This window comes from Mytilus trossulus, chromosome 11, assembly GCF_036588685.1.
Source record: "Mytilus trossulus isolate FHL-02 chromosome 11, PNRI_Mtr1.1.1.hap1, whole genome shotgun sequence".
Classification (NCBI taxonomy): Eukaryota; Metazoa; Mollusca; class Bivalvia; order Mytilida; family Mytilidae; genus Mytilus; species Mytilus trossulus.
In genome coordinates this window covers 25,541,097-25,685,275 of record NC_086383.1, presented here as the reverse complement: position 1 = coordinate 25,685,275, position 144,179 = coordinate 25,541,097, and the positions used below count along the sequence as shown (strand labels likewise).

General features: G+C 33.2%; 3 protein-coding genes across 5 annotated transcripts; 2 read left to right on the top strand and 1 right to left on the bottom strand.

Moving 5' to 3' along the window:
• Positions 1-47,448: 47,448 nt before the first annotated feature.
• Positions 47,449-48,700, top strand: LOC134689623 (uncharacterized). The gene has a single exon (XM_063549593.1). The coding sequence runs from the start codon at positions 47,491-47,493 to the stop codon at positions 48,628-48,630; it is 1,140 nt and encodes a 379-aa protein (XP_063405663.1). The 5' UTR covers positions 47,449-47,490; the 3' UTR covers positions 48,631-48,700.
• Positions 48,701-53,288: 4,588 nt separating this feature from the next.
• LOC134690928 (uncharacterized) lies at positions 53,289-69,757 on the bottom strand. Of its 3 annotated transcripts, XM_063551102.1 has the most exons (8): positions 69,473-69,757; positions 67,334-67,427; positions 66,618-66,764; positions 65,622-65,687; positions 63,621-63,679; positions 59,405-59,782; positions 57,383-57,880; positions 53,289-56,627 (listed from the first exon to the last, which is right to left on the bottom strand). In XM_063551102.1, exons 1-8 carry the CDS (start codon positions 69,479-69,481, stop codon positions 56,451-56,453), a joined length of 1,428 nt encoding a protein of 475 aa, XP_063407172.1. In that variant the 5' UTR covers positions 69,482-69,757; the 3' UTR covers positions 53,289-56,450. The 3 variants fall into 3 exon arrangements, with proteins under 3 accessions (XP_063407172.1, XP_063407173.1, XP_063407171.1); XM_063551103.1 differs by lacking the exon at positions 69,473-69,757 and having other exon boundaries at positions 59,591-59,782; positions 67,334-68,743; XM_063551101.1 differs by lacking the exon at positions 69,473-69,757 and having other exon boundaries at positions 67,334-68,726.
• A 20,079-nt stretch (positions 69,758-89,836) lies between these two features.
• Positions 89,837-97,391, top strand: LOC134689891 (uncharacterized). Its single transcript, XM_063549859.1, has 10 exons — positions 89,837-90,491; positions 91,237-91,383; positions 91,656-91,825; positions 92,599-92,687; positions 93,185-93,293; positions 93,554-93,671; positions 93,869-93,992; positions 94,226-94,488; positions 94,817-94,950; positions 97,302-97,391. The coding sequence occupies exons 1-10, from the start codon at positions 89,837-89,839 to the stop codon at positions 97,389-97,391; spliced, it is 1,899 nt and encodes a 632-aa protein (XP_063405929.1).
• Positions 97,392-144,179: the final 46,788 nt, after the last annotated feature.

Sequence of the window (144,179 nt, the reverse complement as noted above, 5' to 3'; positions counted from 1 at the left end):
CTTAAAACAAGAAGAATGTGTCTATAGAAGACACACTATCGTGAATACTTGAAAAACTGACCTGAAAACGAAAAGAAATTGTCCATAGTAGACACACTATCGTGAATACTTGAAAAGCTGACCTGAAAACAAAAAGAATGTGTCCCTAATACACACACTATCGTGAATACTTGAACAGCTGACCTGAAAAAAAAAAGAATGTGTCCCTAGTACGCACACTATCGTGAATACTTAAAAAGCTGACCTGAAAACAAAAAGAATGTGTTCATAGTAGACACACTATCGTGAATACTTGAAAAGCTGACCTGAAAACAAAAAGAATGTGTCCCTAGTACACACACTATCGTGAATACTTAAACAGCTGACCTGAAAACGAAAAGAAATTGTCCATAGTAGACACACTATCATGAATACTTGAAAAGCTGACCTGAAAACAAAAAAAAATGTGTCCCTAGTACACACACTATCGTGAATACTTGAACAGCTGACCTGAAAACAAAAAGAATGTGTCCCTAGTACACACACTATCGTGAATACTTAAAAAGCTGACATGAAAACAAAAAGAATGTGTTCGCAGTAGACACACTATCGTGAATACTTGAAAAGCTGACCTGAAACCAAAAAGAATGTGTTCATAGTAGACACACTATCGTGAATACTTGAAAAGCTGACCTGAAAACAAAAAGAATGTGTTCGTAGTAGACACACTATCGTGAATACTTGAAAAGCTGACCTGAAAACAAAAAGAATGTGTTCATAGTAGACACACTATCGTGAATACTTGAAAAGCTGACCTGAAAACAAAAAGAATGTGTTTGCAGTAGACACACTATCGTGAATACTTGAAAAGCTGACCTGAAACCAAAAAGAATGTGTTCATAGTAGACACACTATCGTGAATACTTGAAAAGCTGACCTGAAAACAAAAAGAATGTGATCGTAGTAGACACACTATCGTGAATACTTGAAAAGCTGACCTGAAAACAAAAAGAATGTGTTTGCAGCAGACACACTATCGTGAATACTTGAAAATCTGACCTGAAAACAAAAAGAATGTGTTCATAGTAGACACACTATCATGAAAATAAAAAGAATGTGTCCCTAGTACACACACTTTCGTGAATACTTGAATAGCTGACCTGAAAACAAAAAGAATGTGTTCATAGTAGACACACTTCCATGTAAATAAAAAGAATGTGTCCGTAGTACACACACTATTGTGAATACTTGAAAAGCTGACCTTAAAACAAGAAGAATGTGTCCATAGAAGACACACTATCGTGAATACTTGAAAAGCTGACCTGAAAACGAAAAGAAATTGTCCATAGTAGACACACTATCATGAATACTTGAAAAGCTGACCTGAAAACAAAAAGAATGTGTCCGTAGTACACACACTATCATGAATACTTGAACAGCTGACCTGAAAACAAAAAGAATGTGTCCCTAGTACACACACTATCGTGAATACTTAAAAAGCTGACCTGAAAACAAAAAGAGTGTGTTCATAGTAGACACACTATCGTGAATACTTGAAAAGCTAACCTGAAAACAAAAAGAATGTGTTCGTAGTAAACACACTATCGTGAATACTTGAAAAGCTGACCTGAAAACAAGTAGAATGTGTCCATAGTAGACACACTATCGTGAATACTTGAAAAGCTGACCTGAAAACAAAACGAAAGTGTCCATAGTAGACACACTATCATGAATACTTGAAAAGCTGACCTGAAAACAAAAAGAATGTGTCTGTAGTACGCACACTATCGTGAATACTTGAAAAGCTGACCTGAAAACAAAAAGAATGTGTCCCTAGTACACACACTATCGTGAATACTTGAACAGCTGACCTGAAAACAAAAAGAATGTGTTCGTAGTAGACACACTATCGTGAATACTTGAAAAGCTGGCCTGAAAACAAAACGAATGTGTTCATAGTAGATACACTATCATGAAAATAAAAAGAATGTGTCCGTAGTACACACACTATTGTGAATACTTGAAAAGCTGACCTGAAAACAAGAAGAATGTGTTCATAGTAGACACACTATCGTGAATACTTGAAAAGCTGACCTGAAACCAAAAAGAATGTGTTCATAGTAGACACACTATCGTGAATACTTGAAAAGCTGACCTGAAAACAAAAAGAATGTGTTCGTAGTAGACACACTATCGTGAATACTTGAAAAGCTGGCCTGAAAACAAAAAGAATGTGTTCATAGAAGATACACTATCATGAAAATAAAAAGAATGTGTCCGTAGTACACACACTATTGTGAATACTTGAAAAGCTGACCTGAAAACAAGAAGAACGTGTTCATAGTAGACACACTATCGTGAATACTTGAAAAGCTGACCTGAAACCAAAAAAGAATGTGTTCATAGTAGACACACTATCGTGAATACTTGAAAAGCTGACCTGAAAACAAAAAGAATGTGTTCGCAGTAGACACACTATCGTGAATACTTGAAAAGCTGGCCAGAAAACAAAAAGAATGTGTTCATAGTAGATACACTATCATGAAAATAAAAAGAATGTGTCCGTAGTACACACACTATTGTGAATACTTGAAAAGCTGACCTGAAAACAAGAAGAACGTGTTCATAGTAGACACACTATCGTGAATACTTGAAAAGCTGACCGGAAACCAAAAAAGAATGTGTTCATAGTAGACACACTATCGTGAATACTTGAAAAGCTGACCTGAAAACAAAAAGAATGTGTTCGTAGTAGACACACTATCGTGAATACTTGAATAGCTGACCTGAAAACAAAAAGAATGTGTTCATAGTAGACACACTATCATGTAAATATAAATAATGTGTCCGTAGTACACACACTATTGTGAATACTTGAAAAGCTGACCTTAAAACAAGAAGAATGTGTCTATAGAAGACACACTATCGTGAATACTTGAAAAACTGACCTGAAAACGAAAAGAAATTGTCCATAGTAGACACACTATCGTGAATACTTGAAAAGCTGACCTGAAAACAAAAAGAATGTGTTCGCAGTAGACACACTATCGTGAATACTTGAAAAGCTGACCTGAAACCAAAAAGAATGTGTTCATAGTAGACACACTATCATGAAAATAAAAAGAATGTGTCGGTAGTACACACACTATTGTGAATACTTGAAAAGCTGACCTGAAAACAAGAAGAATGTGTCCATAGTAGACACACTATCGTGAATACTTGAAAAGCTGACCTGAAAACAAAAAGAAAGTGTCTATAGTAGACACACTATCGTGAATACTTGAACAGCTGACCTGAAAAAAAAAGAATGTGTCCCTAGTACACACACTATCGTGAATACTTAAAAAGCTGACCTGAAAACAAAAAGAATGTGTCCATAGTAGACACACTATCGTGAATACTTGAAAAGCTGACTTGAAAACAAAAAGAAAGTGTCCGTAGTAGACACACTATCGTGAATACTTGAACAGCTGACCTGAAAACAAAAAGAAAGTGTCCATAGTAGACACACTATCGTGAATACTGGAAAAGCTGACCTGAAAACAAAAATAATGTCTCCATAGTAGACACACTATCGTGAATACTTGAAAAGCTAGCCTGAAAACAAAGAGAAAGTGTCCATAGTAGGTTTCACTTGCACTATCATTTTCTATGTTCAGTGACCCCTAAGCCTGTTATTGGGGTGAAAACTCCAATTTGACATTAAAATTAGAAAAGTCATATCATATGGAACATGTGTACTAAGTTTAAGTTTCATGTTGATTTAAAATCTACCTTGACCAAAACCTTTAACCAAAAGTGGAACAGTCGGATGAATGGAATGATGAACAGACACACAGTCCAGAAAACATAATGCCCCTAAGTGTGACACCAAAAATGTATGCATAAATAGAAAATGTGTACAGATAACCACAAAAATGCTTGTGCTTACACATAATGGTTTAAAAGGGGGCATAACTCAATTACAGAAAAGGTGATGCAAACAAACTTCAAACTTGATCTGTTTTTCAAAGGAATAAGCATACATTTGTTTCAGAAAATTTGATTAAGGCAAACTTAAGTTAGAAAACATAACATTACATGTTAGTAAATTTATAAAGCCCAAGATCTGCATTGCATGTTATTAATTTTGTAAAGCCCAAGGTCTGCATTACCTGTTAATATTTTTTTAAAGCCCAAATGCTGCATTACCTGTTAATATTTTTGTAAAGCTCAAGGTCTGCATTACCTGTTAATAATTTTTTAAAGCCCAAATGCTGCATTACATGTTAGTGATTTTGTAAAGCCCAAGATCTGCATTGCATGTTATTAATTTTGTAAAGCCCAAGGTCTGCATTACCTGTTAATAAGTTTGTAAAGCCCAAATGCTGCATTACCTGTTAATAATTATGTAAAGCCCAAATGCTGCATTACCTGTTAATAATTTTGTAAAGCCCAAGGTCTGCATTACCTGTTAATAATTGTGTAAAGCCCAAGGTCTGCATTACCTGTTAGTAATTTTGTAAAGCTCAAGGTCTGCATTACCTGTTAGTTATTTTGTAAAATGTCGATTTGTTTAACTCATAAACTTAACTAAAATTGCCTTTTCTATCGTTAGGAACTTGAATATAATTTCAAATAATTATGTAAACGGAAGATTTTTTACGAACAATATTTAATTATGCGGGATAACATAGAATTTATAATCCCGACATAATTTGCGACATAATTAATTTACGCAACTTATTACTTAAAGCTTTGATGTTTACAACTTTGTTCTGCATCATTGAAAGGGCCTTTGGTTGTTATCTATTAGTTATAGTAGCAATGCAGATAAATCGTAAAAATAAAATAGTAGCGAAGGACTATAAAATTCGTAAATTAATTTCCTGTCCCGTATTAGTTTTGAGCTCTAGGTTTTCATCAAGGGGGACTACTCACGTTTAACTATTTTTAGGGAAAACGGTACTATTTATTCTGCCATAGGCGACAATACTAACATTTTTTTTAAATTTACCAGTTTTTATAATAAAAACCTGGATAAAACAATTATGTGTGGTGTTAGTACTTTATTACTCTATTTTAAAAATTAAAGCCAAATAGTATCATGACCAATTTCCAACGGAGCTTGTTTATGTTATCCATGCCCACCGTCATTTTACACCAAATTTATGAAATTTTGGAAGTCTTTTCAAATAATCCTCTAGAAAATATTTCTATAGGTTTTAAAATTTATATTGTAAGTTTACACACTGCAGTTATTCATAGATAAATAAAAAAAAATACATTGTACCCTTACATCCAATCACAGCGCTCCTAAGTTGTCTTCCTTCGCCTGTCTTTGGTACATAAAAGGCCAACCTAATGCTACCGTTTTGAATTTCCCTTTAGACAACAAACGAAAATGTAAATACGGAAGACAATATATTTTGTACATACTTTGAAGATGAAAAGGAATTTACAAGTAAGGCAAATTAATGGAGGGTAAAACAATATTTAGTCTGTTTCCCGGCCGTTATTGAAATTCTTGACATATTTGTATATTCCGAAGGCATACTGAATGTTTTACGGAGGGGACCAACCTAAACGATATATTCTTATGCAATTTGGATGTAACAATTTTTTTCATAGGCTAACAGTTGCCGTCAAATCCACAGTTGACCAGGCGTAACTAAGGAGAGACCCGCCATTTTGAATTGATGAATCAACAAATGTTCGATCACTACAATATAATCAAAAATAAAACAACACCTACCTCGAATTTGCCGTTTTAATGTAATTTTATCCAAATTTGAAGCGTACAGGTAACGAAATAACATCCAGTTTGTAAGTTTTCGATTGTATGACGTCACGTTTAGCCATGACGTCTTTGTGCCAAAATTATTCATGAAGTTTCGCGGTTTTTTTTTATTTGACAAATTTAGACATTTTTTCAAGTTTTATCGTATTTTTTCTTTTTGTAATGCATTAGAATCGGAATAACAGTACTGTAGTTGAAGAGTTGCCACCGTCAATTTTGATTTGACGGTCGCAAATCTCCGTTTTACTGTCTCCGCTCCGCGTCGCCAGTAAAACTGCATTTGCGACCGTCAAATCTACAATTGACGGTGGCAACTCTTCAACTACAGTACTGTTATTCCTTAAATAATATGACAAGTCAAAGTAGTGTTTTCTCTAAAGCAAGTACTGTACCGCTGGATTTGATTGATGAAAAAGATGAGGATTTCGTCAACGAAATTGAAGAAGTCGATATAATTTTTTTTAGCAATGTAGAAATACATTAAATCAATGAACATGACTTTAACACAAACAATGATGATGACACAGATAATGACGAGTCTGATAAAGAAAATACAGAGACATGTCAGATACAGTGCTTTCGGTGATTTAGACATTAATGCATCTGTCAAAGAAAAACAATTTCTCGAAAACACTTGCAAATGTGAAAACTATACAATAAAGTACCATTGGGCACTATTGTTGACCATGAAGTATTGTCTGAATATAGATATACATGTAGTTGTTTAGAAATGGACAAAAATGAGCTTGACGTGTTAATAAAAGTTCAACTGTTTGCGAACAGAAATAATGACTCAAATGTTGATGCCAAAAAACATAAAAGCAAAGAAAGAGAAAGAATAAATCAGCAGTTTTATTTTAATCGCCACCAGATATACAGGAAGACTTTTTTATTTGCACATGCAATTGGAAAATCAAAGCTAGATTCTATATCTAAATCATTGGAAAAAGAAGGTTTCAAACCCAAGACTCGTGGAAACACCGGTAAAACACCTAAGCATGCTTTGTCCATAACTGATATTCAGAGAGTGAAGCATTTTATTCAGGAATATGGTGTAAAATTTGGAGTCCCCTTGCCTGGTCGTTTGCCAAATCACAAAGACTTAAAGGTGACTTTACTGCCTTCAGATACAACTAAAGCTGACATACATCAAATATATAAAGACGTTGATTTTAATTCGCGAAGCATAACATAGTTCTTTCTCTCTTCATTCTTTCATTTTTCGTGCAACATACTCAATTATACGACGAACCATTAAAGTCACTTTCAATATCAGCGCAATGGTTTCCGTATGTCCATTAGTGCATGCTTTTCCGTTAGAACCGGAGCGGAACACAATAATCCGTGCAAACCATGGACTTCGAAACATGCCGGCATGCAGAAAATTCAGCACAAGTTTAGGAGAAAAATATCGTCAATATAAATAATGTTAATCTGTTGAAAAAAATCAACAACAAAAAAACAATCAACTGTTACATGTGTAATAAAATATTCTAAATTAATTTTTAAAAGAACCTTCATTTCGTAAGCGAAATAAAATGTAACTGATAAGACATAATTATAAAATATAAATTAAAAAGCATTTAAAGTCATTATAAACGAGTGACCGGTGCAAAATAATGTTTTTCCAATTCTTGAACCAATGCATACAAACATCATAAACTTAGTCTTCTGTAGACGATTTTATCATTTTTTTTCGCATAAATTTCGTATAATCGTCAATTTGTTTTCCAATCGGTCAGTGTTGTTGTGTAAAATATGGCAGGTAATTAAAGTTCGTGTTTTGAAGCCGAAGTTTAACGATTGTCACCTGTTTGTCAACAATAAACAAAAAGCATGGATATTGAGCACGTGTTTAACATGTTCAATCAGAAAATAGTTTAATTTTAGGACATTCATGCATATTGCGATCACCGGATTTTTACGAGAAGGGTCACACTGAGGTCACTTTGCATACGGAAAATATGTCGGGGAAATTGTTTCCTGGAAGGTTGCAATAAAAATAAAGTAAACTTCTTCCAAATATGAACAAATTAAAGAATTTTTTTTCAGAAAAAAGAATATGTACATAAGTTTTATAATGAAAACTATCCATTGAGTTACAAAAAAACATATGCATTAATTGTTTTAATTTGAAGTTTCATAAGACTTTTAATAACACGATTTCGTTCTTTATACCATCTTGGAGTTTGAGAAAAAAATGACAAACATTTGATTTGATTAAGTTATTTGTTCAAACAGCAAAGAGTGCAATAAAAAAATTATGAATGTAGAAAAAAAATAGAATTTGGTATGTGCTTTCTGGCCGGGCCCGAATTAGTGGTGTTACACCTTATCAATGGTGTCGAATTTAATTTTATTTTTCCTCTTTTGTTCAACAAAATGTCGTTTCTTTATAGGCAAAGGATAGCCAGGTCATCATGACAGAAAGCTGTGTCACAGTTTTGTGATGTCCGTCTCAATGTCGAGAAATTGTTTTCAGAACACACTATAATTTATTTTGAGGAAAAGATAATAACTGAAGAGGTTCATGACTCTGAAAACTGTTGCGGATTAGAATATATTTTAGAACTCAGCCCTCCATGGTTATTTTGTTCTGAACCAGATGAAAAAAAATAAAGAAATAAAAATCCTAATTTATCAATTAGTCTCGAAGAGAAGTTCATTTCCTATGTGTTTTTTAATTTTTACAAAATCTCGTTTCAAAGGATGGACAGGTAATCGTAACAGAAGGCTGTGTCACAGTTTTGGGAAGACCGTCTCAATGTAGCTATATCTTAATTTACCATTTAAAAATCACATATACGAATAATGTTGTTCTGTTGCAAAGCTCAATAAACAAAACAATTAACTGTACTCAAATAATCTTAATTAATTTAATAAAAACGTCCTTTTAGTAAGCGAAATTAAACGTGACTGGAGAGACATTAATAATTGGGAAAGATAAATTAAAGATCTTAAAAATTACACGATTTCTCTCTGTATACCAACTTGAAGTCTGAGCAAAAATGACAAACATTTGATTTTCTTGAGGGGTGACGGAAGCTTTACTAAATGAATATCCGTGCATAGTTAGAGCTGAAAAAAAATATTGCCAAAGACAGGATAAAAAACCCGGCAAAACATATTCCAGAATGACGTCTTAGACCGCTGACAGAAAATAATTTTTAAGTCCTTTTTAGCGATAGTTTTCAACATTGGTCTTGTTTGAAAGTCTTCCTTAAAAGAATATCAGAATTCATCCATGTTAAGTCGTACATCCCACTTGTTCAAGAAGGTTATGTCGAGATTTTTTTTTCAGAACATACTTTAGTTATCAAAGGTACCAGGATTATACTTAAGTACGCCAGACGCGCGTTTCGTTTTCATAACACTCACCAGTGACGCTCATAACAAAATATTTATAAAGCCAAGCAAGTACAAAGTTGAAGAGCATTGAGGATCCAAAATTCCAAAAAAGTTGTGCCAAATACGGCTAAGGTGATCTTTGCCTGGGATAAGAAAATCCTTAGTATCAATATATATAATTTATGTTGAGGAAAAGATAATAACTGAAGAGGTTTCTGACTCTGAAAGCTGTTGAGGATTAGAATACATTTTAGAAATCAGCCCTCCAGGATTAATCTGTTCTGAACCAGATGAAACGAAATAAAGAAGTAAAAATCCTAATCTATCAATATTCGTCTCGAAGATAAGTGTTGCGATGTTTATCTCAATCTAGCTATATCTTAATTTACCCTTAAAAATTGAAGGAAGTTGAGGCATATGGAAGAAAAAGATGCCACTTTACAAATGAAACTGGATATGTAAACGATAAACAAAGAGTTTTTTTAAAAGAACTTCTTTTATTTCAGGGTTCCCAACCCATGTAGGGCTTTATCTGAACTAGCCATGAACCCTGAACCTACACCTTACCAAAAACCGTACCAAACTCTTACCATAACCCTTACCCGTACCTAATACTTACTCTTACCCATAACCGTATCCGTACCTTAACCATACACTAGTTCTATCCCTAAATATAAGCCTCGACATAGAAAAAGTCATAGCCTAACCATAAATCAAACATAGACAAACACACTAATCTAGCCCTTAATCTCATATTGAAAAAGCCCTAACCCTACAGGTATCTCTTTATAAAAAAAACCACAAAGATCCCCTGCATGTTTAAAAGAGAGATTATTGTGTTATGGTTTTTAATAGAAAACATACAAATGAATGATTTATGTGATTGCACACTATAACTTAACGAACGAAATTGTGACGCAATAGAGAATATATCTCATGTTTTTTTTCATTTGTGAAGTAAACAAAATTCTGTAACATATATTTTAACAACGATTTTAGTTAGACTGTAAGAGTCCACAGAACTAATGGTTCACCACTGGTGAGTTCAATATAATCCTGGACTGTTAGAGTTCACAGAACTAATCATGATAGAAGTCGAGAATGAAGTCAAAGGAGAAGAATACCAGGGAGCTGTTACGAAAGATGAATGAAAAAACCTTAAAGGAGAAGAATACTAGGGAGTTAAATCCCAGAGACATTAGTACTCTCATGCCATAAAGAGAATGAACTCAAATGAGATGAATACTAGGGAGATAAAAACTTGGGAGCTGTTATAAAAGATGTAGAGGATAACCTCAAAGGCGATAAAAACCAGGGAGTTCAAATGAAAGATGAAGGGAAGAACCTTAAACGAGATGAACACTAGGGAGATGAATACCAGGGAACTCTCATCAAAGATGTTGAGAATGCCATCAAAGGAGATGATTACCAGGAGGTTATCATGAAAGATGAAGGTACTAACCTCAAAGGAGATGAAAACCAGGAAGCTTTCATGAAAAATGTAGAAAATAACCTCAGAAAAAAATATACATTTACTGTGGATTCATTTATTTTCGTGGGTACCAATTTTCGTGGATTGAGAAAAATTAACATGTTCGTGGATATTTAATTTCGTGGTTTTACCAAAACCTGCATACAAGCCTATACAAAATTCGGTGTTTGTTGAACATTTAATTTCGTGGTTCACATGTTGCCACGAAATCGACGAAAATTGGTATCAAACGAATAAAAATGAATTCACAGTAGTTCAAATGGAAGATGTAAAGAATAACCTCAAATGAGATGAAAACCAGGGAGCTGTCATACAAGATGTAGAGAATGAGATCAAAGAAGATGCAGAGGTTGACTTGGAGGGGGATGCATACCAGGAAACTTTTTGGAAAGATAAAGTAACATATACATCGATTCGAAAATACCATTGAAAAATCACACTTCGTATGAAACAGACCATAATGTACTGTACTATTTTGCTTTGTTCATGATGTCGATAGTTAAAAAATAGATTGTCTGAAAGTCAACGTGAATCACAGATGTTTGTCACCAAGATAAAGAAACCCGTCATCGATAAAAAAAAAAAAAAAAAAAAAAAAAAACGGATAATAAAATATCGTTCAAAATTGCTTACGTAATGTTGCCTTCTGGTGTCTTCGATCATGGGCCATACAAGCAATCTCGTGTTTACACCGCTTCTTTTTGAAGAAACACATTACATACTAAATTAAAAATCATATTTCTTCTTATGATTCCACGTACATTTATAACGTGTATCATCGAAAGCTCATAGTTTGTTAAGCATTGAATTGTTTGTAACTTATCACCACGTCAGACCTAATTTGATTTATCGAAACTGTAACCTACATTGTGTCTATCGAGCATTATGAAACAAGATAAGCAAAGAAGCAAATATACAGTCCTAGATGATCAAATAATCATGACCTATGTTGTCTGGAAATCAAATAACCACCATTTGACCATAATTAAAACAGTCAAGTAATTGTTTTCATGATTATACTTCGATATAGGTAGAACAAACACTTTTTCCGGTTAAATATTCGCGATAGTTTTATTTTCGCGTACAAACTGCTACCGCAAAAATAATACTACGGCGAAAATTTCTCTGTTCACAGTAAATAAAATGATTAACTTATATACAAATACAAAGGTAATCCAATAGGTTTTACACATGTTACAGCAACTGTGATACTATAAAACTTGTTTAACTATAAATAATCGAAACAATGAGTACATAAACACAATCAAGTCCGCACTCAATGATATTTGTAATTAGGTGTTGTCACCAGATTTTCAATGATATTTAGAATTAGGTGTTGTTTCCAGATACAGTTTAGTATTTTATGGCTGATCTTGATATATTTGAGACATCGGTGTCAGTGATAAATTGTCTCTTTTGTATGCTGTGTTGGCCCTGATCCTCGTTATAACTCGTTTTTAGTGGGGATCGTGTTACTCAGTATTTAGTTTCCTATTTTGTTGTTTGTGAATTTTATTGTCTTTTTCTAGTTTTGGTTTTGTAACATAGTGGTATAAATTGCTCTCGACTTCTGAGTGTGACTGCCCCTCAGCTTGGTACATATATTAGCCTTATTATACCTGTGAGAATAGTAGAATCCAAATTCTTCAACTAAACTAAACATTATTAATTCTACCAACACACGGGTAAATGTAGGTAGGTCACCGCTAAAAGCACATCCACGCAATGTCATCGTGTAAATTCCTAGCAATGTCATTGGAAATGCAACAACAAATCCATTAAATAGAACAAGTTTCACAGCCTTCCTTAATTTCTTTCTATCAACCTGTAAAACATTTTCGAATATTTATAAATCTGTATAATACGACAGGACTAGCTATAATTTGACAGGATTTAAAACTATAAAGTCAAAGCCAAAAAAAAACCACGAAAATATGTGTAAAATACTAGAATGAAACTAAGGTATGGCAACTAAAAGATAGCTGTATTGTATGTTAAGCTCCGGCATCAATTGTTGATTTGATGGTCGCAAATAAAGTTAAATAGCGAAGCGTTAGCGGAGTCAGTTAACTGGTATTTGCGACCAGTAAATCACCAATGGACGCCATTGGGGCTTTAACTACAACGTTTTAATCTCCATTATAATGGAACTGACAGAAAAAAACGTCAAATCATACATAAGGGAGGATTTTAAATTTTGAGACTGTCTCATTTTCTCAAGAGTAGATTTTTTAAAGAATATTGCAAAAAACTAAAATTTTACCTCAAAATGTTATAACTTTATCAATATTTAAAAACTTACCAAATTTGTCTTTATTCTTCTATCATTTGTCTCTATTTCTTCTTTCTGAACATTGATGAAAAAGAACAAAAGCTCAGGCAAAAATATCTCTGCACTTGTTTAACTATATATCAAGGACAAGAGATAATCCCAAATGAGCAATCATTTTTATTCTGCTGTACAATCTTCATCAGTCCTGAAGCAATAAAAGTATAATAACATAAAAGTTTAGCTTAAATCAATAAGTAATATAAAGGAGAGCTAAAATTTTAGCTGGTTCTTTTTCAGACCAAAAGCTAAAATTTAAGCATCCAGAAAGATAAAGTTTTAGCTTTGCAGAAAATTGATAAAATTTTAGCAAACATGTACACAAAGATAAAATTTTAGCATTTGACAAAACATTATATTGCAAATAAAAAATAGACTTTAGCGTTAAACGTTGAGTTACAGGTATTTAAACACTGATGATGGCATTACCCCTGTTAACCTCAAGTTTAATTGATTGTTGGTTGCTTAATAATCAGTGGCAAATAGTTATTGCTATCAACAAACAAGTGCCTATAGATATGGGACTCTGTGAATAAGGTCAAACACTGACGGACAAACATTAACAGTAATAAATGCAGAACAATTCCTCATCTTTATTGGTAAAATCAAACAAGTGGCTATATGGCACTCTGGGCATAAGGTCATACACTGACTCACAAACATTAACAGTAATAAATGCTGAACATTTCCACATTGTTATTGGTAAAAACAAACAAGTGGCTATATGGCACTCTGGGCATAAGTTCATACACTGACTCAAAAACATTAACAGTAATAAATGTTAGACAATTCCTCATGGTTATTGGTATAAACAAACAAGTGGCTATATGGGACTCTGTGAATAAAGTCAAACACTGACTCACAAACATTTACAGTAATAAATGTTAGACAATTCCTCATTGGTATTGGTAAAAACAAACAAGTGGCTATATGGGACTCTGGGCATAAGTTCATACACTGACTCACAAACATTAACAGAAATAAATGTTAGACAATTCCTCATGGTTATTGGTAAAAACAAACAAGTGGCTATATGGGACTCTGGGCATAAGGTCATACACTGACTCACAAACATTAACAGTAATAAATGTTCAGACAATTCCTCATGGTTATTGGTAAAAACAAACAAGTGGCTATATGGGACTCTGGGCATAAGTTCATACACTGACTCACAAACATTAACAGTAATAAATGTTAGACAATTCCTCATGGTTATTGGTAGAAACAAACAAGTGGCTATATGGGACTCTGGGCATAAGGTCAAACACTGACTCACAAACATTAACAGTAATAAATGTTAGACAATTCCTCATGGTTATTGGTAAAATCAAACAAGTGGCTTTATGGGACTCTGGGCATTAGGTCATAAACTGACTCACAAATATGAACAGTAATAAATGTTAGACAATTCCTCATGGTTATTGGTAAAATCAAACAAGTGGCTATATGGGATTCTGGGCATAAGGTCATACACTGACTCACAACAATTAACAGTAATAAATGCTAAACAATTCCTCATCTTTATTGGTAAAAACAAACAAGTGGCTATATGGGATTCCGGGCATAAGGTCATACACTGACTCACAAACATAACCAGATGCTCCGCAGGGCGTAGCTTTATACGACCGCAGAGGTTGAACCCTGAACGGTTGGGGCAAGTATGGACACAACATTCAAGCTGGATTCAGCTCTAAATTTGGATTGTGATTAAATAGTTGACACAGCATAGGTTTCTGACACAGTATGAATGTGTTCTAATGAACTTAAAATTTTTGTTTTCTCTTAGAGAAATTCACTATGCTGTTGAATATTAATCCTCTCAAAAAAATGTTTGAAGAAATTTTCATTTTATTTATGAAATTTCATTTTAAATGAGAAAATTGAACCTAATTTTTTTAATCACATCCCCCTTTCCCTTATTCCAAATTAATCTCAATTAAATTTCTAATGGAGTTTGCAACAATAATTACTCATTTAAATACATCATAAGATATTAAGATGTAAAAAAACTGCTTGTTATCACTGAATGGTAAAGATTATTTTAATTTATCAGTTGGTAGTAAAAAGTGAATACACATTGTGTATAACGAAGATTTGAGTTGATTCTGGACAAAGAAAGATAACTCCAATTAAAAAAAAATATTGCTATTTCACAATATTGTGCAATTAGATATTTCTTGCTCACTATTCTGGACAAAGAAAGATAACTCTAATTAAAAAAATATATTGCTATTTCACAATATTGTGCAATTAGATATTTCTTGCCATTGTGCAATACTGTGCAATTGAAAAGACTTGCTATTGCACAATACTTAATATAATATTTTAGATCCTGATTTGGACCAACTTGAAAACTGGGCCCATATTCAAAAATCTAAGTACATGTTTGGATTCAGCATATCAAAGAACCCCAAGATTTCAATTTTTGTTAAAATCAAACTAAGTTTAATTTTGGACCCTTTGGACTTTAATGTAGACCAATTTGAAAACAGGACCAAAAATTAAGAATCTACATACACAGTTAGATTTGGCATATATCAAAGAACCCTATTTATTCAATTTTTAATGAAATCAAACAAAGCTTAATTTTGGACCCCGATTTGGACCAACTTGAAAACTGGGCCAATAATCAAGAATCTAAGTACATTTTAAGATTCAGCATATCAAAGAACCCAACCGATTAATTTTTTGACAAAATCAAACTAAGTTTAATTTTGGACCCTTTGGACCTTAATGTAGACCAATTTGAAAATGGGACCAAAAATTAAGAATCTACATACACAGTTAGATTCCGCATATCAAAGAACCCCAATTATTCAATTCTTGATGAAATCAAACAAAGTTTAATTTTGGACCCTTTGGGCCCCTTTTTCCTAAACTGTTAGGACCAAAACTCCCAAAATCAATACCAACCTTCCTTTTATGGTCATAAACCTTGTGTTTAAATTTTATAGATTTCTATTTACTTATACTAAATTTATGGTGCGAAAACCAAGAAAAATGCTTATTTGGGTCCCTTTTTGGCCCCTAATTCCTAAACTGTTGGGACCTAAACTCCCAAAATCGATACCAACCTTCCTTTTGTGGTCATGAACATTGTGTTTAAATTTCATTGATTTCTATTAACTGAAACTAAAGTTATTGTGCGAAAACCAAGAATAATGCTTATTTGGGCCCTTTTTTGGCCCCCAATTCCTAAACTGTTGAAACCAAAACTCCCAAAATCAATCCCAACCTTTCTTTTGTGGTCATAAACCTTGTGTCAAAATTTCATAGATTTCTATTAACTTAAACTAAAGTTATAGCGCGAAAACCAAGAAAATGCTTATTTGGGCCCTTTTTGGCCCCTTATTCCTAAAACGTTGGAACCAAAACTCCCAAAATCAACACCAACCTTCCTTTTGTGGTCATAAACCTTGTGTTAAAATTTCATAGATTTCTATTCACTTTTACTAAAGTTAGAGTGCGAAAACTAAAAGTATTCGGACGACGACGACAACGACGCAGACGACGACGCCAACGTGATAGCAATATACGACGAAATTTTTTTCAAAATTTGCGGTCGTATAAAAAGTGATAAATGCTGAACATTTCCTCATTGTTATTACAAGTGGCTATATGGGACTCTGGGCATAAGGTCATCAACTGACTCACAAACATGAACAGTAATAAATGCTAAACAATTCCTCATCTTTATTCGTAAAAACAAACAAGTGGCTATATGGGACTCTGGGCATAAGGTCAAACACTGACTCACAAACATTAACAGTAATAAAATAAAGACAATTTATCATGGTTATTGGTAAAAACAAACAAGTGGCTATATGGGACTCTGGGCATAAGGTCAAACACTGACTCAGACTCTGGGTATAAGGTCATACACTGACTGAAAAACATCAACAGTAATAAATGCTGAACAATTCCTCATTGTTATTGGTAAAAACTAACAAGTGGCTATATGGGATTCTGGGTATAAGGTCATACACTGACTCACAAACATTAATAACAGTAATAAATGCTAAACAATTCCTCATGGTTTTTGGTATAAACAAACAAGTGGCTATATGGGACTCTGGGCATAAGGTCAAACACTGACCCGCAAACATTAACAGTAATAAATGTTAGACAATTCCTCATGGTTATTGGTAAAATCAAACAAGTGCTTATATGGGACTCTGGGCATAAGGTCAAACACTGACTCACAAACATTAACAGTAATAAAATAAAGACAATTCCTCATCTTTATTGATTAAAACAAACAAGTGGCTAAATGGGACTCTGGGCAAAGGGTCATAAACTGACTCACAAACATGAACAGTAAGAAATGATAAACATTTCCTCATAGTTATTGGTAAAAACTAACAAGTGGCTATATGGGACTCTGGGTATAAGGTCATACACTGACTGAAAAACATCAACAGTAAGAAATGCTTAACAATTCCTCATTGTTATTGGTAAAAACAAACAAGTGGCTAAATGGGACTCTGGGCATAAGGTCATAAACTGACTCACAAACATGAACAGTAAGAAATGCTAAACATTTCCTCATAGTTATTGGTAAAAACTAACAAGTGGCCATATGGGACTCTGGGTATAAGGTCATACACTGACTGAAAAACATCAACAGTATTAAATGCTAACAATTCCTCATGGTTATTGGTAAAAACAAACAAGTGGCTATATGGGACTCTGGGCATAAGGTCATAAACTGACTCACAAACATGAACAATAATAAATGCTAAACAATTCCTCATCTTTATTGGTAAAAACAAACAAGTGGCTATATGGGACTCTGGGCATAAGTTCATACACTGACTCAAAAACATTAACAGTAATAAATGTTAGACAATTCCTCATGGTTATTGGTAAAATCAAACAAGTGGCTATATGGCACTCTGGGCATTAGTTCATACACTGACTCAAAAACATTAACAGTAATAAATGTTAGACAATTCCTCATGGTTATTGCTATAAGCAAACAAGTGCCTATATGGGACTCTGTGAATAAGGTCAAACACTGACTGACAAACATTAACAGTAATAAATGCTGAACAATTCCTCATTGTTATTGGTAAAAACAAACAAGTGGCTATATGGGACTCTGGGCATAAGGTCATAAACTGACTCACAAACATTAATAGTGATAAATGTTAGACAATTCCTCATCGTTATTGGTAAAATCAAACAAGTGGCTATATGGGATTCTGGGCATAAGGTCATACACTGACTCACAACCATTAATAGTAATAAATGCTGAACATTTCCTCATCGTTATTACAAGTGGCTATATGGGACTCTGGGCATAAGGTCATAAACTGACTCACAAACATGAACAGTAATAAATGCTTAACAATTCCTCATCTTTATTGGTAAAAACAAACAAGTGGCTATATGGGACTCTGGGCATAAGGTCAAACACTGACTCACAAACATTAACAGTAATAAATGCTATGCAATTCCTCATTTTTATTGGTAAAAACAAACAAGTGGCTATATGGGACTCTGGGCATAAGGTCAAACACTGACTCACAAACATTAACAGTAATAAAATAAAGACAATTCCTCATCTTTATTGGTGAAATCAAACAAGTTGCTTTATGGGACTCTGGGCATAAGGTCATACACTGACTCACAAACATTAACAGTAATAAAATAAAGACAATTCCTCATGGTTATTGATAAAAACAAACAAGTGGCTATATGGGACTCTGGGCATCAGGTCAAACACTGACTCACAAACATTAACAGTAATAAATGCTATGCAATTCCTCATTTTTATTGGTAAAAACAAACAAGTGGCTATATGGGACTCTGGGCATCAGGTCATAAATTGACTCACAAACATGAACAGTAAGAAATGCTAAACATTTCCTCATAGTTATTGGTAGAAACAAACAAGTGGCTATATAGGACTCTGGGTAGAAGGTCATACACTGACTGAAAAACATCAACAGTAATAAATGCTGAACAATTCCTCATTGTTATTGGTAAAAACAACCAAGTGGCTATATGGGATTATGGGTATAAGGTCATACACTGACTGAAAAACATCAACAGTAATAAATGCTGAACATTTCCTCATTGTTATTGGTATAAACAAACAAGTGGCTATATGGGATTATGGGTATAAGGTCATACACTGACTGAAACACATCAACAGTAATAAATGTTAGACAATTCCTCATGGTTATTGGTAAAAACAAACAAGTGGCTACATTGTATATGGGACTCTGAGCAAAAGGTCATACACTGACTCACACATATTAACAGTAATAAATGCTAAACAATTCCTCATGGTTATTGGTATAAACAAACAAGTGGCTATAATGGACTCTGGGCATTAGGTCATACACTGACTCACAAACATTAACAGTAATACATGTTAGACAATTCCTCATGGTTATTGGTAAAATCAAACAAGTGGTTAAATGGGATTCTGGGCATAAGGTCATACACTGACTCACACACATTAACAGTAATAAATGCTAAACAATTCCTCATGGTTATTGGTATAAACAAACAAGTGGCTATATGGGACTCTGGGCATAAGGTCATAAACTGACTCACAAACATGAAGAGTAAGAAATGCTAAATATTTCCTCATAGTTATTGGTAAAAACAAACAAGTGGCTATATGGGACTCTGGGTATAAGGTCATACACTGACTGAAAAACATCAACAGTAAAAAATGCTGAACAATTCCTCATTGTTATTGGTAAAAACAAACAAGTGGCTATATGGGATTCTGGGTATAAGGTCATACACTGACTGAAATACTCCAACATTAATAAATGCTAAACAATTCCACCTTGTTATTGGTATAAACAAACAAGTGGTTACATGGGATTCTGGGCAAAAGGTCATACACTGACTCACAAACATTAACAGTAATAAATGCTAAACAATTCCTCATGGTTTTTGGTATAAACAAACAAGTGGCTATATGGGACTCTTGGCATAAGGTCAAACACTGACTCACAAACATTAACAGTAATAAAATAAAGACAATTCCTCATCTTTATTGGTAAAATCAAACAAGTTGCTATATGGGACTCTGGGCAAAAGGTCATACACTGACTCACAAACATTAACAGTAATAAAATAAAGACAATTCCTCATGGTTATTGGTAAAAACAAACAAGTGGCTATATGGGACTCTGGGAATAAGGTCAAACACTGTCTCACAAACATTAACAGTTATAAATGTTAGACAATTCCGCATGATTATTGGTAAAAACAAACAAGTGGCTATATGTGACTCTGGGCATAAGGTCATACACTTGATTCACAAACATTAACAGTAATAATAAATGCTAAACAATTCCTCATGGTTTTTGGTAAAAACAAACAAGTGGCTATATGGGATTCTGGGCATAAGGTCATACACTGACTCACAAACATTAACAGTAATAAATGCTAAACAATTCCTCATTTTTATTGGTAAAAACAAACAAGTGGCTATACGGGACTCTGGGCATAAGGTCATAAACTGACTCACAAACATGAACAGTAAGAAATGCTAAACATTTCCTCATATTTATTGATATAAACAAACAAGCGGCTATATGGGATTCTGGGCATAAGGTCAATTAGGTCATACACTGACTTACAAACATTAACAGTAATAAACGCTATTAAAACAATTCCTCATGGTTTATATTGGTAAAAACAAACAAGTGGTTCTTTGGGACTCTGGGCATAAGGTCATACACTGACTCACAAACATTAACAGTAATAAATGCTAAACAATTCCTCATCTTTATTGGTAAAATCAAACAAGTGGCTATATGGAATTCTGGGCATAAGGTCATAAACTGACTCACAAACATGAACAGTAAGAAATGCTAAACATTTCCTCATATTTATTGATATAAACAAACAAGCGGCTATATGGGATTCTGGGCATAAGGTCAATTAGGTCATACACTGACTTACAAACATTAACAGTAATAAACGCTATTAAAACAATTCCTCATGGTTTATATTGGTAAAAACAAACAAGTGGTTCTTTGGGACTCTGGGCATAAGGTCATACACTGACTCACAAACATTAACAGTAATAAATGTTAGACAATTCCTCATTGTTATTAGTAAAATCAAAGAAGTGGCTATATGGGACTCTGGGCATAAGGTCATACACTGACTCACAAACATTAACAGTAATAAATGCTAAACAATTCCTCATCTTTATTAGTAAAATCAAACAAGTGGCTATATGGGACTCTGGGCCTTAGGTCATACACTGACTCACAAACATTAACAGTAATAAATGTTAGACAATTCCTCATTGTTATTAGTAAAATCAAACAAGTGGCTATATGGGACTCTGGGCATAAGGTCATACACTGACTCACAACCGTTAACAGTTATAAATGTTAGACAATTCCTCATGGTTATTAGTAAAAACAAACAAGTGGCTATATGGGAATCTGGGCATAAGGTCATACACTGACTCACAACCGTTAACAGTTATAAATGTTAGACAATTCCTCATGGTTATTAGTAAAATCAAACAAGTGGCTATATGGGACTCTGGGCATAAGGTCATACACTGACTCACAAACATTAACAGTAATAAATGTTAGACAATTCCTCATGGATATTAGTAAAATCAAACAAGTGGCTATATGGGACTCTGGGCATAAGGTCATACACTGACTCACAAACATTATCAGTAATAAGGGTTAGACAATTCCTCGTGGTTATTGGTAAAAACAAACAAGTGGCTATATGGGACTCTGGGCATAAGGTCATACACTGACTCACAAACATTAACAGTAATAAATGTTAGACAATTCCTCATGGTTATTAGTAAAAACAAACAAGTGGCTATATGGGACTCTGGGCATAAGGTCATACACTGACTCACAACCGTTAACAGTAATGAATGTTAGACAATTCCTCATGGTTATTGGTAAAAACAAACAAGTGGCTATAGGGGATTCAGGACATAAGGTCATATATATACACATGAACAATAATTAAATAAATGCTAAAAAATTCCTCATCGTTATTGGTAAAAACAAACAAGTGGCTATATGGAACTATGGGCATCAGGTCATACACTGACAACCCCTTTAAGGAAGGAGCATATCACACAGTATTTTAAAGTATAAACAGAAGCCCAGAAATTACATTGTACATAACTGTATATATACCCTATAAACATACATTTGACTGACAAAGATTTGTAATAAATTAAATAAATGTATATGCAATTCATGGAAGGAATATATGTGTTTTAATTAAAACAAACATGACAAATGCACATTGTTATCCTTTTATTCTTTTATAATTTTTTTGTCTAAGTACTTCAAATGACACCAGATGCTAGTCTTCAAAATATGAATGTTTTGTACCAGGCTAGCATCTACTGTTACAAAACTACTATAAACCTGTAAATCTGCAACAATTGTCTGTCCTGCTGCATATATTTCCATTTTGAATTTATCATACATGTACTTTTAAACCTAGCCCTTAAAAACATTGCACTGGGATAATATCAGTATAAACACCATGTCTATTTGTGCCAACCTCCCAATTTTTTGATATTTTGCTATCCTGATTTGGTACAGATCCTTTATCCTCAAAACTCAGGGGCAGTAGGCGTGTTTATATTATGGTAGTTTGTCACACCTTACATGTACCTCTAGGTGTTGGTTTGAGCCCTAGTTGGACAGTTGCAAATTAAGGTTCTATTTTCATGTCATATGTGATAAGGTTAGTCCGTTTCCTCCCACAGGTTGGCGCTTTCCTTCAAGTACTACGGTTTAGTCTGTCAAAAAAACTGACTGCCATGAAATTACCCATATGGTGTAGAAAGTGATGTTTATAAAACCAAAGCAAACAATCAAAGTTTTAAATCATTGTCTATTTGTACAAGGAACCATAGTGGTTGAGCCATTTAAAATATGATTATTTTAATACCAAACTGTGACCACATCTTCAAGATGTGACATCAGGTCTCTGTTCAATGAAAACGGGTCCATTTGCTCTAGGTACATGTTCGCCCTAGGTCCGTTTGTGGTGGGTTCCTTCGCCCTAGGTTTGTTTGCAATTTAGAATAATGTTAAGGTATATTTATTATGTCTTTGAAATCACTTTATTGCTGTATTAATTGCTAATGATGCATTATTAATGAAAAATAAAATAAAGAGGTCAGCTTGGTAGGAGTTTAAACAATGAATATAAGATTGTATTAAAGACATTAAAAGGAACTGTATTTTCACAGCTTGGCTTCTTTTATCTCAAGTTTGTTTTGACAAATTTGATATATATATGGAAGAGGAAAGTGTCTTTTTCTCTCTGAATTAATTTATAAATGTAAGCAAATACAGAACACAATAAGTCACAGCACACCTTAATTTCTCAATACTTTTTCAATTAATTTAAAGTCTCAATACAGTAAGACAAGTTTATGAAGGGGATTAAAACTCGCAAAGCACACAAACGTGTAAGGTAATTATATACATTAAAAACAATTTATATGATATTAAATGAAATCAGAGTGATTACATTACTTACAGATAAATTAAATGATAGTAAATATACAGCAAAACAAGATAAATAGTCGGCGAAATTTCCAACAAGCAATAACTTAGTCAGTCTTAGTTACAAATGTATCCTATAATAAAATATATGCTATGAAAAATCAGCGTGAACTGTCCTAGGGCAAACAAGAAGTAGAGCGAACAGGTCCTAGGGCGAACGAGAATCAGAGCGAACACGGAACGGATCCGCTTCCTCTTCAATGGGCAGTCCCACAATTACTGTTCAATTTTCACGTGCATCATATATTTTATATGGTTAATTTGTCAGTTTCCTGTCTCTGAGTTCTGTGTTTTTTCTGGGTACTTTGCATTTGGTTAACTCTGCAAATCAATAAAACTGACTGTCTTACATAAAATGATCCATATGTGATAGTGTGGGTCGCAATGCCAAACAAATAAGTCTTTCAGTCCGTACATTTCCGCCTATATCAAGCGACCCACTTTTCAGTGTAGAATATAATCCAATCATCGACTTCAATATTACACACGTTAATACACATTACCACCACCTCCATATTATCTGAATTTTTAAAAATAAATAAAGGGGTCAAACCAGGGGACAGTTTGAGCCCCACATTGTTAAATTGTTTTATTAATGATCTCCATTCAATTTTTGATGGGACATGTGATCCTGTGTATTTAGATAAAACACCAATAAGTAGTCTTAGTTTTGCAGATAATCTTTTAATATTATCAGAATCACAAAACGGTTTACAATCTGCTTTGAATAAACTGGAAAAATATTGCTACAAATGGCAGCTGACTGTAAATGCAAATAAAAACAAAATTATGATTTTTCATTTTAGAAATACTTTTGAGTCAAAAAAATTTTATAAATAAAATCAGTTAACTGAAGTTAAAGAGTATAACTTTCTTGGGAACATTATTGATAATAAAGGAAAATTTAAGAGATCTACACATGAGCTATCCAAGAAAGCACTTAAAGCATTATTTTCATAAAAAAATATCTGTCTAATTTTCATCATGTCTCTGTTGATTTATCATGTAAATTATTTGATTCCTTAATTAAACCCATAATTTTATATAATAGTGAGATCTGGTTTATGGAAGATTATTACTCAACTTTAAAGCCATAAATAGAGCCACTTTGCATGGAAGTAACTGTGATACTTAATTATCATTGACAGATAGAACCAACTTTGAAAAAGTGCATCATAAATTTTGTAAAACTGTTCTTGGAATTAAAAAAACCTCATGTAATATACATGAAGCTGCAAAGTCTGAGTTGCGACGATTTCCGCTTGACTCCTTTATTAAAACTCAAGTTTTATTATATTTTTGTAGAATTAACTGCCATGAAATAAACCCTCTTGTTAAAGAAGCTTTTGCAGTAAATAAATCTACATGTATGACTAAAGATGGAATATATACTTGGTACACTTTTGCCAAGCATATTTTTAAAGAATTTAATATTGATGAAGAAGAATATATGTTGATTTTGATAAACCTTTTAAACTAATAAAAAATACTCAAAAAAACTTTTAAAACAGATTGTGAAGGAAAAGTATAATAACATCACTCTTGAAAAACTTTCAAATATTGATAACAGTTCAAAACTCTATCTTTATAGTAAACTTAAAAATGAAATTAAATTTGAGGACTTCTTGCACAAATTCAATCTAAACAATTTTAATAGTCGTCAACTTTTAACAAAATTATGTGTAAGTGATCATAATTTGGAAATTGAATTAGGACGTTATAAAAATTTTTTAAGAGAACACAGACTGTGCAAAGTTTGTTAAATTTTAGATGATGAGCAAAACTTTTTCCTCCATTGCCAAAATTAACAGTAATGTAAGACATTCCCTTATAAATGCAATTAAAACCCATTATCCAATTTTAACCAGCTTGACTCAAACTCTAAACTTAAAACTATTCTAGATCTCAATAAGGATATTTTGTCTAGTGTTGTAGACTATATAAAGCAATCTATGGAATTGCGAAAATAAGGTCCACATTCGTCAATTATTATATATATATATATATATATATTGATATATATGTTATTAATATCAGCTTCACTTTTTTAAAACATTTATCATATACTATTAGGTTTTTTGTAACTTGTGTATATATTATACAAATACAGCCTTTGTATGAGGTCGATACAAGGATATATTGACCTGAAAGAAGTATATTGACTGAGGACAAAGTCCGAGGTCGATATACTTTTTTGGGTCGATATATCCTGTATTGACCTCATACAAAGGCTATATTTGTTATATTATTAATTTACGAACATGTTTGTATCAAAATCGTCATTTAGGTTTATTGGACCTTTATAGATATTACATTATCTCCTTGACAATAACAACATATAAGTTGTTATTTCATTTACTTTTTTTTGGGACATTTTAATTATGTATATTAGAAGATTTTTTTTCGTCAAATAATCAATCACAGATATATCATTTGTTTCAAAACGTTAAACAATATCCTTAAAAATCATTACATGACGTCACAAAGTATATCGGTTTTTAGATATTCTAAAAATAACCGTGCGATATGCATTTTGCCGGTCAATATGCTTTTTGCTATACGCCGTTTTCTCTCTACCTTCGAAAATATAGTTTAACATGTGACTATGCCTAAACGAATCAAATGTGTTAAATAATACGAATTAATAATATATATATATATATATATACATACAATGTACTATGTTTGCATTTTAACCCGTCAGGGTTTGATGTTTTTTTTGCAATAAAGATATATTATGTACATCCTTTTCTGAATAGGGAACAGGGTCAAAAATCATTTGACAAGTTCATGTTCGATTCTAACTCCAATACACTGTCACTAATATAAGTTCACTATCCACTGTTAATATTCAAGTAAATTATGTTTGATTCCTACAACAGTACACTATCACTAATGCCTCGTTCACATGGACATTTGATTTTAAGCTTTGTAAAAAGTTATATCTTGTTGACTCAAGTTTACAGCACCTTAAAATAAAATGTATACGGTTCTCTTTTTCCAAGCCGCACAGCGGACATATATATTGTTCACTTGAAATTTACTAAATTAAGCTTTATCACATTGAAGTGTATACGCATTACAAGCAAGTTTACATTTAATACAAGCACGAAGAGTCGAATAAGGATCCGATCCACATGTATTCTAGATGGAATGAATATGTCCAAATACATTTCACATGTACATGTAGCATCATCACAGTTCAAAAGATTAAGAGATGATTTTCCTGATGCCTCAGATTTTAGTTTAGCAGACCAGTAATAATTTACAGAGCAATCAATACAAACAATTTTTTCTAACTAGCTTTAGATGGTGGATGATTTAGTAAGTTGTATGGTGACAGGAGATCATAGAGATCTGTGATAGTAATGAGTTCACGAAACCAGCTGTTTGACGACTCTGTTTCATTGCCAGTTGACGGAAGGCTAATTCTCGTTCAACATAATTTTTATTATCAATAATGTTTCTAAATATACCTAGTGTTCTTTTATGAAGCTCTGCTTCAATAGGAATTTGTCCTAAAAGTAGATAAGCTGCAGCATTAGCTGTACGGTCTGGAAGATGTTGAATACGCTTAAGAAATTTTATAAAGTATGTAGAGAGATTACTAATGTCAGTTTTAGAGAGTAAAATAACCTCTAGCCCATATAACAGTCTTGGAATTACGTAGCAACGGATTAAAGGAAGGGACACTTTTGGATTAACACCGTTGAGTCCATATAACCCAGCGCCCATGAGAGAATAAACAGTCTGTCGAGCTAATTGTATGCGACATGGGACTACATCCTTAGTTCCAGAACAGGAGAGCTTATCTCGCTGAATTCCTAAATGAACAGTATTAACTGGAGTATCCAAAAGTTCTCCATTGATGGACCAGTCGTGAGAGTCCCGACATCTGTAATTCTGTACACAAGATTTTTGACTGCTTATCAAATAACTGAATTTATTTGCATGAGAAGTTTGTAAAACTAGCATAAACTGTATTTCATATGGACAATTAGAAACTAATGTGACGTCGTCAGCTACAGTAGGCACGCCTACATAATGGGCCAATATTCGAACCAATACGATATGTTCAAGGTTAAGTTTGAGGGTGGCCTAGTCCAAATAATTATGAAGTAAGGCTTCATAGAAAAAAATCCTAACAGCCTTTCAAGACGTCATAATTATTTCGAAGTAAGGCGTCAAAGAAAAAAATTATAATAGCCTTTCAAGACGTCATAATTATTTGGACTATTAAAGGGTGGCCTCGTCTCGTGAATTGTCAGTATTGTTTTTATATCTGTAAAAAAAACAATTCTATTGATTTACCTTATATCAATTTGATTTTAACATAACATACCTTTGAATGTGAACAGCTCTATTTATGTGACATATATGTATGTTTTCATATCGATATTGGCTATTGTACTGTTAAAGTGTTTTCTGGTTTTTGCGCCAAGCAACATAACGGAAGTTTAAGGATTTCCAAATCGTACCGGTATTTAACGACTTAAACGAGTCGCCACAAACGAAGTCGTCCTTTTACGAGGGTTGTAATGGGATTACCTCTTCTTCTTCTTCTTTCGTTAATTAATGAAGGATTTGTATATCCATCACATTAATGATGTGTCATTACATTAATGATGTATCTCAATTACAGAATCATGGCTGGACAATACAGTAACAAATGCTGAAATTCACATTGAAGGATACAACATTGTGAGACTAGACAACTCTAGAAATGGTGGAGGGGTGTGTGTATTCATCAGGGAGGACATTGCGTTTTCGCCAAGACAAGATCTTCACGACGACAGACTTGAGGCCCTCTGGATAGACATCTTAATACCAAATACCAAGACGATTACTATTGGGACCGTTTACAGACCACCAAAAGAGGCGTCCTTTCTTATTAACTTTGAAGAAATATTAAATAAATTAAATCAATTAAATGAATTGTACATTGTTGGTGATATAAATAAATGTTTATTACATAAAAAGTCATCTTTATGTAAAAACTATATGAATATTTTACAAATGTCAAATTTGAAGCAATTGTTATGTGAACCTGGGAACAGTATATCTATATATGTTCCTGTGTGAACCAACAAGAATAACTGAAAACAGTAAAACTTTATTAGATCATGTAATTGTTAACTCTGAAGACAGAGTCAGTCAATCGGGTGTTATTCCAATTGGACTTAGTGATCATTTTATTACATATTTTACTAGAAAATTTGAGAGAAAAACAATTTCAGATAGTGGAGAAAATTTAATCAAAATAAGATCCACCAAAAATTATAATAAAGAGGACTTCTGTAAAAAATTAAATGATGCTAATTGGTCTGAATTATATTTATGTAGAGAAGTGAATGGAACTTGGGCAAAAAAGATATTTTTACTTCTTTTTTAAATGAAGCAGCTCCTAAAAGAGATATTAAAATAAAAAAACATACAGAGCCATGGATGACTTCTGAAATTATTGAACTTAATCAAAAAAGAGATCTGCTTTTGAATATATATAAAAAAAAAAAAAAATAGTAAACATTTTTATTACGATTATTGTAAATGCAGAAATAAAACCCAGAGAGAGGTAAACAAAGCTAAGTCTTCATATTTTGAAAATAAAATAGAAGAAAATAAAAATAATCCAAAAAATATCTGGAAACAGTTTAAAAGTATGGGTTACAGTACAAAACAGAAGGAGAAAAGTAAAGTTGTACTTAATATAGATAATGAGAACTGTCATGACTCAAATACAGTGGCTAACTATTTTAATAACTTTTTTACAACTATAGCTGATAACTTAGTATCAAAATTACCACCAGTTCCAAAAGTGTTTGATATTAAAACAGATATTCCTCATTAATCTTTGTATCATCTTTTGGCGTGGCTAGATTTTTATAATACTTGGCCAGGAATTCTCTTTGTTCATCTGGGCAAGTAATGTCTTTTTCTTCATGACGGATGACTAGGGTTACAGAAGTTTTGTTATTGCCTAGATTCCTTTTTATGAGTTGGAAAAAGGTTTTTGATGAGGGTTTCTGTTCTAATTGACTAAAAAAGTTTTCCCTTTCCATAGCTCTTTCCTTCCGGAGCATTTTCCTGGCATTATATTTCGCTTCCTTAAGTTGTTTAAAGGAGTCATCTAAGCCTCTTTTTCGACCACCAATATCCCATATCCTGTGTTTTTGTTTACTGATGTTTAGCAAAATTTTGGTTTCGGCTGAGACCTTCAGTTTGGGGCCATTTAGTTTAATGATCCTTGACGGAATAGCAAATTTTTCTGCTTTTTTTAAACAGTATATTAAATTTCCAACCAGTTCAATAGAGGTTAAATTTGGAGATTGGTTTTCTTGAAGTGTTTCTTTTAATTTTCCTTGGTACTTATTTAAATCCGCCCTATCCCATTCAATTTTAAACTTTTTCCCTGAATTAGAACTTTTTTTTTAATGCTGTTAGATTGTATTTTAGCTGCCAGGACGCAGAAGACTGGAACATGAGTTGATAGATTGTTTCCACAAGTGTTTTCTATTATTTTATCTACTATATCCAAATCCTGAGTCAGTATATAGTCAATTTGAGATGAAGATAACCCATTGTGATGGAAAAAAAGTATCGTTATCCAAAATGATTGCCTTTATTTATCCATTTGCCTTGAGTTTTGAATGCTCTTAAAAGCTTATCATGGGGGGTTTTCCTTGATGTTTTGAGAGTTCCGTTCAAGTCGCCACAGAGGATATGAGTAAGATCAGAATATTTTTCGGTTATATGTGACACTATGTCTAGATGTTCTCTATAGCCTATTTGTGAATTTTGTGCCAGGGTTGGCATGTATTCATTTATGAGACATACTGTATGGTTTTCTAACTCTATCTTTATAGCTATTACTCTTGAATTACCATCTGGAAGTTTATGAATAAATTTATTAAGAGAAGAAGGCCACATGATTGCTGTACCTGCTTGTCCTCTGCGTGCTTTAAAATTAGGAATTGGATCATTGTCGTCATGGGAGCGTGAAAAAATGGTGTGTAGAGGAAAATGCTTTTCGAAGAAATTTGTTTCATATCCCCAAAGCCAGTGTTCTTGAAAACATATAATAAGATTATGGTCTTTAGCAATGTCTTGGAGATAGTTAAAATTTGATTTTATCCCTTCAATGTTGAGAGTCATTATTCTAAGTCCCGGGTGCCTGTCCACTGGAACTGGTTTATATTTGGTGGTTTCTTCGATGGAGGAAGATATAAAAAAAAATGATGTGAAGGATCGGTATGAGCGACATCTTTCTCAGGAGACATATTTTGTATTGAATCATTAAGCAGATCTAAATCATTGACTGATTTTTGAATTACATTTGTTGTTATAGGATGACTGGTTGATGATTTGATTTGGTGGTCATTTTGAATATTGGATATTGTGCTCTCAGTTGATGATTGAGTATGATGGTTAATTTGGGCCTCAGTCAGTTTAGCTTACCGTTATTCGTCTTTAACCTGCACCGTACGTGGAACACTACTCCAATATTTTTAGGAAAAACGACACATTAGAAACGTACAAATAAAACCACAGTGATCATAAAAATAACTATCAAACTTAAGAATAGTATGAACCAGGATTGAAAGCTATCGAACTAGCCATAGCAAAAAAAAATCAAAATCTTATAGTTGGTTACTTATCAATTAAACATCGTCATCATACCACCATGAACCTGTACCAAGTGAACCTCATATAATATATATATAACCCCTCAATGCTTAATGCATTTTTATGCTGCTCGTGATAAAAATAAGAAGATGTAGTATGAGTGACATGCAATTAGACAACTCTCAATCCAAGATAGTCTTAAGCAACTATAGTTTACGGTACTACCTTCAACACGGAGCTTTCAAGTGTGAACACATTCATTTCTGTAATTTATGAACTTCAAGGTTAAATAGTTAGAAATAATATTACGTTTGAAAAAAAAAATCATTTGTATTTAATCGTTCATTCTGACAGGGACGTATATGTATTATAGGTCCCTGATTCTGATAATGATAATTTCTCACTCAGTTCAAGTTTCACCATGATCGAGTGCTTATTTTATAGAATCTGTCAGTTAATTTGTTATTTACTGAATTATCTCTTTAATCAAACGAGTGTATTACTTATCTAATGCATTTGATTAACTAGGGGGGCGAGGATGAAAATTAAAAAAAAAAAGGCAGGACAGGAGTTTCAAGTGAAAAAAAAGGCAGGATGAGCAAGTGGGCAGAAAAAAAAACCGGATAAAGTTGTAAGAAAAAGGCAGGACCAAACATAGTGAAAAATAAAAAGGCAGGACCGAGATCACAACTAAAAAATATGCAGGACAAAATGTTTCATCCTAGCACTGAAGCGACATATATGTCGCCTTGGCATTAAAGACCAAACAGCCTATTCATTTCTACCAGTGATTTTTCCTTAAAATTTTGTGTGAAGGTATTTTATGATTTGAGGAACAAAATATGATGAAAAAAATTGGGGGTCACCGACTTAGTTTTGTCACTATAGCAACCTCAGTTTCCTGTTTTCCCGAATATTAACATAATATTTGCTTGTTATCTAAACTCTCAAAAGCTGCTAAACTGATCTATGAATACGAGAAGTATTTTTTTTATCATAGGCTGTGTCGTGGACGTGGTTTGTTGATAGTTATTTCGTTCTTATTGACGATACTCTACTACATGTCTGGTTAAATATAACTTTTGTCTTGACAATACATCATTAGCGGATTTAGGGGGGGTAGGGGATTCAGAACCCCCCCGGTAGGAAATCTTAAAAATATTTTGACCAAAAATTTGTGAACTAACCGTATACCATCTTGGTCAAATATCAATTTCATTCAAATTTGATATCATGCAATAAATCTAATTATCAAAGTGGCATGTTTTCACTAGACTCTGTTATATACACAAATATCATAATCACATTAAAAGAGGGACAGTCAAACTCGTGAATCTAAAACAAACTGACAACGCCATGGCTAAAAATGAAAAAGACAAACAGAAAACCCCGCTGTATACCTGTTTATCATTTAGGCTATCAGCCTGGCTACAAAGGACTAAATGAATATGTCATTATTCCGTTTTAGGTAATGAGGTTTTTTTTAATACAAAGAAAAATAGGTAAAATTTTTTGTTAAAGTAAGTCAACATGATGAACAAATTGTGAAAATGTCTTTAAAGGGCAATAACTCCTTAAGGGGTCGATTGACAATTTTGGTCATTTGACTTATTTGTAGATCTTACTTTGCTTAACATTTTGCTGTTATAGTTTATCTGTATCTATAATAATATTCAAGATAATAACCAAAAACTGCCAAATTTCTTTAAAATCATCAATTCAGGGGCAATAACTGAAAAACCAGTTACCCAATTTGGCTGAAAATTTCAGGAAAGGTAGACCTTGACCTAATTAATTTTAACTTCTTGTCTTATTTGCTCTAAATGCTGGAGTTTTTGAGATATAAGCCAAAAACTGCATTTTTCCCAGTGTTATATTTTTAGCCATGACGGCCATGTTTTTTGACGAAATAAAAAACAAAATAAACAGTTTATTTTATACACCCTACTGATCATTCAGTTGAAGTTTGGTTGAATTTGGTTGAGTAGTTTCAGAGGAGAAATTTTTTGTAAGTTAGCAAATATGATGAACAAATTGTGCAAAATTGTCATTAAAGGACAATAACTCCTTAAGGGGTCAATTGACAATTTTGGTCATTTAACTTTTTTAAAGATCTTACTTTGCTGATCATTTTTGCTGTTTACAGTTTATCTTTATCTATAATAATATTCAAGACAATGACCAAAAACTGCAAAATTTCCTTAAAATTACCAATTAAGTGGCAGCAACCCAACAATGGGTTGTTTGATTCATCTGCAATTTCAGGGCTAATAGACCTTGACCTAATGAACATGTTTACCTCATGTCAGATTTGCTCTAAATGCTTTAGTTTTTGAGATATAAGCCAAAAACTGCATTTTACCCCTATGTTCTATTTTTAGCCATGGCGGCCATGTTTTTTGACAAAATGGAAAATAAAACACAAACTTTATTCTAGATACCCTATAGATCATTCAGCTAAAGTTTGGTTGTAATTGGTTCAGTAGTTTCAGAGGAGAAGATCTTTGAAATAATTTACGACGACGACGGACGCCAAGTGATGGCAAAAGCTCACATTTCCTTTTAGGAAAGGTGAGCTAAAAAGAGTAAACCAAAAGAAAGTTAAACATCAAATGCATGTTCATGTAACATAGGCAGGTGTTACCTGAAGAGCTCCCGAGGTTTTTTTTTAAAAGAAACCTTTCATTCAACAATTGTCAATATTGTTAACAAAGGTTGGGAACAAATCCAGGGACAAACTACGTATCTTGGTGCGATTGAACCTTTGTGCCATAGTGCGAATTGCCAGAAGTGGTTTCTACAGTTAGTGAGTACATCCGGAATTGAAAAAAAAAATCGTGTAAGTGCAGTAGCTACTTGACACTTTTTCCATAATATCCGGCTCCCTTTGGGAGCTTATGAACCTAGTATTGTCCTTACCACAATCCTCAGCTGGGCATAATAATTTACTTCTAATATAAGTTATAATTTTTATTTGTAAACACAAAACATGAAAAATATATAATACAGTATAAGGCACAATTCCCAAGAATTAAATAACACTTTTAAAGATGTATATATAACATAACAAGAGTGGATACACTGAAATGTCTTGCCTGTTCTAGTGTTCATAATATAATTTATGTTGAAAATTTAAAAAGAAGAATTATTTATGTTGAAAGTATATAAAAAAAGTTTATACCACAAACATTACATTAAATTAAATATAACATTAAATGACCAATGTACATGAGGTCAAGGTGAGATAATCCCTTTCAGACAGACAGTTAACCTATTGCTAAAAGTATCTCCAAAATCAACCTCATAAAAAATTAACTTGACCAATGAACCATTAAGATTAGGTCAAGATCAACTAACAATTGTTAAACAGACATACACAGATTATTATTACCAGAGAGACATTTTCACCTTACAAACATTCCATATACTAAATATAATTGACTGGATACTTATAGTATCTGAGAAATAGACCAAAACACAAAAAATTAACTTTGACCAATGAACTATGAATATGAGGTCAAGATCAGTTGATTATTGCCAGACAGACATGTACACCTTAAAAACATTTCATACACCAAATATAATTGACTGGATGCTTATAGTTTCTGAGAAATAAAGCAAAACACAAAAACTACTTTGACCACTGAACTAGGGATATGAGGTCAAGGTCAAATGACACCTGTTGGGCAAGTACACCTTACAATCATTCCATACATCAAATATGGAAGACTTATTGCTTATAATTTCAGAGATATGGACCTAACCCTGTAAACTTAACCTTGTTCACTGATCCATGAAATGAGGTTGAGGTCAAGTGAAAACTGACGGACTGACATGAGGGCCTTGCAACATACGCACATACCAAATATAGCTATCTTATTACTTATAATAAGTGAGAAATTAACATTGCCAAAAAATTGAACTTTTTTGAAAATGAAGTCAAGGAAAATGGTCATATGACAGACGGAAAGTTCATAACAAAATGCATCTATATACAAAGAGGAGGTATCTGGGTCTTCTACCTTCTAAAATTTTAAGCTTTTAAGTCAAGAGCTAACACCGCCATCAACGCCTTCACCGCCTGATCACTATCTCTAAGTCTCGCTTTCTGCAACAGAAGTCGCAGGCGAGACAAATACTTACAGAACGCAAGAAAACATATTTAATTTGACTCTAGTAAATATAAACTAGAGGCTCATGAGAGCTTGAATCACTCACCTGGCTTTGATAAGATTAATTGAACATTTGTAGGTATTAATTACCCTTAGGGTCCTATGTTAAACAAACTCCCCCTGCTGGCAGCCATCTTGTATGATGGATCGGCTACAAAGTAACAACACTTAGTCAGCACCTTATAATGATCATTCATGCCATGTTTGGTTTCCATTTAGTGGCTCTCTAAAAGAAGACAATTGTAATTTATTCCCATAGGGTCATATGATAAGCTTAGTCCCCTGCTGGTCACCATCTTGGGTGATGGATCAACAACAAAGTAGCAACACTTGGTCAGCAACTCATAAAAACATTCATTTCATGTTTGTTTCAATTCCTGAAGCGGTTTTCTAAAAGAAGAAATTTGTAAGTATTTCCTATAGGTTCCTATGTTAAACTAAGTCACCCGCTGGATGCCATATTGGAGTATGGAATAGGCTACAAAGTAACAACACGTAGTCAGCACTTTATAAGGAACAATCATGACATGTTTGGTTTCATTCCATTTAGTGGTTCTCTAAAAGAAGAATGTATGTATTTTCCATGGGATCCTATGTTAAACTAGGTTCCTGATGGCGGCCATATTGGGTGATCGATCAGATACAAATTAACACTTGGTCAGCACTTCATAAAGAACATTCATGCCATGTTTGGTTTCATTCCATTTGGTGCTTCTCTAAAAAGGAGATTTGCATGTATTTCCTATAGGTTCCTTTGTTAAACTAATTCCCATGCTGGCGGCCATCTTGGATTATGGAATCGACTACAAAGTAACAATACTTAGTCAGCACCTTATAAGGAACATTCATTATATGTTAGGTTTCATTCCATTTAGTGGTTCTGTAAAAGAAGACTGTATGCATTTTCCATGGGATCCTATGTTTAACTAGGTCCCCGATGGCGGCCATATTGGGTGATCGATCAGATACAAAGTAACAACACTTGGTCAGCACCTCATAAGATAATTCATGTCATGTTTGGTTTCATTCAATTTGGTTGTTCTCTAACAGAAGACATTTGTATTTCCCATAGGGTCCTATGTTAAACTAAGCCCCCTCTGGTGGCCATCTTTGATGATGGATTGGCTACAAAGTAACAACACTTGGAACATTTATGCCATATTTGGTGTCATTCCATTCAATGGTTCTCTAGAAGAAGTTAAAAATGTAAAAAGTTAACGGAGGATGCACGCAAATTGATGAGAAAAGCTCACTTGACCTTTTAGGTCAGATGAGCTAAAATATAAAAATATATATGCAGGAAAGGATTCAAATGAACAAGTTTCAGATAACTTACTAAATTCTGGCTAATGACGCTAACAGCATAAGGAAAAAAACATCCGAAATTTTTTATTCAACCTTTTTTCATTAACTTAGAAAACTTATCTTTCTGACATTAAATTAATTTTTAGTAATAAAATCAAAACCATTTCTTGAATCTCAATCAAAATGATTCCTTGCCATGCATTATTATATCTATATTTAATCTTACTAGAACACACCCGCGAAATCGCGGGCATTCAGAGCGTATTTGAAAGGATGTAAAGTGTTATAGGAAGAATTTTGTAAGAGATTTAATGACTTGAGAATTTCAGGAAAAGTATCAAAAGTCATAGGTACTTGGGGACAGGAAAATGTTTTTTTTAACCCTCCTCCTTTATTTCCAAAATTCCCATTTTTGGTTTTCTATTAATTTCATTATGAACATACATTTAGTGTACATGTATTATGAACATTCCAGTCAGGAGCCTGTAATTCAGTGGTTCAGTGATATTTGTTTTTTGTTTTTTTTTTGTAGATAAAGAAGGCTGTTAGTTTTCTCATTTGAATTGTTTTACATTGTCATTTCGGGGCCTTTTATATCAGACTATGCGGTATCGGCTTTTGTTTATTGTTGAAGGCCGTAAGGTGACCTTTACATGTTAATTTCGGTGTCATTTTGGTCTCTTGTGGAGAGCTGTCTCATTGGCATTCATACCACATCTTCTTTTTTTTGTACATTTAGTGACTTGAGAATTTCAGAAAAGGTATCAAAAGTCATAGGTAATTTGGGACAGGATAATTATTTTTCTAGCCCGGCTCCTCCCTTTTCCACAAAAAAATCCTTTTTTATGTTTGTTCTCTATTTATTTTAATGACACATGGATAATTTTAGCGCTTATCTATATATTATGAACATTCATGCTTATATAGGGAATCACTGAAGCACGACCGGAGCGGGCCCCTCTTAGGCAGTCAACGGGCCCCTGCGTATGAACATTTCTGGATCCGCCACTGCGGAGGGGCCCTGATCCCAATATCCCGGGCTTAAAAACATGAAATCCCGAGGTTCTGAATTTATTATACAAATTAAATATCTCGACATCCCGAAATTTGAAAAAAGAAATCCCGGATCCCGAAATCATGGGTCAATCCTGAAATTTCGATCTTAAAAACACCCGTTCCAGACGTCCCGAAAGTGTATTTACAGTCAATACTCAGTTTAATAATTGATCCACATCGGTCATTGATATATTGGTCATTGATATATTATTCAGACCCTCTCTATTAAATAAACCCTGTGACCGCCGTGGATAGTAAACTTGAAAATGATATCAGACAGAAAATACACTTTATTCGTAGTATATGTATTTGTTTCAAAGTAAAAAGAAAAAAACGCAAACCGGAGGTCTAATCTGATTTAAATTTCGTCCAATGACGGATATAAGACAGAAAATACACTGTATTCGTAGTATAATGTATGTTCAAAGTATACAGAAAACGAAAACCGGAAGTCTAATCTGACTTAAAATTTCGCCCAATGACGGAAACATATCCGGACGTCTTTTTTTCTCGTTTTTCACCCAAAATAACTCAATCTGAATAATCATATGAATGGATGACAAATGCGATTATGCACTGTACCCATAGGACACAGAGGCGTGATGATTAATTTATTGTGGAAAGAAGAGAAGCGACACCCAAAATGAGGTCTTCTCGTTTAATAGTATAGATTATGCAGTAGCATATTTTTTTCGTTGAATTTACTGAAATTCAGTTCTGTGTATTTCTAGCTGTTTTGTTCTTCCTTCTTTTTGTAATTACCTAAAACAAACAAGAACAGATCTAGCATAAATTGGGTATTAAAAAAACAGAAAACATAGCCCAAACAATTTAAAACATGTAACATTTAAATCAAAAACAGGAATTAAGTGATTAAAATATGGGCACACCTCTTATATTATATGGTCCATGACATATTTGAATTCAACAATGATTAAGTTACATTTAAAGTAAAGAAAAATATCAGCTATTCACTATCAGTATTCATAAAAAAATATATGAAGATGTGGTATGATTGCCAATGAAACCACAATGAACAGACAGACAATCTGTTGGCATGAACAATACTATATAATATATATACCCTCTCATTCTAGTTACCTACAGGGATAATAATGAACCATCACTATCATTTACTATCAATATGTGGAAATATAAATGTTAAATTTTGATTGTGCTACTTGAATTAAAATCCATACCATATTGAATAAACACAACCATAACTTGTACCTTTACTTATTCCTATTAATATTGAAATTAAACTAGAGGCTCCTGAGAGCCGGAATCGCTCACCTGGCTTTGATAAGATTATTTGAACAATTGTATGTATAACCCATAGAGTACTATGTTAAACAAAGTCCCACTGACAGCCATGGATGATGGATCTGCTACAAAGTAACAACACTTAGTCAGCACCTTCTAAGGATTATTCATGCCATATTTGGTTTCATTCTATTCAGTGATTCTCTAGAAGAAGACATTTGTATCCAATTCCCATCTTAATTTCTGCAAATAGGTGAAACATTTCTTTGAATTAAAAGTTTTTTGACTATGAAGATTAAAAGTCTCAGGCTAAAGCTGGAAAGTCAAACGCCGAGGAATTAGTTTGGCGCTGAAATTTAATTAGTGCTAAAATTTAAAGTTTACCGCTGGGGTTGTATAGTATTGCTCTGAATATGTTGGGATCAGCGCTGAAGGATTATATAGTCTAGCTCTGACGATATTAAGATCAGAACTGACGATTTAATGTCCAGCGCTGATGATGGTAAGTCTTGCGCTGAAGATATAACTGAAAACTCAAGCGCTGCAAATATAAAGTTGATCGCTGTAGATATATTTAAAATTCTGCAATGGATACGGAAAGACTGGCGCTACAGATGTGAAATGCGCGGTGGAGATAAAGTTCAGCGTTACAAATATAAACCCAATTTAAGGGCTGAAAATGTAAAGTATAGTACTGTAGATTTAAAAGTCTAGAGCTCGAAATAGGAGTATGGTGCTCTAAATGAAACGCAGTGGTGGATCCAAAGGGGGGTCGGGAGTTGGACCCCCTTTTTTTTGGTACGATCATTGCATTTGAATGGGGACGTATGGTTGAAACCCCCTTTATCCTGTGTTGGGAACTTGGGACCCCATCCCCCTTTTTAAAAATTACTGGATGACTGCCCCTGTAACTTCTAGCGCTCGGTGTTTAACTTTATGTTTTTTTTAAACTGCAATGTATATTTAGTAATTATATAAAATCCACAGTGCTGTTTCGCCGATGTACAACCCACAAATTCTTTTATTTATATCTGCATTATGAACTAAATTGAAAGAAGTATTTTTATTATTCTAAAAAGGTCCTGTGTATGAGAGGTCACCTTTAACAAACAAGTTAATAAAGTACGGAAGCCGATAAGGGCCATTCAAAAAAAATATTTTATGTCGTTATTACGACATAGGATGTCGTAATTTCGACATAACATGTCGTAATTACGACATCGCTATGTCGTAATTTCGACATCGCTATGTCGTAATTTCGACATAACATGTCGTTATAACGACATCGCTATGTCGTAATTTCGACATATCATGTCGTTTTAACGACATAGCTATGTCGTAATAACGACATCGCTATATTTAAAAGAATATGTATTATGATTGGCAGAGACTAAATGACAAAGAAATTAACAATTATACGTCATCATAATGTCCCCGATAATTATAAAAGCCCCCGCATGGTCAGCTATAAAAGAGGGAAGAAAGCTACCAGAGGGAGATTCTCCGAAATGCTGTGTGGCATACAGTGTTATTATTCAATTATTAGCTCCCTTGGTAAAACTCCAAATTTCATATTTAATGTATTCTATTGTTAAATAATTTACATGAAGCTTAATAAGTATATATTTGATAATTGCATAGCTTTTGCTATTTGAATTCATTGGTTAAAGATATTTATTTATATTGTAAAATTTAATATTTGCATCGTCGCAAAATCTTTGGTTACCTTCTTTGGATACCTTCAGTGAGAAACTTAATTATGTTATAGATACCAATTTAGATTAACTTGGCCCATAGTATGAGGGCTGTACAGACCGACAAAGTCGTTTAGAGTAACAAGATACCGGTCGTAGAATAGCTATGCAGTCAAGAATGAAATGTGGAATTAATAGACGACTGAAATTGTACAACCAAGCCAAGCCAAGCTGTCCATCTCCCTTTAAATAAGCGCAAACTACATGGCTTCTTGGTATAAGGGTGTATTGAAGTATTGATAGCTCTTTTTCTACTTTCAAACGTTGGGCGTGCGCGTATTCCTACAACCCCTAGGATTTAAAACAGAATCTTCGAAATTTCATCCGCAAAACAAAATAAAAATGTTCGAAAACACGAACCAATATTAAAACAAATTCAATATATGTTTTGAATTATGTTTTTACAGCTCTTGATCATCTCCTAAGTAATATCTAGTATATTTGAGGATTAAAAAAAGAAAGCTATGTGAAAAAAACGGATGTCCCCATCCAACGTTTCATTTATGAAAAATTGTTTTAACTCTTATGTATAGTGATCCTATTTCTTATTTTCTGATCTTCTTGATTCTTAACAGGAACAACGACATGTGTCGGTTCTTTGTGACGTTAAAGCCGTTATGTTACCAAATTTCATTTGACTCGACTGCATATTAAAGTAGAAAATGAATAAAAATAGTAAGACAATAATAATATCTAACAAAAGTACAAATATTTGCCTCATGTGAGTTCAAATATTGCTGATTCAATAAAATCTTCTCTCCACAGTCGTTTTTCAAACGGTAGCCATTTTGTCCAAGTTGATATTTCATTTTTCAAAGCAGTTAAGGTGTATTTTTTATAATTGATCAAAACAAAAGTTAGATATACGAAGAGTAAAAAATGCCAAGATTCTTTCCTTATTAACTACATATTTGGGTCTTAAAGGAATAAAATGCTTCCATACATTACAAAACGGTAGCCAATTTTTCCAAATGTCTGAAAACGTCTAAAATCCTAGAGACGCTGATTTCCGACGTTAAATGTGCTAAAGTTTCAATTAAATGATTATGATAATTAAAACAAATCGTGTTATGAAATTTGGAGAAAGATGTTAATGATTGCTGCCGGAAAAAAAATAGTGCATGTTGCTAAAGACTCCGCCCGGGGAAAGAATTTGGAAATGGGGGGAAAATCCCATTTTATAAAATAAATTGAAATTTATTTTTCGAAAGTACTCCGAAATAGATCATTTAAAGTCTTCACTTCAGTAAGGTGCAATTACCAATATCAAAACAATTAATACCAGTTCACGGAATGTTTTACTTCGCGATTTGTCCTGCTATTTCGTGATGAAAATAATTCCTGTACTAGCGAAGCCGGAACTTTTCGTCAATATAAACTTGTGCATGAAATGGAGATAATTGAAATACGAATCCCAAACAGCAACGAAAACCGTTTCAATGAATTAAAAAAGAAAGGATTATATTTTTATTTGCCGTTTTCGCGGACGACCCAGGAGTAGATTACTATATTTCAAAATGTATATATCTGAAGATGACTTGGGAAATAATTCTCAAGCCAAGGTTCAAGTAATTGAAGGGGTGTATTTCGACAACTTATGTGTCAGGGAAAATACAATTCTATTCAAATTTAACCAAGAGTAAAAATGTTCGATTTACTTGCAGAGTGTCAGATATATTTGTATTGGTGATGAATAAGGATATAGAAATTTTACAATGACAGATGATATGCAACTTGAATGTTTAACATCCTATATGATAAAAAAAAAATATGAAAACCGTATACATGTACTTCCGTCCCATCTTTCCTTCCTACATTACTTGCGACAGTACTGCATTTTAAGTTGAAATAACTTAGCATTAGAGCAATTGATACTTTAATTCTACTTATTACAAGAAGCCATGTGGTACGCGCTTATTTTAAGGGATATGGGATGCTTCGCTGGCAAGTTAGGCTCGCATATTCACATAGGATTGTTTACCTAATTTGTCTATACCACCATTTGATAAAACGTTAATTTATTAATCTTGTATTTAATAAAATATATAAGCACAGGATGAGTCATGGACATGTTTAATTTCTACTTTCTTTTTGGCTAATTATTATATATTTAATTGATCCAACTTTTTGTGTACTATACATATGTGGATATCTATTTTTCTTTTTTTCTTTTTGGGCTACTTGTTTGTTATCTATATCAACCACACTTGCAATAAAATGCATTAGTATTAAAAAAAACATACTATAGATTCTTTATCTACGTATTCTTTAAGAACTTAAATAGTTCTCGTTTAACTTTTTTTTTTTTATCTCATTGTTTGTATTGTATTATGAAAAAAATTATTGATGTTGTAATGTTTAGGCCCTTTTGGGGCCCATAATTGGAAAATAAAATATCTTAACTTATCTTATCTTATAAGTTTCTCACTGAAGGTATTCAAAGAAGGTATCCAAAGATTTTGCGACGATGCAAATATTAAACTTTACAATATAAATAAATATCTTTAACCAATGAATTCAAATTGCAAAAGCTATGCAATTAACAAATATATACTTATTAAGCTTCATGTAAATTATTTAACAATAAAATGCATTAAATATGAAATTTGGAGTTTTACCAAGGGAGCTAATAATTGAATAATAACACTGTCTGCAACACAGCATTTCGGGGACTCTCCCTCTGGTATCTTTCCTCCCTCTTTTATAGCTGACTATGCTGGGGGCTTTTCTAATTATTGGGGGCATCATAATGACGTATAGGTGTTAATATCTCTTGGCAATCATTATACATATTTTTCATATATAGCGATGTCGTTATTACGACATAACGATGTCGTTATAACGACATAGTGATGTCGTTATTACGACATGATATGTCGAAATTACGACATAGCGATGTCGTTATAACGACATGTTATGTCGAAATTACAACATAGCGATGTTGTAATAACGACATGTTATGTCGAAATTACGACATAGCGATGTCGTAATAACGACATATTATGTCGAAATTACGACATGCTATGTCGTAATTACGACATAATTTTTTTTTTCTGAATGGCCCTTATCTACGGAAGCGTATATGTGCCGTGTCTTTGCGAGTTATTTTCTCCGTTTCACGAGTATAAAATAACGAGTTGCCGAGTTACTTCTCAACAACCCGACTTTTAAAATCACCCATTAGTGTCTTAAAACGCAATATTACAAGTTGATATGGCACGTAATGAGTTTGGTTTCTTAAACTTCGTGCAATATCAAAATCGTGTTACTCATTACGATCGCGTTATGCGAGTTGTACTCTGCAAGTTTGTGTGTTCTTATTACTCGATTACGAGTTGTAGAAACACTAACACAAGTTCCTTAACTCGCCTCAATGCAATGTTTGGCGCCCTTTTCATTATCAAACTGGAAAAGAAATGGCGGAGGTGTGTATACAATATCATGCCAAGAAATTGCCTCCGTTGAAATTCTGCAAACACCCCATAGAGCAAATTACATGGATGATTAATTTTGACCATTTGGTATATGGCCGTGTTCTAAGCGACACGTACATGAAGGTCATACATTAATTTCTTGAATGAAATCAAATCTTTAGCTACTAATGACTGCCGTAGGGGGTCGACCGGAATTTTTAGCGAGGATTTCTTGGCATGTAACAGATAGAAAACTCAGGGTCAAAATTCATAGAACAGAAAAGGGGTAGTGGCAAATATTTCATGTATATTTTGAACACAGTGAGAATTACCCCGGCACCCTTTGCCAAAAAAAACACCCTTTCTTTTTTCTTATATGTGCCTTCGGACTTTATGCTTTGAATTGTAGTTTCACTTTCCATATTCGGTACTTATTCAAATCTAAGCTCCACGTGGTAAAAATCACGTGATGCAGGAATATAGTATCTTGGAGTTCGGCTATTTCTTTCTTTTCGGGAAGGGACTCCAAGCAAACAACATGCATGTGTATAACGGCACTGTAGATTTTCGCATTAAATAAAGAAAGTTGCCGGTCCGGTACATGAATAAATTGGTTAGAAAGCAAGGTTTTAATTTTAATTAGATTGGAAAGCTTAATTCGAGGGTTAAACATAGAGAGCACAAAAAAAGGGGGGAGGTGTTCCACAGGGAATATTTTTTATCTTATGAACTGTTCATTTGAAAGGTTTATTATTTTTTTTATTTAATTAAAAAAGAGAAAAACATAAGACAAATTGTGAATGGTCTTTCTTCCTTTCTCCCATAACAAGAAATTGCCTCCGTCGAAATTCTGCAAACACCCTCATAGAGCAAATTACATGGATGATTAATTTTGACCATTTGGTATATGGCCGTGTTCTAAGCGACACGTACATGAAGGTCATACATTAATTTCTTGAATGAAATCAAATCTTTAGCTACTAATGACTGCCGTAGGGGGTCGACCGGAATTTTTAGCGAGGATTTCTTGGCATGTGCTGTTCTTATTTAACATAATTCATGTTTTAATATAGTATGCTTGGAATGTTAAATAAAATGCTATAAGAACTTTCAAATTGAACTGATTTAAATGAGAACTAATTTATAAGACATATGTTTTGATAGGGAAAATAACATCGCTCCCGCGGGATGTTGTGCAAAAGATTTCCTGCTCTAAAGTTAGTTTATATACATGTATGGCAATATGATCAGTGTCAGTTCCTAAAGAAATATGGACCTTGCGTTGTTAAGAGGAAGACCGTCTGAGCGAACTTCAGCACGGGTTTCCTCTATTCAATATTTTTCGTAAAAGGGGTGTTGAACACCTTGAGTGACCCATAATCTACCAATGAATTTAATATCTTTTATTGTACAATGAAAACTTAATGAGGAAATGTGTCATCCGTACTTGAAAAATGAAGACTATTTAATTTTAATCATGCAAAAGAAAGATTTCTTGGCACCATCAAGCCTTTTAAATGCCAAGTCACTTTGACATATTGTTTTTTTTAACAATTATTTGATCATCTTTGATATTTTTTTGATAAATTTTATTTACAAAGTTGGTTTATATACAATAGTTTAATAAAAATACCAAAATATATTTGTAGAAATAAACGTTTTTTATTCAAAGAAAATAATCAGAAAAAATGAATTGTGACTTTTTGTCTGTGACTTTTTGTCCTGTGACTTTCTGTCCTACATTCATGATACCGTAGGAGGTTAGTAAGTTTCATAGGGGGTTCAGGACGCGTTAATGGTGACGTCATCTATTAATGTTGTTGTGTTTTATTGTTTTATTTTTCAACAAAACGCAGCAGAAAAAGTCCAGCGTCCGATAAATTCGTTATACGGTTAACTACTGTTCCCCTACGGATCCATAGAGAGTGAATAAAATCCATAGGGGATTCGGCCCATGGCCTCATCCCCTATGGATTGTATTCACCCTCTATGGATCCGTAAGGGATTAGTAGCGAACCATATAACTTATAATAAAACGCTACCGTCTGTCAGTATATAATTCTTGTGAACACTTCTGAGTCAGCATGGTTTTATGGATTTTAACCAAATTTGGTGTGTAGTTAGTTAAGTCTGCAACAAAACAAAATCTAGAAACGTGTTGGTACCCTACCCTTTACAATTATTGATTATTTCCTATTGATTATTAAGGTCAAAGGTTAAGATAACAAAGAGACAATCCTTGTGGGCTCAAAAATCTTGTGAACACTTTAGTGTCAACATCGTTTTTGAGGGATACTTTCAAAAATTTTATTTTTCATAGTCCTTTGAAACATCTAGATCCAACTGCCATTTGTTTTTCAAGGTCAAAGATGAAAGTTCAAGGTCACAGTTGGATATAAAATATGTCTTTAAGATATATACATGGCGAGGATATGTTCTGTCTTGCGATGTCCTTGTTATGTCCAACCTTAATTTACACGAAATGGGGGCTGAACGTTTAAATGAGATAATTGGGCATTACTTCATAAGATTGAAAGCAATACTTTGTTCAATTTGACTAGTTCTTAACTATGTTATTTTTGTATTTATAACTATTTGAAATACTAAGGAATTTATAACTCCAAGAACAGATGCCCAAATTTTTCGGAACTTTTCAATGTTCTTTACTACTGGACATCTTGCTACAACTTAACTGGATCAACCATTTTCTTCCTTATGTCTAGTGACCTTGGGAATAACTGCAATTTGATAATCATTTACATATATTTTATACGAAACTACCTTTTAATTTGAAAATTAACCTTGCATTTTTTATTAGTCCGATGTGACCCCCCAGGAGACTCATTGATATTAAAAGCAGCACAAAATACACAAAATACACGTATAGCACAACAGCAAATGAAGTAAAACGAAATTTTCAGCAAGCAAATGGAATTCTAATGCAACAACGTTTGTAACGTTCAATTTGATTGGATAACGTCACTTTCTTACATGGCATCAATTGACAATTGATGCTATGGGAAGTACGCGCAAGCGCAGACGGCATATGGCAGATTTTAAATACATGTTTTAACGTTGTTTTCTGTCAGTTTCATTAGAATGGAGATAACAATATTGTATTTTAAGCTCCGACGGCATCAATTTTGGATTTGATGGTCGCAAATACCCGTTTACTGTCTCCGCTAACGCGTCGCCAGTAAACTTAATTTGCGACCATCAAATCCCCAATTGATGCCGTCGGAGCTTAAAATACAATACAGTTATCTCCTAAATAGAAGATAGATGTAGGCCGTAGTCATATATTATCGGACTGTAATTGAGAGCATAGTAACGCTTTGGTTTTTTTTTATACTTTTAGGTAGATGTATTTCCTAGTGTACCTCAACACGCAACCGTCGAAGAAATTATTGAGTATTACTTTAAAAAAATGTATACTGCTCATGAAATTTTAGGATTTCTTACTTTCTTGCATGGCATTGTTATCAGTAGAAGAACGTTTTACAGAATAACAAAGAAACTAGGCTTAAAGAGGAATCGTGCGTCAAATAGCGGAATGGACATTTATCGGCAGATGACATATTTGCTGAGAGAAGGCTATTCCAATCTGGGGTATAGGTCATTGTGGAAACTTTTGAACACGCAGTGTGGTATTCGGGTTACACAAAAAGCGGTCAGACTTATGCTAGGAGTGTTGGACCCTGAAGGTGTGTCATTGCGTTCATCACATCGATTGAGGAGGAGGAGATATTGCAGTAAAGGTCCGAGTTTCACAACTCATATTGACGGGTACGATAAATTAAAACCTTTTGGAATAAGCATTCATGGTGCTGTTGATGGATTTTCAAGAAAGATACTTTGGCTCAAAGCGATGCCTTCCAACAAAAACCCGCGTGTTGTAGCTCGCTTTTATATCGACTACATCAAAGAATTGAAAGGAGTGCCGCGGGTTGTTCGATGTGATGCCGGAACTGAAAATGTTGTTATTCGAGACATTCATATTGCACTCCGTTCTTCACATGGAGATCATATGTCTGGTAGAAATAGTTTTTCTGTTGGACGATCAACCGCCAACCAACGGATAGAAATGCTTTGGAGTTTTTTGAAAACGTATTTTACCCAATTTTGGAGAAATTTCTTTCATGATCTCATAGACGATGGATTGTTTAACAATGCAATTCCTATTCATCTTGAATGTATTAGATTTTGTTTTTTAGATATCATCCAAACTCGTTTGAATATTTTTACAGATTACTGGAACTCTCACAGAATCCGTTCACAAAGAAACCTGGAGGGAGTTACTGGAATTCCAGATGTTTTGTTCCATCAACCATTGCTGTATGATGCAATTGATTATTCTTACCCCTTACCGTGTAGCAACATAAGCATAGACAGGATTTCAGAGGTGTATACGGAAACGGTGCCGATGAAAGGGTGTTCTGAAGAGTTTCTTAATTTAGTTGAACTTGCAACCGACACTAACAGAATTGAATTCCCAGAATTTACCACAATACAAAATGCTTTGATTATGTACCGTTCTTTCATACACTTGTTAAATGAAATAAATTAAAATGAGATATTCCTGTATATCAAGACTGTCATTAACAAGATCAATTAAAAAGTGTTCTAGTGCTTAGAAACTCTGTTGTCCGTCAGTCCGCCAAACCCCCAAGTTATTGTCCATCTTTGTCTGCTAAGCACACCCTACAAGTAAATTATGGTGCCGATTGAGAGAAAATTCTACACACTTATTACATGCAAACGTTTGATATATATATATATAGATTCTACCACTGCATCGAGTGTAATACGATATTTATCCACTCGAGACAGTTAAATTTTAAAATTTAAAACGCGAGGCTCGCCGAGCGTTTTAAATATTTAAAATTTAACTGTCGAGAGTGGATAAATATCGTATTACACGAGATTTGGTGGTAAATTCTGATTCTCTAATGATTTTCAAACAATATGCAGGCAAACGTATTCCTTCTTTTCGAATGATCTGCAAAAAGATGTGTTCTTTCTATGTGACGTCATCAGGCATGGTCGCCTTTTTTCATGCCGTCACAATAGGACATTCAGAGGAAAGCAAGAATTTTCGACGTCATAATCGGATTTAGCCAATGAAAAACTGTGATCAAACGAACCACACGTTGATTACATATTTTTTTTATACAATGGGTGCAGAAAGGGATAAATATTCGTCAATTTATCCCTTTCTGCACCCATTGTATATATAAAAAAAATAATCATTAAGGCATATAATTTATATTTTATCAAGGTTTTCAATAGCAACGTTTATATCAAGTATTTTTGTTTCCATGGTTATGAGTCTTGAGTCAGCAGTCATGGTACAAATTCGCAATGATTGCAGTTCTTCTATAGTTGATTGTAATTGTTCGTATTAGTTGACTGTTAGTAGTTCAGGTTGACTTTAGTACGAGCTTGTAAAAGTATGAATGGACTTGATTTTCTGGAAAGAAAACTGAGTTTGTGTTGTACAGTAGAAAAGTTATGAGACACAAATCAGACAAATGTTTACTACTACAGGGATCAATGGTGAGGTCTGACTGACCTTTCCATAGTTAATGTAAATGACTCCCACCTTCACCCCAAGTCCATGATGTCTAAGTTTGGAATAAAATGACAGGTGTTAGGTCTAGCAAAGTGATATGCATATGTGACGTCTATGAGATTGACCTTGTATGTCATTCAATCTTTTTGAAATGACAAACAGGAATGAATATGGTTTAGGAGTTGGTATCTCAATCTTTCACAACTTACAAGTTCTCAAAACTCAAAACACACACAAGAGGGTGTGGGTGACCCTAGGGACTACCCCTATGTTTCATTTGATTTTTTATATTGTCCCATGCATGAATATATGGTTTAGGGGTAGGGATCTCGACCGTTATCAAGATTTCAAACAGGAGGGGGTGGGGGACCCCCAGTGACTTCCCCTCTACTTCATTTGATTTGTTATATTGTCCAATACATGAATATATATGGTTGAGGGGTGGGGATCTCATCTGTTTCCAAGTTATCAAACAGGATTGGGTAGGGTGACCCTTAGGACTCTCCCTATATTTCATTTGATTAGTTCTTTTGTCCCATCCATGAAAGTATATGGTTTAATTTAAAGGTGGTGATCTCGACTGTTTCAAAGTTCTCAAACACTAGGAGGGGTGGGGTGACCACATGGACTCCCCTATATTTTATTTTATTTGTTATTTAGTCCCATACATGAGTATATATGGTTGAGGGGTGAGGATCTCGACTGTTTCCAAGTTCTCAAACATGAGGGTGCAGTAACCCTATCGACTACCCCTATAATCATTTGATTTGTTATATTGTCCAATATATGAATATATATGGTTTAGGAGTGGGGATCTCGACTGTTTCAAAGTTCCCAAACAGGAGGGGTGGGGTAACCCCAGGGACTCCCCTTGTATTTCATTTGATTGGTTATATTGTCCCATACATGAATACATAAGGTTGAGGGATGAGGATCTCGACTGTTTCCAAGTTCTAAAACAGGAGGTGTTGGATGACCCTAGGGACTTCACCTATATTTCATTTAGTTTTTTAGTTATATAGTCCCATACATGAATGTATATGGTTGAGAGGTGGGGATCTCATCCGTTTCAAAGTTATCAAACTGGAGGGGGTAGAGTGCCCCAAAGGACTCCACATACATATCATAATGATATATGATTTGCTTACATTCAGGTATCATATAATCTAGTTGCACTATATGTGTAAATTGAGAAAAAAATACCAATTGAAATTGCAGTAATATGTGTACACTTTAAAAGCATCTAACTTGCTTTACCAACATTTATTACTGATAAAGAAAATTGATACTGTCACCAGGACCATATATATTGTTAGATATACTGTTCCCAGCTGTCACAAAGACTCACATTGTATTGGATTTTGACATTAAAATTTGTCAAAAAGTAATTTTGAGTTTCAGTACAAAATATTTTCTGGTTTTTTTTTCATTCTTTAGCATATTTCTTTTAGTTTTCAATTGACTACGTATTGACGACAAACAATATTCCTACGACTTTTGCCATTTGGGAAATCTAAACTACCTGTCTTTAGAGATTTTCGGCGATTAAACATTTCATACATTTGTTCTTTGACAGCTTATAGCCAAAATCTCAGGGGGTAATAAACTACATAAAGATTACTAATGTGTCCTACGAGGTTTTTTTAGTGGTACGAGTTTATAATGGTACGGGATAACTATAATTCCTTCCTTTGTGCAACTTCAAAACATTTTGATAAATCGACCATTATTTAAAGGTTTTTCTGATCATATTCTTTGTAATCCAGAATTAAAAGTATGAAAAAACTGTCTAAGTAGTAATAAATTACATAACATCCAGCTAGATAATAACAACAGACATATATGTCTCTGATAACAATGGCACATATTTCAGTATTGGTAGAACACAAATCTAGGGTGCTCGCATAAGGCAGCTTAACTGCCTAAAAACCAATTGCTCAGAGAACAATTGAAGGTCTTTCCACATCAATTTTCTTAATTATTGATGAGAAGCTACTTTCGGTTTACTCAAAGCTACCATTGGCATCCAAGCATAGGTTTCTTCATAGAAGTTGGTATCTGAAAAGTGTTCACACGTTAGGATTTAACTCATCACTCAGGCTGGTAGCCAAGTATGAAATCATTCCGTGCATTCGAATTCATATTGGAGTAGTGTTATACAGAAATATTTGTCTGATGAACAGAAGGACAAACGATCTAACAGACGGAAAAGGTGATTGTAGTATAATACAAACAACACAAGAGTGCACACGCTGAAATGTCTCGCCTTTTTTACTAATCATTAATAATATGTTGATAGTCCTAAATATAAAGCTTTATTACAACTGTCGCATAAACTCAACAAAATCCAAAAAAACTAAACATTGATCAATGAACCATGAAAATGAGGTCAAGGTCAGATGAACTATGTCAGGCAGACATGTACCGGTACAGCTAACAATTCTTCCATACAACAAATATAGTTGACCTATTGCTTAAATTACCTAAATTAAGAAAAACAGACCAAAACACAAATACTTAACACTTAGCAATGAACCGTGAAAATGAGGTCAAGGTCAAATAAAACATGCAGGACTGACATATAGATCATAAAATATTTCCATACACCAAATATAGTTGACCTATTGCATAGAGTATTAGAAAAAAAGCCCAAAAACTCAAAAACTGAACTTTGACCACTGAACCATGAAAATCAGGTCAACGTCAGATGACACCTGTCAGCTAGACATGTACACCTGACAGTCCTTCCATACACCAAATATACTAGACCTTCTGCTTATAGTATAAGAAAAACATACCAAAACACAAAAACTTATCTATAACCACTGAACCATGAAAATGAGGTCAAGGTCAGATGACACCTGCCAGTTGGACATGTACACCTTACAGTCCTTCCATACACCAAATATACTAGACCTACTGCCTATAGTATCTTGAGATTTGAACTCGACCACCAAAACTTAACCTGGTTCACTGATCCATGAAATGAGGTCGAGGTCAAGTGAAAACTGTCTGACGGGCATGAGGACCTTGCAAGGTACGCACCTACCAAATATAGTTATTCTATTACTTATTATAAGAGAGAATTTAACATTACAAAAAATCTTAACTTTTTTTTCAAGTAGTCACTGAACCATGAAAATGAGGTCAAGGACATTGGACATGTGACTGACGGAAAGTTCGTAACATGAGGCATCTACATACAAAGTATGAAGCATCCAGGTCTTACACCTTCTAAAATATAAAGCTTTGAAGAAGTTAGCTAACACCGCCGCCGGATCACTATCCCTATGTCGAGCTTTCTGCAACAAAAGTTGCAGGCTCGACAAAAAACTGTGTTGGATATAAATATAGAGTATCAAATAGGAATAAGGTTATTTTTCACAGTAAATCAACTAGGAAAAAAACCCAAAATGACACCATCATCTCTGTGATTGAGAAGGGAATGAAGTCCATCCATGATATTCATTTAACAGATCTGTTAACTGTGTTTCATGTGTGTTTCAATGCATGTATTTCATAATAGAATTCAGGTCAAGTCAAGGAATTATATAGAAAGACATCAGATTTTTTTCTCTCTTTTAATCACTTTCCATCAATATAAAAAATCATATAAAAACAATATACGACGAAAAATTAAAATTTTTGCGGTCGTATAAAAATCACGCAGACTTTGCAGCATATAAATGTTTTAAAAAAGTGATTAAATGTAAATAATTAAATGCTTTTCCAAGCTTGATGTAACCAATTGTCTACAGACAACATTAACAACATGATGGCCATAAAAGAATGCAAATTTTTAGCAGTCAGCCTATAAAAAAATCACAGAACAATGCTTGCATACCTTGCATTATGTAAATATAACAAAAACAAATATTGTTATCAATTAACAAAGTTGACAGTTTATATATACAATGTAACAAGAGTGGACACACCGATTTTTTGTCTGTATAAGTGTTCAAAACAAAGCATTACATTATCATTTTAATTATCTATGAACATGGAGTCAAAGTGAGATTTACCCTTTTAGGCAGACATGTAGGTTTTATATGTAAAATCATTCAAAATTTAGTTAACCTAATGTTCAAGTATCATTGAAAAAAAAAACTTATTCCAGAAAACTGAATTGCTAAATAAAGCATAGGTCAAGGCAAGATGAAAGTTATGAGACAGACAACTTACAAATATTCAATATACTAGATATAATTTTTCACTTAAAGATGTAATACCACCAAAGCAAGTAATGTCTTTTCCAGTTTCATGTAATCAAGAGGCTAGAAAAAAAACAACCCAAGTTTGATAGTTGTGATGTGTTGAACCCTGCCTTTCACTGCAAAAAAATATTAGTAAAGGTCAGAAGGCAACTGCCTAGACAGACAAACACACCTTAAAATTATTACATACACCAAATATAATGTATATATGTAAATATTCATGTATTCTTGCATCTGAAAAAAAGACCATACCAGAGAGAAATTTAACATTGACCAGAGTAAATCATTAAAATAAGGTGAAGTGCAGATGCCATCTAAATATAACTCATTATGTTAACCAAATAAGATTACTTTTGATGAATGAACCATAAAAATGAGGTCAAGGTCAGACGATTACTGCTAAACAAACATGTGTACACCTTAAAAAACATTCCATTAACCAAATATCATATAATGACTGCTTAGTATCTCAAAACTAAACCAAACCACAAAAAATTAACTTCTGCCACTTAAACATGAAAATGAGGTCAAGGTCAGACAACACTAGTAGACATGCAGTCAGGGGTCGAAATTAGCGCTGGTCCGGTGGTCGGAGACTAGTAGAATTTGCGTCGGACCAGTAGATTTTGTCAGCTGGTGATCTGGCGGACCAGTAGAAAATAGCCAATAAAAATCTCTGATTGCTTCGCAATCTCAGTTTGTTAACAAAACAATTTACCTGTGACATCAATTACGGGGATACTAAGTATTACAGTTGATAAAGTTGTCAAATGCATGTCATTTTAGCAGGACCAGTAGATTTGGAGCCGGACCAGTTGATTTTCAGTCCACTGGTCCGGCTGGCCAGTACACAAAAAGCTTAAATTCGACCCCTGCATGCAGTACACCTTACAACCATTCCATATACTAAATATATGGACTAGATCCATGAAAACTAAACTTGTTCACAGATCCATGAAATGAGGCAATGTGAAAGCTGTCTTTACAGACACAAGGATTTTCCAAGATACCACAAATACATCTTATTACTCACAATAATAGAAAAATTAACAATGCAACGAACAACTTTTTTTTTTAAAGTCACTTACTATTAAAACGAGGTCATGACCAACAGACTGAAAGTTCATAACATAGAACATCTGTTGTGTATGATGGAACTATTAGTAACCAACTGATATATTTGGGTAAAACACAATAAAGGGGACAGTAGTGTTGCACTTGAGGTAAAAAATGTTAGCATAATAGACAAACCATTTGTGATCCTAAATAAATAATGCATGAAATTTGTAAAACTCATTTGTTAATTGGGAAAAACAATGAAAAGTTGTTTAAATTATCCTTTGTAACCAGTAAGGTAAGTGCTGGTTACAGACACTACTTGTAAATATAACCTCTTAAATACTTATGACCTATCATAAGTGTTGAACATAAACATGATTGTTTTACAACTAAATAACAAAATGCAAAAACCAAAAAATCTTTCACATTTTACAAATTTACACCCTTTTTCTTGCAAAGTAAAAAATAGGAATGTTATAATTACTGCACAGCTCTTAAAATGAGTGATTTAGTATACATACATGTAACCCATCAAAATCATCAGGATTATACCTATTATTCATGGGAATATAAATCACTGTAGATAATGGGTCTCTTACAAAATGGTATCTAGAATGAGCTCAAAAGTAAATCATTAAGAATCATTTTTCAAAAGTAAGATATCAAATTAATGTATTGTTCTATTAATCTTGACATTTTTAATACCAGAATGCTGCTAGATTGTAAATGTATTTATATAATTAAAGTTATTTCAATGAAAACAAACAAGACATATTGACATTGACAGGACTAAGGAAGTCATTTCAAATCTTTAAAATAAAAATATCTACACAGAACAAGTGATATGCACTAAAGGAATGATTAAAAAATTAATTTCTGAAAAGACAATTCTTTAAAATGCACTTGTTTACTGGATTTCTGATGGTTATGGACACTATACACTGACTACAATTTCTGTCAATTTTCTAATAATAACATATTTTTTGTGAATTAAAGAATAGTCATTAATACTGAATTTCGTGAAAAGTATTTTTTTAACATTATACACTACGAAGTAAAATCAAGTCATAATTTACCTTTAATATACTTAAGTTCATTTAATCAAATTATATAAGTGTATACCATAAATGTCATATGCTTGCATCAAATACAGATATTTAACAAATCTATATGCTATTTCACATAGTACAAACTGTTTGGAGGAAGGAAAAAACACAAAATTATGAAAACTGAAAAAATTATTCAATGTTTTGGCCCTTGAAGTAAAGAATGCCCTTGGTAACGAACACTATGTGTTTGATATTTCATTTCAATATCTTCCAGGTTCTTGAATGTGCTCAATATTTCCCATTCCCAAACATGAATGAAACTGCTCATTTTCCAAATTTGAAAAAAACAAACAAAAACATTTGCTATCTTTCTACCTCATCCTTTGAACCAGCATATATGTTTGTCTACAACTTGTAAACATCAAACATTTTAAATAAATGTACACTCTTATTACAAAAAAGTACAATCTATCAACATGAATAATAACTTAAGTTATAGAAAAATGGAACACACTTTGTCAATTTCTCCCCTACAGGATGGACAGTTTTGCCCCATCTCTTCAACTTGCAATGCACAGACGAGACAAAATGTGTGACCGCATGGTGACAGGTATGAATCCCTTTCCCGATCGACACAGATCTGACAACGTCTGTCATATGAGAATGTAACCTGAAAAAAAATTATACCAAAAGCTCAAATTTAACATAATCAGAACTGTCAGAACAAGCAAAATTTGTGTCTACTTTACTTGATCTGAATAATGTTGCTTCCGTACAACATCATTTTATCATAAATGATAGATTCCCAAATGTAGTTGAGTGCTGCATGTTCCATGGTATCTTACTCAAGACGTCATAGTTTTAATATTAATTTGATGTTGTTTAATTGTCATTTATTGTAATCATTGTAAACTGATATATTACCAGTCAGGCCTTTCACAAAGGATTCAACTGAAATCCTCATCAGTCGTACACAATTATTGAAGTTTATTTTGTAGAGCATGCTACATCTCAGCAATCTTAAAATATACATGTCAAATCTGTTGATATTTACACATTGAACTAAAAGTTCTAATGATAGCAATACTATCATGACTATGATCTTTTTTTTTAGTTAAATCAATATTTCCCACTCAAGAGCTGGATAAACCTGAGGCTTGGACGAAGATTTGAGAAATGTCATGAATATTATTATGTTTTGATAGTGTCAGAAAAATATAATGTTTTTTTTATGTTGGTTATACTTCATTTACTTTTAATCCAGGTATCATTGAAAATCAATTCACCTCTTTTTAGCTTATAATTTTTTAGATTAATTCAGAGCTATCAATTAATTAAAATAAAGTTACATATGCCAAAGTTGTTAAAAATAACACAAAGAGTTAAATGATAAAATGCTTATCTCGTTCTATATCGTAAACTTACTGTGGGGGTATCAGCATGAAATACAATACGTTTGGTTGTCAACGATGCACTTGGTGTTGGGTCAGTAGCACCTATTGGTGTTCCAACAGTAGCATCTATGGGTGTTCCACCAAAAGCACCTATGGGTGTTCCACCAAAAGCACTTATGGGTGTTCCAACAGTAGCATCTATGGGTGTTCCACCAAAAGCACCTATGGGTGTTCCAACAGTAGCATCTATGGGTGTTCCACCAAAAGCACCTATGGGTGTTGCAACAGTAGCACCTATGGGTGTTCCAACAGTAGCACCTATGGATGTTCCACCATAAGCACCTATGGGTGTTCCTAGTATAGATGGTCTACTAGGAACAATGACTGCAGAAGATCCCATAGGCTTTCCTAGTGTTCTTGATTCAGGGTCTGGTGAGGACTTGGCTGATGTTGTTGGTATCCCAGGAAATAGAGAAAAGTCTTCCAATTCATCAGATTCTGAGTCTGTGATGGCAAGCATGTCATGTATCTGTAAAAACAAAGGCACAATGTTTACTTGATTTGAATAAATTTTAAAGAGGCTGATAATCAACTACAGTTACTTATTAATATGCCAATATAACAAATCCTTTGTTTTACAAAATGCAGCAATAAATCAACATGATCAGCCAAAATTCCCCAGGCATTGGCACACACAAAATCATTGATCAATTTAATATATCAATGTAATAATAATTATAATACTACAGACATGTCAGTATGTATTGTAATTGGGGTACTCATTTTGTATCCACAACTCCTCCTAAAACACTAATCATAATTTGATGAAATTTTCTAAGATTCTAAATCATATAATGTCATTGTGCTATTTGTTTTTTTGGGGTTTCCAATACAAAACATGAACTTTGCAAGGAGCAGGGTATATTTTTGTGCACTCTGATCTATGGCACGCCGTTATTATATTTATTCAATTTCGAGATATCTTATTTAGTTTAATAAGATATCTTATTAACTAATTGAGATCTTAATAACAAAATGAGATATCTTATATATTAATTGAGATATCTGATTTATTAAATAAGATATCTTATATATTAAATAAGATATCTTATTAAAATGTTTATAAAGATATCTTGTTAAATATATAAGATATCTTATTTAAAATATAAGATATCTCTATTAATTGATAAGATATCTTATTAACTATATAAGATATCTTTTATATAGTTAATAATAGAGATATCTTATTTACTTATTAAGATATCTCCAGAAGTTAATAAGATATCTCTATTAGTTTATAAGATATCTCTATTAATTAATAAGATATCTCTATTAGTTTATAAGATATCTCTATTAATTAATAAGATATCTTATAAAGTATGTATTTAAAAGATATCTTTATAAAGAAGTAAGATATCTTATATACTTTATAAGATATCTTATATACTTTATAAGATATCTTATTAATTAATAGAGATATCTTATTAACTTATAGAGATATCTTATTTAAACTAATAGAGATATCTTATAAACTAATAGAGATATCTTATTTACTTTCAAATTAAATAAGATAACTTATAAAGATTAAAGATATCTTAATACTTAATAAGATATCTTGTTAAATAAATAAGATATCTTCAAATTTGAATAAATATAAAAACGGCGTGCCATACTGATCACACACAGTACCTCAAGTTTTAAAAGGAGTAGTTGCACTAGCAATAGTTTAAGCTTAAATATACACCTATATATAGCTATGAGAAGCAGGGGGTATAAGTAAATGCTTGGAAATATGTTCACTCAAAATTGATGTTTGACACACTATACTGACACAATATCAAATATTGGCACAAAACTACAATAAAATCACCTTTCAAATTTTCTAAAAGGATTTATAATGGACATGTTGTACTGGGACAGTATGTTACGTAGTAACGCTATAAAGATATTAAGGTTTACTTATCATGATGCTTATTGATATACTATTCTAAGACATGCAAGACATGATATAATAATCAACATTTTTGTTCTAACAAATCTAATAAATACACACCTTTTCCTTAGACAAAAGGTAAATTCTTGCCTCTGAAGTTTTTCTGTCATTGTAATATTTTAAAGCCGAAAATTTTTCTGGATTAATGGTTTCAGTGAAACTTCCCAAGTTCAGAGTCATTTTATGTAAAGGCCCTTTCTTGCTTCTGCCACAAGGGTAATATTTATCAGTTAGCTTCTGAATTACCTCGTCATACGTTGCATTTTGTTTAACATATATCACTTGGTTAACACATTCAGTTACTTTGAGTTTTCTTGAATTGACTTTGACTTGTTTATATACATTTGATGCAAAGGAGAAATGCTTCCAGCCACAATGAAATTTTAAGTTACTGCTACTAGGTGTGTTGTTCAGCTCCCTATCAAGTCTTGCAGGTTCCTGAAAGAACAAATTAAACATATTGTTTGTAAAACATAAATAACCCTTCTGCTATTAAAAGAGTATGGTCCCAAAGGTCTTAATTTAGCCAATAAAATGTAACTTTGTAATTTTATATGTAAGAACAAAAATTCACAATCTGAAATATGCAAATCAAGATATTCCATACCTCATATGAGATATCTTATATATTATAAAAGATATGTCCTAAAGTTTATAAGGTAAAAAATGTATCTCATAAAGATTATAAGATATCTGCTGAAGTTTATAAGATATCTTCTAAAGTTTATAAGATATCTCATAAAATTTATACGAAACTGCTAAAGAATATAAGATATCTACTAAAGTTTATAAGATATCTTATAAAGTATATGAGATTTCTTATAATTGTTATATAAAATATGTTCTATAATATATAATATATATTTTATAGTTTATAAATAAGATATCTTATATAGATATCTCATATAGTTTATAAGATATCTAATATAGATATCTCATATAGTTTATAAGATATCTAATATAGATATATCATAGTTTATAAGATATCTTATATAGTTTATGAGATATCTTGTAAAGAAAATTATATAAGATATTTATTATATAGAAAATTATATAAGATGTCTTATAAATTATATGAGATGTCTTATAAATTATATGAGATATCTTATAAACTATGTAAGATTTTATATAATATATCAGATATCTAATAAACTATAAAAAAAATTATATAATATATCATATATCTAATAAATTATATAAGATGTCTTACAAACTATATAAGAAATCTAATAAATTTTATAAGATATCTTATATAAATTTAAAAGATATCTCATATAATATAAGATACCTTATATACTTTAGAAGATATCTTATATAATCTGTTTTTATAAGATATCTTATATAATCTGTTTTTATAAGATATCTTATATAAAATAGAAGATATGTTATATAGTTTATAAGATATCTCATAAACTTTATAGGAAATAAAATAAACTATATAAGATATCTTATAAAGTTAATGAGATATCTTGAAGTTCAAATAAATTCCAAACATCTTGCCATAATTGTCGTATTGATAAACAGGCTCATGAATCAGGACAGGTGTATTAACATGCAGCCGGTATGGATAGTTTTGTTCTGCCAGCATACAATCCGAGCATACAATATAGTTGCAGTTGAAGGCGACTCTTCTCCTTCAAAAGTTCTGCATACAACGAAAATCTGCATGATTTAGATGAGGAATGTAAGAAAGGAGGAGAAACCAATGTTCTGTTCTTTACAGGTATTTTTATCTGTTATAGATAGATTTATATATTGAAGCACTCCAACTTGGGATATATGGTTTTAATGCTTAATCAAATGTTTACACAGTGTGGTGGGGTGCTTATAGATTTAAAAACATTATATACAGGTAAGGCCACTTTTTTTTTATTAGTTGGTTTACAGGATTCTTCTTAAAAAAAGAAGGGTAGGAGGTCGAAAAAAAAAATAAAAATAAAAATAATGAAAAAATATAGGGTAGGAGGTCGAAAAAAAATAAAAAATAAAAATTGGAATTAATACTGTTTTTTATACCAAAAATGGAGAGAATCAAACAATAACATTACTCTATATAATAGTATCATACTAACCATGTATGCAGATCGTTTCATAATTTGGTATTAATTCTTGCTGTTTTAATTTAAATTAAATGTGTTACAAGGAGTCCAATGTCAATGTAGATTGATGAAATCAGATATATATATATATATGTCCCTGATGAAAGGGAAGTGTCTTTTCCAATTGCATTTCTCTTTGTTCTATGTATTTATTTATCAAATTTATATCAGGGAGTGACAAAATTCCTCATAAGACATAACACAATACAATCTTATTGAGGAAATACCATATGCGCTCTGCATGTCATATGCCTTCATATGTGTACATGAAAACATGTCATTTTTAGGCTTTTTAGGCTATTTTACACTGCTAAGTATTAGCTTATATCTCGAAGTGTCCTTTGATTGTCCCTTTTTATAAATGTCGAAGTGATTTTAATTGTCAGGCATTCTATGACAGTAATACATGTTCTGATTTTGTGTTGGGATCTTGTTCACCATATCCCATCTCTGTTCCATTAAATCTTAATGGGTACCGTGGGAAGGTATTTAGGTATTTATATAATAAGGCCAATTAATCAGATACCCATCCCTGGCAGCAAGTTAAAAGATCCTTCCCTTTAGTGACGTCTGGCAAGGCTATTTAATCAAAGATCAGAATGCTCTGAGGGATACGATTGCCATAAAAATCAAACATGAAGATTATGAGAAGAACATTACAGGAAAGTTGTCTATGTTCAATCCTTTTGCTTGTTTTTACCTTTTAAAGCAAGACAATCATAAGAATCTGAGATGTTGCTGAATGTTTAGAATAAAACGGTTGACGTGTGGGAATGAGCCCTGAGTCAACGGTAAAAGTCTACAGATTGCTTAAAAGCAATTGTATCCCAAAAAAAAATCTGGGATGCCAAGAAGCCTTGCCAGACGTCATAATTATTTGGACCAGTACCTCATATGTGTAATGGAACTAAAACAGCACCTTTCGACGGGTTTCAGACTTTCTGATCAACACTTGAACCAAAGTTGACTCGCCGTCAACCTCACTGACTGTCTGAAACAGGGGTTCAAATTAGCGGTGGTCCGACCTTTTAAACCAAAATTCCCAAACGATCTCAAAAATAATTTTCATTTTTATTATTCATAACTGCGATGTTCATTTTGTTCAACCGCTAGATTTACACCGAACAATCTCCAACAATTAATGTGTAAATCTACGTAAAATCGTATCTGGTCCTCCATTTTCAACTGGTTCCTTTTCACCGCATTAGATCATGATGAAACGTTGACTGAACAGGGAACCGCCTTTCAACTGGTTCCTTTTCACCACATTAGATCATGATGAAACGTTGACTGAACAGGGAACCGCACTGGATTTTCGAATCCACTCCGAGGATATTCCGACTGGATGAAGAAAGACCGATCTTTTTTTTATCATGTTTTTATTTTTATTTGTACTTCTTCAAACAGAAAAGGGTCGGCGGAATTAAATAAAATCTTCAAAATCGTTTTTATTTTTATTAAAAAATCGTGAAAACCAGGGTCGGCGGATCCGTAAACCAACAAATAAAAACAAGTGAAACTGCGAGCTACTGCTCACTGATGATACCCCCGCCGCAAGTGGATAATATTAATAGTGTAAAAATATGCAAGTGTTCGGTAAACAGGAAGTTTTCGAGTGATGAATCTGAAAACGCATCACACGGTATAGCCGACTTATATCAAGCCTGAAACCAAATTTTAGAAATCCTTTTAGTATAGTTCCTGAGAAAAATGTGACGGAAATTTTCAACTTGGTTATCATGTGTAAAATGATACAGGTGTTCGGTAAACAGGAAGTTGTTGAGTGATGAATCTGAAAACACATCACATGGTATAGCTGACATATATAAACTCTGAAACCAAATTTCAGAAATCCTGGTTGTGTAGTTCCTGAGAAAAATGTGACGAAAAATATTCATGGGACGGACGGACTGACTGACAGACTGACGGAAGGACAGACAGAGGTAAAACAGTATACCCCCCTTTTTTTCAAAGCGGGGGTATAAAAAAGTGGCCTAAGACTGTGAATTTAAAAAAAACAAGTGTTTTATATCTTTTTTATAAAATTTACCCAAAAAAGGATGGGGGAAATGGGCATGATTACATTTCCGAATGCAGGAAGCGAGAATATCAAAAATATTAAAAAAAAAAAGTTGTGGGCGGGTCCGTTGATCAAGGAATTAAACAGAAATACTTACTAGTTTCCTTTTCTTCACTTTTTCTTTTAACTTGTCTATCATTGCAATCATCTTTTCCTCTAAAAAAAATAAACAAACAAAAGGCTTTCACAGACATCAAACAGATTTTTTTACATTTATTTTTATAATGCCTGTTTCTATATTTCAAGGAACATAACTCCTGAGGTCAAACATGTCAAGCAATGTCAAAGGTGGAAAATTGTAAAAATTGAATTTGTCCTCAGATTGTCACAAGTTACAACAGATCACTACTCGAAAAGCTTTGGTTTAACTGTTCGTGAGTTATGAACTTATGGCATGGACAGGAAATGCAATGCTATTTTTTTCATTAACCATAGCTCCTGAACATGCTAAAGTGTGAAAATAGAAATCAACAACATCTTTAAACTTGACCTTCATTTTGTCATTATATATATTAACAAAATATCAAATCTAAAAAGTTTTGGTTAAATGGCTTATGAGTTATTATCTGGATATTACTGGAAATGCCATTTTTAAATCTTTCAAGATCTCCTGAATGGTGAAAATGAAAATCCTCTTTTTTCCACTTTACCTCAATTTCATCAAAAGTAACATGTTATAACCTGAAAAGCTTTGGTTGAATGGTTTAAATCATATTGTACAAACACTATTTGGAAACTGATCTACCAGTCACCATACATCAACAAATTAATTACACTTATTAGAACACACCTGCTTAACCGCAGGTATTTATAGAGCTTGGTTAAAAATAATTGTAAACTGTTGTAGAATGAATTTTTGTGAAAGATTTTATGTCATGTATGTCTGGAGAATTTCAGAAAAAAGTATCAAACTGAGTCATAGGCTCTTGGAGACAGGACAATTATTTCTGCCCTATCCCTTTTTCCAAAGTCCGTTATTTGTTTTGCTCTCTGTTAAATTCAATGATTTTTGCGTTTCTGAATACTAGTCTCAACATACATATAATATAAATAAAGTGCATTTGCTATTAACTATCAATTCCAAGTTTCGTCTCCACGTCAATCACTGCTAAAGTAGATACAGTCTCTACATATGGTCCGAGACCACAATTATTTTGTAATGCATTTCTTTTAGAACATAAATGAAAATAAAAAAAATCCAACCTGTGTTTCTCAAAGAAACTTTTACAGTGTGTTGTACTACTTTTGGGACAAATTATATCAAAATTATAGAAAACTTCATCGTTTCTAACTCAAAATATGGACAATTTTATGTTTAGGGCGTCTTGAAATCTTTTGACAGCTTCCGAAGTGCTAATTTTAAACCTTTTTCAGCTGGACCAAATCACTACTTTCCTTTAAAATTGAACATGGAGAAATAAATTTGGAAGGGGTATAAAAATTAATGGCAAGTAACCCACTGTCAACACTAGGGACTATATTTGTGAACAACGAAAATCAAGGGACGACAATTGTGGTCTCAGAACATATAGGATTATAATCTTACTATACTATTAGAATAAATGCAGAATAACGCGAAAATAATTGTCTTGTCCCCAAGTAAAGTTTAAAATGTGGAGTGATCCTTTTATCAATTTCACGGCTTAACGTAAAATAAAAAATGGCATAACACGTTGCACCAAAATAACCCTTTATTACGCCCCTCTTTTTTAAAGCTTAAAATCGAAAGTCTCGGGTATGACTCAAAAGTCTGTCTGATGACGAAATAATATTGTTCAATTTTTCTCTCAAAATAATCCAAATCTGAATAATCATAAGAATGGATGACAAATGCGATTATGCATGATACCTATAGGACACAGAGGCATGATGATTAATTTATTGGCGAAGGAAGAGAAGCGACACACAAAATGAGGTCTTCTCTTTTAGTAGTATAGACTGTGAGACATGATAGACGTGTTCATGTATCTTTAAATCATATGGCTACTGTATGTAGCATTTAGAAAAACAACAATATTTTAATTCTGGCCTTTTAAATTGTTTTTTTTTTAAAGAAAAATAACCTTTTCTAGCATGTCTATTAGTTAATTGTACTAACCTTCTGATTTTAAAGTAACTCTTTCATGTGACGGTTGTCTATCCACATTCTGAGTGAAATTATTGTCTACAATAAAAAATAATTAAATGTATATCATAATGAATACTTGTTTCATTCCATAAATTTATAAAGCACAATTTGACACCAATGTAAATGTACATGGGACAAAATTGCAAAAAATACAAAGTATCATGTAGACAGTCAATGTAGTGTCTTCAACAATGAACGAATCATTCATACCCTACAATGATGTCAATTACTGTTACTGAGTGTAATATTTGTTTTTCGTTTATTGGTTTTATATATAAATCTGGCCGTTAGTTTGTCCAATCTGAATTGTTTCACATTAGTGATTTTTTGGGCCATTTAAAGCTAACATTGCAGTGTGAGTCAAGGCTCCATGTTGAAGGCTACACTGTAACCAATAATTGTTTATGTTAACTGCTTTGGGTCTTGAATAGAGTTGTCTCAGTGGCACTCATACCACATTTTTTGTTTTTATATTATGTAATGTATACCTTAGCACACAAGTCAGATGGTAAAATTTGAATTATACATTGTACATGTACCTTGTGTCCAATCAATGTAATTAATTCCTTCATATATGCCCCTGTCTAAGAGGAAGTTGACATGCATTCATGTGAAAAACAACAAATATGATACAACTGACCATGCTGAAGCTGCATACCAAATTTCAAATAATCCCTATGAATGGTTTCAAAGTTTAGTTGACCAAAGACTTTGCAGACGTACATGATGGACATAAGTACGAACATGACGAACAGAGGGTATAACTTATATGCCCAAACACCAAAAGGCCCAGGCATAAAAAGAGTAAAATGCATTATTTTGTACCAACAACATATTATGACATAGGCAGATAGGTACATGTATCTGAATCTGCTTTAAAAGTAATTCTATCACAACGTTAGAATTAAGCTCTGGCTTTGCAATACTTCCAATAACTTTATGGATTTTTTTTACAATAATACTTACCTGCAGGCATCCATTGCTCGTCTTCTGTCAGTAACATCAGTAGGGTGTTTCCTTCCAAAGTTCTAAAGAAGTCGTGGTCCACTTCAACTCCATCAGCATCTAATACCAATCTAATTATATTGCTGTCAACCATGAATTTCTCCTTACCTTATTTAAAAAGAACCATGTTATTTAGTAACAAGTAGTCTGATATCGTGAACAGACTGTGTTTTAACCTAAAAGAGGCAAGACAACAACACTAGTTAGTAAAAGAAATGAGGGGAATAAATTAAAATTTTGAAGAGATAACAGATAGAAACAAAATTGTCCTTGTCAAAAATAAGAGCTACATGTATGCCAGGTGCAGCATGATACAAGTCCTAATATTTCCTGCTGCGTGTATACAGTAACATGGTGGATACAAAAATGTAATGAACAACATTAGTAATATGCTGAACATAATAACATGACGGTGACCATTTTGGTCTCTTTTATGTTTAAGCCCCTTATAGGTCAGAACACAAGACCTACTTTATAAATTATATCCAAAACAGAGTGTTTGAAATTTCATGAATCCTCTTGCAAAAAACATTGAAATCTGTTTTGTAATTGATGAACAAACATACAGCTTATTCCGATAGCAGACCAGAGAAACACTCAAGCTCTAACTCAACTTAACAAGTAATTACATTGTAGGGCATATAAAAATATGTGATATTGTATAAGGGTCAACTTACATTTTTCAATTAAATCACTATATGAAGAAGCCATTATTCCTTTTCTTATCATTCTATTGCCACTAAAAACTTTGAGTGGAATCTCTTTGCTATGCTGTAAAGGAGGATGAAAAAGTGTAATACATGTATTCATGTCACAAAAATTTTGAAGAAAATCACATTTATATACATTTGCATGTACAATAATGAAATATTGTTAAATAAATTAAGTTTTCTCACAACTTTCAAGATGAGTGGATAATAATTTCAAAATGAGGGAAAGAGAGAAATTAATTAAAACTATTTACACTGGTATATGCACATTTGTATGCCATTTAATACTGAAAAACACACAAGTTCCCATTAAACATGATGCAATCACAATTCAAATGTTTGAATCAGAATGAAAAAATGATGGTTGAATTTAACATCATCAGGATATTCAGAGACAAGTCTAAGATTATGTCTGATACAAAATTCAGCTGAACACCCAAAGTTTAAATACGTTTTTAGAAAAAGTGATTTTTTTAATCCTCACTTTTTACTGTTGAAAGTTGTAACAAAGGAAAAAGTCATAATAAATGGAAAATGGCCCCTAGCCTGCAGTTGAGCTGTTAATAATACAAAATTAAATAAAAATGCAGTGATTATTTAATGAAAGAATTCAAACAGAAAACTTAGACTTCCTTTAATATTTATAATATCTCCAGGTTTACAACACTGTAAAGAAATCCTATGATGTTTGTTTATTATATTCATGTTGTATGCTAAAATAAGTGCTTATAATTGAGACAAAAGGGAAATAAAAAACAAATATTGACATACTCAAGTAAAGTATCTAGGGTGCAACTTATGTGACCCAGTGGTGGATCCAGAAGTTTTAATAAATGTTCGATCATGTTTCAGTGATTCCCTATATAATCAACCAAATTTAAAAAAAAATATGAGTCTGTGTCCAAGCTCAAGGTTTTTTGGGAATATGACTTTTATGTTTTAAAAATACCAGTACATCATCATCATGGATAAATAATTTATCGAGATATCAATTAATGTAGTAAAGGCTCAGTGGATGTTTTAGCAAAATCCTTAAGTTGACCCATATTTTTTAATGTTTTGATATTATTTCACTCTAAAAAATATCAATACACAGACCTACAGAAGGAGTATGAAATTTTTACTCACTTCCATGTCTCTAGAATTAAGCAGGAAATCTTATCGTAACCCCTCAGGAGCTACTTTTCGGCATATGTCGGCATTTTAAAGTTGTTTTTTTTTGCTTTCATATAAAGAACTTTTTATATCTTGACCTATAGTGCATAACCAGTTTTACCTTTACAGCCGATTTCTGAATCATTGAATGTGCAGGCAGGCCCGTAGCCAGGAATTTCCAAAGGGGGGTTCGTTTGACTCACAAACTCGACTTTAACAGTCATAATTCGAACAAAACATCGACTTTAACAGTGCTTATTTGTTTTCAAGAGGGGGTTCGTCCGAACCCCCCGAACCCCCCCTGGCTACGGGTATGTACATTTCCCTGCATACCCAAAGTTTAAATACGTTTTTAAAGAAGGATATATGATATCAGGAAATGTAAAATTAAGGCAGTGGCTATTTTGCTGGCACTGTAGTAAAAAAAAAATTGCCCCCCCCCCAAAAAAAAAGAAGAAAATTTACCCCCCAATTTGTTTGGAGAAAAATGGTAACGTCAACATGCAAACATTGTAAATACTTTAGTGACACATCTCCACTATTAATCCTGATACTAAGGGAGTGTAAATAGATTCCACTGTACCCTCGCAGCTCTCGAGAGGGTTCTTCGGATATCGGAGGAATTTACTAGTGCATACATACTTACAATGTTGAAGAAAAAATTGTCCCCCCCCCCCCCTATTAAAAAAAAAAATTAAAAAAATAACATTTGATCTGTATTAACCTTTTTTAATAATAGTTGTTGCATTTCATAATATAAATGCTAACTGTTAGTTCTAAACTCAGTGACATGTCTAACTTAATTAAGGTTCATCATAACAAATAGACAAATAGCCCCACCAGAACAGGAGTAGACTGTAAAAGAGAGGGTCCGCTCTCTCAACCCTAGCTAAATAAGAATTGTTTTATGCTTTAAAATTAGTGCAGATGAGAAAATTATTTCATACGCACCTCCGCCATTGCTTCTCCAGTTTGATAATGAAAAGGGCGCGAAACATTGCATTGAGGCGAGTTAAGGAACTTGTGTTAGCTGGTTAGTGTTCATTGGCTAAACAAACACGTGATCTACAACTCGTAATCGGGTAATAAGAACACACAAACTTGCAGAGTAAAACTCGCATAACGCGATCGTTATGAGTAACACGATTTTGATATCGCACGAAGTTTAAGAAACCAAACTCATTACGTGCCATATCAACTTGTAATATTGCGTTTTAAGACACTAACGGGTGATTTTAAAAGTCGGGTTGTTGAGAAGTAACTCTGCAACTCGTTATTTTATACTCGTGAAACGGAAAAAATAACTCACAAAGACACGGCACATATACGCTTCCGTACTTATCGGCTTCCGTAATAAAGAAATGCAATTGTTAAAATACTTTAATTGTCAGATCAAGAGATTTAGTTATATAACGTGTTTTTGGATGGCATTTCCCCTCAGCATTTCCCAATACAAAGTCTTGTGTAAAACCCATATCTTTTACACCAACACGAAATTGTTCTCCCAATTATATTCACGTATACAAACACCTTGTTTTATTTTTAGACTAAGCGGGAAATATAACTGCTTTAACCCAACTAACATCATTAAACGAGCGGGAAATATAACTGTAAGCTATATACATAATGCTGATTATGCATTTCTCACGGATATTTGATACAGCGAAGGTCGTTGTTTTATCATCACTCCTACATCATGTACATTCCATCCTCTAGTTTCCGCCGTAATTTATAATTAATCTGACAGTGCTCGACATCATTTTACAGTCACTGCTACACCGACAAAGTAGTTTGTTACATTTTAGATATGACATAAAAAAAACATTTTGTCAATATGATATTTTATATATTAACTATTCTGAGACAACGACAATGGAACCATGACGTTTCTTAAAAATAAAAAAATCATATTTCTGAAGTGAATTGAAATAAATATAAATTGTTTCTATTAGAAACATAAATTGTTTCTATTAGAAACATAAATTGTTTCTATTAGAAACATAAATTGTTTCTATTAGAAACAAGAACATTGATTTAAAAAAAGTTTCATCCTGTGTGTTTTGGAAAAAGAAAGGTTTTTCCTTTATTTTTAATAGGAAAATAATGTTTGTCCCATGCAAGGATAACCATACCCCCTTAAACAGATGAACTGCCGGGCCAAAATTGTATTTGGCTTTCGTTTATTTAATTTTAATCATGCCTTATGAAAAGGTGATTCAGCTTTTAGGCTCGGAGAAGATTAGCTCATAAATATTATTCCGTACTACAATCAGTATCTTCTAAGGAGGCTAATTAGCACCACACATCTTTTTTTAAATTTCTTCCTAGGTTTGCGTTTCATTCTTAATTTATTTTTGTATATGTTATTATCAGACACTATAATATTGGATTTACATTTACATTCATGATATAATTTTAAATTTTATAAATTTAACAAGACAATAGATATGGTACAGCCAATTCTTATTGAAAGAGACAAAATAACAAAAAGGACGCGGGTATAGTAGATTAGAGCAAAAATAATGACACTATAAGTCAAATAGAAACAATGATGTTTTTACTTTAAAATGAATTATTTAGAACAAAGATTTTTTTTAATTTTGATGTTAGAAAAAGTTTGATGAAATTTCAGAATACGACAGATTCTTTGTTATTTCGAAAATGTCTGCGTTATTCCGCAAAAGTTTGCGTTATATCGCAAAGTTCTACGTTATATCTCAAATGTTTGCGTTATTTCACAAAGGTTTGCCGTTTAGCACAAAGGTTTGCCGTTTAGCGCAAAGGTTTGCGTTCAAACGCAAACATACATGTAGGAAGAAATGTGAGGCGCTGATAGGCTTCTGTAATCTTCCGCCTATACATTAAATCTTTATTATAGGGAAATGAGTAGGTCCGGTAAGGGCCAGATTTGGCCTCAAATTTCAAGTTCATCTGACGAAAGATGTTGGACACTTTTTAAACACTTAAATGTATGATTCAATTATTTTTTTGTGAAAGATTTCAACTGATTCACTCATTAAAAACGCTCCTATTCAAGCTTAAATATGAAAAATCTATCAAATATGCCAAAACTGTCACTTTTCATATGTTTTTTGTCAAAAATTAAAGTGGCCGCATCTGTGTTCATCCTCGACCTTTATACATGTTAAGTATTATCATCAAACACAACTTCTATTTCAATATCTAGAATGAACACGAATGCGGCCAATTTCATTTAAGACGGAAACTGTCTAAAATTTAACTAAAATGCTGAAATTGTGAAGATTTCAGTAATTTAGTATGACTTAATGATGCAAGTACCCGTTATATGTGAATTGTCAAAAAAAACAGCCAATATTTATGTAGCAGAGGCATTATACCTTCCCAAAAATAACTCAATGTTTACATTTAAACAATTTTGTAAAACTGCTATATTTTGGGGCCGAAAAGGGGTCTTACTGAACCTACTCCTTTCTCAACTGGACATTCAGTTTGATTTATTCCACTCCCAATTATTTTATTACCTTTTAGAATAAATAAATGTAGATTGTGCGCTTATCCCAGAGATTCGGACACAGATCCAGAGTAACCAACAGTTATAAATAATATAACGCTGCAATATACCAAAGTCGAAATATAAGGCGTGCCGAGCGACTTTAGAAAAAGAGTTCTTATATTCATTGGCTGAAAAAGTTCAACCCCGCTGATACTTTTTTGCTCTACATATTTAAGCTTTGGTCTAAAGCATAAAATATTCGTAACACAAGCTTTACAAAATTAATTATTTTCATGACAGTATCGAATCGTTAATAAAAGGAGGACTTCTGTTCTATAATCCCTGAGAGTATCAAAACACATGTGTTTCGGTACTGACATACTTTTCACAATTTCGCCGATGATAAAACTTCGAAATTATTTTACTAGTAATAGAAACTAGTGTTCTAACTCCATAAGGGATAGCTGAACTTACGTATATTTTTCTATTCTTTGTATGTTCCTTTTGGTCATAACGCTTAGCATATACCAATATATCTATACATTATAAAATTGAGAATGGTAATGGGGAACATGTCAAATAGATAACAACCAGACCAAAGAGCAGACATCAAAAGTGGCTTTGAACTAGCTGTCAGTAACTGTGAGTACTCTCAGATCTGTACTCAGTGTCTTTTTGTTGTTGGAATGTAAAAGTACACAGCCAAGTTCACTTGTATGTATAGTATTTGTATTTTTATCCATCTGATGAGTTAATATATATAGGAAGACGTGGTGTGAGTGCCAATGAGACAACTCTCCATCCAAATAACAATTTATAAAAGTAAACCATTTTAGGCAATGTACGGCCTTCAATGCGTCCTAGCTTTGGCTCACACCGAACAAAAAGCTATAAAAGGCTCCAAAATTACTAGTGTACAACCATTTTACAGGGAAAACCAACGGTCTAATCTATATAAAAAACGAGAAACGAGAAACAAGTATAAATTCATTTACATAAATACACGACAACTACTGTACATCAGTAATCCATTTATAATTTTCAACTGATTTTTTATATTTGTTCTTATGTTGTACTGTTACACCACTGTCCCAGGTTAGGGGGATGGATGGGATCCCGCTAACATGTTTAACCCCGCCACATTCTCTATGTATGTGCCTGTTCTAAGCAAGGAGCCTGCAATTCAGTGATTGTCGTTTGTTTATGTGTTACATATTTGTTTTTCGTTCAATTATAGTACATAAATTAGCCGTTAGTTCTCTCGTTTGAATTATTTTACATTGTCATTTCGGGGTCTGTTATATATATAGCTGACTATGCGGTATGGGCTTTGTTCATTGTTGAAGGCCGTACGGTAACATAAAGTTGTTAATTTCTGTGTCATTTTGGTCTCTGGTGGAAATTTGTCTCATTGGCAATCATTCCACATCTGCTCTTTAATATCAGCCGAAGACCACCAATAGGTCTTAGTTTGCTTTCAAAGTTCTGGTTCTGGCTGTTCCTGATAAAAGTCATTGAAGTAAGGTGCTTCAGATGTAGACTTTTATTACCCTCTAGAAGACTTTTAGTTTAATGTGTTGCTGGATTGGTATCTCATCTACCGTGGTATGTCCCTCATCGCCTGTTATATGCCTGTTATACGTGTTTAAGCTAAATAATATTACACTATTAATTATAATATCAAAAAAATACAAAAACGGTAGTAGACATCGTTTTTGCATGAACATGCAGGTACGATGGTAAAGCCTTTCTTAACTTGATCGAATTCGAAATAATTTTAAATCAACGGACAATCGTTATACTTTTAATAAAATCGTTTCACTTTAATAAATTTCAATAATCAAGATAATAAGAAAAAAGAGACAATAGCGTAGTCAGTGGCGGATCCAGCTATGTTTCAACCACATGTCCCCATTGGAAATGCATTGATTCTCCAAAAACCCCGCCCGCCCCCTATTTTGGGATAATCCACTAGCACTACACTTAAACCTATCGCCATTCGTAATTACTTGTTAGTTTTCAGTTACAAGGGTTGATTTCAATATCGTAGCAGCTACACGTAGTGCTACGTAGATTTTGAACGTGTAGCTATAGACTAGTTGGTACAGAGATATTGATAGCAGCTACGTAGCCGATACGATATTGAACTCAACCCAGGGTTGACTTCAATATCGTAGCTGGTACGTAGCGGCCACGTAGCTGCTATCAATATCTATGTGGCAACTAGTCTATTTAATAATCAAAATCTACGTAGCACTACGTAGCTGCTATATGATATTGAACTCAACCCAGTAGTTTATATTAGATAGACTTCTAAGTACAATTAACCCCAACTTTGTAAGGGGTATAGAAATATGGTTTCACCTGAGCCGCGTTCAATATAGTAGCTGCTACATAGTGCTACGCAGTGCTACGTAGATTTTGACTATTGAACGTGTAGCTATAGACTAGCTGCTACGTAGCTTCTATGATATTGATCTCAACCCAGGCTTTCACATTTCTTGATCGATGTAAGAGAAATATTTCCCATCACTTGTGAAATAGCCCTGGTTTGTGATCGATATCATAGCAGCTAGCATAGCAACTAACTATGTCTTGGATATCTATCTATGTTGAACGATCAGGGTTGGGTTAGATATCGTAGCAGCTATGTAGTGCTAGGTAGATTTTGTCTATTGAACGTGTAGCTATATACTAGCTGGGTTATGTTCCATATTCGTAGCAGCTACGTAGCGGCTACGTAGCTGCTATCAAAATATTTGTTACAACTAGTATATAGCTACACGTTCAATAGTCAAAATCTACGTAGCACTACGTAGTCGCTACGATATTGAACGCAACCCTACTACATAAATATTGATAGCAGGGTTGAATACAATATAGTAGCAGCTACGTAGCGGCTACGTAGCTGCTATCAATTGTAGCAGCTAGTCTATGATCAGTCTATAGCAACTCGTTCAATAGTCAAAACCTACGTAGCAGCTACGATATTGAACGCAGCCTAGTTACGTAGCCGTTAGTAGCAGCTACGATATTGAACGCAGCCCAGTTACGTAGCCGCTAGTAGCAGCTACGATATTGAACTCAACAATGCTATGTAGCTAGCAAAATGGCGTCATTAGTAATAATCTTCCCGACGCCATTTTGTATTCGCTAAATAGAATGATTGGTTAATTGGGCCAGGGTTCAGTTTAATATCGTATCAGCTACGTAGCGGCTACATAAGTTGCTATCAACATCTATGTAACAACTAGCTATAGGTAGCTACAAGCTCAATAGTCAAAATCTACGTAGCACTATGTAGCCGCTACGATATTGAACTCAACCCAGCAGTTTATATTGGATAGACTTCAAAGTACAAATGACCATAACTTTGTAAGGGGTATAGAAATCTACTTAGCGGCTAGGCTAGCTATACGTGCAATAGCCAATTTCTAGGTAAATTTAGCGCTTCGTAGCAGCTACGATATTGAACGCAACCTGGGCGAATTGTGAAAAATGCCGGGTTGGGTTCAATATCATAGAAACTAAGTAATGCTACGAAGATTTGACTATTGAATGTGTAGCTATGGACTAGCTGGGTTGAGTTCAATATCGTAGCATCTACGTAGCTCTATCAATATCTACGTAACTGAAAGTCTATAGCTAATACTCACACTATTCACTGATTAATCTTCTTTTTGTCAAATTTGATTGAATTCTCAAGGGTACAAAATGTCTCAAAATGTCTGATGTTGATGTTCGACGACAAAGGCTCGTTAATCATTATATTGAATTAAACAAGTGAATCTGTGAGTTGTAGACTTCTCACTTTAAGGACACCTCCGTCCACTAAAAGTATATTAAGGTAAACAGGAAGTTGTTGTGTGATGAATCTGAAAACATATCCGACTCATATAAACTTTAAAACCGAATTTCAGAAATCTTTGTAATGTAGTTCCTGAGAAAGATGCGACGAAATATATTCATTGGACGGACGGACAGACCGAGGTAAAAAAGTATACCCCCATTTTTTTTTTAAAGCGGAGTATAATTACTCGAGGTGATAGCAAGCGATAACATAAATATTTATATATTCATATTTTATATATCAATATGTATAGAACACGGTGATACATAGCTGGAACCTAGTCTATACGTCCGGTCGGAATGGGAACGTTATCTCCGAAAAGTTTCTCAGGCTCCTTACGTTAAAGAACATTTGCAAGAACTCTTTGAGAGCTGAGAAAAGTTATGACTATTTTATATTTTTCTTATAGTATTTGTTATGACATATTGTATAACAATTGCATTATGAATTTATGTTCTTGTATTTTCAAATTTGCAAAAGTATCACCTCCTCCAAAACATCTTAATATATAGTCTTATAAAATATGAATGTTGTTTAAATTTCAATATTGTATGTTTGTAATGATTGTCATGTTATCCAATATTTGGATTTTACACAAGTAAAATGATTTGAATCATAATGAAACTTCTCTGTTTATATGATACAATGTATACATGAAAGTCATGAAGTGTGTGTGTACACATGTTTGCATTCTTTCACTTTCAAATGTCAGAAGGTGCATTTTAAATGACAGATTTTATTAGCTTGGCAAGAAATAATTACAAATCCAGTAGTTCATTACTGATAACAAAATTTTAGTTGTAACGGGCTGTGTGTTAGAGTGTATTTATTATGATATATGCATTAAGGACTCAACAACCAATTTTGTTAATTAAAACAGTTGTATTTGTATTACACGTACAAATTATCTACTTAGGATTTATACAGTTTGGATTAATCTATTTATGAAATAATAATTCACTTTTGAATCAATGATTGATCGATTTTTGGTTGCTTAACCACGTCCTGAACATGCATGAAATATTTGCGACTGGACGTTAAGCAACCAAAAATCGATCAATCATTGATTCAAAAGTGAATTATTATTTCATAAATAGATTAATATCAATGCACAGCTGATTAATTTAAAGGGTGGGGTTCCAACTCCCGGACCCCACCCCACCCCCTGGATTGTGGCGATTGATTGATTGTTAAGACAGAATGCTAAAATGCTTGGTTAAGATTTTTGTCATGAAATATACTATATATACAGTCCTACATCTAGTAATAATTCTATTTCTACGGTTTTTTTTTCGAAGTACATTCGACTTGATCTAACAAAAAAAATCATTCCAAACCTGTAGCGTTATCTATTGTTCATTAATATAACTGAATTCTTATTAAGAGGATGTTGATTTATAAGTAACAGGTGGGATTATCGTGTGTTAAATCTAAGACTAGACATTCTAGAATTTCGGGCCCATTTTAATATTACATGATTATACAATCATTGACATTTGATTGAGGTTGATACATACAGATTAATAGAAAATGATAATGCTTAGATTATCAAGTTACTGTAAAACTAATGTGTAAAATTGAAGTTCCTTTTCTATGTCTTTTATTCTTTTAAATGTATAATGTGTATAAATAATCTATTGAAGTTGTCCCATCATCACATATAAAAAAAGAAGATGTGGTATATGATTGCCAATGACAGACATTAACAACTATAGGTCACCATACGGCCTTCAACAATGTACAAAGCCCTTACCACATGTATATTATTTTCTTTCTTTGGATGGTTATCAGAAAAAACTTAAAACCTCTATTATTATTACGTTTACTGTTTTAATAAAATGAACGGTACTAATTTTCTTGCACCAGATGCGCATTTCGACAATACATGTCTCTTCAGTGATGCTCGTGGTCAAAATATTTGAAATTCAATTATGCATGTTACTATCTACATGCCATAACAGATTTATAGCTCTACTTTGCCATTTCAAAACTGAGAAAATATATGAATTGTAAGCTGTAACATGTAGATTTTGTTTTCACTCTCAACGGCTTAAATTCAAGACTGTATACCATTGAAAGTAAAGTTTTTCAAAATACTTGACAAGTCACCATTCTAAATTACATCACTTCGCTCCTTTGATGAAACTGTTGCATATAAACTTTTTTCAATACTGAAATGTTACTAATATTATCTTTGGCGTTTTTCTGATGATATAAGTGCGAGAAATACTATAGACAGTGCATCATTTAACTGAATTGACCTGCGTAGGCGTAAACGGACAATAAAGCTGCCATTTCACTTATCAAGCATTTAACCACTTAATCATTTCACCATGCTTGCATGATGTTGAACACGCGCGTCTTATCGATCAGCCCCTTTAACAAATACCGCTGCTTTAAAAGAAATAAAGCTTCTTTCAGCTATCATTCTTATTAATTTTAACTAAAATATTTATTTCTTCCGAATTATTATTAACAAGAATGTGTCCACAGTACACGGATGCCCAACTCGCACTATCATTTTCTATGTTTACTGGACCGTGAAATTGGAATAAATTCTCTAATTTGGCATTAAAATTAGAATGATCTTATCAAAGGGAACATGTATACTAAGTTTCAAGTTGATTGGACTTCAGTCAACTTCATCAAAAACTACCTTGACCAAAAACTTTAACCTGAAGTGTAACAGACGGACGAACGGACGGTACGACAAACGAACGGACGAACGGACGTAAGACCAGAAAACATAATGCCCCTCTACTATCGTAGGTAGGGCATAAAAATGCTTTGTTATGTATACATTGAATTTCTGTTATCAATAGGTTTTTCTCGGACTATAGTTAAACTCAACATTTTGATTGCAACAGGCGATACACGTATTAATTAATAAACGTCTCTTAATATAAGATAAGATAAGATATATTTTATTTCCAATAGTGGACCCATTACAGGCATAATCAGTACATTGATTTTTTATCACACAATTGCAATAGACAATAAACAAAAATAAAAATAGAAATACGTTTGACAAAAACATGAAATATAAATTGAGTTAATAGTACATGTATAGTCACATGTATATCAAAATCTATATATTTAGTGATTACTGACCATGCACTAGAACCAGCATGACATCCATTATAGAAAAGAAAAACACTTTGAGTTAAGTCCTTCCTCGTGGCTGGTGCAAATTAGCAAATAGTATTGTTGTTCATATTATATGGAATGTGATATAACTATTGTTTCTGCCCTTTCTACATATAGTTTCTTCGTATATTGCATTAACCCGTTTAAGAGCATTGTAAATGGTATATTTTCGATCTAATTTTCTTAGATGAATGTTTAATTATTTTGAGAACAAATGTTATTTTGAGGGTGACAAACAAATTCTGTCGCACACGTAATTTTCCGTATATCGTCAAGTTATACGGAATTCCTATGGCCGGCACTAAGTGTGCACCGCTTATTGGGGACCTGCTTCTGTATTGTTACAATTTATTACGATATAAGCAAAGACCTTTAAGAAATTTATCCTGCCGAACTGACTTTAAATAAAGATAATGCTGTTGTCTGTTCTATGGTCGGGTTGTGTTCTCTTTGATACATTCCCCATTTCCATTCTCACTTTTAACAATGAACACTACACCCTTTCCTGGATCATGATATCTTTAACGGGAAGCTCAGTCATACCAAAATTTATGATAAAAGAGATGATTTTTCATTTCCCATTGTTAATTGTCCATTGTTACCATTGTACCTTTGTCACCATCTTTGTTCGATTCGCTCGTGTAGCGTATTTAATTTCAACGAAAGAAATCTCTGTATTACTGAAAAGTTATTACACCAAGGATTTTCGATATCACAAACTAGTCTACATTAGTGTAGAGTAGTATGCTGATCGGAACTGGAACCGCATGGCCTCTGGCCTTCGATAGTCTTGTATATTTTTAATTTTACTACATTTACATATTTTGGAGTTTAGTGTGACGTCCATTTTCACTGAACTAGTACACAATTGTATTTTAAAAGCAACGATACAAGTGACCCTAACAATTATAGAGGAATAACAATAACAAGTGCAATTGGAAAGCTTTTTAATAGAATATTAAGTCTAAGACTGGACAAATTTCTTCAGGAACATAATATTATACATGATAGTCAAATTGGATTCACAAGGAAAGCCAGAACTGCAGATCATATGTTTATTTTAAACTGTCTTATTAACAAATGATTATACTGTAATTCAAAAGAAGGTAGACTGTTTGCCTGTTTTGTTGATTTTCAGAAGGCTTTTGATACTGTTATACATACAGGGATCAAGATTAAATTACTAGATATTGGGGCTGGGTCTTATTTTTATAACATTATTAAAAGTATGTATGAAATTAGCAAATCATGTGTCAAAATTCAAAATCAAGTAAGTGATTTTTTCCCATTAGATATTGGAGTCAAACAAGGTGACAACCTCAGTCCGAATTTATTCAAGATATTCATAAATGATTTGCCCAGATATTTGTCAGATACTAGAGACCCAGTTAATGTCAATGACAAAGATCTACATTGTTTAATGTATGCTGATGATATTGTTTTATTATCTACATCAGCTGAAGGACTACGAGAAAAGCTGGGAATGCTTGATAAATTTTGCAAAGATTGGTGTCTCAATGTGAATACTAATAAGACAAAGGTGCTGATTTTCAACAAGGCAGGCAGACATGTAAAACAGATATTCACATTTCAGAATATAAATCTGGAATGTGTTTCAAAATACAAATACCTAGGTTTATATTTAAGCTCATCTGGATCATTCAGTTATGCTCAAAATGAACTATACAAAAAATCCCTGAAAGCTCATTTCAAATTAAGGAAAGATCTTTTATCACTTAATCCTGATGTAAAAACAAGTATTCATGTTTTTGACCACACTGTAAAACCTATTTTATTATATGGTAGCGAAATATGGGGGATGTTTAATTCTCTTTCCTCTAAATGTAAGAAGGAAGATATATCTTTTGAAAAATTATATTCAGGTTTACCCTGTGAGAAACTTCATATAAAATTTTGTAAATTTATACTTGGGGTACACAAAAAAACAACAAATGCTGCAGTGTTATCTGAACTTGGAAGATTTCCAATATATTTTAATATTATAAAAGGAATGTTATTGTACTGGTATAGATTAGAGAATTTAGGTGATAATTTTCCTCTATTAAAAGAGGCATATACACAATCAAAGACACTACATCACATGAATATAACATCATGGTATGGTTCAATAAATGTTGTTTTTAAAATACTTGGTATTGACTATACAAATGCCATAAATGCTCCATTTTGTGAATCCTTATACAAATTTAAGAAATATATACAAACCAAGCTATCAATATTGTTTATTAGCTGTTGGAAAAAACAAATAGATAAATTTTCAGACAGTAAACTGAAAACCTACCTTTTATATAAAACAAATTTTGGTTTTGAAAAATATCTAACATTGATCAAGAATTTTGAACTTAGAAGAAGTTTTACTAAATTACGTGTATCTTCTCATAGATTACAAATAGAATTAGGTAGATATCAGGGTATTCCCCGAATTAACAGAATATGTAATAAATGTTCTTCCAATACTGTCGAAGATGAGGCTCATTTTCTATTTGATTGTAACAAATTTGAGGATGATAGAAATTGTATGTTAGCTAGTATTGCACAATATAATTCTTATTTTAATCATATGAACAGTCAAAGCAAAATTATCTGGTTATTTAGTGTAGAAAATGTTGAGTTACTTAAAATAATATGTAATTTTATATACAAACATCTTCCTTAGTGAAGATTAGTTAAAGGAGATCTATGTGTGTATATACATTTGATTGGTCATAGAAAATTATATTCATCTGAATATCACAAACATACTAGCCGATTAAAAAAAAAAAATTGTTAAGATATATTATTTATTCAAATGTTCTCTTATATCCTTGAGGCATCGTCCCCTGGTATCAACTGCATTCAAGTTACCTATGATGCTTCCTTGTTTGCTTTTGATACAGGTAGGAAAGAGACATTTACACACATTTTACATGCCTATGGCCCATAAGGTATCGCCCCCTGGTGTCAGCTGCCTTTAGGAAACCATAATGCTTTCCTATTTGCTGCTGACACAGGATGAGTCATGGACATGTTTAATTTCTACTTTCTTTTTGGCTAATTATTATATATTTAATTGATCCAACTTTTTGTGTACTATACATATGTGGATATCTATTTTTCTTTTTTTCTTTTTGGGCTACTTGTTTGTTATCTATATCAACCACACATGCAATAACATGCATTAGTATTAAAAAAAAAACATACTATAGATTCTTTATCTACGTATTCTTTAAGAACTTAAATAGTTCTCGTTTAACTTTTTTTTTTTTATCTCATTGTTTGTATTGTATTATGAAAAAATTATTAATGTTGTAATGTTTATGCCCTTTGGGGCCCATAATTGGAAAATAAAATATCTTATCTTATCTTATCTTATCTATGTATTAAGGGCCAGTCGAGGACCACCTCCGGGTGCACCGGGAATTTTCTCGCTGACGGTTGAAGACCCATTGGTGGCCTTCGGCTGTTCTCTGCTTGTTGTCTCTTCGAAATATTCCCTAATTTCCATTCTCAATTTTATCATAATATTAGAAGAGTTATCTGTTTATTTATGATTAAATTAAAATTAAAAAAAAAATCTAGTTTATACCCTCAACATATTCCTGTGACAGTCCTTACCTCGTCAGTTTTTGTCTTAATAAGATATTTAATCCGGAGAATATGGTAATGATGATAGATATTTGATGTTAAATTATGTTTAATTATAACCTTCATATACTTAAGGTAATTTGCATGTGTATGATTGTTTAAAATCCTACATTGATAAAAGCTGACTGACGACCTATGTCGTGTATTCTTTTAAATAAAATTGAGAATGGAAATGGGGAATGTATCAAAGAGACAACGACCCGACCATAGAAAAAACAACAGCAGAAGGTCACCAACCTTCAATGTAACGAGAAATTATTAAAGTATTTTGTTGAAACACTATAAATCAAACACAGCTTATCATATTTTCCGAAATCAAACCATTATGTTATGCATTTATCTTTTTTAAATCGTGAACAACAGAAGTCTTTTTTTTTTAAATCTCTGATAACCAATTTCTCTTACACCCCATTTACACTGGCAACGAAATTGGAGCGATCCTTATTTGAATTGATCTTAAAATGACCAGTTCGCGTTTACATTGCACAAGCAAGATCGTCTTAGGCCGTGTTCACACCAAAATCCATGTACAGTAAACATGTTTACATTTAGTTTACCGTAATGCACACTGGTTTCACATTACATTTGTTTACATCCATACACCTTGTTTAGCTACCTGTGCATGAGATTTGTTCACACTTGTAAACTATGTGTCATTTAAATGTTCATTACGTAGAACCGAATGAAATTTTTTCGGACAGTTTTCTTGCGGATTGAGAACAACCGTTTGACTTTAAAAAGAGGGGGTGGGGGTTCCTTGCTTAATATTTTGATCCTCAAATTTGATAAAAAAAAATATTTTGGTCATTTAGATGATTAAAAAAAAATCGGAATCCAGAACTTCACCATACATTATAGTGTTAAATATTGTAAAATAAATAAAATTTGATTGCTAGCATCGTAAAAACTAAATAAAAAACGTTAGCGCGAAAAAAAGATCTGACTCACACCCCTTTTTTAAGACAAGTGGTTGCTCCTTTATGAAAGCCATTTTGATGATTTGCAGTAGTTTAAAGATTTCTCGATTACGCATAAGAAAACGTAGGCTGCATCAGCATGCTACAGACGACGAAAAAGGATTGGGATGTTAAGGAGCACTACATTTTCTTTCTCTTCTGGTAGTTGTTTTTTTTTCCTTTGTTGGTATTTATTCTTCAAGGAGTATTTTGCAAAAGTAGGGGGTAATGTTTTTTTTTATAATTTTAACGGATCTGAGATACTAAAAAACAAATTAATTTACCTCACACTTTTTCATGATATAAAGATCAAGTTGGTCAGGTCAAGTTTTCTAACATTTAAAAAATTAACAAAATTTTGTTTTCATAAACTTTTATTATGAATATTATAATTTCCCTTGGTAAGGAACTTTAATTAAGTCAATTCTTTCAATAACAAAAAGTTATTAACATTTTCTACATTGATCAGGACATGCAAAGTCGACGTTGGTCAGGTCAAGTTTTCTAACACTTAAAATAAGTTTTTTTAATATTTTTTCTTATATCTCTGTTTTCAATGTTAGAATCTCCCTTGACCTCAAATTTGAAGTCGAACCTTCAAAGAACAAAAAAGTTATTAGCATTTTACATCGGTCAGGACATTAGTCACGGGAGTACGTAGTTGGTCAGGTCAAGTTTTCTAACTCTTGAAAATATTTTTTTTCTTATTTTTTCTTATATTTTTGTATTAAATGTTTTAATCTTCCTTGGTATCGAATTTGAAGTCTATCCTGTCAATAATAAAACATTTTTTAGCCGTTTCATATCGGTCAGGACATTAGTAGTTTCAAAGTCAAGTTGGTCAGGTCAAGTTTTCTAACTCTTAAAAATATTTTTTTATTTTTTTTAAATTTTATTTATAAAATATAAGTTCTCATCTTGCTTGATTCCAAATTTCAAGTAAATCCTTCAAATAATAAAAAAGAATTAAGCATTTTCATTTCTGTCAGGACATTGTCAGGACATTAGTGTAACCCAAAAACTGGCGCAAAAATAGTTACTTCCGTCTGACTTTATCTGTGTATACATTTACCAAAGTGGCTAAATTACAAAATTTATCCTTTTTTTGACCATTAATAGGATTGAAGACTGCAAGCTGTTCTTTAGAGAGGTAATACGACCTTTTAAGTACAGGTCCGTGTAAGAGGACAAGTGCTAGAAAGATCAAAAAGTACTAAATACCTTGGAGTCGACATTGAATCCGACCTCTCCTGGAAACAAGCACATCAACAGAGTAACTAAAAAAGCGAACAGCATGCTAGGATTCCTAAAAAGCAACCTAAGAACATCCAACAGCGAAACCAAGACAAATGCATATGTTGCAATGGTCAGATCCAACTTAGACTACTGCGCAACAGTATGGAATCCACACCAAAAAGATCAAGTTAAAAACAGGTCAGGAATAACCACCAATTGGTGGATTATACCTCAATTGACGTATAATCCACCAATTGAGGTATAATGGTATAGACCAATTGGTGTATAATTGTTTGTTTTTCAAAACAAATTATTCTACTAAAATGGAGCATTGTTTTCTTAAAACCATATTATGGTATGAAAACTTGTCAAACATTTCGTGTTTAGTAAAGTGACATAACATATTGCATTTAATCAATAATTGTATTTCCAGTTTCTTCTATTGTTATCTTGTCAATTCTTGATTGGCAAATTTACCTGTAATCACCTTTCAATGGACATCATTACTGTCTGCAGTCATGTGATCATGAGTACAACTCAACAGGTGAATGGAGCTCTTTGTTAATACTTGACTTTCATGACAAAGAGTCAATCATGGTCAATAGTACAAATGTTTCAACAAAAGAATTGTTGTACTCATGCATTCTCAACAGATGCAGCAGGCTTTGACTAAACTAAAACTTTTGGAAGACCCAAGAAGGGTCATAAAATAGGTTGCAAGTTGCAAAATCATGCTCCTATCTCACACTAGCATTTTATTACCAAAAAAATGCATTATACGTCAATTGGTCTATAACAATATACCTCAATTGGTGGATTATACGTCAATTGAGGTATAATCCACCAATTGGTGGTTATTCCTGACCTGAAAAAGGTTGAAATGGTCCAGCGTCGTGCAGCCCGTTATGCCACCAACCGCTATAGGAACACCAGTAGTGTGGGCAGCATGTTAGAAGAACTAGACTGGGAATCATTGGAAAACAGAAGAGTTAAGTTACAGCTTACATTACTCTACAAAGTGGTTAATGATCTTGTGGACATACCATGCGACACATACTTAACACCAATGTCATCGAGAACAAGATCATCACATACCAAGAAGTTCCGGCAATACTCAACCAAGACTAACGGCTACAAATACAGTTTTTTCCCAAGAACAGTGACAGTTTGGAATTCACTACCAGCAACTATAGCTGAGGCTCCCTCCTTGGTATCTTTCAAGAGGGAGCTTTCAATCCTTTCTATCTAATCTGTGCAGTCCCCCATTTGCCAAGTAAGTCAAATGATGGACTGGAGCTGTGCCGGCGGGGATTAATTTCCCTGGTACCGCCACGGAAGCCGGATTGGTTCAGGCCAGATGAACGAAAAGCAAATGGGACCCCCCCCCCCCCCCCTTTTTTAATTCATTGCTTTATTATTATTTTTACTTTTTTTTTATACTTTATACTCGCCTTTATATTCTTTGGTTACTTTACAAAATTACTCTTTTTCTTGCGCCCACCGGAAGCGTTGAGTATTGGTCAAGTTTGACAGATCAACGTAGAATGTAGATGTAGAATGTAGATGTAGAAGAGGCAAATCAAATAAAAACTGATAAGTCCATAAACACGGAATATGGTGAAATTTTGGGAACTTTGTAATCATTTATAAAAGTGACAAAACCATAGTATTACATCGATGTATGCCATATTTGTCTTGAAAAAAATAGGTTGAATGCATTCGCCGTCCGCTTATATACAACAGTGTAATGGCATTGAAAGAACATGAAGTAGGTCAACATCGATATATTTGATTTTCTGTAAACAGCAGATGCCTAGCACACATTTTTTTTTATATTTGTAATCAGTTGATACATATCTTCTCTTTCAATGAATAAAAAGTTTGGAAATTTTTATTTGAAAAATGTTATTCACTAAAGTAAAGTCATCGAAACGCGTTATTCACCGTATTGTTTATCTCCCTTGCTTGGTTACCTCTTTTTAAAAAAAGGCGCGTAGTCTGCACAACAACAATAACAAATGGCAGACAAGATGGTCCCTCCAGACATGAAGGGCAGTATAAGTCTGTCTTAACCCATTCATGTGGGATTTAATCCTGTATGTAATCAGGATAAAAGTGTTCGAAAGCTCGCTGAATGTAATGAAGACATAACGCCGCGGCATTGACAGACCTCAGACTGCATGGAGGTTGCCAGACTATCCACGAACCAGCCGTGGACACTGCCAATGAAGGAGAGTTGATTATGATATCACTGAGATGTGTTTTTTTCAGGTAAATCAATATGCTGTCTCTGTCCCCACAATCTGTTTGCACAATAAGTAATACCAACTGGAGTCTTCAACAAAGAGCCTTGGCTCACAACGAATAACAAGCTATGAAGGGCCCCAAAATTACTAGTGTAAAATCATTCAAACGGGAAAACCAAAATATGCTTATTTGTAAATCATGTATAAGGTTGTTCTGAGTTTGAAACTGTTTAGCAATTTTTTTATATATATAAAACATGATCAATTGGAACTTTATATTATTTTCCATTGTGTTCTTAAATGTACATGTATCACACTAACTATAAAAAACAAAAAATTCCTTGATTTAAGATTCTAATGAAATAGATTCTTATGAAATGAATATAAATAAATGTACATGTAGTCTTTTATTTGGAATGAATTCAGTATCAATTTACATCTATAAAAATTGTCTTGTGCATTTCTTTTTCAGCATACAATTTTCACCCATGTTTTAGAATCTGTGAAACAGGATTGGTCGTGTGTGGCTTCACTTCTTGAGAATATTATAATGACTATAAATATCAACTTCTTTAAAGTAAGACGTTGTTCTTCTATCAGATAATGCAGCATGCTACATGTACCACTGTGGACATATCTGGTTATGCTTACAAGAAGTAAGAGAAGTAAAAGAACAGGTAACATACAATGTATATTACAGAAAAAATTGTGCTAAGTAAATATATGATTTAAAATTTTAGTTTCTTGTGTATAATTCGAACATCCATTATCACTGTACTAGTATGCATATTTTTAGGGGCCAGCTGAAGGACACCTACGGGTGCGGGAATTCTCGCTACATTGAATACACATTGGTTACCTTCAGCTGTTGTCTGCTCTATGGTCGGGTGGTCGTCGCTTTGATATATTCACCATTTCCTTTCTCAATTTTATATGGTAAAAGCAGAAGACAACAATTGAGAATTAGCATGATTAGGGTCGAAATCAAAAGTTCAATGTAGGATAAACACTGACCCCCTTACTCTCCTCTTAACTTAATTTGGGAAAAATAGATTGACCACAGGAAAGTATAAAATCATTTCAATTAAAGAAAAATTGCAGCAATTTTTACCCCCACCCCAAACTATTTGAATTAAGTTTATTATCCTTCATTGATTTTTTTTATGTTTTCCCTAAGCATGCTAAGTGACAGTAGTTTAATGTTCATCTTAAAGCTAATTTCTTGTAGAGTAGAATTTTGATTTTGAAACGTTTACCCAAGCTTTGTACAACGTAAGACTGACATCTTCATACAATAAATATAGGCAAACCTAAACCTGTAAATATAATGGTTAAAAGCAATTGGATGTTATCTAAATTACTATTGTACAATATACAAACAAAGTAAAAAAAGTCTTGCCCTTCATGCATTAGGAAATTAGCTATAATCTTTATTTTTATTAAAGCACATACGTTTCTTGAGACATTGCTTTGGAAAAAACAACCTAGAGATATCATTTAAGTTATATCTATAAAATAATATAATTATAGTTTTGGGAAAACTAAAGTAGTAAAATTGTTCACCATGTCAAAAGCTTTCTAACAAGAAATTTAATCAGACAACATTTGAAGGGTTATTGATCTTTTTCTAAAGAAAATTTGGGTGCATTTTGTTATAACCTTGATATAATTCTAGATGTACAAATGTACAAATGTTACGTACATGTATGTATACTCATAAACTTATTTTATGTCCCAGGCCATAGTGGAGGTGCTTTAAGTTTAACCCTTGTTTATAAAAAAAAGAAGATGTGGTATGATTGCCAATAAGACAACTCTCCACAAGGGACCAAATGACACATAAAGTAACAACTATAGGTCACAGTACAGCCTTCAAGAATGAGCAAAGTCCAAACCGCACAGTCAGCTATAAAAAGCCTGGAAATGGCAAGGTAAATCAATTCAAAAGAGAAAACTTACAGCCTGATAAATGAACCAATAATGAGAGAAAAACAAATATGTAACACATAAACACAGTCTGCGACGTTAAGCGGTAGCCCGAAGCCCGTGTCTACTTTAATTAAGCTCGGACTAGTAAAAAGTACACTGCCGATTGTCCGACCGGTCTAGTGCATATCTGTGTGCACTTTTTTAATCGTTACCGTAAGTTAACTGCCGAATGTGTCAATACAACGCCATCGAGATCAATAAACTGATACTCACTTCCTTGCAAAAGTAGCGTAAACCAGTTTTTACGGTCTCCCTAATAACCGATTGTTCAAAATAAATTTTAAAAAAGCGCAAAAACGGTCAGTACCACGTGTTTTCAAAATTTCAAATTTCGGTAGTTATTGATTAATTTGTGTTGCATAAACTAAATAAAATATAATCATAACAGAAAATAAAAAAAAAATGTTCATTTTTGCATCGGAAGACATTAATTCGTAACTGTCCGCTTGACATCTTGTGTATTTAAACGATTGGTTATTAGGACGACCTCGGTGACTGGTCACTGGTTACCGTTAATTTTATGAAGAAGTGGTGCCAGTTTTGTTTCATATCGAAAGATAAAAGTACACACATAATTTTACATCGTTACATGGCTTCATTGTTGAGGTGGTCGGATAGTGCGAGACCTGGAAAGGCACCAAAAAGACTGTCTCGCACTTCCGACCAAGTTACAGAAGCAAAGAAAAATACGAGGACAAGCGCGTCAGAGAGTTCAAAACCCATTGGATGGACGGTCGTCCCTGGCTCAAGTATGATAATGAGAATTCCGTTATGTATTGTACATACTGTAAGGAGCAGGGAAAGGGATGGAAATTCTTATCTGGGTGTACGAATTTTAGGATTGACACCATCCAAAATCATGAAGTCAGTTCCCCTCACATCAGTGCAACATCTGTTGCCGAGAGGCCACTTCCTCAGAATTCACTGGCTGCAAAGGCCATTAACTCTATAAAACAAACTGAATATGACAGACTTAGCATTCTCTTTCGTAATGCCCATGCTGTTGCTAAACATCATCTTAGCTTTAAAACTTATAATGTTATATGTAAACTGGATCAAGCTAAAGGTCTTGGTGTTGGCAATAGCTACCTGAATGACAAAAAGGCCTGTGAATTTGTCAAAAATATAGCCAGTGTTTCCAGAAATGAGACCAGAGACCTTTTGAAAAAAACACCATTTCTGAGCCTCACCTGTGATGGGTCATCTGACTTCATGGGGGATGAATATGAGTCATTGTGGGTAAGAAGTGCCCAAAATGGAAAGATAATTGAAAAGTTTTTAGATTTGGGTACTGCTGAATCTGCAGGATCTCAGGACATATTTAATTACATGAAAGCTGTTTGCTTTGAAAATTCAGAGGACAATACCAACCAACTGTGGAGTAAACTTATTGGCTTTTGCTCAGACGGTGCATCAAACATGCAAGGTAAATTTATTTTTTAATTTATTTATTATGTAATATACAATGTGGATGGGGTTGGAATGGGCTTTGCTCATTGTTGAAGGCTGTACAGTGTCCTATAGTTGTTAATGACTGTCAGTGTCATTTTGGTCTTTTGTAGATAGTTGTCCTATTGGCTATCATACCGCATGTTCTTTTTTATATTTACAGTAGAAAAAATGGTATCCATGTTGTAGACTGTACTATGACTTATAATGGTTTACTTTTACAATTTGTGACTTGGATTGAGAGTTGTCTCATTGACACTCTGACTCATGCCACATTTTCTTATCCATATAGATAAAATAATGAGGTGTAGATACAGTTATTTATTTTCACATGTGCTTGGTGCGTAGCAAATGTGTATATGTTCTCTGTAGCTATATGTGTGACAGTGTATGTACGTACTAGTTTATAAACATGAAATTCTTCATTCATCATGTTCATATAATATAAAGAATACAAAATAATGGGTATAAAGGAAAGACAAATGACCTAAAAAATTAAAAGAATATTATACTGAAACATGTGTAATGAAAGAACCTCAATCTAGACCTTCATATTGATTTAAAGTAAACATGGACCGTGGTAAACATATAGAATTTGAAAAAATTCTAAACATGATAAAGGAATTAAAACATTTTTACAGTATATGATTAAAATTAATTTAATGTACAGTGTCAATGTAATGTTACAAAAATAGTTTGTTTTAAAGACATATTTTTTTCAGGTATAAGAAATGGTGTGGCTGCTTTGATGAAAAGAGAAAACCCAGAAATAGTTGTTACTCATTGCTTGGCTCACAGAGTTGAGTTAAGCTTTAAGGATGCTATTAAGTCATCTAAATTGTATGATAAAACCATAACTCTTCTTCTTGGTAAGTTATTATGTTTGGCAATAAAACAATTAATAATTATCATGATTAAAAAGTCCTAGTTCATTCAATTCAAATGCATTTAGCTTATTATATTTTACATGTATGCATATGCAATGTATGTCATGCATTGATGTATAGCAATTTAATGTCAAAAATTTATACATATACACCATGGCATACATTGTACCCTTATTTATTAATCATGTAAATTTATTTACATAAAGTCTTACAGAAGATGTCTTAAGTCAAATTTTCAAATAACTATTTTACAGGTCTTTACTACTTGTACCGCAGAGGTCCCAAACAGAAGAAAGCCTTAAAACGAGCTTTCAGTGCACTTAACATGACGAAAATACTTCCAACCCGTGTAGGAGGAACTCGTTGGATGCCACACATGCTTAGAGCAATAAATGTTATTATCAAAGGTTACAGGGGATTTATGGTGAGTTGAATAACACCTGTATCACTCAGAATACAATTCTACCTTCACATCTAAGTTTGTATTTAGCCTATTAAATACTTATTTAACCTTGAGAATTGAAAGGTCAGTTTATCCCATTCATACAATAGAAGTTGATAAATTTGGCTTCATGCCATTTACCTTGTCCAAAATTAAGGTCACTTTATTGTTATTGTGATATTGTTAAAGTACAAAAGAACCCTATATTCTGACCAATACTTGAAACTTTGTGCATCTTGATTTAATTCTTAAAAATCTGTTAATGTTGAGTTTTAGGGGTTATTTAAGGTTATTTTAAATTGCATATATTTTTTTACATGGTAGTTTTTTTTTTCAGATATTAAAAAAAAAAATATCTGCTTGACTGTTATAGAAATAGACTATGCTTGCAAGGTTATCTAAAACACTGTCTTGTCTTTAGTTTACACCAAATCTGACAAATTATTATATAGTTGCAAAATATTTTAAATGAGACCTGAATGTGCATTGAACAATGTTGAAGGTTAAAATAATCATATAAACTAGAATGAAGAAACATCTTGGTGACTTGGTCCCAAAAAAACATCATCAACCAGGATATAAAATTCCAAATATTAATTTATCATTGTTTATTATACTAATATCAGTTGAAATCTCAGGTCACTGTTTTTTTATGTTTACAATTTAGGTCATGTCCCATCAGAAAATCAATAAATATGACATTACAATGTACTCTTAGCACAAACACATAAGGTCACTGTGAAATATACAACTAGGGCAAGAAACTATCAGTTATATCAAACCAGTTTGACCAGATGTTTAGTTTAAAACCAGTTTTACTAGATGTGTCCTATATATTGACAATGTAAATGACATGAGGACCTGCATGGGTTTTTTAAATTTTTATGGCATTTTCCTTTTAAAATGTTTAATAACCTTAAAAATAACTCTCATTAACATTCTGTAAAATGTTCATGAAAATGATTTTACTATATAGTCTTTTTATTACAAGATTATTTATCAATTATGTACATTGACCATTATATTATCAGTATTGCATTACAGTTACTAAAGTTACCTTTTCAAGTTATTTTGCACATTTATTATTTTATACTTTTGCACCCCAGTATTCTCTATATTTTATTTTATTGTTCATTTTCTCTTTTCTCTATTTTTTTGTTGCTATTACATGTATTCTCTATTCTGTAAACCCCATTCTGACCCTCATAGGTAAACTTCTATTGTATGAATGGGATAAACTGACCTTTCAATTCTCAAGGCTAAATAAGTATTTCATAGGCTAAATACAAACTTACCTGTCAAGGTAGAAATGTAATCTGAGTGATATCAGTGTTTTTCAAGTGACCATAAAGCTCACCTAGAAAGTGCTTCACATGAAAATCCAAAAGCTGAAGGACTTGCCAAAATTCGAACTGATGTAGCGGTTGTCACATTCATGTTAAATTTAAAGGTATACATGTAGAATACTAAATCATTATTAAAAACATACATTTAGAAGTCAAAATATTTTTAAGATTGCTTTATTGATTTTTGGTTTTCTTTATCTTGACATGTCTGTTTTGATTTTTGACAATTGTTACTACTCTTATATGTACAATGTAATTACTGCTTTACAAATAATGAATGTGAATATGAACTGCATATTTAAATTTCCATGTATATGACAAACTTATATATGTATTGAATTTTAATTAATTGCATTTCATTTAGGAAATCATATCACCTTTAAACAGACTATCCTTGATTCTGCAGAAACAGAACCTAACATTGTATAATGGACATGCACAGATCAAAGCAACTACAGAAGTTCTAAAAATATGCAAACCAAGTAAGTTATCTTGTAATTGCATATATGTCATAGCATAACTGTCTCTGATTGTACAGGTTATAATATTAAAGTAATTAAATAAATACCTGTAATCATCAATATCTCAGTCTATAAGCAAATTGTGTTTTATGGTGCAAGCAAAAATATGTTTCTCATTTTTTAACATGTTTAATGAATAAGTTTTTTTGTCATTTAAGAGTATGGGGACCATGAGATTCATCTTGTAAAGAAAAATCTCAAGTCCACCTTAATAAGGTCAGGCATGGATATAGAGGAAGTTAACACAGAGTGGGCCATTTTGAAATCTTTAATATATCAAAGGTAATTAATGTTTCTGCTCATTGTTTGGGTTGTTGTCTTTTTGGCACAATGTTTCCATTCTCTATTCTATAAAAACCTAATTTTAGCTTAATGTTACCTATAGGGTAAACAACTCCTAACTCTGTATTCATTTACTCCAATTTTTTGCCTTGAACATCTTAATATTTTTAAAAATAAAATATCCATATATGTCTGATATTGAATATTTACAATTTTGTGTATTAATTTTTTAGGTACAGTAACAGACTTATAGATGGTGCCTTGACATGGGGATCTGTGTTTGAAACATTCAGGGATGGCCTTGACAATATAAAGCTTGTTATAGATGCTCTGCTCAGTCTACCACCAACAAGTGTCAATAAAGAAACTACATTCAGCAGAATCAAACTCAGCAAAGGCAAGAGGCGGGGTCATTTGAAGACGGACACATTGAAGGACTTGATCCAAGTCGAAATTGAGACTGATAATGTTGAGCAGTTTGACCCAAAGCTGGATGGTAATTGTTCATTCAAAATTATTTTTTTGTCTGCATGACAGAAAAAATTGGGTAATATTAGCTCAAAGTTGAATTTATTCCTGTTTACTTATTTTCAATACTTACTGTCCTCAGTTCACTGTATCATTGTATGCCTTTTAAAACACATACTTAATGTCTTATGTATTTTCTCCCATGCTGTTAAGCTCTTTCAAGACAAAGTTTTAATAAGTTTAAGCTCCACTTTGATTACATATTAGTCTGAATAATTGTAAACTTAATTAAAATTTCTGACAAACACTGTTTATTTTTTTTAAATAATTTGTACTGTTTCAGATTACCCCTTCAGACAGAAGAAGGAGAGTTGGCTATTCCAGACCATCACGATTAACTGAGACACTCCAAACAAACACAGTCGACCAAGAAACTGTTGTGGTTGGTCATGATGAGATTGATACACCAGCTGCTGGTCAAGACATCCAGGTATTTATTGTATTTAAAATACATCACATAGTTCATAAAAGCATTCAAATATTTGTAATTTAAAAAAAAAACATAAATACTTTTAAGAATGAGAACCAGCAAAGATATAAATTTCTGCAATATCTTAATTCTAATACACAACACAGCATAAATTATTTTTCTTTGTCGAGAACTAATTACTATATATCATGCAAATTATTATAGTCCAAAGTTGTTGTAATTATTATACTCCCGCTTTAAATTATACCCCCGCTTTAAAAAAGGACCCCCGCTTTAAAAAAGGGGGGGGTATACTGTTTTACCGCTGTCTGTCCGTCCGTCAGTCCATCCATCAGTCCGTCCGTCCGTCCCACGAAACTTTCGTCACATTTTTCTCAGGAACTACAATACAAGGATTTCTGAAATTTGGTTTCAGGGTTTATCTAAGTCAGCTATACCGTGTGATGCATTTTCAGATTGATCACTTGACAACTTCCTGTTTACCGAACACTTGTATGATTTTACACATGATAGCCAAGTTGAAAATTTTCGTCACATTTTTCTCAGGAACTACAATACAAGGAATTCTGAAATTTGGCTTCAGGGTTTATCTAAGTCAGCTTTACCGTGTGATGCGTTTTCAGATTGATCACTTGACAACTTCCTGTTTACCAAACACTTGTATGATTTTACACATGATAGCCAAGTTGAAAATTTTCATCACATTTTTCTCAGGAACTACAATACAAGGATTTCTGTAATTTGGCTTCAGGGTTTATCTAAGTCAGCTATACTGTGTGATGCGTTTTCAGCTTGATCACTTGACAACTTCCTGTTTACCGAACACTTGTATGATTTTACACATGATAGCCAAGTTGAAAATTTTCGTCACATTTTTCTCAGGAACTACAATACAAAGATTTCTGTAATTTGGCTTCAGGGTTTATCTAAGTCAGCTATACTGTGTGATGCGTTTTCAGATTGATCACTTGACAACTTCCTGTTAACCGAACACTTGTACGATTTTACACATGATAGCCAAGTTGAAAATTTTCGTCACATTTTTCTCAGGAAATACAATACAAGGATTTCTGAAATTTGGTTTCAGGATTAATATAAGTCAGCTATACCGTGTGATGCGTTTTCAGATTCATCACTCGACAACTTCCTGTTTACCGAACACTTGCATATTTTTACACTATTAATATTATCCACTTGCGGCGGGGTATCATCAGTGAGCAGTAGCTCGCAGTTTACTTGTATTCAACCATGATGTACATCCACATCAAATTGAAATGATTAATATTACAAGGTTTTAATATATATTTTTTTCTGATGATTGTTATCAACCAAGAAGAAGATTGCAGTACAGATGAGGATGAGGACAGTGGTGAAAAAAGTGAAGATGAAAATGAACTTGCTGAACAGGAGTTGTTCAGCAAATTGAAAAAAATCATGAAAAATTATGAAGAATAAATATATAATCAATTGATATAAGCTTTCTTCTATTTTTGGTCTGCATCAGAAAGGGTGATCTCTTTAACTTTCCAAAGTCAAATTTGAATAAACAATATGTGATGGCAAGGGGTTTATATCTACATGTATACATTTAATTTACATTTACATGTTTGTCTTCAATTCAAAGAATGGAGTCAGTTTTGTCAACAGTTTTGAGAAGGTTTTTATTGAAGGAAAGTAGAATTTTTCATATAATATGGAGAAAAAACTCTACATTTTTGACAAGATTTATACACAAAAATGTAACCTCAGAATGCAGGATTTTACATCTAATATTCCAAAATTTTCTTGGGGGGGGGGGGGCATGCCCCCAAACCTCCCTAGCTGGTTCGGATCACTTCGTGATCCTCACCGGGGACACAGATTTTATCCGGTCCAGTACATATAAATTCAGGCTAGTATTTTTTTTTTTTACTACCCCATAGGGCTAGTATTCAAATAGTTTTTGGCACAGACTGTAAACAAACAACAACCACTGTATGTCTGTACTCTAACTATTTATTCAGAAAAGAAGATGTGGTATGATTGCCAATGAGATAACTCGCCACAAGAGACCAAATTGACACAGAAATTAACAACTATAGTTAACTTTAGATTGCCTTAACCAAATGTTAGTAAACTGTTATACAATGCTTATTACCACTAAACACAATCAAGTTTGAATATTTGGGGGCGTCACTTTAGTCGTTCTAAAGTTATGCCCCTTTACAAATGGTAAAATTGCTATTTTTTTTAGTTTTCTTCCTATTTCTGTAGTTTGCCTTAATCTAATGTGATAAAACTTTTATACAATACTTTTCAGTTATTTTGTGTATATTTAAATTGCAGAGTAATGAATATCTTATATTTCATAGGGATCAATATACAGGGATATTGCTACTCTGAGGCCCATGCAGGAAAGTCATATTGTGATTCAAAGATGGCAAATAAGCGCAAAAAGATAAAAAGTTGGGTTGCAAGTTGAAAAAAAAACATTGTAACAGCAGCTGATATGAAAACTGTCCTTGACTCTAGAACAGGTAAATTAACAAAATGTACATTGTTCAATCAGAAAACATAATTACAACACAAACTCACCGTGATCTAAATGTGACCTGTTAAAATAAGCAAATCTGGTTCTATACACAATTTCAGAGACAGTCTGATTCTCTTTAGTAAATTTCATTTCACAAATAAATCTGACATGATAATGACAAAATGTTAGACGAGTCACAGACTCAGGCTCACATACACATCAGGGGCGGATCCAGCCATTTTAAAAAGGGGGGTTTCAACTATATGTCCCCATTAAAATGCATTGATCGGCCAAAAAAAAAGGGGGGGGTTGCAACCCCAAGACCCCCCCCCCCCCCCTGGATCCGCCAATGCACATGTTACATAACCCATATTTAACAGAAAAAATTAAAGCATTGGATAAAATGATCCATGGCATGTTGTTTGAAGCCCCATGTGTGATATTATATTAAGATAATTTTTCTGGTCTGTGTATCCATCTGCTTGACTGTTTGTCTGTCTGTTCCTTATTATACCTACCCCCACAACAGAATTTTATGATACTTGGTAGATAATAAGGACAAACTATGTAGATGTGCATATCAACAGGAAATTACGATTCAATTTTTTTCTAGGAGTTACTCCCCTTTGAACTTATTTGCTTTAACCCTTTCATGCCGAATGTATCCTTTTGGCACACCGGTGTAGATGCCGAATGTATCCTTTTGGCACACCGTGTAGATGCCGAATATTTCTATTTTTAGACGGTCCCAGTGCAAACAGTAAAAATAATGTTTAAACATGTTTCTTGGCCCCGTTGCTTCATGGATGTTATGATAAACATCAAATGCATTCGATATTTTAGTATCGGGCGTAAAAACACTGTTGAAATATGTTTTTTTAAAGATTGTTGAGGGAAAAAAAAACTCGTGAAAAACAAAATGGCGGAATCATGGTCAAGAGTTTCATTTCGAGTTGAAACATTTAGAAAACTTGACCTGCGGTCATGAAAGTGGCTTAACTTGAACAAAAGTAGTTATTGTACGTATATTTTGGAGTTGTGAGAAGGATATTTGTAAAACAATCTGAAATCGAGACTTTGATTGTCGCCATCAGGTGCACGACTGTAAATTATTATTTCTCGTTGCCGTTTGACAGTCAACCTTTCATTACCGATTGAGTCAGAGTCATGAGTCTGTAGTGCTACGGGTTTTCTTTCTTTTTATTGAAAGGCTGTACTGCAGTATGTACTACGGTCGACAAAACGAAAGTCCAATTTCATTTAAAATAGAACCGGATATTGACAAAATTGACAGCTGAGTCTATAAATAGTGTGGTTCATAAAACACGTGTTGTTACATCTCAAAGCTTTATTATTTTACATAAAAGTGGTTTCGAAAGATGAGACAATATTCTGCAATCTTATTCGTATTTTAATCGAATGTAAATTTATTTTCCATGATGTATCTCGTCTTGTGACAGAGGTTTTTAAAAGTCTTGTTCAGCTTACAAAAATTTTAGATTTTGTTTTGTTTTGAAAAACAAATTATGTTGACCAGAGACATGTATACTATATATGTCTCTTTGTTGACAGAGAAAAAAAATACTGAAAAATGCCAAGATGATTATTTTATTTTAACAAATCGTTTTCTTTCTCATTTAAAAAAATATTGTAAAAGAAGGGAAGTGGAAATAGAAAAATTGTTTTGGAAGGGAAGGGAAAATTATTTTTTTAGAATTGGGAAGGGGGAAAAAAAATTTGCTGAAGGGTAGTGATTTTTCCCCAAAGTGAAATAACATAATGTGTTGTCTGCTGCTTCTGATTAATCTTGAGATTGCATCATTTATTATTGTAAAATAATACTGTTCCTGTATGTTTCTGAAAACAATAGGGGTTCAATTTTTTGTTCTGGAAATTATGAGGAAGAACTCCCCCCTCATGTTGCACACACAAAAGATGAATGACCAGTGTAGCAGTGCCTAAAGTTTATTACAATTTGTAATGCCAATATAAGCAACCATTTTTAACACTAGGAAACATCTTTTTCGTGTTCAAAAAGTGACTTTAAATGGTATATAAATTGCTTCTTCTCTCACATGCCAAGTCATATACATGTAGTAGTAAAAAGTAAGAGAAAAAAGTAATCAAATTTGAAATGGGATAATGTACCACATCAGGGTCTTGTAGCTGTCACCTTGTAAGTCAGCTTCTTTAAAAATTTACACTGTTAATGGGACTAGCACACATGATAAGCAGGGTATCTTCATACCACATTAATATATAGGCTTATATTGTAAGTAACACTTGCTGCTGGATGCAATAGATTAATTAATAGACTGGTTTAATACAATGGTTATATTCTAATAACAACCTCACTCAAGTAATTTTTATTCACTTTTTGACAAATCATTCCATTAAATAACCCAACAATATTAACAGAAATAAAAAAAAAAACAGTTTCCATTGTCCTCACTCAATTTCAAAATCAAAATTTATGATATGAATCCTCCTTTTCAATGAGTACACAGCAATATAAACTAAAACACATTTCATAGCTTCCAAATGTTATTACAAACTATATCCGCTCCCTGATGTAGCTTTCCATCAATGAATTTTAAAACTGAATTTTGCAGTAAAACATGTACATGATTTATTAATTTAATCTCTTTTGGCAATTGTTTTCAACGACTTGCATCTGTGTGTACATACCATGAGTTTAAATAAAACAGTACCCAGTAGTTGTCTGCATATTTTCTATCCTTTTCCTCTACTGCATGTGATTAATAAATTTAACTATGATGAAAATAAATTTATAAAATATTAGTTATCAGCTTTTGGTATTTATTTGTGCTGCTTTAACAAACATCAGTTGATGTATTTGTCAATTTCATGTTATCTTATACATCCTTAATTTTGACTACTTAGTTTCAACAATTTTCAAAAAAATAAATAATTCAGTAGGCTCTTTATCTTGAGATCTATACAGCTGAATATTTGCTTATTTCTTGTACATTTATTTATGCTTAAATATTTTTTATATATTATAAAACCACCATGACCCAAATCAATTTTTTTGGAAATTTCATGGATTTAGAACTTTGAAAAAAATCACTTAATGGGATTATTTACTAACTTTTATTTATTGGAAAGCTTTATCTCATTCACATGTGGAAGAATTAAGGCATTACTGGGATTAAGTCATAAAGTAAAGAAGTCCCATCGATTATTATTGCAGTTAAACAATATTTTTAACTAGTTCAGTAATCGCACATCAACGCTGGGGGTATTATACAACTCGTCTGGAAGAGTTATTGTCCGTTATGGAACCTGAGTTATCTTTCTTCTTTCGAAACCGTAAACAAATGGCGGCCAAAAATCTACGTGAACGACAGTCTCGATTTACAAGTATTTTTGCCAAGAAAACGAAAACGGAAACAGGTTTTGAAAGAAAATAATTCAGTAGCTCATAGAATTAGAATTTCGAATCACACGTGTGCTTAAGAAATGTTGCCGAATGGAAGTGAAAGTGATATACGGTCATGACGGTAGGCAATGACAAAAATTATCTTCCGACTCAATCAATCTACGTTTTCAACACACGTTTTTAAGGTAAACTAATTTTCACTCTATGAAAAGGTTACGGACGATCAACCTATGATATTCATCTACATTTTATCAAAATTTGACCGCATAACTCGCTACGGTTGCCGAGTTTTCAATGACCCAAACTACCAGGTCGTTTTTGCTGAAGCACATGTCAAATTAATCCCGTCAGGAAAATGGCTTGTGCAAATATATTTCGGCCAGGAAATCCCGCGAAAAAAATAAATTCAGTAGCGAAAGTGTTAATGTACTTCTGCAAAAGTGTCATTGCAACTCCTCTGTTACTACACAACAGAACTTCATGAAACTTTGTAGATAATAAGGACATACTATGCAGATGTGCATATCAACAGGAAATTATGATTCAATATTTTTTCTTGCACAATTTTTTTTTACTTACACTTACTATATTTCTTTAATGATAATTTGGGGATGTGGGGTATGTCCAGGATTTTGGCCAACCAACCAAGATGGCCGCCATGGCTAAAAATAGATGATAGGGGTAAAATGCAGTTTTTGGCTTGTAACTCAAAAACCAAAGCATTTAGAGCAAATCTGACATGGGGGTAAAATTGTTTATTAGGTCATGATTTATCTGCCCTGAAATTTTCAGATGAATCAGACAACCTGTTTTGAATTGGTAATTTTAAGGAAATTTTGCTGTTTTTTGGTTATTATCTTGAATATTATTATAGATAGAGATATTAATAACTGTAAACAGCAATCATGTTCGGCAAAGTAAGATTTACAAATAAGTCAACATGACTGTAATGGTCAATTGACCCCCTAAGGAGTTATTGTCCTTTATAGTCAATTTTTAACAATTTTCATAAAATTTGTAAATTTTTACTAACATTTTCCACTGAAACTACTGGTACAAGTTCATTATAGATAGAGATAATTGTAAGCAGCAAGAATTTTCGGTAAAGTTAGATGTACAAACACATCACCATCACCAAAACACAATTTTGTCATGAAACCATCTGCTTCCTTCACATAGACCAAGGTGAGCGACACTGGCTTTTTAGAGCCTCTAGTTTGAATAATGTTATAGATAGAGATAAACTGTAAACAGCAATAACGTTCAGCAAAGTGAGTTCTACAAATCAGTGAACAGGATCAAAATTGACAATTGACTTCATAAGGAGTTATTGCACTTTAAAGTCAAATTTTACAATTTTTCGTAAATTTTTGCAATCTTTTTCAAAAATCTTTCCTGAAACAACTGAGACAAATTTAAATGTACTTGGACCCAAATAAACATTATGGTATTTATTTTTTTTTTAAAATGTAAAATGTGGCAGACATGGCTAAAAATAGAACATAGGTAAAAAATGCAGTTTTTGACTTTTCCATACATGTATCTCTGAAACTAGAGCAAAAGTATAAAGGTTGCATTATTCCATGCATCAATTGTAAATAAAAATATCATGTGAGCAACACAGGCTCCTTGGAGCCTCTAGTTTAAAATGTTTTTCTTTTCTTCAAAATATCATGTTGATCTATGCTGTAATGTACACACATTTTGTTGAAGTTGAAAACATGACCTTTGAAACGGTTTATAATTCCCCTCATTATTATTTCTGTTTACAGGTGTTGCTGGATGTCAAGTCTCTAAATGTGCTAACAACACCTCATAACACAAACTGATTACACACAAGTTAGAAGGAATAAATGATTTTAATGAGTTGTGAGTTGAAAAAGATGGTATACTACTGAGGAAAGCCTACAACATCGGCAAGGTAAAATTTATTCCTAATAAATCCATAGACCAAATGGATTTTGGTAAACGACAGGAAAATAAAACAGAATAATGTGTGATAATATCAGGATTTGATTTACCTGTTAATGTAACTGGAAAAATCAAAATGCCTAAAACAGTTGGTGCAGTTAATCTCCATGAAGGACCAGAAATAAAAAACAGAAAATGGTGAAGACTCATCCAGTTAACCTCTCGTCACTCAGAAAGTTCTGATTATATGCTGTTCTTTTGCTCAAAAGTTGGCTGTGTCATTAGATTTGCTACCTTAAATTGACTTGAAAACCATCTATTGAGGCCTAAATTAAAATATTGTTTGTTTGCCCTTTTCCGACCCTAAGTTTTGAAACAGGGTAGGTAGGTCAATGTAGGTAGGTAAAATATTTTAATAACCACTTGTTTGTATTTTACCAATAACCATGATAACCATGAGAAATTGTTCAGCATTTATTACTGTTTATGTCTGATCAGTCCATAGGTGGATTTTTGAAAGGTCAAATTTCTGATCATATGGGCTATCCAATTTACCAGCCAGTGATCATGGTGATAGTCCAAATTTCCTCCTCATCAAGTCCTAATACAGGACCTACCTGTTGTCTATTTATTTGTTCTTGTCTTGAAAGTGCATGAATTAGTTGCCACTGAACATTAAACAACCAACAATCAATTAAACTTAAGGTTAACAGGGGTAATGCCATCTGTGGTGTTAAAATACATGTAACTACGCTAAAGTCTATTTTTCTTTGCAATATAATGTTTTTTCAAATGCTAAAATTTTATCTTTGTATACATGTTTGCTAAAATTTTATCAATTTTCTGCAAAGCTAAAATTGTATCTAAGTTGTGGATGCTAAAATTTTAGCTTTTGGTCTGAAAAAGAACCAGCTAAAATTTTAGCTCTCCTTTACATTACTTACTGATTTAAGCTAAAATTTTATTTTTTGCTTCAGGACTGATGAAGATTGCACAGCAGAATAAAAATGATTGCTCATTTGGGATTATCTCTTGTCCTTGATATATAGTTAAACAAGTGCAGAGATATTTTTGCCTGAGCTTTTGTTCTTTTTCATCAATGTTCAGAAAGAAGAAATATAGAAGAATAAAGAAAAAATTGGTAAGTTTTTGAATATTGATAAAGTTATAAAATTTTGAGGTAAAATTTTAGTTTTTTGCAATTTTCTTTAAAAAATCTACTCTTGAGAAAATGAGACAGTCTCAAAATATAAAATCCTCCCTTACATTTAAAATCTGGCATACGTCGTTTGCGCTTGCGCGTGCAATTTTATAGCATCAAATGCGAATTGATGCGATGAAACTAGTGACGTTATCCAATCAAAATGAATGTTACAAACGATGTTGCATTATAATACTAGTAGGTAACTGATGCTCAATCTCGTAAATCGACTTATAAGACGACACAAAGCATTATAACAAAACAAAAAACTATCAGCATAATAAACTCCAAAAGTACCGTGACCTAGTGTATCACGAGGTAAGATTCTCCGTTATACATGCATCAGAAGCTATGTTACAAAGTAGTACAAAAATACCGAATTTCAAGGTAAAATATAAAAGGGAAAGTCCGTAAAAATTAATATAATCAAACGTGTATGAAATCATAATCTTTCAATCAGTTTAATTGAAGTCTGGAGGTGGCATGTCAGTTTACTGCTAGTAGTCTGTTGTTATTTATGTATTATTGTCATTGTTTATTTTCTTTTGTTACATCTTCTGACATCAGATTCAGACTTTTCTGAACTGAATTTTAAATGTGCGTATAGTTATGCGTTTACTTTTCTACATTGGCTAGAGATATAAGGGGAGGGTTGAGATCTCATAAACTTGTTTAACCCCGCCGCATTTTTGCGCCTGTCTAAAGTCAGGAGCATCTGGCCTTTGTTAGTCTTTTATTATTTTAATTTTAGTTTCTTGTGTACAATTTGGAAATTAGTATGGCGTTCATTATCACTGAACTAGTATTTGTTTAGGGGCCAGCTGAAGGACGCCTTCGGGTGCGGGAATTTTTCGCTACATTGAAGACCTTTTGGTGACCTTCTGCTGTTGTTTTTTTCTATGGTCGGGTTGTTGTCTCTTTGACACATTCCCCATTTCCATACTCAATTTTATGAATTAACGAAACTGACATTTTCCGAAAAAATAATATGGCTTAAACCACTCTTCAGTTAACTATAGGTCAGACGACTATACTAGTATCATAAGATTATATACCACGGACACCTTTTGAGCTGAACCACCAACACAGCATGCCGATTAACAATGTGGTTATGGTGAGTGTTATCTTTTAAAGTGCCAATGTTAAACGTTCTCCTGCATACTTCGGATCGATTTTGTGCAAGGACCAAATATCTGTTGACGTAGTCCGTATAGTATGAATAGTAGGGAGATTATCGTTACAGTATAAACTGAGATATTGCTAAACGTCAAAACAGATATTATGATATTGCTGAAAAATGGTAAGCTGACTATTCAAAAGTTGAAATAATTTTAGTTTTCATAATTGCTACTTTGAAGTTGTCCATTCGTGTCTATATCGAGGACAAATCATGTTATTATGCAGACATCTGCATTTGATATTAAGTAGAATATGAAAGAGAAGTTGTTAGCATTTTTATTAATGTGGGCCATAGAGTTACAGAATCATTTTAGTTATAAGTGAATTAAATAACATTGAGGAGGTTGTGTATAAATTCAGCTATAAACATGATAAATGAGTACACAACCTTGTTGTCCAGTTTAAGTGCACATAATGGAGTACCAACTGTCTACTGAAATAGATTTTCCCAAACTCAGAAATATGTTATCGATAAAAATTTCAGCATTTTAGTAATTAATGTTTGGTGCATTTTTTGTGGGAATAAGTATCCTTTTTTCAAAAGTAAAACATGTGACCAAAAAACAAGGAATTTATATCTTCATTTTTTACTTTTTGTAGAACAACTTCTATTTAATAGAAGATGAAGTCGATCATTCTATTGAGCATTAAGAATAATCGATACTGTAAAGAGTAGAAAAATCACAGGTTCTCAATGTTTTTTATTTGTTTTTGGCTTTCTAACTATTTTGATCTAAGCGTCACTGATGAGTCTTATGTAAATGAAACGCGCGTCTGGCGTGGTACCTTTTATAACTTTTTACATAACTGCAAACTAAAATTGTGATTAAAGATATTTGAGTCGATCTTTTCATTTCAAAACCAACATATGAATGACACCGGTTTGTGTTTGAATATACATCATCACACTATTTATATAGCCTATGTTTCACTGTAGACAGAATGGCAGTAAGAACCTGTAGAAAAATGTTAAGTTAATCACCTAGACAACTAGAGTATATATCAATCCCATAGGGATGTTTGTGAAGGTACGTTATCCAGTATATTTTTCAACGTCCTTTTTTAGGTTATTTCTTAAAGAAGAGAAGGTAGATTTGCGAGTATTAACAATGTCCTCTTGGTGCTTGCAGAAAAAATAAATCTAACGAGGGTGTTATACTTCTTAGTATTGTTAATTTTTATGGAAAAGACAATAAAGAAATATCACCTATTTGTTGTTCACAATTCTAATATATATATAAAAAAATACTTACAGGTACATTTTTGTCCATTTGAACTTTATACTTCATAAAAAAACCTGGTTTTCCAGTTGTGTCTAGTACAAGAAATATAGCATTAGCACCCCATATTACACAATTAGTAAATAAAATTGATCCTGTAAATAATTAAAAAAAAAAGAATTAGTACCATTTGTCATCCAGCTCTTGTCTTGTTACTTTTGTACACTAGCCCCTCCCTGTTGTACTTAAGATTTGCAGCAATAAGGAGAACGCAGTATTTTTACAGATATGTCATTGTAGAAATAACCACCTGTTACCATGTAAAACTTCGGAAACCCATTTAGGACTAATAGAAATATAATATAAGTTCGATAACACGAATTAAAGAATTTGTTATCACCGATTAAATTCGTGATGATTGTGAATTCGTTACCTCCGTGTTTTGTAAACCGTGATTTAGGAGTTTCACACTTACAAATCGTTATCGTGATTTATGAATTTTATTATTTCGATTGAAATCCGTTATGTTGAATTTCCAAAAAGTATCGAAATATAAAGAAGGGGTGGATATACATAGGTTAGCAATCAAACTCTCAATAATGATGATTCATGCCTTGCATTGTGAAGACAAGCATTAAGGCTCATGCATATTTTATTCGCACAAAGCTGTTTAAGTAAGAGGTTTGCTGGTAATGCGTTAGTATACAACTCGCATCGATATTCTGATTTACCAGATTGATATATAATCAACGGCTTGTTGTAAAAAAAACCAAAGAGAATTTATTGGTTAGTATCCCTTGTGTTTATTGTCAGATAAAAGCAGCATGCACGCTCCCTTTCATTTCTGTATTTAATAGCAAACTAAATGTGGTACCAATTCCATGGAAGTTGTGGGTTGTCTTCCATTTCTAAATCATATATTGAGCAGAAGTGGTGGCCTTCGACAGTGTTCTGCTCTTTGGTCAGGTTGTTGTTTCTTTTACACAAGCCAATTTCCATTCTCAATTTTAACACTCTTTACCCAGAAATCACTTTCTGAATGACTCTGACTTGGATTTACTTAGACATTACCTATAACTCCAACTGCAAAATCATTCCTCCCAAACAATTTATACACACTATCCCATATATTCTGCCAGAAATTTCCTGATGCTGCATACAGTTGATGCAGGAACCTTAATATATATATATATATAGGTGACATATAATAATTTAAACAGTACAGACGTGCACTTTCCTCCTCATTATAAATGCAATAAAAATATATCTGTGTAAATATCCATGTTTTATTCTCTATTTCACAATCTGTTTTTTATTATTATTATAATAATAATTAGAAGTAGTATTTTACTATAAATTTTAGTATTAATATTTTAATTATTATCATCAGTTTCAGAGTAGCAACAACAACAAACGCATGTCAAAATACAAGTAATAATAATAATGATAATAAAGATTATAGTAAAAATACTACTAATAAGTATTATTATAATAAGAATCAAAAACATATTGTAAGCAAAAAGGAACATATTTTGAAAGAAAAATATTCACTTTCAGTTAAACATGTCAATTATAGTGTCAGATAACAGCTTAATTTACACTGATTCCAAATCAAGAATGTGTTCTATACTCAAAGTAAAGAAGATTAGACGGAACTAGTACTTTCGGTCTACAGAATTTCACTTTCTGATTTCATATGAATTTACATTGTAACCTCACACTAATTCAAAAATATAACGACATAACTTTAACGTGAAAAAATGCACAAATTACCACTATTGCTTTGCCTTTCAATATCATATACAATGTATCGGCAACCCAATGGTACGGCCTCCTAAATATATATCATGTACTCATAGGAAAGAGTAAAATAATAAAAATACTGAACTCCAAGGAAAATTCAAAACGGAAATTCCCGAATCAAATGGCAAAATCAAATGATAAAAAAGTGTCACAAATAGAGGCACAACAACAACACGACCCCCACCGTTCTGGGAAACGACTGCAACGGTCGGCATCTAGAACGTCAAACTTTGACCATGACCAGAATCGCAAGGGCATAAATTAAGGACCACAAATTATAAGGCCATATGCCTTTCCTTAATACGGTTGATAATTTATATAACTTACACCAAATTTCAGATATAACAAGGGAGAAAATCCAATCAAATGTCAACATACCTATTTAACAAATATTTGTGTATGTTAGGACATGGTGGATCTTACAGTTGAGTTAAATTATGTTGTTGATATCGTAAACAGTTCTTCAGAAGATGCAATACCAAACATAAATTAAATTTCAGAAAATGACCTTGATCTTTGACCTAGCGTGAACTTATTACTTATATCAAATACATAAAAGTTATATCTCTTATTTTGAGTCCTCGGATTTCTGCGATCTTTGGAATTTTTGAAATACTAAGACTTTTCTACCTCAAGAATAGATAAACTTAGCTGTATTTGGCAAAACTTTTAGGAATTTTGGTCCTCAAGGCTATTCCACTTCGTACTTTATTTGACTTTTTTGACTGTTTTTGGATTCGTGCGTCACTCATGAAACGCAAGTCTGGCGTAAATACAAAATTGGCAGTTGCTATTTGTCCGGCTAGCCGGACGAATAGTACCAGGACTATTTGTCCGGCCAATACAATGCGCATGTCACTATAATATTTGTGTGTGCGTGTAATATTATCTTAAGCAGCACCAGGGGGTAGCACATGTTTGTAATCTTTAGTGTTAGGGCCTAATCTTGTTACTGGTAATTGAAATTTATTTGTTGTTTTCTTCATACATGTCATACTGGTATATATAGTCCAATGTGGATAACGACTAATTAAAAAAAATCACATATATATATCCCATATTTGTTATACATGTTATATAAGAAGAGAGAAGAAATTACTTGTAAAACAAACTTGACTCGTGCATTTGAAGTTAACGCAAAGGATTTTTTTTCTGGCTGAAAAAAAGGTACAAAATTATTATATCTGTAGCTGTCAAAGAGAATTATCGACCCCTTGACATAAAGTTATCCATATTTTGAGTGAAAGGTGAGAGATTTTTCTATAATGCCCACCCTTTCCCCAAAAAAAGAAGTAAAAAACACTGTTTTTTAAATTGTACGGGAGGGGTTCGGGGTGACACGGTGTGCTCCTTTCCCCAAATTTCTCTTCTCTTTGTTTCTCCTGATCCCATGTTTGTTGTTCCGTGTATTTCATTACCCCACTGTTTATAATCTTATTTTCAACATCCCCACTTCAAGTTTGTAGCCTCAATCCCCTTCTTTATACCACTTCAAGGGCTACTTGCAAGATTCATTTTTAGAATATAACTATGCTAGATTTCATTCAGTTATACGGTCCCAGTTATACATGCAATTGTAAATGCCGCGATCTCTGGGCTATACTCTTGCTTTGAACATCTTTTTCACCATTTACACAGCTGTAGCGAGTCAAATAATTTTGTTAAACCATGGAAGTATTATATTGTGAATATAATACTTCCATGGTTAAGCTATAGTTCTCCGATCAATCAGAGACAGTATACATGTCTCTGGATCAATTATCTTTTATTTCCCATTTTCCTTGTGATTTCAATTTTTTAGAGTCCCTTTTTTAAAATTATATCATTCTTGGAAGTTCATAATATCGTGTTCCATTGTCAAATTCCGAAAACTGCACAATTTATCACAAATATTGATATCACCGTTTTCAGCCATGATCTTAAAATTGAAAATCAGTGATCAGATTACACGCGCTCCCTTGGTGCTACTGAAGATAATATTACACGCACTTCCGAACGCACATTATATGACATGCGCATTACAATGGCCGGACAAATAGCCCTGACATTATTCGTCCGGCTAGCCGGACAAATAGCCACTCCGTACAAAATGTAATTCTGGTTTCTTTGGTGAGTTTATTGACATCCTGAAAATGTAACAGTAACTTGGAAAAATGAATTTGTCAGTTTCTTCTACAGTTGAGAAAGCATTAGAGATAACATAAAAAAAAGAGTCCAGAGAGATTACTCTATAAGAAAATATATTCGGTTATGCTGTGTCAGTTAAGAAAACGTCAGCACTTCGGTGTTGACATGAATAACTATTATATGGTCATTTTTATAAATTTCCTGTTACAAAACTTTGAATTTTCGAAAAAAAAAAAGGATTTTCTTATCCTAGGAATAGATTCCCTTAGCCGTATTTTTTTTTGGAATATTGAGTCCTCAATGCTCTTCAACTTTTTACTTGTTTGGATTTATAACTTTTATCTGAGCGTCACTGGTAAGTCTTATGTAGACGAAACGCGCGTCTGGCGTATTAACTTATAATCCTGGTACCTTTGATAACTAAAAATGTTTTCTCTATCATAAACTAAATATCTAACCGACATCTTGCTAAACAAAACAAAAAATAACGTAAGATTTTTAATTTGCTGTAGCTAAAACAAAAAAATTTAACGACCTATTAATAATTAGAACAATACAAATGAACTCATCACAAAAAGGTTCATCCATGAGAAAGTTGATAAACCTGATAATACACATATTGATAATGATCAGATCAAATATGAATCATATACTAGTGTGGCGTGGTCAATTACATCACACAGTTGATGGTCAGTTCTTAATCAGATTAATGATCTTGCATCTTGATTAATGTTACACTTAATACGGCACATGAGTTGCACAGTAGAATTGCAATAACATTTACAAGTTTATCAAAATAATCTAAGACCATTTAGCAATGTTTAATCTAAATTAAGAACAGATGTTTATAGCTCGATCTTGTGAGAAACTTTATGTATTGGTCAGTTGTTTGAAGTAACCTGCTGTTTTATAGAGCTGCAATTAAGTAACGTTTTGTATTGGAATCTATAATTGTGTACTTTTATACGATTAACAATGCATACAGAATTTGTTGTTCATACAGTGAGCTTATGGTGAAATATATGCAATAGCTAGTTCCCTATATTAACGGGCAAGATGGATTAGATCCCGGGCACATATATCCGAAAATAATGTATGGGTCCAAAACATAAACAGAATAGAAAGACCCGTTATACTAGAATATCGAAACGAACAACTAATAAAACACAAATCAAAAGTGAAAGTAATTCAGCACGAAAAAATAGAAAATCATAAAGATATTAAGTGTTAAGATATTTAATGATATGTATAATTACCCTTTGCTTCCTTCAATACCGCTAAGAAGTAAACCACTCCATGCTCCCATTTCTCATTACTTATTATAATAAATAAAACAACTTTAAAGATACACGTATAACACAAACAGAAATATAAACTACTGCACAAGTATCAAATTACACACCTAGTAGACTGTTAAATAATCTAAAATATATAGTGTATTCATAATTTTATTAACAGATTAACAATTATTCCATTGGACACGCATCATAGACCTCTATTCATCATAACCCTTTAACTCTTTTTGCAATCATTATTCCAATTGTTAGGACATTCAATGCTTACTTTACTAAGTTAAATTTAAATATTGTTATCGTTATGTAATATATGTGCATAATTTATGTTTTTTTATTTATTAAATTTCTAATGGGAAACTCGGACATTTAAATCAATCAGTCATTCTGACTACCAAACACCAATATCGTTCTTCTTCAGAAAACTTAAAGATGGGATTAAGATCATGCAGAGAGACAGTTAAACTCATAGATCGAAAATAAACTGACAACGACATGGTTAAAAAAGAAAAAGACAAACAGACACATAATTGAACACAACACACAACATAATAAAACTAACGACTAAGCGAAACAAATTCCATCCAAAAACAGGGGGTGATCTCATGTGCTCCGGAAGGGTAATAAGTTCCTGCTCCACATTAGGTATCCGTCATGTTGCTCATGTTATTACAAATCCGGTAAATAGTCGAATTCCGTAGATCTCATTCGTGAAAAGAGAATTGGATTGTAGTTACGACATGATACGTTTCAATCATTTTAATATCAACTTCTAAAACAGATCTAGATATCAAGTTCTACTGGTCGATTTGTCTCAAATTCTCATATTTGGTTTATAACATACTAAAACGTACATCCCGGTTACTTAAAGTCTAAAATACACAGTTCACAATGCATCTTCGCAATAAAGTATATTAGAAATGTTTGTGTATTTTAGTCTATACGCCATCTAACATCATATCGCGATGACCTCCGAAGACTGTCGATGGTCACATAATCCGACATAAACATACAAACAAATTTAAATAGATAACGACGTCGTGTATTTGGGTTTTTCTAGATCTGTTTGGTTTTATGTTATATGTACAAAAAAATAAGATTATTATCGTTGTTCATGTTTTTCCCTGTTTAAGAATATTTTTTGTGGATCGAATCAGTCAACGAAATGGTTCACCTTTATTTCATATAAAATGTTGAAATTCTTTTCTTTTTACTCATACATGCTTAACCAATTTTTAGCTAATAAGTTAAATGAATGAGTTCCAATGAATGAGGCTTCAATGAGATCGAATTGCCATGTGATTTCTTATTTTGACAAAATAGAACCAAATTGGCTGCTAAAAACTTAGTATTATTTCAGTATTCACTTTTATTTTAACTGATTAAACCAAACAAAATCAAATTTATTGGGTTTTTTTATATCTCGTAGCTAGTGTCCCTTTAAAAACAGCACATCATTAAATATTGATAACGGCAGGCGGGCGGTTTGTGTTTATAAAGAAAAACAGTGGATACAAATTTGTGATACACTTTTCATACGGAACGGATTACAGGGTTCAATACACAAATACTTTTAAAAAATAGAGCCACATGTGGGCTGTTATGGTCAGATTTAATGAATCATGCATGAATGATTCTGTAAATGAAAGTAGTGAACGCGACTAACAAGAAGAAGTACATCATATATCTTTGGACAGAGAAGAAGAAAATTTTGTAAATGATGGGTGTTTTATTGAAACTTGCATGTGTCGTGTTTGTTTTGTCCTTGCTCTCTTCTGTTATGGACGCAGCTCCGAGGAAATTTGGAGGAACACACAAACCGGTAAGATTATGAAAAATCTTATACATTGAATAGTATCTTTTCAAACGAAATGATTTTTGCTCCTTTATAATGTAGGCATCTGAAATTTATAATTAGTTTTACTTCGTATACCATTTATTTGTTACTAAATAAATACAGATAATGTTAACAGTTAATTTTGATTTCTATTTTCACGTTTTATTTTTCTATGGTTATTTCAGTTTTATAACCATACATTTCTGTTATTTAATGAGGTGTACTTTAATTTCTATGTTTGCTTTTATACAATAATAAAGATATAGCATATAACATTGAATCACAATAAGACAAACAATGGATTTCTCAAGTTATTCGGTAAGGGTTTCACTTATATAAAAACACATCTACCTATAGGTTGCACTTTGTAAATACAACTCTTTCTCAAAACACGCCTCTTTTGGGGAGATCTTGAATATTCATATAAAATTAATTTTGTTAACATACTGGTTCCCAGTTATGCTCTCTGTGTTCCATATCATAGAGACAGAACTTGGGAATTTTACCAGTATATAAACACGTGCATATTGTTTACATTGAAATTTGTGGTAACCTTTCATTCGAGGTAGGGTTAGTTAGAAAATTAGTGTAAGTTTAAACTCTGAGAAGTTCAGGGCATATAAATGCTGAAAATATGCCGCACAGACCTATATTTTGACCTTTGAAAAAAATTGTGGTGCATATGAACTTTCAATTCTAAGATAAGATTTTTTTCAAAACTTCATAGTAAAAGTGGTACAGTTTTAGCTGTAAAAGGAGTTCCTATGGAAAATTGCATTGTCAAAATGTACAGAAACGCAACCTATAGTACGTCATCGAGTTCGAATAAATTGAGTAATACATTAAATTGAGAATGGTGATGGTGAATCTGTCAAAGGGACAACGACCCGAAAAAAGAACAAAACACAGCTGAAGGCCAACAATGAGTCTTCAATACAGCGAGAAATCTCGCACCCGGTGTAGTGCTTCAGCTGGCCCTTAACAAAAATATTACTGGCTAGTTCAGTGATAATGGATGTCATGCTAATAATTCCGAAATATATTTATAAAAGAAACTAAAATTAATGGTTTTTGACATCTCAACCCTTCCCATACATCTAGCCAACTAATAAAAAAAAAAACGCAAAGCAATACGCACAGTAACACTCAAGTTAAAAAAAAGTCCGAGTCTGATTTCAGAAAAGATGAAAACAAAAAAATGTTTATGATGTAAAAAAAAAACCTTTTTTATCTTTAAGACGAAAATGAATAATATAAGATAAACAAAAAGTGCTAACCAAAGTGCGAGAAATTGCATTGTTAAAATATTACTTAATTCTTATTTCAAATAATAGTATTATTGTTTGTAATTTCTACATTTAATTCTTTAGTATACCCTTTATCAAACTATCAGCTGATCCAGCAGAAGACATATAGTCGGAACAAATCGAACATTTGTCAAAGTATAACCCATTTTGGAGAAACACGAAATTTCCAAAGTCAATTTCAATTCTCAACAATGTGCGTACGACTCCAATAACAAACTTAAGATATTTGATACTCAACAAATTTAAAATATCCGTAATTTTAACAATCTCCCATACACACAGAGTTATCGTCCTTTCCTCCTCAAGATCAGATTGAGGAGGAAAGGACGATAACTATGTCCGTATTGGAGATTGTAATTTTAACCGTACTAATAAATGATGTTCTGATGTGTTTTTTTTTTATTTCTAATGGTTTATTCCAATCTCAGATGGACTGCTGAAAAATGTTCACTTTTGTCGACTTTTTACGACCGGTAGTAAAACCGTTATTAAAGAAGGGGTTTCGTCTTCGCTGTTCGGGATGTACAAGTACGCAGACACGTCCGGTCAAAATAGAGACTTGTGAAAAGAGTGTCAAGCTCTTTGCATGTTAAGAACAGTTGCAACAACTTCATTAGGAGTACGCATATGGCCCGTTGCAATGAAAAATATCAGTTCTGATCCAAGATACCCTCATTTTCCAGTGTTACTCTTAATTACACCGACTTTCATCCCGGCTTACGCCTCCATATAGGACCTACCTACTGTGTGTCTTGTTAAATTTTTCCTCATTATATGACTGAAATATTTGCCAATGGATGTTAAGCAAACTACAATTAATCATTAATTTAATATGAATAGTTCAGATATATTATAACTATATATACGAGTCTAAATTGAAAACTACGTTCAAACCTATGACTGCGTTGGATAAAAACCGCAATTTTCATACGTGTGCAACAAATTTCGTTGTAGAAGGGTCTAAAAACAGCACAAACAACATTTTCCAAAAGACCAAAAGCGTGAAAAAGTATATTTAAACAAAACGCATTTGACAAACAGGTCGAACAACTGATGTTCTTTAACCCTGCTGACTGCCATTGACAATTGCCAAATAAAATTGATCGCAAGATGTTAATATAAATTTAATACGTCACAGAAGAAGAAAAAAAAAAAAAAAAAAAAAAAAAATATATATATTTATATAAAGGCCGAACGGTGACCTATAAATATTAATTTGTGCGTTATGTTGGTTTCTTGAGGAGAGTTATCTCATTGGATATCTTACCACATCTTCTTTTTTCATAATTAGATTGGGACTCTGATATTCAGTAGTTTAAACATATTGCGCGAGGTTGGATAAAGTTTAAATCATTATAAATGTAGTTTTGTAATCTAACACTTCAAATCGTTCTGCGTGACGTGTTATAATCTTTTTACCACAGGCCCTTGGTTAGGTCATTAGATAATATAATAGCGATATAGATGATAATAAAATCTTCAGTGTAAAACCTCAATAATTTAGGTTCATATACCGAGTAAAAATAAAACAACTGAATTTTTCACAACAAAAACCTCCGAAATCGAAGTTTCAAAGTTGCGGAAAAGTTTTCCCCATATTTTGTTGCTGGAGCCAAAACTCAACCTTCTGGTTTATTGTCTTTGATACAACAATTTATTCATTGTCATGTTTAGAATCATACAATTTCTTCTTTCAGATAGGATGCAGAATACCTATTACTCATAGAATCCGCTCGCTATATACATTTATGCATATTTGTCCAGAATATACATTGATATTCCCAACCTGCGATAATAGAGGGGCATTATGTTTACTGGTCTGTGGGTCCGTCCGTTCGTTCGTCTGTTCTTCCGTTCGTTCGTCTGTTAGTCCGTTCGGTCGTTCGTCCGACTGTCCCGCTTCAGGTTACATTTTTTGCTCAAGGTAGTTTTTGATAACAAGGTTCACATGTTCCCACTGATATGATTTTTCTAATTTCAATGTGAAATTTGATTTTTACCACAATTTCACGGTCCACTGAACATTGAAAATGATAGTGCGAGAGGGACATCCGTGTACTATGGACATTCTTGTTTTTGTTTAGCTTAAAATCTGTTTAAGTGACTAGTGTAATAAGAAACCGACGTCCTTGTGAGTTTTGGTGCTAGATACAGGGATACACATAATACGTCATATATAATGATATAGTTACACTATACACTAAATACGTCATGTATAATGATATACGCTATACATAAAATACGTCATGGATAATGATATAGTTACGCTATACGTTAAATACGTCATGTATAATGATATACGCTATACACATAATACGTCATTTATAATGATATACGCTATACACTAAATACGTCATGTATAATGATATGCGCTATACATACAATATGTCATGTAAAATGATATATAGCATATAACTACAAAGTCATGTAAAACATATATATCTCTTGAGAAACATAAGAATACAAATATGGTAATTTTTTTCTCCTTTCGACCAGTAGTAAAACTGCTCTAAAAGAAGGGGTCCCGTCTTCGATGTTCGTGATGTACAAGTACGCAGCCACGTCCGGTCTGAACAGAGATGTGTAAAAAGAGTGTCAATCTCTTTAAATGTTAATAACACAGTCAACAACTTTATTAGGAGTCTATATATGGAGCAACCAACAGTCAATCATTTATTTCATATGAATTGAATAATTATGGACATTCTTGTTTTTGTTTAGCTTAAAATCTGTTTAAGTGACTAGTGTATTAAGAAACCGACGTCCTTGTGAGTTTTGATGCTAGATACAGGGATACACATAATACGTCATATATAATGATATAGTTACGCTATACACTAAATACGTCATGTATAATGATATACGCTATACACATAATACGTCATGTATAATGATATAGTTACGATATACACAAAATACGCCATGCATAATGATATACGCTATACACATATTACGTCATGTATAATAATATAGTTACGCTATACACTAAATATGTCATGTATAATGATATACGCTATACACTAAATACGTCATGTATAATGATATACGCTATACACACAATACGTCATGTAAAATGATATATAGCATATAACTACAAAGCCCCGTAAAACATGAATATCTCTTAAGAGACATAAGAATAAAAATATGGTAACTTTTGTCTCCTTTCGACCAGTAGTTAAACTGCTCTCAAAGAAGGGGTTCCGTCTTCGCTGTTCGTGATGTAAAAGTACGCAGCCACGTCCGGTCTGAAAAGAGATGTGTAAAAAGAGTGTCAATCTCTTTACATGTTAATAACACAGTCAACAACTTTATTATGAGTCCCTATGTGGAGCAACCAACAGTCAATCATTGATTTAATATGATAAGTTCAGATATATTTTAACTAAAGTTTTATATTGGGACTCTGACATTCAGTAGTTTAAACAAATTGCACGAGGTTGATAAAGATAAATCATTAGAAATAATAAAAAAAACATGTGTGATTAAACAGTTTAAGTCCCGCGCGAAGTGTTATAATCTTTTAACCACAGGCCTTTGGTTGGGTCATTAGATGATATATATAATAGCGATATAGATGATAATACACATCTTCAGTGTTAAACCTTTAAAATTTAGGTATATAGACTTATTAAAAAAAAACTACTAGTATATAAATAGCTATTGATATGAATGTTAACTTTTAAATGATGCTAGATTTTCTGTAAGTTAATCAAAAGAATGTACTACAATGAAACATAAATCTAATGTAAATATTTACAGGTATTAACACCAAGACAAACAAAAACTCTTGAGCAAATGTTTATGATGTATGGTAGAAGTTTTGATTTTGAGAGAAAGCATGATATCAAAGGACGTAACTGTAAGTATTAATGGTATAACTAATAGAATATACAGTATTATGAGATTTAACCAATGCCGGTACTGTACAGGAGATTTCACCAATGTCGGTACTGTACAATATATATCATCAATGTCAGTAGTGTGCAAGAGATATCATCAATGTCAGTACTATACAAGATATATATCACCAATGTCGGTACTGTACATGAGATATCACCAATATCGATACTGTACATGAGATATCCCCAATGTCAGAACCGTATCGGGAACAGTACAGTACTGCCATTTGTGATTTCTCCTGTTACATATAGATATCATTAGGTGGCTTGGGACTATTTGACTGCGCATAATTTCACGCATGAACTACAAAAGTATTTTTTTAAATATATTTTGATTGATTAGAAACGTTAAATCATTGTAGTTATGTGACTAATAGAGTATTTTCGTTATTATCCGTATTTGTTAAAGTGTCAAAATGACATTTAACACATTTTCCCGCCAAAATTTTGATTTTTAGGCAACATATTTTTCCCTTATCGGTGACCTACGTTTTTTTATTTGCTTATTCTTTGAAGCTATATTTCAGCTTTTTATATTCAAGATTTGGACCAAGTGGCTGAGAACGGTATTTTTAAATTCTGATAAATATATGTCAACACCTCTCTTTTCCCTATCATTTCATTGAAAAATGGTCCCTTTCACATACCTGTTTAAAAGTAAAACTTTGAGCTTAAATGGTCCGTGAACTCCTTTTTTTTGACCAATTTGATTCACTTTCTGTTAGAATAAAATAACAAAAAATACAGCACTTTTGATAAAAACTTCATATAGGCCCAAGCCACCTTAATTATACCCCGCTTTAAAAAAAGGCGGGTATACTGTTTTACCTCTGTCTGTCCGTCCGTCTGTCCGTCAGTCCGTCCGTCCGTCCGTCCGTCCGTCAGTCAGTCCGTCCCATGAACATTTTTCGTCGCATTTTTTCTAAGGAACTACAATACAAGGATTTCTTAAATTTGGTTTCAGGGTTTATCTAAGTCAGCTATACCGTGTGATGCGTTTTCTGATTGATCACTTGACAACTTCCTGTTTACCGAACACTTGTATGATTTTACACATGATAGCCAAGTTGAAAATGTTCGTCACACTTTTCTCAGGAACTACAATACAAGGATTTCTGAAATTTGGTTTCAGGATTTATATAAGTCAGCTATACCGTGTGATACGTTTTCAGATTCATCACTCGACAACTTCCTGTTTACCAAACACTTGCATATTTTTACACTATTTATATTATCCAATTGCGGCGGGGGTATCATCAGTGAGCAGAAGCTCGCAGTTTCACTTGTTCGTTCTGTACAAGAGTTATCACCAATGTCGTTCTGTACAAGAGTTATCACCAATGTCGTTCTGTACAAGATATATGACCAATGTTGTTCTGTTCAAGATATATGACCAATGGCTGTACTGTACAGGATATATCATCAATTTCGTTCTATACAAGAGATATCACCAATGGCTGTACTGTACAAGATATATCACCAATTTCGTTCTGTACAAGAGATATCACAAATTGCTGTACTGTACAGGAGATATCACCAATGGCAGTACTGTAGAGGAAATATCAACAATGTCGTTCTGTACAAGATATATCACATATGTCGTTATGTACAAGAGATATAACATCAATTGCTGTACTCTACAGGAGATATCACCAATAGCGGTACTCTACTGGAGATATCACAAATGTCGGTTGTGTACTGGAGATATCACCAATGTCGTACTGCACAAGAAATATCATCAATGTCGGTACTGTACATGTGATAACAGCAATGTCAGTACTGTACAGGATTTATCATCAATGTCGGTACTGTATAGGTGACATCCCCAATGGCGGTACTATACAAGGTATACCACCAATGTCGGTTCAGTACAGGCACTGCCGTTACTGTAAGGAGATATCACAAATACCAGTACTATACAAGAGATATCACCAATACCAGTACTGTACAGGACAGATCACCAATGTCAATACTATACATAAGATATTACTAATGTCAGTACTGTTCAAGAGATATCACCAATGTCAGTAATGTACGGGAGATATCACCGATGTCGGTATTGTACAGGAGTTATCACCAATGTTTTACTTCACAGGAGATATCACCAATTTCGGAACTGTACAGGAGTTATCACCAATGTTTTACAGTACAGGAGATACCACCAATGTCGGCACTGTACATGAAATATCACCAATGTCGGTACTGTACAGTAGATATCACCAATGTCAGTACTGGGTAAGAGATATCACCAATGTCACTACTGTTCGTGAGATATCACCAATGTCGGTATTGTACAGGAGTAGTCACCAATGTTGTACTGTATAAGAGATATCACCAATGTCGGCACTGTACAAGAGATGTCACCAATGTCGATATTGGTTCATATCCTTTTATAAACAAAAGCTATTTAAGATTCAGTACATTGTAGTTAAGTTTAATGCATCAATATCAATTTCCAGAACGTAGTACATGTCCCTCTGTTTTTATTTATCTTGAAGCTTTGCTATATTGGGGACTTGATTTAAATATTAGTAAAACAATAACTTGTGTTTAATTGCATGACATGCATGAAATAACTATGAACATGTATGCATTTTTACAAATTTTTTTGGAAGACTATATTGCCTTCTTGGTGTGTTCTAGCTACATTTTTCATCAGGTTGCTTTTGTAGTGATGTATATTCAGTGTACCCTTTTCCTCATGTCTTCCTGGATAATCTAAACACTAGTTAATAACAATCCTTTTTCTTCTTATTTTAAATAAGGTGAGCACAAGATTTTAATTTTGTGGTTATCAGATTCCCTTTAAGAATTTAGTTTTTAAAAATATAGACGTTTAAGATTAGAAACAAAGATAAATAATATGATTGATTAGATTTTAATAGTATTTAACAACTATGCTATGGTTTGAGTAAGGTAATACTTTTAACCTGGTTTGTAATAACATGAGCAACACAACGGGTACCACATGTGAAGCAGGAGCTGCTTACCCTTCAAAAATCAGTTTTGAGTGGCGTTTGTGTCGCTTAGTCTTCATTTTTATATGTTGTGTTTTGTGTACTATCGTTTGTCTGTTTGTCTTTTTCATGTATAACCATGACCTTGTCAGTTTATGTTTAATCTATGAATTTGAATGTCCCTCTGATATCTTTTAAAACTTAACCAGAATACCCGGCACACTGGAAAGTTTTGGATTATATATGGGGTCTCACGATGAGTGATTGACTCAAAGAATGTTTTTTTGTTTTCCATATAGATGTACGAAGATGTGGTATAAATGCCAATGACACAGCACCCCATCCAAGTCATTATTAGTAAAAGTAAACGTACGGCCTTGAAAACGGAGCCTTAGGTCACACCGAATAGCAAGCTATAAAACTCCCCAAAAATTACCACATAATTTTATAACAATTATAATGATATTGGCAGTTATAGTATATATAACTCAATAACGAACAAATTAATGCAAAATAAAAAGGAAACCGTTTGACAATGACATGCATGAAACAACATATCACATAATAATTAATTTTAATAGATTTGTCCATCCAAAAAATTTGGAGGAGGTGGGGGGAGTAAAGTTCCATTATTCCCTCTCTAAGTCCACCACTCTGTAGATATGTACATTTTCCCTTATTAAAGAAACTACATGCTGTACTTTTCTGTATTTCAACATTAACTCAGTTTTGTATCTGATTTTTTTTTCTTTTCACAGATCTGTGTGCCATTGCCAAATCATGTGATTCCCAGAGAAAAGGAGATGGAAAATAATGAACAGTGTGACAAAACTTCAGTAATACCAAGTACATAATTATATATATTGAACAAATGTTCTCAAATTAAGCATAATTTGACTGTTATTAAAATAAATTAATAAAACTTGTAGTTTTGTCAAAGGGTTTTGTCTCAAGGGTGTCCTGGATTACTTCAGGGTGTTAAAAAAAGCTAAAAATTCCTTGTAAATCAGCGTATGCGCAATCAAAAGTGACAGAATAATCAGAAATGATGGCGGCCACTGAACAGCAGAAGCAGAAAATACCCATTTCTACGGAAATGAACGAACAGAACTTATTATAATATACGGTTGTTACGGATTTCACGTATTAAAAGATTGTAATTAACGTACGCTCAAAATAGAAATACGATGTGGAATGATTGACAATGAGATAACTCTCCACTAGAAATCAAATATCGTATAAATATCTGCAATTATATGTAACCGTGCGGTATTCAACAAGGAGCAACATCCACAACAGTAGGGCCTACTAATAAAGTGTGCTGTAAAAGGCCCTAGCATTACCACAAGCTTATGCATCTTAATCATGCATAACATTTCCGCCTTTAAGGAGGTAGACCTACTTGAAGTGAAATAACTCTTAAAATCATCAGTATGTTTGTGTCAACCATTTTCATTAATATAAACTAAGCTTCTTTGTTACATAGATTACTTTCAATCTGGTTCAGGCAAATGCTAAAAATAAATTGATGAAACTTTACTTTTACAAACCATCTCTGATTGAAAGATTTGTCCCCTGAATTCAAGGTCTACCATTTTGCACTGTGGTAAGAAACGATCGGCTTATGGGATATAAACTCTAAGCCGGGAATGTCACAATATATACCCTGTCTTAGACCTAAATAACATATAATGTAGGGGGAGGGTAATATGAAATAAATCTATAACCCCGCCCCATTTTTATGCCTGCCCCAAGTCAGCAGCCTCTGGCCTTTGCTAGTCTTGTATGCTTTTTAAAATAAGTTCATTTAAATATTCGGAGTTTAGTATGACGTCCATCATCACAGGACTATAACTTATTTTTTGTTTAGGGGTCAGCTGAAGCACGACTCCGAGTGCTCGCTGTATTGAAGACCCATTGGTGGCCTTTGTCAGTTTTTTGCTCTTTGGTTGGGTTATTGTTTTTTTGACACATCCCCCATTTCCATTCTCAATTGTGTATGACGTTTTCTATTTTTTTTTTTATAAGATTGATAAAATGCAACAAGAACAAGAACGAGTGCATTGTCGTTTTACACTGTAACATACAAAGTGAGGAGCCTGTACATCCGTGGTTGTCGTTTGTTGCCGTGTAACATATTTGTTGTCGTTCATTGTTTTGTTCGTTAATTATAGTGTTAATTAGATTTCTCGTTTGAATGGTATTACAATTGTCATGTCGGTGTCTTTTATAGCTGACTAGTATGCGGTATGGTTTTTGCTCATTGTTGAAGGCCGTTAGGTGTATTAATTTCTGTGTCTCTTGTCCCGTTTTGTCCCGTTTGCTACAGACCAGATTTTGCAAAATTCGCCTTTAATACAGGAGTAGGTAAATATCACTTACAGTTCCATTTGATAGGTATCATAAGTTTAGAATTATGATCAAGTGAAACAAAAAAAACGTTTAAACAAGGTAAAATAATTCAAATCAATTTTCGAATGAGGGGTGTGGGGTGTGTGGGGGTGTCTTTTTAAAGATTTTGGAAAATAATCTGCTAGCCTAAAAAGAACAGTTACTAACAAAATAACCTATGACAGAAATTAACGTATATTCTTCCTCACAAATTGCTGAAAATTTTGATTTTTAAAATTGATAAAAACTATCCAAGCAACAGCCAAAATCGATAGATCTCCAAAAAAATAATATATGTCGTGTACATGTTATTATTTTGTACAGGTTATTACTTGTAAAAAAATGGAAAATATCTAATAAAATCTTCTAATTATTCAGTATTCACTTGTCAGAGATAAAGAGATACTTTAAGTTATGTAAAAGAAGCCAATATAAAAAAAGAAGATGTGATATGATTGCCAATGAGACAACTGTCCACAAGAGATCAAAATGACACCGCAAACAACAACTATAGGTCACTGTACGGCCTTCAACAATGAACAAAGCCCATACCGCATAGTCAGCTATAAAAGGCCCCGATTAAACAATGTAAAACAATCAAACGAGAAAACTAACGGCCTTGTTTATATGATAAAAAGTGAACGAAAAACAAATATGTAGCACACTGAATTACAGGCTCCAGACTTGGGACAGGCACATACATGAATAATGTGGCAGTGTTAAACATTTTAGCGGGATTTCAACCCCCCCTAATCTGGGACAGTGGTATAACAATACAACGAACTATACAAATTAGTTGAAAAAGGCTTAATTCACCAGATGGATAGAAATACAAGTGGACGTGGCCGGGTACGTATACATTCCGACACAAAAAGACACAATGAACAGATCTGAGAGTACTCGCAGTTATCTGACAGATAGTTCAAAGCCGATAACAACTAATAAAAAATCATGCATCTAAGACTAAACTATCAATCCGTACATATTCTAATCCAATTAAGTTAGTGTAAAGACGTCATAAACAGCCAGAGAAAAACATGACCTTGTGCAATGACAAGTTACAGATATCGACAGATTGTAGGTAAGTTAAAAAAAGATAGCAGTTAAAAAAAAATCTTAAGATGGCATGATGTCTTGAATATAGCAGGAATTAGATTTATAAACTCATTTTCAGAGGAGACACACTAATTTATCATTGTAAAGTTGCCCAACTATACCCTGTGATTAGAACAGCACACTCTGGAGGCATACACATAATAATTGTAAGGAGTTGCAAACCACAAATTGCCCATATAAGCAGAAAATTTTTCCGGATTTTCACTCATACATGTATGTGTGAATACTTTGAAAATGGTCGCTCCTTCTATCATTACTTCAGTCTTAAATGCTTGTAGTCAAGTAAAAGTCAAAGATGTTATTGTCAGGTAGACAATGTTGATTATCAATCATGTACTATCAGGATCGCTGTACCAAATTCAGTGGACTGCGCTCGTAGAAGGCAGAAGTGGCTCACCAACTCACTGACTTTGTTTTTTATTTTGGAGCTCCACATATCCTTTATGTGGTTAATTGAGGGGAATTTCTTCTTTGGCTAAAACTTCAATGTATGTATGATAGACCACTTGCACCTCAACGTGTACGTAAAAATATAGAACGCTGACTTAGAGAGTATGATAATTACATGAACACAGTAGAACGGTCTAAATAATTAAGAATCGTGTACTTTCATAAAAAAAAAAAACCACAAAAAAAAAACCAAGTAAATTGATAATTATAATTGAAATTCAAATGTCAGGGAAGAATTGAATATTCCCCTCCATTGAAAAAAATAATAAATCAAAATATTAGGAATAAAAATTTCAACAGTTTATTTATTCCTTTCAGTGGCTTTGTCACTTTGCAACAGTAGTCCGTATTTTAGTGGCACCTGGTCGTTCAACCCAATATGCTCAAAGTGTCATCTTTGCTGAAGTTATTCATAATTTACTTAAAAAGAAACAAATAAAACAAAAAAATAGCCAGTTGTACAAGTTTTCTTTTTTTTCTCCACAAAAACTTTACAGGTAATTACTCGTACAATTATATCTGTACAAGTAAAAACTTGTATGATGTATAATAACCTGCACAAAATAATAAAAGGTACACGACTACTATATATACAATTATAAATTGACAACTACGTTAAAACCTATGATTGCGTTGGATAAAAACCGCAATTTTTTATACGTGTGCATGTAAAACAAATGTGTTGTAGAAGGGTCTAAATACAGCACAAGCAACATTTTCCAAAAGACCAAAAAATGTGAAAAAGTATATTTAAACAAACCGTCAAACAACCGATGTTCTTAAACTCTGATGACTGCCATTGGCGATTGCCACAAATAAAATTGATCACGAGATGTAACACAATGAATGTGTTAATATACATTTAATACTAAGCAGAAAATAATAAACTTGTGGCCAAGATGTTATGCCAGAAACATTAATGTCAATATTTTTGTGTACACCAGATGTAGATTTCGACAATATATGTCTCTTAAGTGATGTTAGGGATCTAAACGATATTTGGAAGGCCACATCATTTACCCTTAATTTCAGATAGACTCTTGAATTTTAATTGAGTCAATATAGGATGAACGGATCATATAAACCGGAGGGAAAATATGATACAAGCCCAAACGAAAAAATATAAACAAGTCTAAATTAAAAATTCCGTTCAAACCTATGATTGCGTTGGATAAAACTCGCAATTTTTATACGAGTCCATTTAAAACAAATGTCATTGTAGAAATATATATAAGTCAATGTACGGCCTTCAACAATGAGCATAGCCCATACCGCATAGTCAATTTTTAAAGAAAACATAACTATTTAATGATTTCATTACAAATTATATGGTTCTTTTTATAGTAATTAAGATATTAACACAATGTTGACTGCGGAACCCCTCTTTTTGACATTAAATTTTATACATATATATCTGTTTGTTTTGATCACATATCGTTGTCAATATAATGGAATTTTACGATACTTTGATAGAATTGAGATGTTTAGCTAGCTAAAAAAACAGGTTGAACCCACCATTTCTACATGACCACCAGAATGGTGTAAGCTAGAACTGATTCGTCCCGATGTATACGGACGTCATTAGCGTCCGGTATTGATTTTGTATCTTCAAGAATAAAACGTCATTAATTCGAGTTCATTTTTATCTGCGAATTGGAGATTGCATAAAAGCGGGATTTACAAATATTTATTCATTTTTTACTAAAATTTAGATTTAAAATGGGCTAGAGAAATCATCATAGATAGTTAGAAATGTCTTGGGAAGAACATTTTAAATGATTGCACCACATAAGGCAGCAACTATGCGATTTTCTGGGGGGGGGGGGGGGGGCAAAAAAAACCTTAGCCTTGCTGCCTAAGTAAATCATTGCACCACATAATGAAAAATCCATGTTTACAGCAGTTACTTAATAAAAACGTTGCAAAAATTACCAAATTATGTGGATTTTTTTCACTATAGCTACATTCTGGTTTCGAAAACTATAAACCTCGCAGTAAAATAAGAAAGCCGTACATGTTGCAGATCCAACTATTAAAGCTGATCTGGATTTAAAAAAATGTGTGCCCACTCAATATTTTTGACCTATTGCTTATAGACCAAAGCACAAAAACTAACACTGAACAATGACCCATGAAAAGGAGGACAAGGTCATAGTAACCAAACTAGAAATACACCTAACAATCATTCAACAGGCTAAATATAGTTGAAATGTTGCGTTAAGTTTCTAAGAAACAGACTTAACCATATAAATTACAAACTTACCAATGAACAATGAAAATGAGGTCAAGGGCAAATCGAAAATATAGTTAACATATTGATTACAGACCAAAACGTATACAACTTAACACTGAGCAATTAACCATGAACATGAAATCAAGGTCAAATAAAACCGGCGAAACTGACATGTTCATCATAAAAAAGTTACTTATACCAAATAAAAAAGGTGATCTATTGCATATAGTATGGCGGGGGAAAGCGGGGGGGAGGGGGTTGAACTGAAAAAGTTAATTGTCACCACTGATCCAAAAATGAGGTCAAGGTATTACTAAGATGACACCTTACAGTTTACAATGTACATGTTTCGATCATTCCATATATCAAAAACGGTTGACCTATTGCATACAGTATAATACAAACAGACCAAAACACAAAATCATACAAAAGCTACCAGGTCTTCCACTTTCTCAAACAAAAGCTTATAAAAAGTTAGTTAACGATGTCGCCGCCTAATGACTTTTCCTATGTCTAGTTGCTGCGACAGAAGTTACAAGCTAAACAACAAATCTTTATATGTAAAAAGAGTTAAATTTTCGGTATAATTACAGATATCTTACGCTCAATGTAACAGCATCAACCCAAGCCAGGTCTTATTTGAGAAACATACCAACCTTTCTAAGGACGAGATCTTCAAATATGGTTTAGCAATGCTGTCAAAGACGGGAAAAAGCTGATAATGTTTCTATTTGCGTTGTTAATTATAAGGAAAACGGATAGTGTTTTTAGTAAAAAGTTAGTCCAGGACGATAATTAACTACCTGATAAATTTCGTCAAGAATGAAAAAGGTATGTCATTAGAATTCAGTAGATTATTCACGTTTGTAAATATTTAACAACTAACGATTTTATCTTATTAAAATGTATGATGTCATTTGCACTCAGTACAGTAAATGCATCACTTAGGAGCTACCTTATTGTCATTGAATGGCACTGCTGACCCGAGGGTATCACCAGCCCAGTAGTCATCACTTTGGTTTTGACATGAATATCAATTATATGGTCATTTTTATAAAGGAGTAGGTCCGGAAAGGGTCGATATTTGCCCATAATTTCGGGTTCATCCGAATAAAAATTTTGGACACTTTGTAAACACTTAAGTGGCTACTTTAGTAGATTTAATTAATTTATATGAAAGATTTGAACTGTTTTAGTCGTTAACACGCAAAATATTAAATAGTTGCTCTGCAGGGCACAGCTTTATACGACCGAAGAGGTCGAACCCTCAGTTGGGGCAAGTATAGACACTACATTCAAGCTTGATATAGCTCTGAATTTGGATAGTGATTAAATAGTTGACACAGCATAGATTTCTGGCACAGAATGAATGCGGTCTTATAAACTTAACATTTTTGTTTTGCTTTTAAGCAAAACACTATGTATGCTGTTCAGTATTAATCGCCTGAAATCAAATATTTGAAGAAATTTTCGTTTAAATATCTGAAATCTGAAATGAGAAAAATTGTAATCACCACACTCCTTATTTTTTATTCACCTACCCCTTTCCCCTATTTCAAAAATAATCTCTATTCAAATTTCTAATAATATTTGCAACAATAACTACTCATTTAAATTCATCATATAGTGTTAAAATATAAAATGACATACACTCATGGTTGAAATTATTATCAATAAATTGTAACTTCTTAAATTAAATTTACAGCTAATGATCTCAAGAAATGATAATTTTCTAGAAACAGTTTTAAAAATTTCGTACTAGAACAAGTAAACAAAATAGCAAAGAGTACCAATGCGAACAGAACGAAACAAAGCTAATTTAAAAGTAATTATCCATTAACCAGAAAACCCTTGTTTTCTCCCTTTTTTGCCCCTTATTCATGAACAGATTGAGTCAGAACTCCACAACTCCAATCCTAACCATCCGTGGAAACTTGTGATACAGTTTCAGGCCATTATATACACTTATCAACAAGTTATTGTTTGAACAGTAGAAAAATGCTTATTTGGGCCCCATGTATACCCCTTATTCCTAAACAAAAGAGACCATAACCCCATAATCAATCTAAACATTCCTTTGTGGTTTCAAACTTTGTGTCTTAATTTCTTATTTTTAAGATTTATATTTACTTATACTTAAGTTATTTGCAAATGTCCAATGAAGTTTATTTTACCGAAAATATTGGCAAATAAAAGATAAAGTTTATGAATGCTAAACTCATATATTGGCAAATTTCAAAAACACATATTTAAAAGAAGTGTAAAGTAGTTCAAATATTACTTTTGGATTAACTCCCTTACATTGCTTTCAAATTGTCTTAACTGTCCATTCACATTTCCCATATTCATAAATGGTTTAAGCCATAACCCCTCCTCCAAGTCAATCCTAACCATATATCTTAGAAGTATGGAATAGTGTGGTATAATTTCAGAATGATTCATACACTGTTACATAAGTAATAATTGTCTTGAAATGACAAAACTACACAAATGTACCTTTTTTGGCCTTTTATTCCTAGACAGTTTGCCCAATAACCCTTAAAGAAAAATCCAAACCATCTGCTTATGGTATTAAACAATGTGGTACAACTTCAGAGCAAATGAAATACCTGTACACAACTTATTATCCTGTAACAAGAGAAATGCTTGTTTTGGGCCCCCAATTCCTAAACTGGGACCATAAAACCACAAAATCAATCACAAGCTTCCTGTTGTGGCTATAAAAAATTGATTTGTTTCTTTTAAATTAAACTAAAGTTGTTATCCGGAAACCTTCGGTCTTCGGACGACGCCGACGACGCCGTCATACCAATATAAAGGACCTCAAATTTGCGGTTGTAAAAAAATCTATCAAATATGCCATAATATTAAGTCAATTTTCAGATTTATTTTGGTCAAAAATGAAAGTGACCGCATCCGTGTTCATCCTCGATCTTTATATATGTTATATATTATTATGAAATACGACTTACTTTTAAATATGATCACAGATTGACTCAAAAGCTAAAATTGTAAAGATTTCAGTATTGTATCATGACTTCATGATTCTGGTACACGATGAATGTGCATTGAAATGTCAAAAACAGCCCATGAATATGTATTCTACTTTTCAATCAATTGTTTACATTTTATATCTCATGACGAGATTAACGGATAATTAGAGCAACACAGCGCATGCCCATAGTGGAGTAGCATTAAATTAACCAAATTTTCATTAAAGTCTATATTATTTTATGATTTTTTTCCCAGTAGGGAAATATTAAAATAGTTTACAAATAAATGACGGTAAAGAGTTGTCTCCTCCGAGTACTATCAATACTATTTATACTTTTATTAATTAAAGTAGTAAAGACTCATTTTTTCATAGATCATTTTAACTTTTTGATCCATATTACGGTACATATTATATTTTCATACAAAGTTTCATGGTTTTTAGAAATGAATTGCATTTTGTATGTCAAGATAATCCTTATAATGCAATCTTGTTAACTATTCATAGTATAATGGTTTTAAAGCCTTAATGTGATAAAATAAACTAACTGCTTACAACAAAATTGTTCGACATTTTGTTCTGGAGTTATCGCTCGTTATCTGTTTTAATGAAACATAGAAAGTAATAGGAAAACTCAACAATGCAAATAACAAAAAACATTATGGTAATTGTGGGATAAATGTCAACAAAATCATCCAGATGTAATGTCAGCTACAATTGGATTTATTCAAATTAATTTGATATGGAGGTTCAAAATTGAATGTGGAAAAACGGAATTCTAAATTTAATAAATATTATAAAGCAAAGAAGTGCGATTTGAAAACAAATTGTGTATTGAATTTTGTATTGATATTAAAAACACGAATATGAATTTAAAAAAGCCCCTACTATTTGTGCAAATATTTAAACGCCTTTATATTTTAAATAAAAATCCCCGCTTATTGTCTTGAACATGTAGGTATGATTTGAAAGTAACTTACTACCGCAGTCCCACTAGGCTACGATCGCACTACGATCTGTGAAAAAAATGCAAATTTTGATGATCAAAGTACGATCGTGTAGATCATTGTAAGGTCGTACATGTATCACGGTCGTGGTGAGCTCTTCAAGATCGTGATGAGCGTGGAAAACTTTGAACATGTTCAAAACAATCGTGTTGCGGTCAAGGCGTAATCAGGTCGTAGTAAAAGCGAAGTTAGAGCGCACTAAGGTCGTAGTAAAATCGCAAAAGTCGCTGTACTATCGTAGCGAGAGCGTGATTCTATTCGGAGAGACTGTGCTACGATCATACAGCGACGTTATTGCGACCTCACTACGAAATTCACGTTCTCACCGCGACCCGTCTACGCTTCCGCTACGACTATTCCACACTGTTCACGACCATAGTAAGATTCTAGCACGCCCCTGCCATCCTCATCACGGTCTTCTTACGACCTAACTACGTTCATACTACGACCATCACTCGCATTGTCATTTTCACATAAAATATATTAAATCTCTTCAGGCCTTGTTTGTCTGTATATAATTGGAACTTCTTGTCCATTTTCTTGAACGGCTCAACCATGCTTCTAGTTTTTTATAGATTAGACCTTTGGTTTTTCCGTTTAAATTGCTTTACACTTATAATTTCTGGGCCTATTATAGCTTGGTGTTCGTTATAAGCCAAGGGTTCATGCTGAAGGCCGTATCTTGAACTATAATGGTTTACTTTTATAAATTATTACTTGGATGTAGAGTTGTCTTGTGGCACTCACACCACATTTTCCTATATATATTGACACATGTGTGTCATTTCTTATATCGTTCATCGTCATTTGAGCTTTATTGACCATAAATATGATGTAATTTAGGTTCGATTGGTCGGTCCGACTTCTCTGATGGATCAGGATTCGTTACTATCAGAGCTTTCTCTGTTTCAACATTAACCCTTACAACCACGCCCACGTGTTCTAGTAGATTGTGGTGGAATGACTGTATTGTTTCCGAAAAATCTACGTATTAATCAGAAATAGAAGGAACAGAACTGTATTGATATGGAACACGATATTGACGTTATTGCTGAGAATGTCGTAAGATCTTGATATGAACGTCGTATAATCGTGGTTAGGACGTGCTATAATCGCAGTAAAAGCGTGTCAAAATCGTGTTGCAATCTGATAACCCGCGGTATGGTCGTAGAGAGAACGTAATGACTGTATAAAGGTCTTGATAAGCGTAGTGAGGTTGCAGAATAAGTGCGTGTGAGAACGTGGTATAATCGTAGCGGGATCGTTGTAGAAGCGTAATGAGGACGTAGTAGCATCGTAAAGGCAACGAAAATTTACATGTTCATGCAGTTCATACTGCGACCTCATCACGATCTGAATTTATTTGAGATCGCGATGAGTACATGTATGTTGCGATGTGTGACTGGGACTTCCAATACAAGCTCTGGTGAATAAACTCATCATAGATACAAGGTTAATTTGGATGCCAGACTCCATCCTTGATGCTCGAAAAAAAAAAATGCCAAAAACGAGGATCAAAATTCCCTAAAAACGGCTAAAGTAATATATTTCTGGGGAAGAAAAATCCTAAATATTTCGAAATTTTCAAAGTATGGTAAACAGTCAATATGACCATATCACTGATGATTCATTTCTGCACAGGAAGGCTGACTGACTACTGAGTTTATTGTACTCTCGGGAGAAATACTCCACCAAAGTGGCATCGACCCAGTGGTTGTAAATACACTTGGGAGAAAAACTCTAACAACAGTGGCATCCACCTTGGCCAGTGGTTGTAAATACACTTGAGAGAAAAACTCTAACAACATTGGCATCGACCCAGTGGTTGTAAATACACTAGGTAGATAAAACTCTAAAAAGACTTGCATCGACCCAAATGTTAAAATACACTAGGGAGAAAAACAGTGTCATCGACCAAGTGGTTGTCAATACACTAGGGAGAAAAACTATAACGAGAGTGTCATCGACCCGGAGGTTGTAAATACACTAGGTAGAAAAACTATAACGACTGTGGCATCGACCCAGTGGTTGTGAATACAATAGGGAGAAAAACTCTTACAACAGTGGCGTCGACCCAGTGGTTGTGAATACACTAGGGAGAAACCCTATACGAACAGTGGCATCTACTCAGTGGTTCTTAATACACTATTGAGAAAATTTCTAACAAGAGTGGCATCGACCCAGTGGTTGTTAATACACTAGGGAGAAGAACTCTTACAAGATTGGCATCGACCCAGTGGTTGTGAATACACTAGGTATATAAACTATAACAACAGTTGCATCGACCCAGTGGTTGTGTTAGAATTAAAATAATGTACACCAGGCGAGCATTCACTTTAAAAAAAAGACTCATCCATGTCGACGCTAGAATTAAACAAAAATCCGTTAACATTTGCTTTCTTTGAAAATCAGTATCTTACAAAATAACCATTACATATCTTAACTATATTCCATTACTTTATAATTTTTTGTTTCTTCTTTCTCATGATTAGATAGTGTTTATGTTAACAAGACATTGTATAAATTCACAGCTTCTGACTTCAGACATGCACACATAGAATGTGACCGGAATAATGGCGAAGAGAACAAAACAAGACCTAACATTGGCTAGACGATTATGTTTAGTTGTTTTGCTAGACTTTCTTTGTTGGAATAATGGGTAAGTGGACCTTGAATATTGGCTATCAAACTCATGGTAACATATTTAGATAAAGGAAGATGTGGTGTAAGTGCCAATGAGACAACTCTACATCCATGTCACAGTTAATAAAAGCTAACCATTATATATAAAGCTACGGCCTTCAACACGGAGCTTTGGCTCACACCGAACAGCAAGCTATAAAGGACCCCAAAAGTACTAGTGTTAGCCATTCAATCGGGAAAACCAACGATCTTTTCTATATTAAAACAAAAAACGAGAAACACTCATGAACTTAATTAACATACAACAACTACTGACCATCAGATTCCTAACTTCGGACAGGTACAAATAATTGCAAAGGAATTAAACGTTAAAATGGTACCAACCCTTCTTCCGTTTCTGAAACAATAGTATAACATCATAACATAGAAACTCACACTGTAAAATATCAATTGGAATGATTTAACGTATTAACACAAATTTACACACAATGTATGAATACATTTTATCTGTGATTCATTTTAAATTTATGTTTAAAAAAATAAGAGATAATTAAAGTGAAAGTATAAAACCGCTGTAAAAGGATAAACAATTTTAGAAAAAACAACAACTATGAAAAAAACATTACGTCATATTATAGACAATTTTGTTGTAAATTAAAATTCTTCTGTCTATACATTCTGACGTTTAGAAATACCAAGAAATTTCTTGGATGTAAATAAAAGCTAATTTAAAATTTGGTACATGTGGGATGAATATCAACAATTAAACTATTCTATTGATGCTCAATAAAACCTCGTGTTCTTCATGTATATGTGCTGGAACATTATTAAGGAGAAAACAATTTTTGATGTGCATAGTACGAAGAAGTGACAATTTGTAGTTATAATGTATGACTACAAACACGAAATCAACTCAGGGACAAGCCCCTCAACCTGTTAAAAAACCCATCCCCAGGTAAAACTATCTCAAATGTTTTTTGGTAAATAAACCAGTACAATGGTTGTTTCTCTTTATGTTTCATTATGAAAGTCTTTAAAAGGCTGTCTAAATGTATCATTTAAATAAAAATCAGGAAATCATAATTCAAACTAATGAAATATGAAATGAAATATGACTACATTTGGATATCTCTAATGAAGCGAGTCAGATAAACTCATCATGGATACCAGGACAAAATTAAGTATACGCCAGACGCGCGTTCCGTCTACAAAAGACAAATCAGTGACGCTCGAATCTAAAAAAATTTAAAAGGCAAAATAAAGTACGAATTAGAAGAGCATTGAGGACCAAAATCCCTAAATGTTCTGCCAAATACAGCTAAGGTAATATATCTGAAGTAGAAAAGCCTAAGTATTTCAAAAAAATGAAAAAATTGTAAACAGTTAATTTATAAATATAACCATATCAATGACAATTGCAGAATCTGTGTCTTTACATCCTCGGAGGTCTGATCATCGTCTTTCTTGCTGGAATCGTCATCTGTGTTTACCTTGCGAACGTACACCAAGACAACATCGGCCAGGCAATCTAGGAGCTAACACACTTTTTTCCTGTTTTCCCATTGTCGTCTACATGTACCGGCAGTCCGTTCAAATTGGTAAATGAACGCCTCCCAAGTCATGGATCCTGTGTCATGGAGCTGTGGGCTTTGGCTACGGTCCCTGGCACCAATATGTTCTTGCCATCGGGTGTAATATCTCTCCAGAGAGGAGTCTAACATTTCTTAAGAAGAGCTGTTACCACGCTCTTTTGGTTTCCGCTGCCTTTTCCTGGATCTATCAGTGGAGTCAACTTGCTGTTGCGGCAAGCCTGTTAGAGCTCTAGGAGCTGACGAGGTCGTCATAAATGTGGGAGAAGTAGGATTTGCCATTGACTCGACAGGGATGGTACTGTTAGTAGGCACTGCAGTCAGCATTGGAGAAACTACTTGATAAGATCCACTTGCAGCCAATTGTTTCTGTAATGGTTTGCTGCTCTGAACCAATAATGATTGACTCATAGTAGGTGGTAAGTGTGCGTAAGAAGACACATAAGCCATTTACTGGCATACTTGATTAGTACTTGTGGTTTCTAGCATTTTCTTAAATGGAGGTTGTTGTTGAAAAATGTGAACTGTCTCATGCAGGGCCAAGGGCCCTGACATAGGACTTCCGACTTTAGGCGAAGACACCAAATTTGCCTTCAACAGAGTTGGTGCTGTTGATGGTTCATGCGCAAAGGCAGGGAATTTGTTATGTACTTTTGGTGTACTTGCGTTGTACTTGCTAGTGTAAAATTTTGGCTAAGATGATGTGTTCATTGCAGGAATTTAAACTTCCTTATTTTGCTTGTTCACTTATTCATTTACAGATGCCATTTGTTGGAAAATATCCTGCTGTGCAAATGCACTTTTAAATTGAACTGTGTCTCCTTCCTCAGTTGTTGTCAGCTTTTCCGTCCGCCCCCCCCCACAACATTGAATTTCTCATTGATCTGACCGTCAATTCCGCCAAGCGCTTACCACAAGCCTTGTTGTCTAGCATGTCTTCAGACTGCTGAAATTACTGAGATATTGCTTCCATCTGTTCATTATTATTATTAAATGCCGCTTTCTATTCAGGTTGCATCGTTATGTGACCAATACATATTTTATCAATTCGCGCTTCGCTCTGTTTTATATTGCGGTCAATCTCAGTTATTCTTTGAGCATTATATTTCCTATCTACTAAAGATTTTTGGTACAATTGTTGACTAGTCATTTCTGAGTTGTCCTCTGTTAAGGTGTCTTCAGCTGTGGGTTTCTCCATATCCTCAAGGGATTCAATTTCTGTCATTTCAATGTTCTTGTCCTTGCTGTCCTCATTTCCTGCCATTTCACTACTGTGTTTATACAGTTCTGAAATCACAGTATAATATCTTAAATTGCAAATATTGCAACCGAAGAAATAAGATAGGCACTAAATAATATTTTATGTCTTATGTGTGACCCAAGAAAAAAATAGGCAACTATTCACAAGAGACCAAATGACACATACAATTTTATCCATTTAAGAGAAGTTTTAGATTACCCCCTAGTTTTTGGTGGGGTTCGTGTTGTTTATTCTTTAGTTTTCTATGTTGTGTCGTGTGTTCTATTGTTTTTTTGTTTTTCTTTTTCATTTTTGGCCTTGGCGTTGTCAATTTGTTTTAGATTTGTGAGTTTGACTGTCCCTTTGGTATCTTTAGTCCCTCTTTTATTGTTGTTTTAATGCCATATTTGTGAGTTATATTTTCAATTTGGTTGCTATCATTGTGACTCTCTGGAGAAATTACAACATTTCAGATTAACCCGAGTTTATCATCAACAAGTCCTCCTAAGCAATTAATAAAATTATATTAATATATTAAACGTACCAAAAAGAATTTACATAGTTCGACAAACGTGTTCTAAATCACACGTTGAAACTATGATTTTTGTTGTGTTTTTTGGATATCTATGTTTTACAGGGTATTCATATTCTTTTGTTGTGCCATCAACTAACGAACCAGGTATTGTTTAAATAATAATTTCTTTGTTTCCTTAAATGTTCGTTTTAGACACATTTTATTAAAAAAAATGCTTTTGTGGACAGTTGTAGCATTGACAATAATACCACATCTTCTTTATAATCATTACTGTGAGATTTTGAAATTTGATTTTAAATTGGAACATTATCATGCATGTTCATGAGGTTGTTTAAAAAACAATGAAAACTATGACACTAATATTGAACTTTTTACTGTCAAAATAATATTTGAGATACATTTCTTGTATTCAAGCAAACAAACAACAGTAAACAAAACAAAGTATTACAACCTTACGAATAAGCAACACAACCCAACAAAAATATGGGTTAATGTCAGGTGCTCCGTGATCAGATTGTACTGCACATGGACCACCGGCTAAAATGAGCGTTCGTTATAACTTCATTCTGAATGAAAAATCAAAAATAATTATTTGTTGTTATTTGTTTACTTTCTTGTAATATATTACTTTTCACAAATGTTAAGGTGTACATGTAATTGAATCCAACACTTATTTTGTCGTTACTTATGTTTAGATATTACACACGTTTGTTTTTACATTATATCCATAAGCAGTGTGCTGATTAACAATATAGTCTTGAATTACGTGTGATGAAGTGTCACTCTTTTTTTTTATTTCGAAGCTACTTTAGTTAAACGATCATCAAATCTCAAGTATTCTAGTAATCATTTATATCCAAGGTTCTTAAATCTTGAGCGTTTCTGATGGGATAATTCAACACAAGTCTATGGAAGCACTAATTAAGTGTACAGATAATTGTTATGGAAAGCCAACGGGGTCAAAATTCTTTATTTGTTACTTGTCATTCATCGTAACTTGTAACTGTGTAATTTCTAAATTGTTAAATCGTAAATTGTTAATTTGTAATTGTTACTGTGAAATTCATAATGCTTAATTCGTAAATTGTCAATTTGTAACTTGCACCTTTGTAGTTTCAACATTTTCAATCGGTAAATTGTCAGTTTGTTCAGGTAACTGTGCAATTCCATAATGCTTCATTCGTAAATTGTCGATTTGTAAATTGTATCTTTGTACTAAAATTCAACCTTCTTCATTTGTTAATTGTCAATTTGTAACTTGTAGATTTCAAAATTCTTTATTGGTAAATTGTCTTTTTGTATATTGATGTTTTGTAACTTGTAACATGTGACTTGTCGATTCGTGAATCGTCGATGTGTGAAATGTCTAAGTGTTAAATGTCATCGTTGTATTATGCTAATGATCATTATGACGACAGATGGCACTCGGGTTCGTCTTCGGTGTATAATCCTCCTGTAAGTCGGAGTACCTCCATATCGAATATATACCTAAGTAATTTGAATCTATTAATTACAACAAACGCGTGTTAAAAGGCAAAACAAAAATTGTATGTTTACAGGATCCCAGTTTTATTTTGTTTACTGATGTGGACTTTCGCTCAAAAACGGAAACTATATAAAAAAAACATCCCGAGTAGTTTAGGCTCTCCTAATTACGGGGTTTATGAAATAGTCGTTGGTCAGTGGAATATTACGACTGGTTTATTTAGGTATATACAATAAGGAGATGTGGTAATAAACCGTATGATTGCCAATGAGACAACTATCCACCAACGCGAAGTACAAATAAAGTCGATGTAAGCAACTATAGGCAACCTACTGCCTTCATCAATGCCTAATACCATATAGTCGTTTTGAAAGGCTATATTATTACTGAAAACCTCAGGTACTAGTTGTCGGTTATATGGTCGGGTTGTCTCTTTGACACATTCATCATTTCCATTCTCAGTTTTATGTATTTTAAAATATATATGCCTACTGAATGTTTCTGGTCAAAAAGATTAAAAATTGCCGCTACCAGATTTCCTACAATAAACATGTACAACCAAAAAGACCAAAATATTCACGGGTCCCTCGATCTCAAAAGCTGCTTAATGCCCTGTACTCCCGATATGAACCCTAACTGGTGCAACACCTCCTTATAGCCCGGCAACCTTACTAAATCTCACATGTTGTCAATCGTTAATTAACTGAAATGATTCACGATGTTAATGAATATACCTATTTTTTTTTTATATTTGCATGTCAAATATAAAATAAAAAATCTTTTGCAATGAATTCGTAACAATATAATCCTAATATCCTATTTCAGGTTGTATTCCGCCAGGCTCTTCTGTCGAACAGTCAGCCAGGATACCAGGCTATCATTTTACTCTTAAACTGACCAAATACATACTCCTTTGGCCAAACCCAAATAATGTGCAAATATTTTCGGGGAGAAATAAAATTAAAGAACCTTAGTGAGCGCACTTACATGCCCCACGTCCCCAAATTGTCTCTGGAGAAATAAAATATCTGTAAGAAAAAAAAATTGTATAAGAAAAACAAATTAAGCATAATTTCCTGTCAATATGTACATCTACATAGTATATCCTTATCATCTACAAGGTTTCATGGAATTCTGTGGTGTGATTTCAGAGGAGTTGCGACGATAAACTGTTGCAGAGGTATATCAAAGCACATAAGTTCAAAGGGGCGTAACTTCTAGAAAAAAAAAAATAATTGCAATTTCTTGTCGATATGCAAATCAACTAAGTATGTCCTTATTATCATGAAATTCTGTTGTGTGGTTTAAAAGGAGTTGCGATGAAAAGAAACATGACCTATGGGCTGACGTACGGACGGACGGGTCAAAACATTACACCCTCCGCAACTTCGTTGGGTGGGGTATGTTTAGTGTTAGCATATAAGATATAAATTAAATGCCTCTTTCATGCAAATGGCGATATGACAAGATATTTTCTCTGACAAGTGAGAGGGAGAGGGCGTCAATTTGTTTAAAAGGGAAATATCAGGAAAGGGGGGTTTGAGATTTCGAAAAAAACACTAGTCTTTGTTAGTCTTGTATGCCTTTTAATTTTTGTTTCTTTTGTATAATTCGGAGTTCAGTATGACGTCCGGTATATCACTGAACTAGTATACATATTTGTTTAGGGGCTCGCCCCGACCAACCGAAGGACTCCTACGGGTGTTGGAGTTTCTCGTTGCATTGAATACTAATTGGTGGTCCTCGGTTGTTGTCTGCTTTATGGTCGGGTTGTTGTCTCTTTGATACATTTCCAATCTTCATTCTCAAATATATGTAGGTGACGCGTGAAGTAAAAAATAAACAGTTTCATAGTTTAACGATCATGGTCATTAAAAAAATATGTAGAAGGGACACCTCCTAGTATATTTCGATTTTGTACCATGATCATTTTAGATCTGTATCGGTAGGGGAACGTTGTAGATACAAATACCGGCTTTAATTCAACGGTAGAGAGAGCGCCGTCGATGCATTGACGGTGCACGAGAGTAGTTTCTGAACGGCTGTCAACGCTCGGTGTACGCACTACGCTTCTTCAATGTGGTTCTATTCGAATACTATATTTACGAAAAATCATTTAGAATATTGTTGTATTTTACTCGTTGAAATCTCAAAACACCTCGTGTAGTTTTTTTATCTGCACGTTTGTTCACAACATTTCTTGACTGATCATTGTTAAATCGGGCCCTTGACAGCAATTTTGTGTTCTTTTTGGACGAGTTTTTTGTTTTAATTGATATAGGAAGATGGTCTGGTTCTATAGCACTGCGACCACTTCGTACAGAAATATTAGCTTGAGCGTCTTGTCTGAATGTCTTGTAGTTTAAGTTTTGTGAGCGTTTTTGAGCTGCTTAATGCCCTATACTCCCGATATGAACCCCATCTGGTGCAACACCTCCTTATAGCCCGGCAATCTTACTAAATCTCACATGTTGTAAATCGTTAATTAACTGAAATGATTCACGATGTTAATGAATATACCTATTTTTTTTTTAAATTTGCATGTCAAATATAAAATAAAAAATCATTTGCAATGAATTCGTAACAATACAATCCTAATATCCTATTGCAGGTTGTATTCCGCCTGGCTCTTCTTTCGAACAGTCAGCCAGGATCCCAGGCTATCATTTTACTCAAAAATGACCAAATACATACTCCTTTGGCCAAACCCCAAATAATGTGCAAACATTTTCATGGAGAAATAAAATTTAAGAACCTTAGTGAGCGCGCTTACATGCCCGAAGTCCCCACATTGTCACTGGAGAAATAACATATCTTTAAGAAGAAAAAAAGTTGTATAAGAAAAAAAATTAAGCATAATTTCCTGTCGACATGTACATCTACATATATTATGTCCTTATTATCTACAAGGTTTCATGAAATTCTGTGGTGTGGTTTCAGAGGAGTTGCGACGATAAACTGTTGCAGAGGTATATCAAAGCACATAAGTTGAAAGGGGCGTAACTTCTAGAAAAAAAAATTAATTGCAATTTCTTGTCGATATGCAAATCTACTAAGTATGTCCGTATTATCATGAAATTATGTTGTGTGGTTTGAAAGGAGTTGTGATTACAAGAAACATGACCTATGGGCTAACGTTCGGACGGACGGGTCAAAACATTACACCCTCCGCAACTTCGTTGGGAGGGTATGATAAGTGTTAGCATATTATATAAATTAGTTGCCTCTTTCATGCAAATGGCGATATGACAAGATATTTTCTCTGACAAGTCAGAGGGAGAGGGCGTCAATTTGTTTAAAAGTGGGACTATCAGGAAGGGGGGTTTGAGATTTCGAAAAAAACACTAGCCTTTGTTAGTCTTGTATGCTTTTCAATTTTTGTTTCTTTTGTATAAATTGGAGTTCAGTATGACGTCCGTTATATAACTGAACTAGTATACATATTTGTTTAGGGGCTCGGCCCGACCATCTGAAGGACTCCTACGGGTGCGGGAGTTTCTCGTTGCATTGAACACTAATTGGTGGCCCTCGGTTGTTGTCTGCTCTATGGTCGGGTTGTTGTCTCTTTGATACATTTCCAATCTTCATTCTCAAATATATGTAGGTGGCGCGTGAAGTAAAAAATAAACAGTTTCATAGTTTAACGATCATGGTCATTAAAAAAATTGTAGAAGTGACACCTCCTAGTATATTTCGATTTTGTACCATGATCATTTTAGATCTGTATCGGTAGGAGAACGTTGTAGATACAAATACCAGCTTTAATTCAACGGTAGAGAGAGCGCCGTCGATGCATTGACGATGCGCGAGAGTAGTTTCTGAACGGCTGTCAACGCTCGGCGTACGCACTACGCTTCTTCAATGTGGTTCTATTCGAATACTATTTTTTACGAAAAATGATTTAGAATATTGTTGTATTTTACTCGTTGAAATCTCAAAACACCTCGTGTAGTTTTTTTATCTGCACGTTTGTTCACAACATTTCTTGACTGATCATTGTTAAATCGGGCCCTTGACAGCAATTTAGTGTTCTTTTTGGACGAGTTTTTTTTTAATTGATATAGGAAGATGGTCTGGTTCTATAGCACTGCGACCACTTCGTACAGAAATATTAGCTTGAGCGTCTTGTCTGAATGTTTTGTAGTTTAAGTTTTGTGAGCGTTTTTGAGCTGCTTAATGCCCTGTACTCCCGATATGAACCTCAACTGGTGCAACACCTCCTTATAGCCCGGCAACCTTATTAAATCTGACATGTTGTCAATCGTTAATTAACTGAAATGATTCACTATGTTAATGAATATACCTAATTTGTTTTTTAAATTTGCATGTCAATTATAAAATAAAAAATCATTTGCAATGAATTCGTAACAATATAATCCTAATATCCTATTGCAGGTTGTATTCCGCCTGGCTCTTCTGTCGAACAGTCAGCCAGGACCCCAGGCTATCATTTTACTCTAAAAATGACCAAATACATACTCCTTTGGCCAAACCCCAAATAATGTGCAAACATTTTCGTGGAGAAATAAAATCAAAGAACCTTAGTGAGTGCGCTTACATGCCCGACGTCCCCACATTGTCATTGGAGAAATAAAATATCTGTAAAAAAAAAAAAGTTGTATAAGAAAAAAAAAATTAAGCATAATTTCCTGTCGATATGTACATCTACATAATATGTCCTTATTATCTTCAAGGTTTCATGAAATTCTGTGGTGTGGTTTCAGAGGAGTTGCGACGATAAACTGTTGCAGAGGTATGAAGATGGTCTGGTTCTATAGCACTGCGACCACTTCGTTCAGAAATATTAGCTTGAGCGTCTTGTCTGAAGGTCTTGTAGTTGAAGTTTTGTGAGCGTTTTTGAGACGCATCCAACTTTTCTGGATTTGCACTCTCCTGTTA

Excerpts from the sequence above, each read along its gene's own strand:
- LOC134689891 (XM_063549859.1), top strand. The coding sequence starts at position 89,837 with ATGTATTGTACATACTGTAAGGAGCAGGGAAAGGGATGGAAATTCTTA. Across the intron at positions 92,688-93,184 it reads GTGTCCTATATATTGACAAT|TGACCATAAAGCTCACCTAG; the intron begins GTAAATGACATG and ends GTGTTTTTCAAG. Across the intron at positions 93,993-94,225 it reads AAATCTTTAATATATCAAAG|GTACAGTAACAGACTTATAG; the intron begins GTAATTAATGTT and ends TTAATTTTTTAG.
- LOC134689623 (XM_063549593.1), top strand. The coding sequence starts at position 47,491 with ATGTATACTGCTCATGAAATTTTAGGATTTCTTACTTTCTTGCATGGC.
- LOC134690928 (XM_063551101.1), bottom strand. The coding sequence starts at position 67,466 with ATGAATACATGTATTACACTTTTTCATCCTCCTTTACAGCATAGCAAA. Across the intron at positions 63,680-65,621 it reads AGTTACTTTAAAATCAGAAG|AGGAAAAGATGATTGCAATG; the intron begins GTTAGTACAATT and ends TATTTTTTTTAG. Across the intron at positions 56,628-57,382 it reads TTCATGCTGATACCCCCACA|GTTACATTCTCATATGACAG; the intron begins GTAAGTTTACGA and ends ATTTTTTTTCAG.